General features: G+C 45.4%; 1 protein-coding gene across 1 annotated transcript; it reads left to right on the forward strand.

The window, feature by feature from the left end:
- The first annotated feature begins 35,752 nt into the window (after nucleotides 1–35,752).
- Nucleotides 35,753–119,997, forward strand: WNK2 (WNK lysine deficient protein kinase 2). The gene is made up of 28 exons (XM_063181827.1): nucleotides 35,753–36,466; nucleotides 67,868–68,040; nucleotides 69,022–69,242; nucleotides 72,292–72,449; nucleotides 79,049–79,137; nucleotides 79,681–79,900; nucleotides 82,334–82,622; nucleotides 84,691–84,887; nucleotides 85,572–85,715; nucleotides 87,828–88,019; nucleotides 89,040–89,543; nucleotides 92,450–92,764; nucleotides 95,514–95,563; nucleotides 96,177–96,342; nucleotides 96,423–96,539; nucleotides 96,693–96,860; nucleotides 97,071–97,116; nucleotides 97,293–97,409; nucleotides 97,854–98,809; nucleotides 100,788–100,839; nucleotides 101,287–101,342; nucleotides 101,416–102,107; nucleotides 102,605–102,819; nucleotides 104,314–104,529; nucleotides 105,426–105,524; nucleotides 110,946–110,990; nucleotides 112,471–112,724; nucleotides 119,650–119,997. The coding sequence occupies exons 1-28, from the start codon at nucleotides 35,753–35,755 to the stop codon at nucleotides 119,995–119,997; spliced, it is 6,813 nt and encodes a 2,270-aa protein (XP_063037897.1).
- The last annotated feature ends 1,557 nt before the right edge of the window (nucleotides 119,998–121,554 follow it).

Genomic DNA, 121,554 nt, shown 5'->3' on the forward strand with positions numbered 1-121,554 from the left:
AGCATATATGTATGTATATCTATGCATATGTATTTACACACTAGTACAATTAGAGGATGTGGGTTTTTTGCAAAATTTGTTGAGGAAATTGTGGAGCTGAAATGAAATGGTATATAAAATTGCAAATTTGGCATGGGAAGCCTGGTATAAAAGTTCTGCTGTGCTTGAGCATTGTCTTTTTTAAAACTGTGTGTTGATGATTTCTGTTAGCTGGTAAAGTGTCTTGCTCAGAAAACCACATTTGCATGTGCCTGAAGCTGCGTAACTTAGCGGTTTGTTACAAAATCCACAAACAACACAGTGTTTAGGAGGTGGTGGTGTGTTTTTAGAGGATGTACTTCAGTTCACTTCAGAGGTGCTGAATCTTAATCTAGGTAATGAATGAGACCAGGAATCAGTTGCATTTATGTTCCTGAACTGTGTTGTCATTGTTTCATTCTAGCCAACAGAACTTTCTTATGATCAATGAATTCTTTTAATAGATTTTGTTATGTCAAATAGATGGAGAATGATTTAAATACATCTATGTGCAAATCTTGGATTTAATGTTTACTTTTGAAAGGTGAATTTAAACTTTTTTCATCAAATGCATAGGCAGTGATAGGTCAGAGATGACCCATTTGCAGCAATATACCCCAAAAGAAATAATTCAAAGAAAAATCAAACCTAATGTATTTTTTCAGGATTGTGCAGAAGTGGAGCAGTGGTCTAGAAGAGGGAGTGGAAGGAGGTTATCTGTAAACCAGAGTAAAGAATGCATCTGTTTAAAATGCCAGGTCTCATTACAGGTGTGAATCTGACTTGTATGTCCCCACATAACTTGTCAGCAACCAGGTCAATAAGAGAAGAATCAGACCCTAGAACTACTGTTGGGAAAGAGTAATTCAATGAAAAAACTAATCTAGTTAAATGAAAAGGCCTTTGTGTATGGAATTACTCCCAAATGTAAGTCATAGAACAATGCATGCTATTGAAATGCATTTAAAAAAAGAAGAAAAAAAGAAAAGAGGAAAGGAAAAAAGGAAATAAATTAGCTGTTCCAAGGGTTCTTTTGTATCAGACTCATGTTTTCAGGAGTTGTTCCCAGCTTCCAAGATGCATGGGGAGAGGAGGGAGAGAGGAAGGCAGAAAAAGAAGCCCCCAGGAGCCCAAGCTCCTGCCCTGCAATGGCCCAGAGGGAAGGCATGAAAGAAGCAGCCTTCATTACCCAGGCGCAGCCTGTTCCCATTTGTTGTGTCTTTTATTAATATTACTGACCTTAAAAACCCACCAAAAACCCAAACCAAACCAAACCAAACCACCAAAATCCATACAAATTCCAAAACAAACAAAAAACAAAGCCACCAAAACAAAACAAACAACCCCCTCCAAAAATACAACGACAAAAAACCAGGTGATGTTTGCCAGCTATCCCAGTTCTGCAGCATGAGTCAAGATTTAGAGCTGCTGTGTAGCAGTAGGATTGTGTCTGTGGACAGGGCTGTAGGGCCTGATCCCTTTTGGGGTTTTTGTGCTCTCTCAAGACTGAGTTCAGGTTCCACAGTGTGCAATGGGATGAGTTTATATGCATTGCATGTGCCCATAAATACTGCAGAATGGGCTTGTGAGTGTGACTGGTGTGTGCAGCATGGGAACTCTCGTGTCTGGAGTGAACAAGCAGTGGGGCTGGTTTCGTTCTCTAGAAAGAGTTCCTTATTAAGGTTGTTTTTCCCAGAATTTCTGGAAGTTTTTGCTAGATTCTCTGGATAATCCAGGTTGAAAGAAACATCAGGAGGTCAGCTAGACTAACATTTTGCTCAAGTAGGGTAAGCTGTGAGGCCACACCAGGTGACTTAGGGCTGGCTCATGCTCATTGGCCTTTGAGCATTTTTGGGTAGTTTCTTTGTCATGATAATATTCCAATATATGAATTTGCAAATATCAATTTCCATCCCTGCCATGCTTTCTTTTGCCAGATTCATAGACGGAAGCTTTTTGAAAAGTGAGGAATTTGACAGTATAACTTTTCATTTGTTTGTTTGAATTTTAAAGAAAAGCACATGAAATCTTTAGGTTTGGATGATTTAAAGTGACCAGATAGGTACCAAAGACAGATTGTTGTTTACTACTGACACAGTTTAAAATAGTAAGAGGATATTCAAGCCCAGATGGAATTTTGTGGCCAGAAATCCCTATTGCTTGAATTTCATGCAGCACCACTCACAGTTTGCTCAGTAGCTTGTGGTTGAACCAGAGAAGGATAGTTGGCTTTGTTGGACTCCTTGGCATTGCTTTTAAAGCTAACATTAAAAAAACTTGACAGCTTTGGGATGTGGTAAAATCTCAGCCTATAGACTAGACTGGACTGAAACCATTAAATATGATACATAAGGAAATTTTAAAATCTCTTTCACCTTGAAGTGGCCTCAGCAGAACCTGTAGACATTAATTCTGCCTGTGGTCTGTATTCCCCTCTGCAGTTATGGTGAGGGCTGCCTGTAAAAATACAAATTTTCTGTTGTTTTACTGGCAGACTATCAGAAAGACATTGCAAATATTTCTCTCTTCTGGTTCCTATCTCCAAAACCTCATATAAACATAAGGGCTTTTCCTTGCAAGACATGTTGCAGCGCCATCTGGCTTTCTCTTCCTTTTTTTCACCAAATATTTGTTGCAGTGTATAAAACTAATTTCAACTCAACCAGTTTATTAGCATTGTTGCTATGTTTTCACTTCCTTATACTAGCAATTCTTTCCCATTGTTGTTTTTTCTACTTTTACTTGCTGAGTGACTCTTGTGTTTTTATTAATTCTTGATGATTGCACTACTTGTGAATGATTTTCTTTGACTTAGAGTATAGTGATCGTGGAAGTAATAGTACATAAAATAAATACAAAAGGTATCAAGAATATAATAATGTCAGTTATATAGCCCATGGATATATAAACAGCTTGTATTTACAGGGTATTTGTTCTAATAAATTCCTATCTGTTTTCGTAGAAGCTTTGTAGAAATTTACATGGAATGTAAGTTTAGGAAAACTGCCCCATTAGCATGCACGTTTTACTTTTTAAACTTTGCTGTGACAGTTTCTGCCATTGCCAAACTGTGCTGCCAACATCTCTGTTTAATGCTCCTATGACTCGTGGAGAAGTTGAACATCAGTCCAGTGTTACTGAAATCCTGAGGTGTGGAGGAAATTTCCAACAGATAAATGGTGTTAAGATCTGCAAATGTGGTTTTTAAACCCTCTGTCTTGTCAGAGATTAAAATCAGTAGTTGTGCTTCTACCTAAAGAAATGCTTTCATTGAGCATCGTGCTGCTGAATCTGCCTGAAAGCTGAACCCTGGTTAACTCACCTCCCTGAGGGTCTGAGCATGGAGCTGTTCCCCATCCACCCCAGGCATGTCCAGATTATATTGACAAGGCTCAGGTCCCTCTTGTCTGCAGGGTGAAGATGCAATTTTACTTTAAATCATAGGCCTTAGAGGAGCTAAATTGGTGGTACTAGATATAAGTTTGGGATTATGCCCAGAAGTGGGAGAAGTTTAGGGTCTCAGCCCAGCATGGAGCAGCTCAGCAATGCTTTGGGGAGCAAAGAGAAAGTCAATCCAAAATCACTCTTTTGCTGATCCAGCAAGTATTTTCAGGGGAAGTGACATGGCTGCAGTGTGAGAGGCAGATCACCATGACCCTGACAGTGACAAAGCCACTATCATGGTGTCTGGGGCACAGGCCTGAATCCCTCCTGTTGATAAAGGAGTTAGCTGAGTGCTCTGACAGCTACACTACTGCACTTTACTAGGGCAAACACACTCCTTCATTTCAGAAAAGAATTTCACACATCTGCTGGAGGAGGAAAACCATTCTAGGCTGTGAACCTTCATTGAAGCTGGGTGACTTGAATGTCTGAGGATAGAAGGAGAAAAAGCTGCTGCCTCAAAGCATTGGCAAGTCAGGCATGCTAATGAGAGTAAGCCCCAAAGGGAAATCCAGCACTGCTGGCTGTGTCCAATCCCATTGTGATAAAACAACTGGGTACAGTCACAGTTTTGGTTTGGGATCAGCTGCTTCAGGATGAAGCACTGCTAAATGCAATTCTGTAGTGGACCTGGCTCCTAGGGGAGCTTGCAGTGACTAAGCACAGGCCAGATCCAGTGCTTGGAGCAGACTCCGGGTGCCTGCATCTGCACCCCTGTGCTCTTATTCACTGCCAGCCTCCACAGGCCCAGGGAGGGCTGGGCTCAAGGTGTGCATGCAGGCAGAATTGAATCTTTTCAGCTAGAGCTGTCTCTGCTGTAGGACTGTAGAGAATCACTGCAGTGCAGTGGCTGTCAGGAGGGCGAACTGTGAGGCCCTGAATCAATGTGATGGATTGTACAAGGGTTATAATTCAAGGGGAAGTCATTAGTCCCTTCTGAGGGTTTCCTTCTTGAGCACCACCAAACCATTTTTCTGACTTCCTAAGTAGGCAGGGGGATTGAGTATGAATTTATCTTTCTCTCTGCCATTACTTTCCTGCAGGATTAATATGCAAACCAGAGGTAATCAATGACAGAGACAGGAAATGTCCTAATGCTGAGGCCAGGGCAGTTGTGGTTTGGATGCTGTTGTGTGCTGCATCTCTAGGCACTTGGTTTTTATTTCAGAAGAGAAGCTCCAATGGTAGTGTTTAAGAGTAACAAATTCTTACACAACACTGGGCAGTCTCAGGACCTTTATAAAAGCATTGCAACTATAGACTCAAAATACAGAACAGCAATTTTGAAAATATTAAAAAAAGAAAATGATCAAGACAGAAATTAACACCTTCATATTTTTAAGAAAGGAAAACACAGAATTTCAGCCTAGCTTGGAAATGCTGCATTTTTTTTATATCGGTGGTGATAAAAAGATGAATTAGGAAGCTGAGAAAGAAATCTATATGTGGACTCCTTAGCCTGGCTGCACCATGCTCCAGCCACCATGTTTATATTATAGTGTAAGCCTTGGTTTATGTTACAGTGTAAATATTGACAGGTATTATTGTCAACAATTATGGTTAGTCTCCTTCTGGGTGAGTAACATTGCAGATTTCCCTGGCTGAGGCTTCTGCAATGGTGCTGCTGTATGGGAAGTGAGGCATTAAAACCTTGAGCATAGACATTAAAGAACTCCTGTCAGGAGAAATGCAAAGTGTGAGAGGTAAAACTGCTCTGATGTACTTAATTGCTACTGGCCAGTCACTTACCTCCTAAAACCACATTTTTACCAAACCTAGTACAACTGCCATGAGCATGAAAAGCTTAAAACTGGGGCTGTTTTCCAGACCACCTGTCTGAAAATATTATAGGAAAACTAAGATGTCCAATTGTCCCAACTTCAGGGGTGCCAGTTTCTGGTTACATATATGTTCCAAATACTTTTTGTCCTAATGTATTAAAGAAATCAGAATTAAAACTCCTGAAGACTTCAGCTTTGATGTCTTTATGTCAGATCCATTGGTGATTTCAAATACCATGCAGTTTAGACACCAAGTTGGGCTTTAACATCCTGGTTCCAAATATCATTAATTTTTTGTTTTATTAAGTGTTCTTAACTGTTTTTCAGACTAGACATAGTCAAATGCATCTTTATTAATTTTGGTGGACTCTTAAAAGCATCCATATAATGGGATAAAATAAGAGGTATGTATATGAGCTAGCAGGTAAAGAGATCCATCCTGTTCTGTTCTAGCAGAACAGCAAAGCTGTTAGGAAAAGAAATGAGATATTTATTCTATTTTCACTGCGACATGGGATCAGTGGTGTGGCTTTCCAGGAATTTAAAATTATTTTGGTAACCTTAGGGCAAGGTCTGAAGGCGAGTTCACAATGTAAATCCTCCCAACATCCTGCCTTTAGATGGTGTTCATCCAAGTCATAGACAAAACAATGCAAAGTGAAATTGCACTGTTATATGGGATGAATTGTTGGAAATCAGCATCTAGGAGTCTATTATTGTTATTGAAATGGCTCCAGTTTATTAAAGGAAATTTAATCCACTAAATATATACAAAGCTTGTCTGTCAGTTTCTCTGACTATCTAACAGTAGATTTTCTCTTTTTTTTAAATTTTTTTATTTTTCTTTCTTTTTTACATAAATCTGGCAAAAGCAGTAGGAAAGGGTATCTTTGGTCAGTGCTCTGAGTCAGCTTATTCTGATACTGCTCAAGGCACAAAATACATGTTTATGTTACCATGTTGAAGTAATGATCCCAAGAAATTATTTGCTTTGCTTTTAAGTGGTGTGCCTTGCTGTAGACAGCATTACTGTCCATTCAGGAATTCATTGAAAGTACAATTGAGGACAGGTACACAAGGCTTGAGAAAATCCCAGTCCCATAGAGCCAAACCAGCACAAATTAACCAACTGCATGTTGTAGTTCTTTAACCTGCTTTGATCCTTTGGGACGATTTGAAAATGGCTGCTGTGTTTAACTTTGTGTTTTTCGCAAAGGTGTTAACAAAACTCCTAAATTCCTGAATAATCAAAATAAGGGGCCCTATTAAATAACGAGCCAAAGCCTGGGCAAGCAGCTGCAAACAAAGTAAGTAATGACCCTGTGTCTGTAGGTAATGCTGAGTGGTGGCTGAGGCGCAGGATTTCTGCCCTTTTGGGAGGGCTGTGGGGGAAGCTGCTGCCTTGTGCCTGTGGAGTTTCCCTGGGAGCAGCTCTGCCGTGGAGCCGTGCTCTGGTGTGCAGGGCTGTCCCTGCAGCAGCACCTGGCGTGCCATCACACCCAGTGCGCTCCAGACAGGCAGAACAAAACGCAGCTTTGTGCTGAGGCCGTCAGATGCCCTGAGATTTCTGCTGTGCCGAGGAGCCTGAGTATGCACTGAAACAAGAAAGCTGCTCTCAGTTTCCAGCTCAAGTCAGAAGCCAAAAATCAAAAGTATGGTGAAACATGCCTTCAGAAATTACCCATAATAAGCGAAGGCTTTTAGTAAAGGTAAAGCAGGCCTGTAGACAGTACATTTGAGGTAAGTCTTTCGAGGTATGATTCTAGAATACAATCGTAGACTTTTGCACAGGTTTTTCTGCTATGCCACTGAATTAGCAAAAGGAGAGTAGGATTTTAAAAGTATTTCTTGTGTCTCTCTGTTTATCTGCTCAGGTTCAGATATACAGCTTGCTTTGATTTAAAGAAGCTCAAGGATATCTAGGGCCATTCTCTTCAAACACAATTCACTATAGACTTGCTGTAAAAAGCACCTAAATGTTACTGGAAAGGCCAACAGCCTAATTTAGGAGAAGATCTGCAGACATATGCAAACATAATCAAAAATGCTTTTTCATGGGGCTAGTGATTTGAGAAACAACCTGGCACAGCCAGGCACTATCTCCCTAATAGATATACTGAAAAATGCACTGGAAAGAGAGTTAAACTGCCTACCCCACTTCAATACTTATATCCTAACTGGGTGGTACTGTGGTACAGAGCACAGCTGTGTGTGCTGGCTGCCAGACAACATTCCTGAGTCTGCCAGTGCAGAGCAAGCATCCTGATGCATCTCTACAGACACTTCTGGTTGTTGAGATGAAGTCACTCATGGGCAGGGGGCTGCTACCAACACGATTTCCAAGCTGTGGATTGTGGGTGAGCCTCTTGCTCGTCATGCATGTGTGTACTCTGCATCTTTTGCGGGCTAGTGCTCCCAGTGACCTTCGGGAGGCGACTGACAGGGCGTTTGGGCCCGGTGAGCCCACTGTGGTCTCTTCCAACCTGACCCATTCTATGGTTCTGTGATTCTGTACTGGAAAGAGAGCCTGTATTTTTGAGAGTTGATCCAGATCTTGTCGAAGTTGAAGGAAACCCTGCAGTGAGCTTTTGCTGTGTTGAACATGAACCAAGACTGCGATAAAACATATAAAAATGCTGGTGTTAAAATGAAAAAGAAAAAGACATTTGATACCTGTTGTGTAGCTTGCATGTTTGATCTCCCTTGCCTACAATAGCTTTTATTTTTTCAGACTCAGTGTATGCAGAGTCTGTAGCTGTGGATTTCCCTTCTTAGCTGGTAGTCTTTTTTAGGAATAATATACGCTGGCAGGAGGGAGAACCAGGCTGCTTCCAGGATAAAAATGTACTGCCTGCATCAAATGTCCCATTGACTTTCACATCCTGTCTGTGAAAAAAACCCTTATTTAAAATCTGTATTGCTGTGGGGTGTTGTTGGGGTGGTTTTGGGTGGGAGAAGGTTTTGTGTAGAATGGAAATGAAGTTAAGTGAACATGTACGGAGACAAATGCCTTCATGTGTGCCCTCCTCTGCCAGTGCTTTCCTTCCCCCATTTCTGGGGGAGACTCCACAGCTTCCAACCCCAACTGCAAAGGTGACCTTTGGTTGTAGCAGAAGGTCTTTTTCTGCTGAGGTGTGGGCTGGAAGAGCAAAGATATCCTCTTTACAGAGAGTTTATCAAACCTCATCATTGACAAACGGGTCTGAGACCACTAGTCAAGGGGTTTCTCTGTTCAGACTGGAGCTGCAGGAGGCATTCATGCAGGTACGTGGTGGATGGCTGGCAGCCCTCCCATGGGGAATGGCCACCATCCTCAGGAATGCTCATCCATCACATAAAATGGAAAAGCCTTTGATTCAGACAAAGGTTAGGCGTGTTACTCTTTATTCTAGATCTGGGTCTTGAATTAAGCTTGGTAAAAACCCTGATGCTCCTGTGAGTACTATTCAGCTTTGAGTAAATGCAAGCCAGGTCCAGGGAACAGCTCCCTGCAAGCCCTTGGGAGGAGTGAGGAAATAACTCTTGGGTGGATTCAGGCTGTCAATTAAAATTTAATTATAGCCTTTGGCAATATGAGAGCAAAGGTTGGGTCTAAAGCCTCTGTGCAGTCCTATTAATAAGTCCAAGCCATTAGGTGACAAATTAGGCTTTGGTCATCATTGACAAGATAGGTCTTGCCAGTAAACACAATCAACATCGGGCGTGAGACTGTAATTGTGAGTACAACTGTGCAGTGACAGAATACAGCTCACCAGTAGTCTGTTTATTGTAAGAACTGTGCAGCCTGCCCACCTTACACCATTGCTTCAGACAGAATGAGTGTGGAGAAAACCTGAAATAGGACTGTCTTCCCCTAAAAACCCGGCAGAAGATGTGAAGAGATGGGAGGTCTGGATAATAGGAATGTCTCTCCTGAGAGCATCCAGCCCCAGGCAGCTTGTTGCTAGGCAGAGGCACAAAGGATACATTATACACTCCAAAGAGAAATCTGTACATTTGATTTTAAGAAAAGAGCTGAATTTTTGCCAAGATTTACATATTTAGGTTTTTGGCGCATGGTGTTTGATATTAATTTTAAAAGCAGTCCATAATTTGCCCTGCTGACTGTTGTGTTTTAACTGTGGCACAATTCTAACACCTCCCATTACATTTTTTCACCTCTGCAATTACCTTATGTAAAATCAGGGTTGCTGGGTTTTAAAAATTTTTTTGAAGAAAATTGCCTAGAGTACGATTACTGTGCAATGGCTTTTTCCAGCGCTCTTGTTCATTCTCTTACACGGTTGAGCATGTGTTCTTAAAATGCAATAGTGGTAATATCATGCAGCTGCAATTTCATTATGGAAACATCATCTTCAGGGGATGATGGGACTTCAGGGACACAGCATAGTACAGGTTTCCACAAAAGCATCTTGAGGTTATTTTACCAGCATGATTATGTCTCTCTAGGCATGCCTTGAGACTTCTGCAATGCTCTTGGACTGAATGCAGAATAATAAAAGCTGAAAAGTAGCTCTTCCTTAAGCTTTTAAGCAATTTGACTGCCTTTTTGGAGTTTTTAATAGCTGGGAGGTTTAAACTGCTGCAGGAGTTAATCAATACATGTATCTATTTTGATATATCTGCATTTACACACATCAGACAACATCTTGTGTATGTGGGTGCTCATGTAAATCCTGTTGGAGTACATCTATTCAGTGATCAGATATCAACAGATTTCTTTTTCTTTCACTTTTCTCAGCAAAAGACAGGCATCATAGAACCTTAAAGCTGGCCTTAGCTGTTGGCCTTACTACTCCATTACTGCCCTGAGCAGCCTGTTCCAATGCTTTACTGCTTTTTCAGTAAAGAAATGTCAAGTTTTGCTTTACTTTTCCATTGCTGGGAAGCTGGGCAAAACCATAATCTAAACCATGCTGCTGCTGTGTCCTTGTGCACATCTGGAATGACCTTGCTCCTTGCAATCTTGGCAAGACATTGCCGGTAACTCAGGCTCAAACCACTTCTGTGATGGAACACACAGTGTGCTGTGACATACTGAGCTTCCAGTAATCTCGTACAGGTGCCGGTGAGCATACTGGGGGTGGAAATGGCCTTTTCAAATCTCTTTGAATTGGAAGTAGCTCCCCTGGCTGCTGTCTGAGATTACTGGCGCACCCAACATTGCTGGGGCACGTGGTTGTTCACAGCCGGCCCAGCCTGATGGGGCTCACGCCCCACTCAACCATCAGCCTTGTGTACAACCAACTCCTGCTTGCCACCATCCCAGGGTCTGCACGTGTGGTTTGTCCAAGGCCCAGAGGCTCTGCAGCTGCAGCAGCCATCTGGCACCCGGGGGAGTTGGAACACTCCGTGCACCACCTGAGGATGGGCTCGGATTTGTACTTCTGGATGGAAGAATCTGAGGGATTCAAGGAGTCCCAAAGTGTCTGGAGTTTTTAATTATCACTTTTATTATCAGCCAAACAGTTAGATATGTATGTTTAAGGTGTTTTTTTAGTCTTCTCTAATGAGTCATGCTCTCAGTGAAACATGGTCTGTAATTATGTTCTCCCTTGGTTTTCATAGTGTCTAAGCATTCCTTTTATATTTGTCTAAAGCTTGCACTGTTTCTTCTGTCTCTTTTTAATTTTTATTTTAATTCTTTGACTAAGAGAAACAATTTAAAAACCATTCAAGTGTTACCCTTGATGATGTGCTTGTCAGACAACAGCTCGTAACACTCTTGTAGGACTAGAATTATTGAGCATCTTCAAAGCTCAGCTGGCAGAAACCAAGCAAGAGAATTAGCCTGATCTATGGGATAGAAATCCCTTTCTGTGTTTGCCAGAGCAGAATAAAAAGGACCATTGTTGGTGTGAGGGAAGGATCCTCCACCGGGGCCCTGGCCGCTGGCCTGCATTGTGAGACGTGGATTATCCACCACCGGAGGTCTGCTAAGAACAGGCTGGAACAAGATGTAACTTGGCAGGAGTGGTGCATGCTTTGAGGACCCTGCCTCAGAGCATCGGGCTGGGCTGGGTGAACTCTCTACAGTGCTGTTTTATCCCTGCTACTCCAACAGAGTTGTCTTTTTTCCTCTTGACGGGCAATACAAATGTAAATGCCTGTGTGTAGCTAAGCAACAACTCTGTCTAGTTCTGAAGTTTTGCCCCCAAAGTAATTTTTTATCTCTGTCTGTGAGAAAATAGAGAAGTGGAGGTTCAGACCCCGGGGGAAGGCTGCAGAGATGGAGAGGAGCATGCAGCTCCAGTGGGAGCATGGAGAGGGAAAGCCCATGAGCTGTTCCCATGGCACTGCACTCCAAAGGGCCCCACACACAACACTCAGAGCACGGAGAGCAGATGGACAGCTCTGTCAAGGGGACTTAGAATGCAGGATGCACACAGAGAAGACAAATATACACAGATCTGGAAAATTCATGCCTCTAGGAAAACCTGCTGCAATTCTTGAAATCTACCCCATGCCTTTGTAACCTTTTGAGTTTGCAAAAAAAGGTGTAATGTATTTGTTTTTTAGAAATGATAAGAAGAAATGTAATTAAATTGGCTGTAATTCAATGGAAGGCCTTTTGTATTCTTAGAATGATGTATCCAGGTAAAGCTGGATGGGGCCTTAATTTGCTTGGAAAATGCAACCATCCTGAAGTGGTGGATGTTATGCTGTTAATATCAGTGGCTTGTTTTAAGTTGTTTTAATACGTTCTGACTGACAGGGATGAACACTGTTAAGTTATGATGCATCAGTATTAATAACCCAAGAGCTTCTTCTCTTACTTTTTAAAATTTTTCTTCTGTTTTTCTCCAAGCAAATGTATCTCATCCAGTCGTCGGCTGAGCAAGGTGGGAATGTAGCAAAATTACTCCTCTCTTCGTCCCTTCTGAGGCAATTTAACACCCAAAAGGTGTTTAAGCAATATTCAGCTAGTAACTATCCAATGGGGTTTTTTTCCAGAAGTTATCACATTTCATTATTTTAATCATTCAGAGTACTCTGGAAATGTCACAGCATTCAGTGACAACCACTGACAGCTATTTGGATCCTTCCTAGGGCGTCCTATTATTGTTAAAAATGTATCCAGTAAAAATAATGTGATGAAAACAGGCAGAAATCCTCTCTATCTCTCTTGAACTAGTCTAAATTTAGCAAGAAACCCTTGTTTAGTTTTGAATAAAGACAACTTTGCTTTACTATCTTGTGCATACTAATACAGTCTTCTTTTAATGATAAAGAAGGCAATATTCTTAAAATTTACTTTATCATCAGTTAGCTGGTTAGTGTCATGATACTTGGCTTGGTTTTACTTGGTTTACAGCTGTGACAAATAAAATCACAGAATGGTTCAGGTTGGAAAGGGCCTTGAAGCCCTTCCCCCTTTAAAGCCTTTCCCTACCCATACCTTCATTTTAGCTCAACAGTCACAAAATTTGGCAGCTACTACCATCAAACTTTGATTTTTTTACATATTTGCATTTAGATATTTTTACTGTCATGTTTTTAAATAAGGTTTACCAGGTCTATCTCAGATTCTGTGTATCTCAGCTGCCAGAAAAGGTAAGGGAGCTGAGGTATTAACTACTGCTGCCACTCCACGCATGCAGCACCCCCAACCTGGTGTGCACATCTTGTCCACCTGTTTCATGTCTTGCCTTCAGAACATGTTGAAGGGAATGTGCAGGTAGAGGAAGCACAGCTCACTGAAAGGAGCCTCAAGCCAGGCTTCCCTCACAGCTTGGCTGTGATATGTTACTGACATTGCCTGGTCCATTACCTCTTGCTATTGAGTTGTCTTCCTTTGAAGAAGCTCATTTGTATTGAAGAAGGAAGGTCTGAACAAATAGGAGTTAGGAATAGAGTTGCATGGCAGTGAAGCCCTAATGAAAATGCACAACAAGCTGGAGAACTGCTGAAAGCAGAAGGCTGTTGAAAGTGTGGTGCATTATGCACTTTATTTGTGTTATTGGCATCAGAAAGTGGTTTTGCACGGTGTGAGTCTTCATCCAGCTACAGCAGAAAATAGCACCTCTCTGCAGTTGCACTGGAACTGTCTCTGTTTGGTAAGGTATGTCCTCTCTGACAGCAGAAATAATGACCCAGTAAAAAAAAACTTGACTAAAGTTTTTTTTTTTAACTCCCCATTAGTGTTTCCCTGCTGGTTTTCCTTATTTTCCTGTATCTGAAGCTGTTTCTATCTGTTGTTGTGTTCATTAACTTCAGCTCCAGAACGAGCAGCTGGAATCAGCACGTTTCCCTATAAACTGATGAAACCTGGAAGAAAGATTGCAAGACCCTGATGCATCTTCCCATAGCTGCTGGTCCATGATGGTGAGGAACCAGTTAGTGACCCAGGGTGAGAGCCTGCTTCAAGCAGGCAGCTGCTGCTTGCTGTGCTGAGTATGGACCAGCGAGGCATACACCCATTGCAGCGCTGGCAGGAATGTCTGTAGCATTTCCTTTCTGTTGTTCCCTGGTTAGAAACGGCACATTATTTCACAAGTGCACATGTGTTAGGAACTCCGTTTACCTCAGGAGAGAAGGCTTCAGGCTATGGTGAGGAGGAAGGAGACGGATTCTGTCGGAGGGTTTATTCCATGGTCACAGAGATCTGAATAGTAGTAACAGCTCCATTTTTTTTTTTTTTTTTTTTTTTTTTTTAATATTCTCCAGGTTTTATTTGGAAATCATGGGAGCAAGGCTGTTTTTAGGTTCTGAGAGCCTGGTCTTAGGTTACTCAGAATCAGTTGGGTATTGGAATAGAATCCCAACATTACCAGGTAGATTGTGCCTGGGCCAGTCTGTCCCTTGCTGCTGGGCCAAAGGCGGCAGCTGTGGTGTTTCACCCCAGAGACACCTTGGCTTGCTGGAGGTTTCAGCTGGGCACTGAACAAGTCCAGGCTTGTTAGGAACTCCGTTTAGCTCAGGTGGGAAGGCTTCAGGCTGTGGTGAGGAGGAAGGAGACGATTCTGCTGGAGGGTTAATATGCAGAATTTTATTCCATGGTCACAGAGATCTGATTCGTAGTAACAGCTCCAGCAGAATCTGACCGCATGGCCTGAGTGACCTTTTGAGCTCCAGGGGGAGGGGGAGGGAAGGGACAGGTGAGCCACCAGCCTGGTGGGAGGGGCAGGGTCTCAGGGGAAGATGACACCCAGAAAGGCCAGTGACCTCTGGGCATAGGGGCATCCTTTGAACTTGACCAACCACACGACAACCCTCCTGGAATGTTAAGCCTGATTGACAGGACTCACTCAGCAAAGGGGCGAGGGGGGAAGTGGAAGAGAGGTATTGGCACACCTGGGGAAGGGACCCGGAAGTTTAAGACAGGATATTACAACACACTGCAACACATATGTATGGCAGTGTGGGTTATCCTGCTTATTTTTATTATAGTCGTTAAGGTCTTATGTTTCTCAAAATACTGTTTGCTTTGACAAGGAAATGCCTCTGCTGTTTGGCTGGGAGCTTCCTCTGTGCAGCGTGTTTCCAGCAGATAAGGTGTTTGAACCGCTCAAGTGGAAAATGTGAAGGAAAACCATCTAACAAACGGGGAAGGTGCCTTTATTGAGTTCCAGCTGGTTGTGTGCATGGGGGAGCCTGAGCAAAGGGAATCTCTGGTGGGGAGCTCTTGTCGCCAGGTGAGGTTAAGGTGGAGCTGTGCCTGCTGCCCGGTCTGTGCAACACACGGAGGGACAGAATCGCAGAATCACTAAGGCTGGAAAGGCCGCCTAAGATTGAGTCCAACTGGTAATCCAGCCCTGTTCGTCACTAACCCACATCTCTAATCCATTCTTGCAACATTCTAAGGTACTCTGTTTCTGTCAGGTGTCTCTTGGGCAGATTTACCCACCAGAGTCACTCGTGCTGGGGAGTTCTGCGCCACGAGCCTGTTTCTGTGCTTTGCCAGGTGGATGCATTAGGCAGGGAGTTGGACAATTCCTGTGTCTGAAACTGACTGTGTATTTCAAAGTCACAGTAATTAACTCTGCCATAGGAGCTGATCTGCTGAACTGTTCTCCCAGCTAACATCTGAAATGTGTTTAATGAAAATTCCAGAGCCTAATGGGTCTCGTCTAAAAGCACCTACTTCCAATGACTTATTCCAGTAAATCTATGTTTATGAGAGTGCTCAGGTAATCTCCTGGGAGTTATATTACATCCACTTTAGATTAATTTCAGGCTGTTGTATTTGTTCCAAACAATTTTCATAATGAAAGTGAGGTCTCATTTATTTTTATTTACTTTGTAATTAATGTCAGCTACATATTAGATACTTGGAAAAATGCTTATCAAAGGCCTGGGGGGATAAATTGGGCAGAAGTCTCCCCAAAACAAACAGCCAGCACAATCTGGAGAATGTTCTTGAGATTTCAGTAGTTTAAAGAAGGTGACCTGTGTGATTATTATTAAATATTTCTGTTTCCATTGTGGGGGTCAAAACCAGTTTCCAGAAAAAAATGGGAAATAATTAATTAACTCATCAAAGTACATCTAGGTCTGTTCTGTAAGGAAGTTTAGCTGTTAATTTATTCAGATCAAGTCACCTACCTCCAGCTGTCTTAAAACACATTCAGAAGAAGGGGAATATTCATTCTAGCAAAAATAGTACACTCCAAAACTATGAAATTAAGAGTGGGTACTAATTATTCTCATCTCTGGAACAGAAGAAACTGCAGAAGGCGTTAGAGCAAAGAGGGCAAGGAATTAAATGTGGATGACTCATGTCATAGCTTTCAAGGAGAAATTTAGTTTAACAGATAAAACCTGAAGGCTTCAGATGAACATAACCAACCAAGCCACAAAATGGATAAAATTTAGGGTTAATAAAAAACAACCCACAATAGAAAAGAAACTTGAAGCATCTCTAGACATTGCAGAGATGAAATTAAAGGAAGCTGATCAGAGTGTGGCTGTGGCCATATCATAAAATGTGAGAAGATGGTTAATAATCTAGATAAATGCCACAGCAAATGTAACCACATCCTGTTTGAGGTCCACATCACAGCCTCACCTGCAGCACAACTTTCAATTCTGTTTGAAAAAGGATTTTTAAAATAAAAACTACTGAGAAAAGCAGGTAAGAGATAAGCCAGACAAATGGCAGGCAGGGAGCATACAGGCAAGGGGGGACGTGCTAAGAGATCTGAAGAGAAATCTCACATTCTGTGTACTTTGGTTGCAGAAGCAAGTGTTTTAAATCAAGAGACACCAAATCTGATGTATAGAAAAGGCAATACACAGTTTCACTGAGGAGCCACTTGTCCTCAGATGTTGCCTCTTTGCTGGACAGACATTAAGCACTAGAAAAGATGTAAAAAACCACCCCTAAAATTGCTTGGGCTGCCATAAATGATTGCCATCCTCAGAAATCTACTTCTTAAATCCAGAGCAGGCCCCAGGGAACTGCAAATGTACCAAAGGTTTTCTAGGCACCATATGGTGGTTATGAAAAAACCTAACACAGGCCTATTTTTGAGTCAGCAGAATGGCAAAGAGGAGGGCTAAGCTTAGGAAAGCAGCATGTTCATGGTTATGAAACCCACAGTGGTAGACAGGCTCAAGCCCTCGACACTTCAGCAACACTCAGTCTATATCTATTTATAAGTCATTTTGCTAGGGGGACATTAATCAAGTGAGAAAATACTCTTGCTCCAGCCTGCGAATGAAGCAAGTGTCATGACAAAAGAAAAGCAAATAGAGCTATTTTAAGATATTGGAAGAGGCATTAAATGCAGCCATGTGCTCGCGGAAGGTTTAGCCTTGGCTGCAGTCTCTTGTCCTGGGCTGTGAGAGCCATGGCAGCCCAGCCTTGCCCTGGGCAGCTTTGCAGAGCTTGTGTCATCCTTGATAAAACAAGGCCTGATACTGTACAACTACCTACAGAAATGCTGGCAAAGCATTTCAGAGAACGTTCATAAAAGCAGGCTGAGTGCCTTTAGGACATCTGCCTTGCATGAGGAGATTTCTGTTGCTGTGATCTCTTACCCCGTGTCAGAGAGACACCGTGTGATGATTTTTAAGAAATTCATTAGAAAATGTCCAAAGGAGGGACACAGGATGAGGAGGGGTCTGGAGGGGCCCCACAAAGAGTGTCTGAGGGCCCTTGGTTTGCTCAGCCGGAGAAGGGAAGATTGAGGTCACAGCTCCAGGGGCTGCAGCTCCAATCTCTGCTCTGGGACAGGGACAGCACCCAGGGAACAGCTGGAGCCGGGCCAGGGCAGGGTCAGGGTGGACATCAGGGAAAGGTTCTTCCCCCAGAGGCCGCTGGGGCCCTGAACAGACTCCCTGGGTTTGGCCATGTCCCCAAGGCTGCCAGAGCTCCAGGAGCATTGGGACAACACTCTGAGGGACAGCCGGGGTGGGATTGTTGGGGTGTCTGTGCAGGGCCAGGGGCTGCACTCGATGGCCCTTGCAGCTCAGGAGAATCTATGGGTCTGTGGTGTTACTGGTGCTGTCACTGTCCTTCTCCATGGCACTCCCAGAACCTCTGTTCCCTTCATTGCTTTTCCAGCTCTGGAAGACCCCACAGCTGCCATGTTTGGGGAGGTGGGGTTATGTGCATATTCATGTGTCACATTGGGAAAATTCATTCCAGGCAGTGGGAGTTTCCTTGCTATGATGCAGCTCAAATGTCTACTGCACTAATTCTATTATATCCTTGATATAAACAACCTTAGGGATAAGCAGATGCATTTAAATAGCACACATTTTAAACTGATTCTTTATTGTTCCGATATTTCTATTATTTAGTAATTAGATCAAATGGACCTGAACCCAATAGCAGAATTTGGCACTGAATAGTTAATTCTGTAATATAATCTGCAAGATCACTGGAAAGAGCCAAATTCAGGGTTCCAGTGCAGAGGATAGAAGTTTATTTTTGCTCCCCTGTGGCTTAGATAAAGGATGTTCGATCTACTGAACACAGATAGAGTTTCAATTACTTATTGATGTTGGAGTCTATTGGTAAAACTAGAATAACACTTTAGAAAATGTAAATGCTTAAAAGAGTGATCTTGAAAATTGCCTACTGAGGTATTACCCTAATGCCTTATAGAGTGCAATTCTGCCCCACAAAATGAAATAGGAAAAGATCCAGCTGTACCAGGATATTGCGCAAAGGGGAGAGCTGAGAATTTTTATTTAAAATAATACTAAAAATATTTTATTAGCTGGTTTTATTTAATTTTTGCAAATATTCTCTGCAAACCTCTGACGAACTTTGTAAGTCCATCTGCACAACAGGTTTTGTACAACAGATTTTTTTATTCAGATTTGTCCAAAATTGTAATGAAATGCAGTACAGAATGGTCTGTGTCCTGTTGTCAAAAGTTGCCCAAAAATAATTAGAGTACCTCTCTGATGCATGAACTGAAAGCCCCATGTTTTAGCTGCTTTTCCAGCTTTTAAGATCTTTGGGATTTTTGCACTGCACCCTTGATTACAGAAGTATTTAAGAAGCAATGATATTATGAGGTGACACTATTTGAAAACAATTATGATCCCCTATAAAGTGCAAGTAAATTATTAAAAACCCACTCACAACCAGTACCAGCAGAAACATTGTTTATCCTGTTTCCTGCAAAAGCCAAGCTTTAGATTGTGCTGTGCCCAGGTGAAGTGCTGAGCCACCCGCAGCTCCTGGTCTGTCCAAGGACAGCACATTCAGCCTCTGGAAACTGTCACCCTATTTGCAGTTTATTACATGTCATAGAATCCCAGAATGGTCTGGGTTGGAGGGTCCTTAAAGAGAGTTTTGTTTCACCCCCTGCCATGGCAGGGACACCTCCCACTGTCCCAGGCTGCTCCAGCCCCAGTGTCCAGCCTGGCCTTGGGCACTGCCAGGGATCCAGGGGCAGCCACAGCTGCTCTGGGCACCCTGTGCCAGGGCCTGCCCACCCTCACACCCTTTCATTACCAATGTAATGAAAATTACAGATTTAACTTTCCAGTGTGCCCTGAAGTACACCCAGCCCTCATTCATTCCTAGTGACTTGCTCACAGTTCCCTGAACCTGTTGCTCAGGCATTTAACTGTGAAAGCCACGCACATCTTTTCCCGCTCTGATTCAAACTTCCCTGTGTGATACCAATATGCTTTGCCCAGATAAAAGGTGACATTCAGGTGATGCCTGTTGTTCCAGCTGAGGACTGTGTTCGCTCGGTGCTGTCACCTGGTGCTGCCAGAAACCAGGACTGGAACCTCACTTTGGTCTCCAGCAGCAGCAGGGGATTTGTCCCCATCTCTGGTGTTCTGATAGAGGCCCTGAAAGGTGATGTATAGTCTTCAGATGAAATTCCTAGAGGCAAACCAATTCTTACAGCTATGGAAATAACAGAGATTTTGAAGTCCTTGAAAACTGGCTTCCTTTCCAGGAGGGTACTGGGAGAAAACACTGAGATTGTCTGACGTGCCTGAAGCCACTCTGGCGTTCAGGAGCAGCAGACACGGTGCGCATCATTTGAAACTTTGATCAATGACTCGGCCGCCTGGTCCCATCTCCCAGAGACATGAGCTCATGAACCACTGATCTGCCATCCAATAGGCAATTATACATCTTCCTCTTCCACTCTTTCCTTGGGGTTGCACCCATGATTATTATGGATTGATCCTTTAGCAGTGGGGCGCTGGGTGTCGTTTCATGCTTGTGGGGATGCACAGGATTTACTGAGCTTCACAGGGCATGGGTAGAGCATGTCATGAGAAATGGAAGTGAAGGGTCAAACAGAACAACTGAGGCTCTTCTTCATTCTGCTGCATTCTCATGTAATGGAGCATCATCAAAACCTCTGGTAAAAGGATAATAAAGCTCACAGAATTTATCTGACATTGTGAAAAGGAATTTGCATGTTGAAGAAAACCCTTCACTGTCTTTTAAACAGTTCTTGTTTCCAAATTCACATTCTGTGCTAGTTTTCCATACTAGTATTATCTTAGAATTCAGTGGCTATTATCAGAATTCCATCTTCTAATACAGCCGGTTCAATATTTTGGTGCCGTGCACTTCATATGACCTTTTTAATATTCTGTTGCTTGACTGCTGCCTATTCTTATTCTTTTTGCTATTTACAGTTTTCTAGCCGCATGGGGAAGGAATAACTGCACTGACTAATAATGACAATGTGGTCTGCTGGAATGAGCAAAATAGTTCCTCAAGTGGCTACAGGCCAGCATGGTTATGGAGTTAGGATCTGCAGCAGTCTCATCACAGTGGCAGTCCCCTCTGTTCCCAGAGCAGTTTCTGAGTGCTTTGCCATCATCTCAGTCACTTGCAGAGAGCAGGAACAGCACTAAAGAGCTGTTCCAAAAACATTTACAAGACTGTGTAAAACTGTAAAGAAAGTGGGCATTATGAGTACAGGTGTTACTAGGTTTTTCCTCCTCTAGTTCATCACAGGAGTTTCTTTAGAGCAACAGTTTACAAGCAAAAAGAAATGAAGCCTTAAAAATATGATGCTAAGAAAAGACAAGAATCTGCAAAAAAATCAGGATCAGGGAATTAAGTTTACATAGCAAAACTGAACTTTCAGCACAATTTTTTTATGAGGTAAGAGTAGGATCAGAATGTTCCCTCCTGCTTTCCTTCCAAGCAGAAAGGAAAATTGGCAGATATCTTTCAGTCTCTCGGTCCCTCAGGGCTGGGTCCATGGTTGCTGCTGAAGCAGGACTGGTCCCCTTGAGCAGCTATGACAACTCCATAGCACTGAAAGCTTGGAAGTACCAGGAGATTATAGTATGAGTCCTAGTAAAAGGTATATATTGTATTAGTGGCCTTGCCCCGATCCTAGTTGTTCTAAATGGGCTGCAGCTGTGTTGTCCTTAATTGGGCAGCAGCTGTGGCCAATGAAGATAACTGGGATAAAATGGGGTGGGTTGGGTGGTTAGGGAGAGCCTTGGAGGAGCCCTGATGAAGAAGCAGGAACAATGCTGCTGTGAAGAGCTGCTTGTGAGAAAACCAGGTGGTATGGGACTCTAGAAATATGATAACAACAATATAAATAAAACAATTGGTGACCCCGATGTGATAGAAGATAGGATGGCCAGGAGCTGTAGCAGCCTGAGAGCTGGGTCTCTAGAAATATGATAACAACAGGAGATACCTTGCCCGGCCCTGGAAGGCTGGCTTGGGAGCTGGGAGGTCTGTCCTGCTTTCAAAAGTTTGTTTAAAAGAACTAAATGTTATCAGAACTTCTAAGATAGGTTATTGGTAGTTTTGAGTAGATGGCTGAAATCCAGAGGATGGATTTAAAGAAGGGAATCAACAGTATGTATGATAACAGCTCATTATGGATTTATTATGTTTGTGTTTGTGAAGGAATTCTTTTACTCCTGCACGAATGAAAGGGAGCAGACACATCCTTCAAGTACCTTAAGGGGGCTTGTGAAAAGATGGAGACTGACTTTTTACATGGGCAGACAGTGATAAGACAAGGGGGAACATCTCTATATCTGGATTAGATACTAGGAAGAAATTCTTCCCTGTGAGGGTGGGGAAGCCCTTGCACAAATTGCCCAGAGCAGCTGTGGCTGCCCCTGGATCCCTAGCAGGGTCCAAGTCTGGATGGGGCTTGGGGCAGCCTGGATCAGTGGAAGATGTCTCTGCCAGGGCAGGTGTGGAAGTGGATGGGCTTTAAGGTCCTTTCTAACCCAAGCCATTCTTGGTTCTGTGATCCTTGCACACTTAAAGTAGCAGAGGAGGAATATGAGATTAGGGCACTATAGGACCCTATCTTTTCCAGCTGTTTCTTCGCTGTGACTTTGGTAATGTGTGAAGGGCAGCGCTCCTGGGCTGCAGGGTGTTTTCCCTTTGTTTGTTTAGCTTCTGCTATGGGATAGAAGATGTAACACGTAGTTCTGAAGAATCATGGGATATAGAATCATCAAGGTTGGAAAAGATCTCCAAGGTCAGCCAGTCTTCAGCCAAAACCCAACCTGGTCACTAAACCACATTGCAAAGTTCCCTGTCGGCTCTCATTTTGAACAGCCTGGACTCCACCATATCCCAGGGCTGTTCCAATACTTTGCCGCTCTTTCAGTGATTTTTTTTTTTCCTAATATCCTGCCTGAACCTCCCCTGGTGGAACTTGAAGGTGTTTCCTTGTGTCCTATCACTTTTTATGTGGGAGAAGAGATTGAGAAACCCCCTGATTGCAGCCTCCTGTCAGGGAGCTCTGGAGAGCGAGAAGGGCCAGAGCTGCTGCCTGAGAAAGGCAGATGTCTATAAATAAAGTGCATCAGATGTAGAACCCAATAAGGAGAGAGGAAAGTGTGCTCAGTGACTCTGTGAGCCAAATGAAAACATATGGCTTAAGCTTGGGTTGTGTGTGCTGCAATTAACACTGTAAAGGTTATCTGAATATTTTCCTCCCATAGCAAGAACCTAAATTATCCCTTTTATCCCAGAATTAACAGAAACAAGAAAAATACAGACTCTTCAGGAGGTGGTTTGCAGCCCAGTCCCCTGGGAGAGGAAGGGAGAGGGTGAGACACCCCTGACATTCAGCAGAGGAATCCCAGTTATGCCTCCTCTTTGCCAAGTCCAAATCTGTCTCTTGTGAGAATGCTGCTGGATTGGTAACATTCAGCATCAAGGAATTTGTGCTCAGCAACACACTGGCTCCCAAATGGAGGTGTCTGGCGTTTGATCTCTGAGGTCAAAGGGAAATGAAGAGCCTTTCTCTCCTCCACCAGCCCCTGATGCACAAAGACAACTTTTCCCCTAAAGCCATTTCTGCTTCACATTTGCCCTAATCAAAGAAAAGGGACTCACATCCTTATTGGCCTGTGGAAGGAATCTCTGAGGCAGGTGCATGAATTCTCAAAGCAATTGGGGTCATGGCTCCCTTTGCAAGGAACTATGTGTTAGAATTTTTCTGGGCAAGTTTGGCTCCTCAGCCTAGAGATCCCATAATATGCAAACACTAAGGAGCTGCTAACAAGATCAGGCCCATGTGTAGAGTATATTCCCTACAGCTTCAGAATGACCTGTGTTATAAACAGACCCAAGGAAGGTTTCCTACCTGTCCTAAGGTGACTCCAAAGCCTGTCCAGCCCTTGGCAGAGAGCTTTGTGTGCCAGTGATTGACTCCTGGCTTTGTGCTCCCTGTGGCACCTTTCAGGGTTCAGAGCTGGCACAGCTGGTGTGAGGCACCTTTATTAATGGGATGGGGCCCTGTAGAACTGCTGTGAAATGAAGGAATCAAGATGTATTCTGTGACATTACCAATTAATTTCTTCTTGTAGGAACTGAGAAAATTGAAAGTAATGTTCTTTGAAGCTTTTCTAACTCAGTCTTGCAACCTGCTGTTGAAGGATGCATCAAAGCAAATGCTGTATCACAAAACAGATATACCAGAGACAGTGTGGTATCTCAGCTGCTTCTGCCTACCCTTGTGTTTGCAGAACTTCATTAGTATGTTTTTGCAGTAAATAAGTGAGAAAGAGATCACAAAAGAGCTCACATGTTGCTCGTAGATGCTGCTGTGTAGGCTGTTCACTAGCAGCCTGCCTCCTTGCAGTCAGGGCTGGAACAGCCTGACTTAGCAGGAAACTGATGGAAGGAAATCCCACTGCCCTCCCATTCCTCTGAGAGCAGCAAGTGCTCGAGGCAGAGCTAATGTCCCTTTAGGATCTGGATTATTTGGCCTTTGCACGTTGTATTGTTCCTAATGCCACAAATTCTCAAATGTTCCTGGGAACTGTGAAAGCCAGAAGGAGCTGCGCTTCCACCCAAGCTACAGACAGCTCAGTAGAGAGGCCCTGGCACAGATTCCCAGAGCAGCTGTGGCTGCCCCTGGATCCAAGGCCAGGCTGGACAGGGCTGGGAGCAGCCTGGGACAGTGGGAGGTGTCCCTGCCATGGCAGGGTGGCACTGGTAGAGCTCTAAGGTGCCTTCCCACCCAAACCAGTCTGTGATTCTGTGATATCCACCCTTCAGTTGCTGAGATCCAGCTGCACCTCAGTGTGAGGAAGGCACTGTTCCCCCTGAGACTGTGCAACTTGTGTTTGATCCTGAAACATGCCTTTCTGCTGGCATCCCCTGCTTCCAGGGGAAGAGCAGTACCCACTACTGGTATTTCCAGTATTTTTTCATGTTGCCAGACAGTTGTCTGTTTGCACTTTACAATCCTAGCCCAATTTGGGCCCAATTCCTCCAATAAATAGGGGTGAAATTTTTTTTTCTCCTCTCAACCTTCACAAATTCCCCAGCATCCCATCTCCCTACCTGTGCCCTCCCTCCCCATGGTTTCTCCCATGGTTTCTCTCATGGAGAGCCCTGATCATGAGAGGGGAACCCTGGATAGAGAGGGCAGTGGTCTGGTCAGGATCTGCTCCTGGGAAGAAGAACCTTCTGTCACAGACCTGAGTCTCCACACCCACACCCCAAAGGATTTTCCTCAAGACTTAGTGGCTTGGCATAACCTTTTGGATCATGATTCCCTTTTAAAGGAGTTACAGGATAACCCTCCTTCCTTTCCTCCTTCCTTTCCTCCTTCCTTCTTTTTCCCCAATCATATAAAAAACCCAGTTTGCTAAGCCATTTCCTGTGTTTATTTCTCTTGTGGGATGCAGTTCCTGATGTGGAAGGCGCTCCTGCTCCCCGTTCTTGCTCTGTGTTCATGCACAACGCTGGAGGATGTGGTGCTGCAGGAGGGTAGGTGCTGGTGCAGGTCCAGGACCATCCTTCTGCTGCCCACAGCTCTCCAAACACAGATAAAAGGGCTGCCTGGTTTGGAGCATGTGCAGTCTAAGTAATGTGAGAGCCAGAAATACTCAGGAGGCTGATACTCAGTGAGGGAAAAGGAGATGCTCCCTCAGAACACCAAAGAAAAGCAACAGATAGACATCACTAGACAGGGGTGGGTAGATGTTTTCATGTGTAAGAGCGAAGTGGGAGACGGTGAGAGAGGAACCTGGGGAGGGGAGACTGCTGCTCTGTAGTGCTGTGGAGGCAGGAATGGCAGCAGAGCACAGCGACTGCCTCAGATGGAGACAACGCTGAAAGCATCACTGCCTCTGCAGCATGTTCTGGGCTCAGAACACAAGTTGCTAGGAAACTTTTATATTATAAGTCATTCATCTTTAAACCCTGGGAACACAGTAATAGCTTCTCCTCTATGCTAGGGAAGCTGCTTTAATGTCAGTCCTGACATTACTGAGACAAGCAATATGTGAGAGAGAGAAAAATACTTTGAATTATCCTGAGCAAAGATTAAAATCTAACATTATTTTTAGATAGCTTGCAGGGTTTAACTGAGGTTTAGTCATTCTGGTGTGACTAGCAAGACACTGATGAAACATGGAATCATACAGCTGTAGAGTACCCCAAGCTGGAAGGAACCCACAAGGATCATCCAGTCCTGCCGTTTTTTCACTCTTTCTTTTTTGTTTGGGGCTGTTTTGTTGAGGGTTTTTTCTCTCAGTTTTTCCTTCCTTTCCTCCCTGACTGGTGGTACTGCCATCCCAACAGTCCCAGACAGATGTGATTACCAGCCAGCAGCCTGAGATGCCTGGTGGCTGCAGTGGTGGCTTCATTCTCCCTGTTACCCCATGCATCACGCCAGTCCACTCAGGGAACTGCACTGTGCTTGCTGCTTTTATTTCCCCAGTGCTCTGGGCACGCCAATGTATATCTGGCTTATTTCCCATGTCAAATTCACAATTTAAAACATGTTACATGACATGTAATGGTCCCCTAAAAAATAAATAAAAGGTAAAATATCCCCCAAACCACTGCTGATAACGGTACTGTGAGTAGTTGTAGTGGAGTTTTATTATTACTCTCACTATGGGACCTGTCCCAGGGTGTTGGCACCTTTCCCATACTATGTTGAGCCTCTGTCGTTGCTCTGGGGGAGCACTGCAACTCTGAATGATTCACTGAGAGAGAGAACACCCTGCTAGGGTTGGCATTAAACATGTTAAGGGATTCTAAAAGTAACATCCTTGGAGCTCTGTGCAATGAAGGTTGTTGGGCGTTTTTTTCTGGATGGAAATGGTGGTGGCCTTTATCACATCAGGTGATAGACCTGGAAAAAGCAGACATGTTTTTGAACTCAACCCAATTCTAACTTAAGACTTGTGTAATGACACCGGGGTGGAATTGGCAACCAGCAGTTCTGCATGAAAAACATTTACTACATGTTTGCCAAAATTACCTGTAACATGCAGGTGTTCTTAACATGTGGTTTTGAACTGAGAAGATCACTGAAGTATTTGGCAGTAGAGCAAAGTAGACAAATATGCACTCTATTAACAAGGAAGTTGTTATTTCTGTTCATATTTATTTGTAATATTTATCTAATGGTCTACATTTTAAAGGACATGATGTGTCCACAGCTCAAAATACAGACACACATGGAGTTGGACTTTATGATCCTTATGGCTCCCTTTTAGCTCAGGGTATTCCATGATTCTGTGGATGAGTAGATCTGTACTGCAGGATCACAAGTTGAATAGTGGATAATAATTATATTGCAGGGAATCTCTCCCTCAGTGCTCTACACCTGCCACATAGGTAGCTGCAGACTGAATTATGGCAGCATAAAGAGAGATCAGTTCCTTTGAAACCATCTAATGCTTCAATGTTATGGCAACACCTTCTCTCTTATGCCACTTGGTGGTGCTTAGTGATTTTGGCTCTCACATACATAATTTTGTAAACTTACTCTTCAATTACACAACCAGTTGTCACTGTGGCTTGAAAATGGGCCAAATCCCTGCCCAGAAAGTAAACCATAAATTCTAATGAGCAAGGTGCTGGTGCCTAGCTGCTAATGACTTTGATAATCATCTCTTCTTCTCAAAAGCAATAAAATATATGTAGTGTGCTAATTTCAAGGAAAAAGTTAAAATATGAGCTTAGAATCTTTGAATGTATGATATCTAGGATGAGAGATGGGTAGAATTGTGTCATGTTTGGTTAATTTTTCAGATTAAAAATCATGTTTTAATTTGCCTTGCAGATTTTTGGGATGTATCCGGGTGGGAGACTCCCCCATTCTTTTGAGTGCATGTTTTTACTCAACAAGCACATGCACGGTGAGCAGACCCACAATTAAACTAGGAAATTATTATATCACATGCTGATCCTGCCTTCATTTTAATCAGTGGCCAGTCAGTGCAATTAAACCAGAACTGGGACCTTAGCTTTAGAGCCCACCTGGAAATTCAGCACATTGCACCAATTTCACTCTGTTGTCATCTAAACTATCTGTTGTTAAGTATAAATTAGTTGCTCTGCAAATCTTATGGAGTTCTATTTTTGTAATTTTGTCCAACACTTATTCTAATTCAATTTTCAGACAAATACTACTAACCAATGAATGATATCTGATGTTTTGAAAACACTGAATTTTAACATCTGAACCTGAACTCCAGACCTTGATGTTTGGTACCCAAAGTGAGATATGTTGCTTTTATTTTTGGAGGTATGTTGTAACTGAGAGGTGTCAAAGGCTCCTCCTAAACCCTCCTCGTGCAGGATGCCAACTGTCTTGGCAGAGTCCCGAGATCAAGGGTTCATGGGCAGCCTTTTGCTGCTGTCAGGGAGAAGAAGGAAAAAGAACAAAGGACTCAGTCCTGGAATCTATTGTCTGAGGTCTGAGGTAGGATCTTCAATGGATTTTCTGGCTTCTTCTTGGGAACTGGAAACAGTAATGGCAGCTTCTTTATACTGTGGTATTTCTCACTTTCTTCTTTGTTGTGTTGGACTGACAGATGAGAAGGCAATTTTGACATAGCAATGTGCCATACTTATTCACCAAATACTGAAAACTGGTAGTATATCAATGCTCTTCTGGAGTATCATTCTACAAGGCATAAGGGTAAGAGTGATATTCTATTAGGACCTCTAAAAACAATTCAGAGGTAGCTGTGACTCTGAACATACACACCAGTGGCTCTCCACTAATTCTTATTACAAGGAAAAAAGCCACACATGTAATTCTGCCCAAAAGGGTGATGCAGCTTAACCTGAGGTAGCTTGGAGAAAATGAGGCTGTGGGGAGGCCTTTCACCCTCAGCACCTCCCTGACAGGAGGGTGCAGCCAGATGGGGGGTTCTTTTCTCCCAACTAACAAGTGACAGGACAAGAGGAAACAGCCTCAAGTTGCCCTGGGGGAGGTTTAGGTTGGGGAATAGGGAAAATTTCTTCACTGAAAGAGTTGTCCAGCTCTGGCACAGGCTGCCCAGGGCGAAGGCAGAGTCACCATCCCTGAAGTGATTTAACTGATGTGTAGATGTGACACTTGGGTTACTGGTGATTAAGGTGGTACTGGGTTAATGGTTGGACTTGATGACCCTAGAGGGCTTTCCCAATCTGTGGCTGTTTCAGATGTTTGCAGGGGATCCAGCAGAGAGAAGAGCAACACTATACTAAGCAACTGCACAGGTCTGCAGGAGATGACACAAGGCCACCTCTCCTGTGTAGCCCACACTCCATGTCGGAGCACTGAGTCCATGGATGCACCTATTTATCCCGAATGTACTGCCTGCTTTCCAATGATTCCGGCAGAGCAGTCAGCACTGGCTGAAAGGCCTGGTCGTGTATCTCAGTCACCCTGGGACTCCAAAAGGTTCCTTGTCCTTGTTGTGCCCCCCAAACAGGCTTGGAGCTCCGTGTGTCCGTGTGGTGACTCCCCGCAGGAAGCCAGTGATGTTTGCTGCTTACTTAAAAGCTCTTAAAAATGCAGTGTCAGTGTACCAAACAGGAGGCTTCTCATGAGGAGGGTGGAGCACGAGGGCTGTTTGGAGCACAGGTGTTGACTCCACAGGTCTTTTGTTGCCATCCGTGTGTGACACAGTTTCTGTATTCCTTTAGTGGTTAACCTTTGTAAATATTGTTTTAACTTCAGGTTAATGCCTTGGTAGAGGTACTTGTGACTTTTGGGTGTTCCTCACAGTGGTGTGTTCAGAGGCCCTGGAACCAGTCAGGCACATGGGTGCAATCCTCAGAGCACAGCACCTGTTCAAACTCGTTTGTGACAGGAGCCTGTCACTAAATGCACACTGCATGAAGGGAGGATTTTGTGCTGAGGTTTTGTGCTCTCACCCTTTCTTCAGTTCATGGAAAAGCCAGGATCAAAGAGCTCAGTATAACGAGCAGCGTTGCATGGAGACCAGATCAGCAGATGTTCTTATTGAAGTTAGAAGAACTTATGCCCCATCTTTTATGTTAAGAGGAATAATGGCACTGTCGTTACGTCTTAAATCTGCATATTTTGTAACACAATGTGTTCGATGGGCTCTTTGATAAAATATAGCTTCATGCTAAAAATAAAAATAAAAGGTATTCACTTGCTCAACTTATGTATTTGACATTTTGGAAAGTCCTAAACATGCTATTAAGTGTCACATTTAACTCCTTGATTTGGTCTATTTTGCTCTGTTCCTTGTTTTGATCTAATTCTTACATTGCTCTTTCCATCTATTTTGTTTTCATTATAAAGGTACCTGAGGGATCACAGCGGGAAATGGCACAAGAGGTGAAAGAGGTTTTCAAAAAACCCAATCTACTCTTTGAACTCTTGCAATCCCTGTGGCCACGCAGGAGCATTTGGAAATTAATTGGGTCATTCATTTGGGCTTATGGCAGGCTGAAAGCCATTGTTTTCTGGCAAAGAAAAGCAGATAAATAATTAAGTACAAACTTTGAAATTACACAGTAATTTTAAAACAACTATTCATCATTGGTCAGATTTGGTGTGGGAAAGATGACAGGCTGCCTGTCTGAAAAATAAATCTCACCTTTGTAGAGTGGTGTGGAGAGATAATGCTCAATGTAAATCATGGAATTGTAAAATAACAGTGTTTTTGCTGACTAAGCTGCCCTTTAGGGAGGCCTGAACACAATTCCCTAGGCACAGCTGGTTCCTGGGCTGGGGAGCAGCAATCACACCTCATAAATCCATACAGCAATGAAGATACTGTCCATTAACTTCTGTGCAGCACCATTAAGCTTGTTTATTTAAGGAACCTGAGAGGTAATGTGGTGGCATATTATTATGCCTATTAAAATCTGTAGGAATTAAGAACATGGAGCATTTTTTCCTGTCTAAGCTCGGCATGCATGTTAGAATGATGTGTTGTACCCGATTCCCACTGCAGGGCAAAGAAAGATAAACGGAGCCCAGCCTGTCCTGAGGAGGGTGGCACACACCTTCCCGCCGCCCGCTCCCTGCCCTTGCCTGGCTCCCTGACCTGCAGGGTGAGTCTGCCAACAGCATCCATCATTCTGACATAAAGAGATGCTTGTTTATGCCTTTGTGATTAGTTTGTATTAACTCAGTGACTGAGTGTCATGGAATCAGAGTCATTAAGGTTGGAAAAGACCTTTAACATCAAGACCAACCATCAAATTGAGATCAACCGATACTTAGGAAGAAGTTCTTTACTATAAAGGTGGGCAGGCCCTGGCACAGGTTTCCTGAGAAGCTGTGGCTGCTCCTGGATCCCTGGCAGTGTCCAAGGTCAGACTGGATGGGGCTTGGAGCAGCCTGGGACAGTGGCAGGGGGTGGAATGAGATGACCTGGAATCCTTTTAGGATACCTGGACCACTGTATCTACAGTCTCTATAAACAAATTATTAAAACAGAACACAGATGACCTAACGGAGAAAATATTGGGAAGTTGGGTTTTTAAATGGTCATTACTGTTCTTTCTAAGAAAAAACAATTACTACAAAACACTACATTAGGGCCCATAGCACATGTGCAGGTGTAAGAGCATACCCTGGGTGCAACTGAAAGTAGCTCTCAATAGGTGTTTGACCTGATTTCAATCTGGTCATAAATTATATAAAAAACTGAGTTAATTGAAAACTGGAGGCCAGTACAGAGGTTTCCATGGTGTCCTGCAAGCATTTATTTTAAACAAATAAAAAATTTCTCGGTATCTGAGAACCTGAAAGGCAAGCTGGTTGAACGGGACTGAACTTCCTCACTCAAAACTAACAAACATGGAAGGAAAATTAGGGCTGTTATTAAGTGCAAATGGTTCTTCTTCTCCCTTTTAAAACTAACACTAGCTATTAACTGGGACAAGCTGTCCTGCTCTGTGTCAGAGAGTGACTGACTGTTCCAGAAGTGAGGCGAGTCACAGACACACCTGTGGTAATCTGCTCGTCAGGTGCAAATGCCCATCTGTGCTCTGGGGTGACACGTGTCTCACCCAGCACCGTGCACGGAGGGAGAACTCCACCGGGGGGATGAGCATCCTTTCATTCCTGCAAGGAGCAGTTCTCCAAGTCAAAGGCTTGATTAAGGTCACAGTCTGAGGTAACACCTTTGCTGTCTGTTAGTTGAAACCTGCTATAATTTCCAATGCCATCTGCATAGCAGTCAGTTCTGAAGGGTGAAGCTGCTTCTAGCTTGCTCTGATGATGGTTGATGAAAACTGCAACTGTTCATGTTTTTTCATGCCCTTTGGTAACACAGCACACTGATGTAGTAAGCTGTGTGGGTAAACAACATCCTTGTGTCTGTGTGTCTGCTGGCTTGCATAGGCTGAAACAGGTGAGCAGGAAAATCAATAACAGGCTTCTGTCTTGGGTAAACTGAGGAAAGTAGAGGCAACCCCATAAAATAGCTCATGACAGGATGGAGAAGGTTGGAGGGGAGCACAGTGGGTCACCTGGTGCTCCTGCTCAAACAGAATCATTCTAGAGCACAGGATTTTGTGCACAGACAGCTCTGGAGTATCCCAGTGAGGGAGACTCTGCCCCACTCTGTGCAGCCTGTTCAGTGTGAGGTCCCCTGCCCAGGATGGACATTGTCCCTTGTGGACAGGTAGCTTGTAGGTGGCTGTTCCCAGTGCTGGGGGCTTTGGGCAGATGGCAGAAACAAAGCGTGTGTCACTCTGTATTTTGGGTGCCATTGCAGTCCACCCCATATGCCTGCTGAGCATTCCTCACCCATCAGGCATGAACCTGGCACAGGGGACTGGCTTGGGACTGCCCAGGGCATGGCAGAACTGGGCGCTGGATCCCTCCATGGCTGTGTGCCCATTGTGGTCATTGACCCTCGGGAAGGCTGGAATGACAGCTCCTGATGGCTGAGGAAAATTCTCCGTCTCCTGGGTAGCATGCCTCTGCTGGCATGGGCCATTGTTTGCTGCATGGAGTGCTGGGTCAGACCAGCTCTGGGGCCAGTGCCAGAGCTGCCCATGCTGTGCCATGCTGCTCGGCAGGGTGGCACTGCCCCAGCGGGGTGTGGGGCCCAGCCCGTGGCGCCCGTGCTGTCACACCTGTGCCCAGCTCACCCACCTGGGCATGCCGAGCAGGCAGAGGGCAGCATGGAAAAGGCCAAACAGCTGTCTGGGAAGAAGCATTTTCTTTCCATTTTAGAATGCTGAAGATCATCATGTAACAGAGCACTTGATAATGGATCACGATTAAGTCTGTGACATGCGAATTATTGCTAAGTTTTCAGTAGACATATGGACACAGGAAAAGCCCTGGGCACCATGTGGCACTGGACAGCACAAACATTCAGCTGTGAGAACAGGTCTTGTTTCATCTGTGCAGCCCTGGGAAGGGGTCAGGGGACACTGGTGCAGCATGACAGTGCTCATGTATCTTCCTGAGGCAGAGGTGGGATGTTCCCTACACCTGAGGGTGTACAGATTCCCTCTTTCTTCTTGCAAGACCTGGCAGACAGGGAAATCCACTCTCCTTCCCCCCCTCCCCATATTTTTCTTGATTGTGGGTTTTGGGGTTGGTATTTGGTCAGCTCTAGAATATTCCCATTTTATCCTGTCCACCTGCAGAGCAAAATGTTGCCAGCTACATTTAGCCCTCTAATTACGCTGAAACTTATTCTTTTTCTACATGGTGGTGGGAATTTCTGTTACTCTGAACAGAGTTTTAGGTCAATTTATGTAATAAGTAGGAGAAAGTGTCAGAGCTCTTCCCCTTCCCTTCTTTTCTCCTGGTAGCTGCAGACTGCTCCCTGTGTACCAAATATCCATTTGTGCAGAGAGGTGCAGAGCCCAGCACATAGGACTAATATTCGGGAATTCGGGTTTCTATACAGCACACAAATCCGTGTTTCATGCCACAATTGCAAGTCCTAGAAATATCACTGATATTTGAACACTTCAAAAAGCAAACCACTAAAAGATCAAATGCATCCATGAGGCTGAATTATTAGTGAAGTGTGAAAAATAAAACACCAGTACAATAACTACCCAGTTTCTTATTTTAAAAGGTTTTTAAAAAATTCATTCTTAACTGAAAATTAATTAATTAAAACAAGAACTAATTATGGTTGCCTGACAGTCAACTTCCTTTCCTTCAGAAATCTCAGGGATTTTACTTGGTAAAACTTAGCTTTTTATTTTTCTTTATTTATTTAAATTTTAATAACAAAAACATACGGTGTGTTTGTATGAACCTAATACTTGAGAAAGCAGCTTGGCAGTAGAGGCAATCAGAGTCCTTTTGTGAATTTACAGAGCAGAAATGTCACAGCTGTTACAGGGCACAGCCTTTGGCAAAGCCAGTGTCCCATGTCTCTGACCTCACCTAAAGACGGATTACAGAAGTTTGGGTTGGAAGAAATCTTAAAGCCCATCTCATTCCTAACCCTGCGATGGGCATTGCTAACCCTTCCTCTATCCCAGGATGCTCCAAGCCCCATCCAAACTGACCTTGGACATTTTCAGGGATGGGGCAGCCACAGCTTCTCTTGGAAACCTCTTCCAGGACCTCCCCATCCTCACAGGCAATAATTCCTTCCCCATATCCCATTTAACCCTGTTCTCTGGCAGTGGGAAGCCATTCTCTTTTGTCCTGGCCCTCTAGGCTGCTGCCCAAAGTCCCTCTCCAGCTCTCCTGGAGCCCTTCTTCTCCAGGTGACCATCCCCAGCTCTTCCAGCCTGTCTCCAGAGCAGATGGGCTCCAGCCCTCCAATTATTCTTGTGGCCTCCTCTGTCCCAGCTCCAGCAGGTCGATATTCTCCTTGTGCTGAGGCCCCCAGAACTGGAGGCAGTGCTCCAGGGGGGTTCTTCGAAGCACAGATGGGTGTCGAGATCAAAGTTTCCCTCTATGTAGGCTAATTTGAAGTGTTGGTCACAGTGAATGATGGGGTCAATATCCATAGACTGATTATTGAACTGCCTGGAATAAAGAAAAAACCACAAAAAAGATAACCCAAGGTCATGAGGCCTGTCATGTGTTGTGACCTACCACGCAGCACATGGCTGGGCTGTGTGGTGTTTGCAGTGGCCACGCCTGAGTCGGTCCCTGGTCACATTTTGCATTTGGGGAACGCTGATGCAAAGATGCTGTGTGCAAAGAGTATCCAGTTCCCTTCAAGTCACCTTCCCTTTACTCGCAGGCATGACAGTCGGCTTCTTGGCACAGCCACCTCCTGGATCCAGAAATCAGAGGGAGTTGAGGCCCGCGCCCTGCACCCATCACACACCTGTGCGGGCACTGAGCGCTCGGGGGATGCTCTGGGGGACGTGTCTGGGAGTGATGCACTCGGGGGATGCTCTGGGGGACGTGTCTGGGAGTGATGCACTCGGGGGATGCTCTGGGGGAGATGCCTGGCAGTGATGCACTCGGGGGATGCTCTGGGGGAGATGCTGTGGAGGGCAGGCTCTCGGTGGATGCTCTCGGCGGGCTGCTCTGCAGGGGATACACTCGGGGATGCCTGTCGGAAGATGCCGTGGGAGGATGCTCTCTGGGGATGCTCTGGGCCCGTGGGGGCACCTGCCAAGGGGCGGACGTTGCCGGACGCGGAGCGAGGCGGCGGCGGGGCGCGGGACCCTCCCATTGTCTGCGGCGGGGCCGGGAGGGGCGGGGGAAACGGGGGCCGAGGTCGGGGGGCGGCCGCCCACCCTCCGCAGCCTCATTGGCGGTCGCCGAGCGCCGGTGCCCGAAATGGGCGCTGCCCGGGAGCTCTGCCATTGACAAAAACGCGGCGGCGGGGCTGCCGCAGGGTGCCCGCGGGCAGGGGCGCGGAGCCGCCGGGCGCGGAGCGGGAGGTGCGGCAGGGCCGGCGCTGCGGCGGGGGCGGGCTGCGGCGCAGGGGCGGGCCGAGCCGAGCCGAGCCGAGCCGCGGAGCCCCGCACCGGCAACGGCTCCCCCGGCCCCGCCGCGCACCCGGGCAGGCGCACGCTCGGCGGAGCCGCCCCTCCTCCGCCGCCCGCCTTCCCCCGCGCATGGCGCTGAGCGCGGCAGCCCCCGGCTCCGCACGTAAGTAACGGCCCCGCCGCGCCTTTGTGCGCGGGCCCGCCGCAGGTGAGGGGCTGCACCGGTCGTCTGGCGCTCTCGGCCGCGCCCCTGCCGGGCACCGGGGACGAGGGGGAGCCCGGTCGGAGCGGCCGCGGCCCGGCCCGGGGGCCCGGCTGGTCGGAGCCCCGGGGCCGGGGGAGGTGCCCGGGGGCCGGGCCGGGCCGTGGCGGCGCCTCAGGGCTGCGCTCTGCCCCGCGCAGGTGGCGGCGCGGGCGCGGCTCGCGGTGACTCCCCCGGGCCGGGGCGGCGGCGGGCGCTGAGCCCTCGGCCCGGATGGAAAGCGGGGGTGATGCCAGAGCGGCACCTCGGCGCGGCGGCAGAGGCGGCGGCCGTGGCGGGGTTCCAGCGGCTGCCGAGCCCGGCGCTCCGCCGGCCGCGGAGACCGGCGTGAACATGGATGGGCCCGGCGGCGGGGGGAGCGGGGCGGCCGCGGGCAGGGACGCTGCTGCGGCGCCGGCTGCCCCCGGGGCCCCCACCCCTCCGGCCCGCGGCCCCGGCTCCAGGGACCCCAAGCTGGTCCATCAGCGGTTCCTGCGGAGGAGCGTGGTGGACTCGGACCAGGAGGAGCCCGCCTTCGACCTGCCCGAGGCGGAGCACCAGCGGAGAATCATCCTGCTCCCCAAAACCCGGAGGATAATCGCGGAGCGGGCCAAGGCGGGGCAGGGGGCGGCGGAGGCGGCGGGCCGGGAGGCCGAGTGCTCCGGGGAGCCGCGGGCAAGGCCGCCCGCCAGCAGCACCGCGGGCGCCGAGGAGCAGAAGGAGCCGGGCAAGGATGCGGAGCGGAGAGAGGCGCAGGATGCTGCCAAGGACCAGGGCAAGGCTAAGAAAGAGGAGCCCGAGGAGGAGGCTGATATGAAAGCGGTTGCCACCTCGCCGGATGGCAGGTTCCTAAAGTTTGATATTGAACTCGGGCGGGGATCCTTCAAAACGGTCTACAAGGGTCTGGACACGGAGACGTGGGTCGAAGTCGCGTGGTGTGAACTGCAGGTAAGCCTAGCTGATCCTCCTGTGCTTTTTTTTTTTTTTTTTCTGCCTTATAAGCCGGGAACTAAAGGCGCCGCGCTGGTGTCATTCAGAGCAGCTCAGCCCTGAGCAGCCTTTATGGTCACCATCGCTTAGAATCCAGTGTCTAACTATAGCGCAATATCCCCATTGGCTCTGCATCCACCACCTTATGTACACTCCTCCCACGCTTAACCCCCTCGGCCCGGCGCCGCTGCCGCCGCGGGGGCCGCGCAGGACGCGCCTGGTGCAGCGCCGGTCACGCGTGGCTCCCGCGCCCTGGCGAGGGCGGAGCGGGGATGCTCGGCCCGGCCCCAGCCCCTCTCGGGCAGCCGCTCCCGACAGTTAAAATGACACCGACAGTCGGTGACCGGAGAGCGTCTGCAGGGGGAAAATTTCCTTTTGTGTTATGGCTTCATAAAGCTGAGAAGCTGCTCCCCCCGACCTTCCCTCTCCCCTGCCATGGAATTGTCACTGCCCTAGTGAATGAAACCTCCTAATATGCCCCGGTGCTTGCTCTTTTCTAGGTACTACGTTTGCAGTACTTTGGTTAGGTCAAACACTTATCTGACCAAATACCTTTGAAAAGGCAGATTTTTACATTAAAGTTCCAGATCTTCAGAATGAAGTAGTATCATCCAGTAATATCTAAAGAAAACGAAGGTTTATATGCTATCTTTTGCTGTTACCCTGTTCTTGGTGGATTTTGTAGCATTTAGTAAAAATCACAGTAGTACATGCCTATTTTTTATTCTTATAGTGCCTGTTACCTCACTTTTGTTGGCATCCATTGCAATGAAACCTAATAGAAAAACCTAATACAGAATTGATACTGGTTTTTTTTTTTCAGCCTGAGTTTTTCTGTAACTTAGGTGAAAGGAGGTTTAACTCTTATGATTTGGGGTCTTTAAACTTCCATTGGATGGCTGAGCTTTATGGCCTACAAGACTATTTGAAACTGATATGGAAATATCGTGTTATTGTACGTCTAAGCTCTTGGTTGTTTATATTTAAATGTTGGCCCAATCTGTTTGTAAATTACTCCTGGCTGCCTGGGATAGCTGGGGATGGATGTACAGCCACATCTTTATTCTCTGATGATTTCATTACACAACATAATCATAATTCACTGCAGAAGTGCTCTCTTAATAAGAATTATGGGGAACACTTCTCAGTCTTCATGGTCGTGCATTCCCCAGCTTTTATCAGCCAGGGATGCAGAATGGGAGGCACAGCAGTCGGGCAAGGTATGGAGGGCTGGTGGTGAGGGGCTGAGCCCCTCTCTCCTCCAGCCCGGGGGTCTTGGTGGGCTTGTGGTGAAAGGGGGATCTGGGGGATTGTTAAGGGGATTTAAAAGAGAGCTGCTGGAGGAAAGCCTGTGGGCAGGTCTGGCTTTGCTGGGAGCTGAATCCGGAGTGTGTAAGGCTTCTGCTTCAGCAGCCTGAAATGCACGAGGGGTGGTGGCTGGGAGAGGCTGATGCTGCTCCTGTCAGTCGGCGCAGCCCAGGCCAGCCCCATCACTGCAGAGCCATAGCACAGACCCAGGATTCTGCACGATGCCGGGTTTTCTCAGAGGGCTCTAGCAGGGGGTTGACAGAAAGGGATTTTCCACGCATTTTCTGTAATGGAGCAGCTTTAACGACCAAAGCCTGCCAAATGTATTGGTGAACACTGCTTGGAAGTGCTAGTCTGCATCATGGACACCTAAGGAACAGATTAGGAAGAGAAAACTGTAGTGTGAAAGCTTTCTTACCTGGTGAATGGCCTTCATATTCTTAATTACACTTGTTTAGGAATTCTTGTACTGACTGTATGTGAAGAAATCTGTATAATGCTCAAATTCCTACTAGTTTTCACTATATGTGCTTCAACCCCGATCAGGTCTTACTGCTAGATATTTTCAATTTGATACAGGATTTGCTTTAGGCTTCTAATTGTGGAAAGAAAATTATTGTTTGGCTGCTTTAGAGAAATTGGTGTGAATCCCTCGGAGGCAGGGGCTGCTGGGTCCCTTTTGGGTGATGCCGAAGGTGATGTGAGATGGTATGTGACTTTGGAAGCCAGTACTTGGGTCTGGACTGGGAAAGCCTCATTGAATGACAAAAGCCTTTAACGACTATAGGATTAAAGCCTGTGCCTCCGGACTGGATTTGTATGGAGGAGGCAATGGGAGAAGACGTGAATGGCTGTGTTGTCTCTTTGACTTGTAGAATGCTCTCAGTTCAGCTGGGGAATTTTAGGGAAAACATTCAGAGGAAGCTGTCAAGTAAATCACTTTATTCATGGCTGTTGGGGAGCTCTTTTTTTTAAAATTTTTTATTGTGAGCTGTGTCAGTTAGATCTGCCCCATTTGTGTTTCTCTGCACAAATTTGAAGTTCCCTATAGGCAGCAGGAGACTGAGTGGAAGCCATCATGTCACCATGCTGTTAAGAGACAAAATGCCTTCCTCTGCAGCCTCACACCATCAGAACCCAGGCCAGAGCCTTTTTGTGGAAAAATTGCTGCAACCTGTAGTATTTTTTTTTGTTTTTGTGGAGATGCACTTGTGCTTGTTCCACTTGCAGTGGGGAAATGAAAGTGGACAGCACTGAAGTTCCATGCAGGCATTAATCCTATCCTGGCTCAGTGGTTTTTCAGCCCACTTGTGCTGTTGCCTGTGTGTCTTTGTCCATCTGTACAAAGGCCTCGCAAGCCATTCTTGTTCAGTGGCTTTATGTCATTGAAAAGACGGCTTTGGGGTTCAGAACTGAAGTCATAGCTCTGATTAGGGCGGGACCCAAGTGCTAGCCAAATGATCTGGGCCTTAGACCTGTCTGAAGAGGTGAAGGCTGTGGTTGAATTCTAGCTAGAAAATAAGGCTATTGTTCCTTCATGAAGCTGAAGTACTAGAGCAGGATTAGTGTGCCCTTGCAATTTTGGAAGGGTTTGCATTCCAAGGTTTTCAGAAGCTATAATTAATATTAATTAATGGTGTACGGTCGCTGTGTGCTGAGGCTTTGGCATAACAGTATTACAGTGTTGCACTCCTGAGTAAAGTGTTGGGTCATGAATAAGGAATACAGGCTTTACCACTCCCCTGCTTGCAAGCCAAATATTCTGTTTAGTTAGGTGAATGGTTTCAAAATCCCATCATGTTTCCCTTTGGGAATATATAGGGACCCTGTAAAGAGTCAGACCCAGTATTGTGAAATGCAGAGGCCTCATTGTACTTTATGGTTCTTGCTTGGACCGTGAATACCACCATGGTATTTAATTTTAATTTTTTTTTTGTTGAGGAATGGGGAAAGGTTGGGCTGTCTTATCCTGCTGTCACAGGAAGTTGTGAGATGCCTGGTGATCATCACAGTCTTATGTCCCTGTATCAAAATTCCCGGTTTTTTTTTCCTGAAAAGGGTAGTAACTCCAGGATTTCAAGTAGTGTGGTAGTTTGGCTTTTGTTAGTGTCCTTGCTGGCTGGCAGCTTTCATCTGATGTCGAAATAGTGGCAGGTTACTATCTATACTGGTAATTTATTGGCCAGATAGACTTTGTAGTGTAAATGCACAGAATAATTTAGAAAATCTGAGAGAAGAAAAGAGACTGAGACTATGCCTGAAAGCTTGAGTCTGGTATTGCTGTCTGCTCACACTAAGTGAAGTTCAAGACCAATTTTGTCTGTTTCCAGTTAATTCTTATGAATATGACTTCTGTTTAAATTGAAACAATCGGGATTAGCTGTGTTCTACAGTGTCAGTATGAAAATGTGTGCCTGTATCACTGGTGTTTGCTACCCGAGCTGTTGCCCTGGCATGGAGAAGCAGGGCAGGGATATGGTAGTGAACTATTAATAGACTGCTTCTCAAATTCAGTAAATGAAATAGAGCTGGGTCAGGCTTCACATTCTGCTCGTGAATCACACAAGACTCCTTTCTTTTGCTTTGAGCACATTGTGCCTCAAGGTTGGTTGAGTGCCCTTAATTCTGGTGAAATTCTTCATGCTAAATGTGTGGGTCCAGCTGCCATAAGAAGAAACTACTTCAAATCAGAGCCGGGTGTAAAGGATATTTCTGGTCCCTTTGGTCATCTCATATCCACAGCTGATGGGGGGTGCAAAAAGTTGATGTTGCAAGCTGTCACTGTGGTGATCCTTGCAATTGATCTGCAGTCTGACATGAGTGACACGAATTTTCACTGGTGATGTTTTATGGCTGGGGTGTAACAGAGGTTAAGAGTTCGGAGGCAATGGTGGTGATGTGCTAAAAGATGCTGGCTGCTGGAGTTAATGCATTTTGGTAGTCTCAGTGATTAGAGATGCTGCAGAGGTTTGAAAGAGTGTCTCCTGGAAGGTAGGAGACTCGCTGTAAGGGTTGGGAGTGAAGGCATTGCTGGGGAGGGAGGCTCCTGCCTCAGGAGCCCACTGCAGCGGTGCACGCGAGTTCAGTGAGAATGGAGAAGTTTGGTTTTGGATTTGCCACGATGTGGCTGGTGACGGCCAGCAGCAGGACACCTTCCTGTGTGTGCATTAAGCTCTGGATTGGGTCTGCTGGCCAGAAGACATAAATATGAGCTGAGTGTTGATGCGTGATGCCTGGGCAGGCCGTAGGTGCCAGGCAAGGGCAGCCAAAGGTGTGTCACACAAGATGTGTGACACTTGGCACTCCTGCTGGAAGAGACGTCTTGGTTGCGCTGCAGCAGGAGGGGCTTGCAGAGAGCAGCTGGAGAATGTCCAGAAGGGTCACCTGGAAGCAGAACTGGTTTGCTTCATTTATATGTGTGTATATATATATGAAGTTATGTTTGGGAATGTATCTTTTCCTTCAAGTGACACTTATAGACAGTACGGGTGCTGAAACCGAGGCTGGCTAAGGAGGGCAGAGGATTTTCTTTGTGGTGTTGATAAGTCAAGTGGAAACACCTTTCAGTCCAGTACCTTGCTCTTGCTGTGTGGCTCTGAAAGGAGGGAGCAGGTCCCTGACTGTGCTGCCCTCCTGCCTCCTGGGGAGCAGAGGCCAGCCATCTGCAGGAGGGTCACAGCCACCTTCTCCAGCACTGCTGCAGCTGCTTCTGCCTGCACTCTGCACCACTACAAGGGTGCTTGTACATTCTTCTAAGCCCAGTTTCTATGTAAACCACAAAATAGAGCCGCTTTTATGTGTCACTGGTCCCTTGCTCTGGAATGTACTGATCTTCAAACCATAAGCAACTTCCTTTATCCCTGATTAAAATTTCATCGTCCTCCAAAGGAGTCAGGTCCATATCTCATTCTGGCATTATGCTTATCCCAAACAGTGTGATTGTTAGGAATTTTGTCCATTCAGAGTTAGCTACATAGCTTCTGAGAGATTCTTTTCACATGCAAATGGCCGTGTTCTGTAAAAGACACTGGGGGTTTGGGACATGGGGTGGATCACAAGTCCTGCTTGTTCTCCCCTGTCCCATGCCATCACCTGTGTTGTGAATACAAGTTGAGGCATGTCGCTGAACACCTCTAAGCCTTAGGAAGCATCTTATTTCCCAGCTGATTGTCTGTAACAATTGGTGAACCTTAACTGAGTTTCAGTCAGATGGTAAAAAATGTGCACTGAAAACTTTCTGGAGTGACTCTTCCATGATGTTCAGGTAGTGGAGGGGGTGGTGATGTCTCTCTGCAATCCCTTAAAGAAATATAAGTAAACTCATACCTGTACTCATCTTGAATTGTATTTTATGAGAGATGCTCCATCTTGGTCTTGAATGTTTTTACCTGTGCTTTCAGTTCATCATAATCCCCAAAATGCTTTTTTAAAAACATTACACCTGCTGGAAACTGATTTTACTGTATAGTGTTAGTAGAGTAATATGGCTGTATGATACAGTGCTTAAATGTGCAATGGGAATAATGGGCAGAATGAAAGACCATGTTCTGGGAATGTCCATCTTGTTCAAACTGCAAGGAAGGAGTAACTGAAGACCTAACACCATCCGCTCTTCAGTTTGCTGCAGTGGACTATAAACTGCTTATTCATGAAAACTGAAGGGAGAAGGCATGGTTAACACTGTGGGGAATTCTAAGTTTGTCATGTTATGTGAATTCAATCTGATCTTCATTCTTGACCTTCTTAAAGGAAAATTAAATGTTCTTAGTATGGTATTTGATCCTGTGATGTATCTCAGCACCACCTACTAAAGTTAATTTGAGTTTTAGATATTGTTTCAATTAATATTTTTTGTAAAAAAAATGAAAACCTAAAAGGAAATGAGCATTTTGTTTTGTTACACACCAGTCCTGTTTTGTAATGCTTTTGTGTGAGAGGAGGCTGTACAGTAGCTAGCTGCCAAAGCTATTAATGAATATCTTTTTCAGATTCTGGAAGTCCTGATATAGTTAATCTCTCTCTATTTTAAAGGCCTTTTGTTTTCTCAAAATTCAGAGAATTTGAATGTAAACCTATATGGATGATGGCTGCCTTATTGTTTGTTTGAGAATGTTTTTGTTTATTTAGGTGTTTGTGTTGTTTTGGGGAACTGTCAAGTATTTTCCATTAACTTTTTTGCAAAGCACAAGCCTCTAAACTGGTTCAGAACTGAGCATGGTAATGTTATATTTTGTATTCCTGAATTAACAGGGCCTGTCCAAAGGCAGTGTCAGTGCATTTCACGTGCTTAAACTGCCTAAAACCCAGTCAGGCTAAACAGATGGAGAAAGGGTTTTTTCTTTAGCTGAATGATAAAATTTGTTCTATATTCTGTAAAATAAGGCTTTATTAAAAAGAACAGATGACAGTTGGTCACCTCATGTATTGAGAACCGAGTATTGATTTTGCAGAGGCAGGATTTGATTTTAGCCACACAAATACTGTCTGGACCAGGCCCTGCCTCTGTCTGCTTCTGAAATGGATGTTCCCTTCTCTCACTAGTGCGTGCTCAAAGGATTAAAGTTGTGGTGTTTATTCCAGATTTTCATAAAATAAGCAGCTTTTTCATGTTGCCTTTCCTGGTGCTGGGCTGCTTCAGTTAGAGGAGCGTTTCAGGTGCCCCATTGTGTGGCCAGAGCTGGTGCAGCCGTGGTGCTTGGCTGAGCAGAATCAATCCTGCTGTTCAAACAGGGTGCTTTGGAACGTGGGGGGGAATCACAACATTTCCAGTGGATGTAGCTCTTTGCTGCTGGCCTGTGCACTGCTCTGCTAAAACCCTGGAATCAGTTTTACAAGACCCAGATATTATCAAAATAGGCTTGTTTGGTTCCAGGCTTTGCTGATTAATTAAGGAAAACAGGCATGGTTGTTTGCATCTGAACTTGTTTTGTTTCTCTTTCATATCAGTGTGTGTTTGGAGAGTTGTAGATAATAAAGTGAGTGTTACACTAATGAAATGGGCTTGCTTTTATCTCAGTTATGACACATATATTGCTAAGAATGGCAGAATCCTCTGTTTTCAGAGCATGGAATTACAGGAGCTGTGCCCCTCGCTCTGTCCTTAGCTGCCAGGGTAGTAGTTTAAGGTGGTTTGGTAAAGGCTTCAATGAGCCTTGCACATGTGAGGGGAGCTGGGAATGAATCTCCCCATGTGGTGTAAGTTGTTCAGTCTAAGTTTGGCCACTGTGGGAGGGGAGATGGGCAGTACCTCTTCCAGGTGTCACGCCAGGGGAGAGTGGGTGCCATCGCTCAGCTCTGTCCCCGTGTGATGGGTGTGCAGTTTGGGTTAATTTCTGGGTCCCAGCTGTGCTCACACATGGGGGGCACACACATTTCGAGGCTGGAGCCATTTGGGGCTCGTGCTGGAGGCTGGAGCTGTTGCAGGCACCTTGCCCTGAGGCACGGCACAGAGCCCTCGGTGTGCTGGCAGCTGAGGACTGGCTGTCAGAGCCCCAGGTGCCTGACAGCAGCAGAGTTCATTTGGACCCAGGGCAGTTTTATGCCTTATTTTTACAGTCTCATGTTAAATTAAGCTGACTGGATAGTTTCCCATGTGATACCAGATACTGCTGTGGAGGCAGGCTGTGGCTTCCTCTAGGCTATAGACAGCTCTGAATCCCTCTCTGAGCAAGAGGATTAAGCCTTCTTTTCAAAGTACAGAAAGTAGAAACTTGAAGCAAGTTGCTGGTTAGGAGAGGGAAGTGAAATGTCTTTTTAACTTGCTGGAATAAATGATAATTTTTATGTTTAGGACTTGACAGCTTGAATTTCTGTCCTCACTCATGAGTACTCTGCCAGAAGCCGTTCTCCTGCCATGCAGTAGGTACACAACATCCCCACAGAGGCTGCTATCATGGAAGGCTTTGATGAGAGGCTGACGTCCCTGACCACAAGAAACAGTTAGTGATTAAAAAGTGTGTGATTAAAATGTGTATCTGTTCACTTGGATGAATCTATAATGACAAGTTTGTAACCAGTAAAGCTACAAAACTATTAGAGCAATTCTTTCTCTAAGTAACACTAAAACTTTAAGTACAGCTTCATTTACTGAAGTGCGGATGTACTTTTTTTAGTATATATAAACCATGTTTTCTGTTTGAGGGAAGGAGATAACAAGCTCAGGCTTATGCACTTGTGGGCTTCAAAGAATGTTTGCTGCATGGCTGTGTTTTGGGGCTTTTCAGTGTGAAATGAGACGCTTGGTATAATGAAGCCTGGATATTCAAAAGTAACTGCCACAAGGAGGGATTTGATTTTAGCCATACAAATACTATCCAGACTTTTTCTTCCTTTTATTTGTGATGTTGCTGAATAACAACCCCATTTCTAGCTAGCACTGCTGGGCTTGTAGCCATACTGGGGGGGAATCTCCTGGAACGGGAAGGTCTGTGCCTGGGGCAGGTGGCTTTGTCCAAGCAGGACACCACAAAAAATACACACTTTACAGACTTGGCTCCTGAAAATGAAATCCAGTGTTGCTGTTTTGGGTGTGATAGGTGTGACTTTGGGTGTGATAGGTGTGACTGATGCTGTCTGGCTTTGTTACGGGTTAGGGAATGGTCACAGGGTGTTTGTCAGCCCCTTCCTGCCTGCCTTTGACATCTTTTAGAATCACAGAAGGGTTTGGGTTATAAAGGAACTTAAAGACATCTCATTTCAGTCCCCTGCCATGGGCTTGGATAATTTGCACTACACCAAATTGTCCCAAGCTCCATCCAACCTGGCCTTGAGAGTGTCCACGGATGGGGCATCCACCGCTTCTCCGAGCAATCTGTGTCAGTGCCTCGTCACCCTCAACTGCCTTGTTAGGAAGGCTTTATTGGTAAAATGAATGCTACCTCACAAAAGCTTTCCAGTAGGCTTTTAATAAGCAGTTTAAATGACTTTTTTTCCTTCTCATTCCTTCTCTTTCCTGTCTTCTGCCCTCTAAAAGTTCAAAGGACACAGTTCTGCACCTTGTACACTGCCACAGGGTATATACCCTTATCCTTTTTTCACATTCCTTGTTTTTCTTTAGAGGGTCATCTTTACAATTGCATAAATTATCTCACATTATTAATCCGATGAGATGCCATTTCACCTGAGAGCCTCCCAGTTGTGCAGAGTGTTTCCTTGGGCACTGCTTTGTGCAGCCTCAGGAGTATCAGTCAGTGACAGCTGGGTCAGCATCTGGTGTCTCTGAACATCCTCATGAACCTGGGAGAGAAATCAGAATTTGCTGAGAAACAAAGGAAAATAGGGTGACACCTAGTGAGACAAGATACAAAGGCAATTTATGATGTCTTGTGCAATAATTGTTTCTGATTCTTAGCAGAGACTGATAGTTATCTTTCTGCCTGCCTTGTTGTTACTTTGGTACTGCAGTTCTGCTCCTGCAAGTACAGTCCGTGTGCTGGAAGTGCTTTTTTTAAAAACAAGCTTCCATAAAGCTTATATGTTGTGCATTTTTGTAGGCTTTATCCTGTTTGCAGTATCTCTGAGTTTTAGAATGGAAGTTTTAATTTATGATTTCTGTTAGAGAAAGAAAAAAGTCATTAAAACGTTTCCACAAAGCTAATTTTTGAGTGCAAAAAGAGATAACAATGTAGTGTTTTCTGAATTGTCACCTTTGTGCCTGGAAAGATGTATAGGGTGTGCTTCCTAATGGATTTCTGACAGCAGGGTAGCTAATGAAATTCTCTGGCAGTGGAGTGGAGACCTTGGTGCCTAATAGGATGTGAACTCCCCGTGTGGCTGCTTCAACACTTTGGTTATTTCTGATAGTGCTCTATCAAGTTTACAAAGAATTGAGAAGTGCTTTGTTTCCATGTGTTGCTGCCATGATTGACTCACTAAATGTATTGTGGAACGTATTTTTCTTAAGAAGCAAAGGCTGAAAATCAGCCTTTTAAACCTTGTATTTTTGACAACCACTAGAAATAACAAGAATGGGTGACTTTTTTTACTCTTACAATCACACAGTGGTGTTTTAGAAGCAGCTTAAATCCCACCCAGTGCCACCCGTGCCATGGCAGGGACACCTTCCCCTGTCCCAGGCTGCTCCAGCCCCAGTGTCCAGCCTGGCCTTGGGCACTGCCAGGGATCCAGGGCAGCCACAGCTGCTCTGGGCACCCTGTGCCAGGGCCTGCCCACCCTCACAGAGAACAATTTGTCCCATAAAATAATTCTTGCTCTTCATGAGTTTAAGTTGATGCAGGATAACAAACTCCCAGTAGTTTTGTATGTATTTCTCTTGGAGGATCCTTCACTAATCTATCATCTGTGACACAGCAAAGTGCTTAATTGTATGACTGAAAAAAATGGATGGACTGGTTTAACTGGAAGATCTTACGTACGTTGGAATGTTAATTAGTCTTAGAGGTGTAAGACAGATGAATAATTAGTCATGCAAGCCTGTTCACCTGTTTTTAGATGTTCACTTAAAAAAAAATTGTTAAAAAAGAAACACTGTTTCTAAGGTGCTCCTGTACCCAAGTTTTAACCCCCCTGAGGCAGGGTTTAATACATGTTTCAATAAGCATTCTGTCTAGTCTGTTCTTTAAGGATGTGACATATTTTGAAATGTGGTAACAGTCTCAGAGCAGAAGCTTTTATTCTTAGGTTGCCCAAAATTCCCATGTAAATTTACCTGCTTTAAAAAACTGCATGCACTAGTCGTGCTAGAGTGGTGGCAGGTCTGGAGAATCTGGCATGATCAAAGTGAGCACACAATTGTTTTTAGCTGGTGGGAGGCATGAAAAGCCCCACTGTAGCAGAGTAGAGTTTGCAGCAGTGTGTAAGCCTGGACCGGGGCTGTGATCCCTGCAGGGGAAATCTCAGTGCAAAATCAGCGTGTTTGCAAATACCTGTATTTTTATAATATAGATATAGTTGGTGGTTCTGGGGCTTAACTTCTCCTTAGGCTTAGATAGGGAGGTGAAAATACAGACTCAAATGCTTCCTTTGATTTCAGACAATAGTCTGGTAATTCTGCCTTTCTGTATGAAGCTGATTTAAGGAACATTGCAGCTGCTCTCTGGCTTCATTTTTTAGTGTTACACCTTGTTTAATAGCTGATGTGGGATAAATCTGGGAACAGCCCTGCAAGTGGAAGTGCAACCCCTAAAAAGATGGCTGTGGAGTGATTTGACTTGATTTAGGTTGCTTTGGTGTCACTGTTGAATTGCTGTTTTCTTCCATGCTCATGGCAAGCATTTGCCCTTTGTGTTCTTGGGCTTTGCTTAAGGCTTGTCCCTAACAAGTATGTGGACATTACTTCAAAAGACCACACAGACGTGTGGAATAATTTCCATAATGAAGCATTTGAACAGGTGACATAAATACAAGAATCTAAATTTGTCAGTGTCCTCCTAAATTTAAGAACTTGTAAATGAGATTATGGCAATGAGGATTATTCTTTGTTAAAAGGTATTTTGAAGCATATGGGCTTTGAAAGTTAACTGCAGTGCATGGCATTCATAATGGAATAGTAATGTGCTTCTGGTAGGTTGAATGATTTAAAAAAACCCAAATCTTCTTTAGCTTGTGAGTTCTCAGGTGCTTTCTTTTAGGAGTGCCTGGAGTCATTTAGGTGGACTGTGAACTGGTTAGGCAGTTCTGTCTAAGGCTTTTACAAACATCTGGAAGTGTCTTTATTCTGCAACTGATAAATCAGCTCTCCTTTGAGTGCTGTGTGTGAGACAATGCTAACATTCACTGTCATACTCTTAAGGTGCTAGAAAGTTAAGAAATTTGGTGTTTTAAATGGAATTGCAGCTCCAGTGAAGGCTGTGCTAAAATTTGTTTCATTGCAGTCAATAAATTTTTCATGACCGTTCTAATTTTGAAAGCTTCTGAAAACAAAACTTTAAAATATTTTAAGTGAATCACTTCATGACTCACAAGTTTTTTTTTCCCATCTTGAAAATGTCTGGACTTTTGTATGGGATGGCAATCCATGTCTAGATCTTGATGTTTTATTGTTATCACTTTTGTGATATTGAAACCAGTGACTTTCATGAAAATCAGCTGGATCTGATGGCAAGACTAATCCAGCCTCCTGCTGAAAAAAGCCCTTTGCTGAATCCCTCTGAGCACCCTCTTCTAAGAGATCTAGAATTTAACTGCAGCTACTTAGAACCTCTTAGAGCTCCAATTTGTACATTTTTAATCTTGTGGACAAACATAATCTACAAGAACTGGAGTATTTAGTGTATTTCTAATCTTGTAGACTAAAATAGGGATACCAAATGAGTATCCCTATTATAAAGGGGTCCCAGCTTACTGATGTCACAGAAATTATTTTAAAGTACTCTACTTGAATTTTACCCTTGCAGACTAAAAAAACATGTTCTGGTAAAAGATGCTCTTTGCAGTAGATCATATTCTGTTTGTTTTGAGTGTGCCAACACAAACTGTGTGGTCTCTGAGAACTTTCTCATCTAAAGCTCTCACCAAGCTTTTTCCCAGATGAAAGGCTCTGCATAGTGTGATGCTGCTGCTGAGTACCCAGGGAGGCTGAACACTGCTCTAGTTCTTCACACACAGCAGAGAAATCTCACGGATTATTTCTGTAATCAGGGTAATTGAAACAGTGGAAAGGGCAAGGAGAATTTTTCTGGATTTATAGTTAAGGGGGAGTGGGCAGGAGTGCTGTGGCCTGTGCTGTGTGTTGGGAGCGCGTGCTGGGGGGCAGTGCCTGCAAGGTTCTTTTAATAACATGTTTTTCACGTGTATGTTATTACAGGGGGAATTAATGTGGTTTTGTCCTATAGAATTGTCTAGTAAGAAAGGGATGTGATAAGAAAAATCTCTTCAACCAGCCTTGTCTCAATTTTCAGGGGAGAAACCTCCCTGACTCTCACTTGAGTTCCTCCCACTCTAGGAGAGGTAATGGGAATTAAACACAAATAGAAACTACCCTGGCATAGTTCAGTTTTTTCCTTTTCATGTTAAGTAGGACGTTTATCCTTTTAATGTTAGGAGTGTTTATTTTTCACCTTGTATTTCCTGGTTCCTTTCAGAAGCTGTGGATTGGGGCTGGTCTTTTACCTTTATCACCTGCATAGTGGAAAATGGGAAATACTGAATCCTATTCCAGGCCAAGCCCACACGATTTGTAGAAGAAATTCGTTGTATATGTTTATTAAGTTGCAAAATCTTATTTTCATGTGAAATGTCTTAATATTGTGGTGCATGTTCTTGGTACTTGGTGCTCGTAGGGCTCTAGGTGTGTCATAGCAAGACCAAGGATTCCCCTTTCTTACCCACAGGGTGCACATCTGGGAGGTTTGTCAATTGAATCATAGCCCAAACCTCTGTTGACATATTTGTTTCCTATCCTATTTTCTCCTGTGTCATTTGAAACTATTTTTATTCAGGGTAATGTTCTGGAGAACCTACTGTGTTAGTTAATAGGTTTTTTTAAAAAAGAAAAACTGACTAAAAATGTCCCATTGGGAATAAAGGGTCATCACAGAGCTTTTAATTTGCTATCCAACCAAGCAGCTGTGGTATTTAATCTGTCCTTGGAACAGCAGCCAACATATAAAAGCCACAATATGAAAATTATTAGTTATATCTTCCTCTCAGTTTAATGGGACGTCCTCTAAACTAACCTGTATGGGCCTGTGGTGGCTTCCTTTAAATGTAGTTTTGTTCTCTAAGTTTTTAATAAATAACGAGAAGCTGTCTGGGCTTTATGGGATAACTCATTGTGCTTCATCTCTTTATTTCCAGGTAATTGTTCTTTGCAATGGATATCCCTATTGTAAGGATTCCAATTACTAATGGCACAAAAAACATTTATTTATTCTGAACAGACCTATCCCTTTAATTTCTTCAAAGTCCTATTTTAAGTTAGTTAAGCTCTGCTAAGTTACTTAAGAGGTGGTTTTTTGTTCTGGATTCAAGTGCACACCTATTTTTTTGGAAGAGATTGTTTATATTCTCTCCATCTGTTTTGCATAGTTTTTTAGGTTGAAGTATTCCTGAATTTCTTTCTCAAGAGCCTGCAAATTAAATTGAGTAAGGAAATTTTTTCTTCACTTTACATAACAATTTAAATAAACGATTGCATGTCAAATCAAGCTTTTAGTATAATGAATGCTAGGTGCACTGTAAGACTTAGTTGTGCCATATAATACTCTGCAGTTAATGAAAGATCTTCTGTCTGAAGTTGAAAATATGAAAAAAAACATCAAGCAGATTCTTCTGTGACAGATAGTAGTTCTCAGCTGCTGCTGAGAAATTGAAGCTGTCTTCTGAGGAATGTATTCAGATATCTTTTTTCGTCATCAGAAATGAAACTTACACAGAGATGGCTGCAGATGTGTCTCCCTGTGTGGTGTCTGCATCTCCCCGTTCTGCCTGGTGGGCTGGGGCATCCCCATGGCACCGAGCTGTGTCTGTGGGGCAGCAGCTCTGGCCAGGCAGGGGTCATGGGCCGGAGCAGGAAGGCGAGGATTAGTGAGGCTCCCTGCTGTGAGATCTCTTTAGCAAGACCAGTGTGGGTATTTTGGGGATGGGAGATAAACTGTGATGGGATCAGTGGGTGGTGGTGATGGCCGTGGGGCTCCTGGGGGCCCTGTGGGCACTGCCCTCCTGTTAACTGCTGTGGGCCAACAGAATCATACTGAAAAACCAGAAACATTCTGTTAACTGGCATGGGCAAACAGAATCATGGACACATTAGAGTTGGAAAAGATCTCTTAAAGCCATCAAATTCAACCATCCCCAGCACCACCTTGTGCACCAGTAGACCATGTCCCAAAGTGCCAAATCCATGCATTTTTTGTATACTTCTAGGGATGGTGGCTCCACCACTGTGCTGGGCCTGAGCAGCAATTTCTGTGAAGAGCTTTTCCTAATATTCAACCTGACCCTCTCTTAGTGCAACCTTAGGCCATCTCCTCTTGTCCTATCTCATTTGTTGCCAGGCTTGTTACCTGCATAACTTGTTGCATGAATAACTTGAGCTGTTTGGAAACAGGGAATTGTAACAGAGCCTGTTGTCAAGCAGGGCTGCAGGTCAGTCTGCCATCAGGGCCTTTTCTTCCCATGCACAAGTTGTTCTTGCACAGGCTGTCCCTTGATTGCCTGTGCTATTGAGGAAGAGAATGATTCATAGGAGAGAGTTCCTAGTGTTCCTTCCTCTCAGAAGTGCTGTGAGTGCACTTGGGGCAGTGCAGTGCAGGCTGGTCGTGGAGAGCTCTGTCCACGTGCAGAGGCACAGTTACACAACGTGGGCACGAGGAACAACAGGAGCTGTTGTCTGCAGTGGAACCGTGAGCGGTGGCGAGCAGTGAGCTTGGCATTCCACACCAACACACAGGGCAAAGGGAATGGGACTGTGACAGACACTGATTGCTCTGCTTGGTCTGCAATGTTTGCGTAGTGTTCACTGCTGTTTGGACACAGCAGAGGGAAAATGCAGCTCAGGAAAGAGTTAATCAAGGTCTTCAGATGAGTGCACCGTGTGTGCCTTGTTGGGCACGCCAGGGCTTTCTGCCCGGCTGGCTTCTCATGGGCAGGTTGTCCTTTGGGCTCTGCAGAAGCCGGTCAACAAAAATCATCCCTGCTCTGCTGCAGAGGAATCAAACACCCGCGAGCAGCAGAGACTTGTCTGGGGGCAGGGAGTGCCCTGACAGTTGTCTTTAAAATGGAAGAACATATCACAAAGGGCCACCAGAGTGAGTGAGAAAGGAGAACCTTGCTCCTAAAGCAAGGCTGGACCTCAGCTCAGTTAGCCTGGCAAGCCAAGAGTCTGTAATAACTCTGCAGAAGGCCAAAGGCACTGTAAGAAAGAGAGCTGTGAAGGCTAGAGGATGAACTTGGCTTGGGAAGGACTGGCTTTGAGCAAACTAAACGAGGAGGAGTAAAGGTTTAGCACAGCTTTGCTTTAGCAGTGACATGACAAGAATTGTAATTGTATAAATATGAAGGTTGCTAAATTTATAAGCAAGATTGATTATCTGGCATGTCCTGCACTTGACTTTGGTTGCTCTCATGAGAGAGGCTTCCACAAGAAGAAGCTCCTTCTTCTAAGATCTTGAGATACTGGTTTCAGGAACATATTGTCAACATTTTTAGGTTTCATCCAACACCTTGTAAGTAGTGAAGGTGGAAACTTCAGAAAGAGAAATATTAACACACCCCCCACACATTTTATTTGTAAATATATTTTTAAGTGCTCACATTGCTTCTGAATTGTGAGGTTTTGCCTTTTTGTTTTTAAAGAGCTGTATTATCCTCAAGTTATGTCAGGTTTTCTCCTGCAGGAATCCTTGAGTTTTGAATATATTGGTAAACACACAGATTTCTGTTTTCCAGAGAGTGCTTCCTATTAAAAAAGAAACAGGGCAAAAGGCTCTTTTTCTGCTGATGAGCCTTGGTGCCTCTAAGGTTGTACATTTACACTTTTGTTTATAGGTTTGATTTTTGTTTGAGTTCTTGGTGATGGCTGGAGGCTCAGAATCAGAAAAATCACCCAAGTGTCCCATGCCTTGAACTTAAGAGCAGAGATAAACTGATGTGGCCTGGTTGATAGTGGTTTTTCCAGCACTGGAGGATTGGAGTGGTTTTAAGCACAATGTTGCTCTACACAGTAAGAGTGTGTGACTGGCTCAGCGTGCAGGGATGGTCACGGAGCCTCAGAGCCAGGAGAGCAGCATCGGAGCCTGGCCCTGGCTCTTGGGGTCCTGCCATTCCTCTGGGATTCCAGCCCACAGTGATGGGCTCACATGTGAACTAATATTGTCATCCTTCATTTATCAGCCTTCATTGTTACAACTGGGGAAGTGATGGCAGGGTGTTCCCAGTAGATGTTGGTGTTTCCTGCTGTCTTTCTGATCTTGTTTTAAATAGCCTACTAGTGGTGATTCTTTTTCCTTTTTCCTTAATGACAGGGTTGAAAAAAGGTTTTCAACCAGTGTTTCTATGATTTAATTTGCAAGGGTTCCTGGACATCATACAGAATCCTGCAGAATGAAGGAGCCTTATCTTGATATCTTCTAGAAATGCTGTGTCTGGGAGCATTTGCTAAGGTCGCTGTTTGTAAGAATTCAGTCTTCCCAAGGATGCTGTATCAAGTGTCTTGCTGCCTTCTACTCAGCATAATCTGAAAGTGTCAAGCGAGTGCCAGTACTGTCACAGCTTATATGGTGGGGCTTGGTTGTCACAGAGGAAAAATGCAGCACTTAAATCTCAAAAGCAGTGAAATGTTAATGTGTCATTTTTGGCTGGCGCTAAAACACTGAGGTTAGTGCCTGCTTTTTCACAAAACTTCGTATCTTGAGACTAGGTCTGTTCCTGGCTCAGTGTGTATTTAGTGAAGCAGCCAAGTAAAAAGACTTGAAGAAATTGTTGGTTATTAACTTAAGGTTGCTAAAGAGAGACAGTAATAACAAAAGAGGAACTAATCTGATTTGTTGTAGTGGTAAATCAGCTCTAAATTCGTTACTGTATTATCGTTATGTTGAAGGGGTTTTTTTGTGAAATCATAACACTTTATTGGAAAGACTATTACATTATTACTGTTTTTGCTAGGCATTATTTTAACATACAGTATGGTTTCTATAAGGACACAGTATGAGTGTGTATTTGCCCTCCTCCCTTTCTGTTATGGTAATATAATTGCTTTTCTTTCTTCTTGCTATAGCCCGAAATGAAATGGAAATGGTGTTGCTGTTGTGGCCAAGTTTACAGTTGTGAACCATCTCATCAATCACACCTGCTTTCCTTCCAAATGTTTCCTTTGGCAAGAACATCTGTTGAGGAGAATAGCTTTATTCCCTAGGGCACCATTTTCCATATGCTCCCATTTTAGGATAAAATTAAACCAGTGGACCTTGTCAGTGTTTTCATAACCAAAAATGGGTCCTTGTGCTTCTGTTAGTAGAACATGAGCAGTATTATTTAATAATGACATGTATCACTTCCACTGGTGCTCTTCTGGAGAGTGGTGCTGGCTGGCTGTGAGTGGAATTGTTCTTTGGCACACGAAGCAGATGGTGTTTAGTCAGAGAAGTGTCATATGTCCAATCTGGTGCTGCCTGGCTTGCTGACAGGGTAGTGGTTTGTGGAATCAAGAGCTTGGAGGTATGGTAAGCACCAGGAGGAGAAAACGGGGCTCCTGTATATTTCTTGTGCGGCTAGTAGAGCTGTCAAATGGCCAGATTTCCATGGGCATCTCCTCTTGATGAGCCTGTACATTTTGTGCAGGAAATGAAGGGCTCCCTGCGTGGCTGGCAGGGATCTGAGCCGAGTGGGCAGGCTGTGCTGAGCCCAGCTCTGAGGTGTGGCACGTTCATTTATTGTACGTGCACGGGCAGTGCAGCCTGCTCTGGGTGATGGCGCTCACAGGGGGCTCAGGCTGGCATCTCTGCCTCTCTGGGGGTGCATTTCTCACTGCATCTCTCTCCTCCTGCAGAGCTGTGACCTGGCAGAATCAGCATCTGTGGAACCCTTTGTGATCCTGGTGTGGCTGTGACAGGAACACTAGAGCAGTGCACAGCTTTGTCTGTAATAAAGCATTTGTTTGCAAAGGAGTATGAGGGCCCAGAAATCCCTGGCAGCTTTCAGGGAATGAAGCCCATTGATAGTGTGTGCACATGAGGATAGAGAGTTGCCAAATTGCACAGTGATGTAAAAAACAAACAAACCCCTTTTGTTTAAACTGTGCTTTCTGAACTTTTTCAGTACCTCTCCCCAGCTACACATCAGCATGAGCTGTTGAGAAAAGCAGAAACTGCTGTTCCAGACTTCAGCTGGACTTTCAGGTGGACTCATAAACTGCTGTGTGCCTCCTACTTGGGTACAGTCTATGGCAAGCAGGTGTGTGGCCTTGGGTTTTAATGTGCCACTGAGTTTTAATGACAGCCCTGCCCTCTTATGTAAGCTTTTAAGGCATTTTCATGCCTTGTGCTATTTATCATGGTGTCGTGACTGCATTTCCTCTGCAATATTCAAAAAGGATATGTTTCCTGCAAGGTCCTATCCTACAACCTTTCCTTTTCCCAGGGTGGGGCAGGTACTGGTGATACATGGTTAATGCACTGCTTGCATTTTTTCAGACAACGCTGCAGACATCGATGCTTTCGTTTTTCTGTACACGTTCCATTTTCCCCAAGACTGCACAATGACTTGTTGACTGATGAGGCCCTTTCATGTACTCACCTGTCACTTATCGTGGGGACTGTGGGAAACACAGTCCTGGGATTTAAGTTCCATACAGTGGGTGTCCATTACTACTGGTAATTAAAAAAGTCTTACTCCAATTGCTTTTTCTTTCAGTATTAATAAGGCTGTTGTTTCGCAGGTGGAAAAAGCTTTTATCCTATGCAATCACAGGGACCTCAGAGATACCAGTCTTTGCAAACATAAATGGCCATATTGATTGGTCTTTATTAATAGAAAAGCCTTTATCCTCTAAGGAGAGATGAAGCACCTGAATTTTGTAAAGTTAAAAAAATAATCACAGAGTCTTTTAAAGTCACATGGAAGCTTTGCATAGTTCCTAGGTAGTTTCTCCAAACTTCTAGTCATGTTTTTCATGATGCTGTATTTTTTTTTTTAAAGTTTTACTGAGCAAGGAGATCGATCTTCAGAGAAAAAAAGTTATTTTTAAAAACTTCTTGGCGAAAGTGTATACCAGTAATGCTATTTATGGATTAATGGATTGAACCATTTTAAGGTGCATTGAACCCAATGGTTCTTCAATCCTACATTTTGCTGGCAATACAATTTTCTTTAAAAAAACAAATCTAAGCAATCAAATGAAGTACTGTTCATTCCAGTTAATATGATATGTGTATGCACTACTGTTCTTTTCTTCAGATGTCTTGTTGGAAGAGATTTTAGTCCTTTTATTTACCTAAATTGATAAAGGGCAAATCCTTCTGTTGGTCTGTCTCTCTGGGGGTGGGTTCTTCAGTTCCATAGTACCTTGTTGGTGTGCCTGAAGTCAAACAGCCAAATGAAAAGGATTTTTTGTTTGCTTTGTGTAGGTGCACGTCAAGGTAGCCAAGAGCAGTGTCATCTCTATAGATCCCCACTTAAGGGAGTTGATAAAGTCAGCTTTTGCTTTTTTCTGTCAGCTGAAAAGAGAGAGAGAGAACAGAGCAGAAGGGTTCTGTCTGCTTTTCTAACTTGTATTGGGTTTTATGAATGTAGGAAACAATATGTGATTAAACATACAGCAAGCCTTTTTGGCAAATAGTCTCTGCAAACACTATCTTCTTGCACTACTCCATGAAATTGGAGCGTGAAGCTCAAGCTACCAGGCAGTTCTTTCCCATAACTTAGCTTTCCCATTTGAAAGCCTTTTGAGTATTCTTCAACCATCTGGATCCTGGGCTGTCACCAGCTGTTGAAGGGCATGATTCTCCCCCTCAGGTGGGACCTGGAGCACTGTACCCAGCCCTGGGGCCTCTGCAGGAGAATGGTGTGGAGCTGCTGGAGAGTCCCAGAGGAGGCCTGGAGCTGCTCCCAGGGCTGGATCCCTCTGCTCTGAGCCAGGCTGGCAGAGCTGGGGGTGCTCACCTGGACAGGAGCAGCTCCAGGGAGAGCTCAGAGCCCCTGGCAGGGCCTGAAGGGGCTCCAGGAGAGCTGGAGAGGGACTGGGGACAAGGATGGAGGGACAGACACAGGGAATGGCTCCCACTGCCAGAGGGCAGGGCTGGGTGGGAGATTGGGAATTAGGAATTGTTCCCTGTGAGGGTGGGCAGGCCCTGGCACAGGGTGCCCAGAGCAGCCCCTGGATCCCTGGCAGTGCCCAAGGCCAGGCTGGACACTAGGGCTTGGTGGGAGGTGTCCCTGCCTGGGGCTGGGGGAACAAGATGATCTTTAAGGTCCCTTCCAACCTAAGTCATTCAGTGATTCTGTTCTTGAAATCTTTCAGAAAATAAAATGTAGTGTTTCCTAATTATTGTTGTTTCCATAGAGTCTCTGTCAAATGTTGTTTGTTAACTACAGTCCATATAATAATTCTTCCATCACATTGTAAAATCCATACTGCTGTAGGCCACAGATTTTAAATTACAAAACAGCTGTGATCAAAGCTGAACACACCAACTCATAAGGAATGTGTCTGTGCCCACCAGTTTGGAATCTGCAAGTACGAGACATGGGTTGTTTTTGTTGGGTTTTCTTTTCTTATCCAGTTTTCAAATTCTTGTCACGATAGGCTGCAGGGACTCCTATGACTGAGCATCACTCACATTTGTTTGGATTTGGGACTGCTGACTTTGTTTTCAGGGGTAGTGTCTAGCCAAGATTTGAACTTTCTTGTTTGCGTTGGTAACAACCATTTGAGTCAGTATCTTGGGCCTTAGCCAAGGTCCTGTGTCCTGTAGCATGAGGGGGGCTGTAACAGAAGAGTTTCCTAGACTTCAAGTTACAAAGTACTTCTGTGGTTGTCTGATGAAGCCTCCTGTGTGTGCCTTGGTTTGTAAGAGTTTCTTCAGTGAATTTGGCCATGCCTGACACTCTCAGAGAAGCTGTTCAGCCTGAGCTCCCCAGCACGGAGAGCAGAGCCCAGCGCTTTACTGGTTCTCACAGCCCGTCCTTGAATGCCAGGGTCTGTGCTGAGGGGCACGGGGCTCTCTGCACTGGGAGCTGCTCAAGAAGCTCAGTCCCTCTTGGTGGCCTGTCACTTTCATGCTGCAGAATTCTCCTAATTCTTTCTAAATTTCGCGTTTGTTACTAGTGATGAGCTTTTTTTCCACGGTTCTTTGTAAAAATTCAAATCACTTTGTTAGAATAAAACCCCAGCCCTGCAAAACCTCATGAAAAATCCTCAAGGATGTGTATTTTTATTGCTTACCCAATTTTTAATTATTTAATGTAAACAGATATTTTCTGTTTCATTAAAATTCTTAATGTGAAGCAAATGCATTGCAGAAATCTGAGTTTGTTATGTCAATGTTATTATATTTATCAACCCAAACATATAATCTCCTTGGAAAATGGCCCAGATCTGTTTCTCACATACTCATGTTGATGTTACCCTTTCATGCCTTGCTGTCCAAGGGATGGGGAGTAGTTCAATTTTGAACTATTAGTGTGTTTTAGTTGACAAGCTCCTGTTATTCTTTTGAGCGGGGCTATAGAATGTCAAGCTTTGCAGGAGGGAAAATCAAGAAAAAGGAACTATTTTGTTACAAAAGGGATGCTTTCAGCTTAATTCCTAACCATTATGGGAGACTGTGATGAATGTATCCTGTCTGGGAGTGCAGCATTTGCCTTGGAGTGTTTTCTAACAGGTTGTCAAGTGGTGTTAGAAATGCACCACAAGTGACAGCTCCTTACAGCACTTAAAAAGGTTCACAAGGAAGACATTTCCAAACTCCAGACACATAGCTCTGTTAAATATTTAGGAGCTGGGATACCCCAATCTGAAGAGTGGCTTTGTGACAGTGAAAGGTCCCTCTCCTCAATTTCCCAGAGCTTTGCAAGCATTGAATGCTTGTCCAGTCTCTTGAGTTGTTATGGCAGTTGGGCTATTTGCTTTTTCCTTCATCTCCACACTATATTCTTCCCACTCATGTTTTCTTTTGAATTTTACCTCCAGCAGCAGCAGCAGTAAGCAGTTGGTCCTTTCTTGGGTGCTGCATGCTGTGGAGCAGGGCTGGAACAAGAGCAGTGTTCCTGGAGCAGCTTCAGGGCGTTTGAGGCTCATGACTTTTGAGATGCAGGAGTTTATGGAATCACAGGATGGTTTGGGTTAGAAGGGACCTTAGAGCTCATCCTGTTCCACCCCTGCCATAAGCAGGGACACCTTCCATTAGACCCAGTCACTCCAAGACCTGTCCAACCTAGTGCTGGACATTACCTGGGGAGTTAGGTGTTTGCAATTATATGACCCTCTGCAAGGACGTTTTCTTCAAAACAGAGCAAATTATTCTAAAGGAATATTTTCCGGTATTTCCCCTCAAAGGTCCCTAGCTAAAACTAACAGCAGGTTGGGATGAGAGAAGAGCTTTCAATACGGCTGGTTAGGTGTTGGAACCCAGGACATCCCTCTGGCTGCCCTGGATGGCCAATGCCCTGCCAGGGGGCTCAGGGACCTTGGCACAGAGCCCAAGACCCCTGTGCCTTTGATCTTGACCCATGGAAAAAATTACCAACCTTAAATGAGGAATTACAAGCCATGAAAGTTTTAAGTAGAATGATAGTTTGTCACAGGGTGAAAAGTAGAATTTGGGGGGGTTTTAGAATGGGGACTCGGGGTCCCAAGAGGAAGAATTTGGGCATGCCTTGTTCTTCTTTCTCCTTCTTCCTAGCCTCCACCTTCTGGGTAATGGTGGCACTTTTGGATTGGTTTAGAGTAGGAACACACTGTCTGACATGGGTGATAGGTATTGGAAAATAATTGTAAATAAAGTACAGGTAGTTTTTAGTATAAAAAAGACAACACCGGCCTGAAGGTGGGGAGTGTGCCACTGACTGACCTGCTGAACGGACCTCAGCAGGTCAGGGAAAGAATGTTATTATAGATAACAGAAAATAACCTTGAAAAGCAGAAGAATCCTGACTCCTCCTTCAGTCGCTGGGCTGGGAAAAGAGACTCTGTGACACATCTTGGGGTCATCCTGACCACAGAGACCCCTGAGATTTAGGGTGCTGCTCTTCCATAGATCTCCTGGGTGCACTGAGGAACTCCTTATCCTTTTTCTGTGTGTGTTAGAAATGCAAAATGTGGGCACAGAAGCATTAAATGACTTGGTGTAGGAGGCTTAGTAGGCCGCAGTGTGAGGGAAGAGCTGAGAAAGTTTCTCTCCAGGATTCATTGAGCTACTGTTGGAGTTTAAATTAAGATCTGTGCAAAGACTCATCACTTTTCTGCTTTCCAGCTATTTTGCATTCCTATCCCTCAGTATAATTAATTTCAGCATGTCAGTGTAAAGGCACATATGAACTTGGTCAGTCTTGCATGTTTTGTGGAAACAGGGACATGAAAATTTCTGAGATGCTGAAAGCTGTGTGGGCAAGTTTTCCATGCGTGCCTGGCACCAGGACAGCTCTTCACTGGGAACAAGATAAAATGTGTCCAGCTCAAAAAGGCTAAGTCATTGGCGTGATAAAGAATGTGGATGGTACAAGATGTTCTGCATGGAGAGCTCGAGACAGCTGCTGCAGCTCTGGCCACTGAGACTGATGCTGGTGACAATGATGGTGATGATGACAGACCTCATTGTGCTCTGCAACTTCCTCCTGAGGGACAGGAGAGGGGGCAGGCGCTGATCTCTTCCTTTTGGTGACCGATGAAAGGACCTGAGTGATCACCATGAAGCTGTGCCAGGGCAGGGTTAGGTTGAATTTTAGGGCAAGGCTCTTCCCCCAGAGGGTGCTGGCCCTGCCCAGGCTGCCCAGGGAATGGGCACGGCCCCGAGGCTGCCAGAGCTGCAGGAGCCTTTGGCCAGCACTGCCAGGGATGCCCAGGGTGGGATTGTTGGGGGGTCTGGGCAGGGCTGGCATTGGATTCAATGATCCTCATGGATTCTTCCTCACTCAAGGGGTTCTGTGGTTCAGTGGCCAAGGGGATCTCCTCATGCTCAGTGCTCTCCTGGAGCTCAGCATAGCATCAAGTGAGAAATGGCTTTTTGTGCTGCTTTTATGTGACACAAGGTGATTTTGTTAGAAGAGTAGTCATATTAGAGGTATATTCATAGCTGTGTAGGTAAGATGATTTGAGGAACTCTGAAAAATCTCACCTACAGTTTACTCCATCTGTCTGTTTGGTGGGGAATCTTAGGGTGTTTTGTGGGTTTGTGGTAATTTTTTTACTAATTTGAACTTGAGGTAATTTCCTAAAATAAATGTACTTAGTGTGTAATTGAAGACTGCCAACCCTTCAGGGACGTCATCACAGTGCTTGAAGGGCTGTTCCATGGGCATCTTCTAGGATTGGTAAGGCTGCCTGACCTGGGGTTCACTGACAAATGCAACACAGTCCAAGGGCTTTATTTGGGAGTCAGAAAATATATATTCTACTCTCCATCCTGCCACAGAGGGTAGGGGGCAACAGGAGTGTGAGAAAGCAGCGTTTGTCTTGGACAGTCTCACTGGGGAGCTGAACTAAGCCATCATCACAGACCAACTGAGCATCCTATTGCCTGTTTAGGGTTCCTGGTGGACCGTGATTAATTCACTGGTACGAATATTTCACTTTAAGAGTGTTCTACAGATTGAAGTGTGCAATTGCTAGGTTATAACTAGACGGGAAACGGTAGCAATAATGGGATGAAAATGCTGTTTTCTTGTTAGAAAGGCAGGATTGAATGCTGCCCCAAGATTAACTTGCCAGAGCAAAGCTAAATCAAACTTTGCTTATTCTGCTAATTCTTCACACTGTGTTTATTTTGGTTGGTGAGGCTCATTGGCCGAGGGAGCGTTGCATGCTGTTTGGGTAAATGGCAACATTTGGTAAATAACAACAGTTTTGGTGCCTCCTCTCAGGCTGCAGAGGGTGGTGGGGCTTCTCTGGCAGGCTCTCAGGTGGGCAAGAGGTGGCATTTCTCTTCTTTAGGAAAGATACTGTGTCTGCGTCGCAAACACACAGGAAAGAGAATAATAGAATCCTTGAATGGTTTGAGTTGGAAGTGACCTCAGAGATCATCTTCCAACCCCCATGACCTTCCACTAGACCAGAAAATATAAGGGGATTTCATATCTATACAATAAGTTAATTTGCAAGCTGCCTTAGAGTAAGGAGGTGAGATGAATGAAGCACGAAGGGGATGGCTTATGCCAGCACATGAGCACTCTGCACTGGGCTGGTGCTGAGAGGTTTTAATGGTCACAGCACACCAGGGGCACAGCCCTTCAAGGGCAGTGAGTTCTCTCTGCTCCTGTCCCCCGTTTCCACCTCTTTGAAGGTGATATTTTAGGCACAGCACTGAAATGTCTCTCCACTCCTGCTGGGGGCCAGCCCAGGACTGAGCCTCCAGGGGACAGCTGGAGCATCCCTCCTGTGCTGACAATCCAGCTCTGGCGCCAGGGTAATTCACCTGCCCCGTTACTGTGTTTATGGGTTACAAGAAGCAGGCTGAAGCAGAACGCTTTTTAAAAAAACAACCAATTGTTGCTTAAACTTCAGTAAATGCTGGGGTCAGATGGGATTCCAGAAAATATGAAACACCAGGTTCTCATGACATGCCTGAAGTGCTTTTTTCGTGGTTAAGGCTTTTTCTTTCAAGGGGAATCTGGTATGGTGGAGCTTTCTTCACACATTGATTTCAGAGTTTCCTTTGAGAAAGGTGTTTTGTGAGGCAAGTCAGAACTGTTTTGGTATGTCATCTGCATTCACAGGCTTATGTGGAACCTGTGAAGCACTGGTAATTAAGGAAGTTGAGGAGGTGCTACCTGAAATTAATTTAATTGCTTGTGACAAGAACTTCTTTTGTTTAGGCATAGGTTGTCATGGTGTGGTTATGTTGGGAGGTTTTCACCTGTAAAACGCACTCTGCCTGTGGTTTACAGAGGTTTTCACCTCTAAAACGCATGGCCTGTCCATGGTGTTGTGTTTCTTGGGTGTATTTGTAGCTCTTTGGGGATTGGAGATTTGGGGTATTGATCCCCCTTCCTCCTGCCCTCGCAGGATGGACTGCTGAAGTTCTGAGGTTCAACAGAAGATGTGAATCCCACTGTTCCTCTGCTCTAAGGCTTTGAGGTATGCCTTAATCAATTTAGAAAGCAGCAAGCTATATCCAGCAATAAACCACACTCAGCCTCTTCTACTGTGCCAAATTTAGCCATAAAGGTCTGAATACAATTCCTATTTTTCCATAGGTTTCTAGCAATGACTCAGGCAAATAAGTAAATCTTCCTCAGCCTGTTCCATAGCTCCTGTTCACTGAATTGTGAGTATCCATGGGGACAAGGACTGCTTTTATGCCTTTGGAAAATGAGTTCCCCCTGGGAAAACCTCCCTGTGCTTCAGTAGTGCCGCTGACAAATAGCAGGCTGTAACTTGGCCGGGGTTACCGGCTGAAAAGAATGTTGGCTGGATTCTGATAGGGACTGAAGCTGTACAATCTTTTTTCTTGATTTGCAAGTTGTCTCATGGCATCTACCATTTGTTCACGGAGAGGGGATTTTATCCTTTAGGATTGCTGTCAGTGCTAAGTGCTTATAACTGAGTATGTGGGGTGTGGGAATGAAAGGTCCTGGATGCTATTAAACATTTATTGCATAGGCAGGGTAATACTAAAGATATAAGGCTGGTACGTGAAAGCAGGACTGCTACTGTCCATAAATCCACAGGAAACTGACAGTTCCACAGGAGACAGCTGGCAGTGGGTCCCAGGCTGACTTGTCACTTGAGGCCTGGTTAGAGGAGTAGTTGCGGTACATGTGCAAAAGTGTGGACTTGGAATGCAGATGTGAAAACGGAATGATCTGAACAGATGTTCATTCTGCTGATGTAGGTATTTGATTTCTGTCCCTGGCTCAGAAGTGCCTCTGGTTTTTTTTTCTTCATCAGCAGCGTGGGTCAGGCTTCTGCATGATGGAGGTGAGCCCTGCCCTCGTTTCTCACCTAGTGCTCCTACTTGCCTTACAGTCAGGCCTTCATCTGTTCAAAATGAGAGAAAATTAAATAAACATCAGTAAATGCAGCTATGTCAGTTTAAGAATTTAAAAACAAAACACAAAACTTTTACAAAACTAGTATTTATAGGCTAGCTGGACACAGACGTCCGTAGGCCAGGAAATAGGGAAGATACCCAAGTGTTTAAAGTAGTTTAAAATTTTTTAACATTAGTGAAAATTCAAGACTTTAAAAGTAGAAAATTAAAAAATTTCTGTGAAACTGCAAAGCAGCACAACTTTCTAGTTTGCAACAGCTGTGCTCCAGACCCTACTCCTACACAGGTTCTACGTATTGAATGTGAAAAATTTGTGTAGTCTTCTTTGCAAGGGCCCCTTTCTTCATGGTGAGGGGGGTGGAGTTCATTCCCAAATCGATTTCCTCCTTGCAAGGAATTAGGCAAGAAACTTGACCTTGTTTGTTAATCTTGGAAATCTTCTGAAGGCTCAGGTGAAAGCCAGTCTCCTGCTTGTATAATTTTCAGATCCTTAGTCAGAGCCCATATGTTACAACCTGGAGGAAATGATGCTTGGGGATGACTAACTAAACATGTTCCTGCTGTTAATTTGGGTGTCATTCCAGAAATTTAATTAGTAAGTTTTCCCTTTCCTTTTGTTAACACATTTACTTACTGATTCCTGTCTTTGCTGTTGTTCCCCATAAGGAACTTAATGAAGGGATAAAATTTATATTAACAGAGAGAAGCATTTTCTTCCCAGCTGTGATGAGTAGGGAGACGCAGAGAACATACATGTGTTGTATTAGCAGAAATTTGGTTATAGATAGATTATTCACTTCTTTGTATCTTCCTGCTGCAAATATCATGTTAATCCAGTTTAAATGAGTGTGGGATTTTAGGGCCCCTTCCAACCCAAACTATTCCATGAGTCTATGACCACCTTTCTTTGTCATAACCTTTGTCATGACCTTTCCAAACAATCCTGTTTCAATGTAATTACATTAAAATGTAATGCCTGGAGGTTGTTTGAGGTTTACATCCTTAGTTTCAGGATGAGGACATTTTGCCTTATGTGGATTATATGATGGGGAATGAGTGTCTCTGACCCCAGTGAAGGTTTCTCGGGTTTGGATTAAACCCTGAGTGAGTCATGCAGTTAAACAGGTGTTTCTGCTGCTTCAGAGTAGAAAACACTTCGACCTTTAAGCCCTTTCAGAATCAGCTTATGTTTTTGCCAGTGACTCATGTCAGGTTGAGCCTGAGGAATTTCGAGGAGGCTGTTTGAGCCCTGATGGCACCAGAGACCCCTCCTGTGGTGGAGGCTGCAGCCGCAGGAGTGGCTGCTCTGCCCTGGCCCTCACCTTGCCTCTCCATCTGGAAAACAATGCTCAATTCTTCAGCAGTGCTCAATGCTTTTTCTTCAATCTGGTTTAAAAAATCCAGATTTTTTTTCTACTGTAATTACAAATAAAACACACATTTGCCTTCCAGAATCACTTCGTTGCAGTTGCCAAAAATGATCCTACTTGTCATAAGTAGAATATACAGAATATGGTGGTGTGCTGAAGGATAGTTTTAAAAGTTACCAATGAAGTAGCAGTGGAAAAGTTCTCACAGTGCTCAGAAACCTGGAAATGAGAGTCAAGGACTATGGTATTTTTTTTTTTTTTTTTAATTGGAAAGTATTTACAAATCTGCTGGATCTGTGAGGCCACCTTTCCTTTTCTCTGCCAGCTCCCACTCTGCTCTTCCTGCCTTGAATGGGGACTTGCTCCTTCTCCTTCCTAACAGCAGTGTGTCTGATTTATTCTACAGGTTTTAAGTTAGAAGGAAACTCATCAGTAGGGGAGAAGTGGTGGATTTGAGAGCAGTTCTGTGGCTCTTCTTGCCTGACTTGTTAGACAGCTTGGTTGTTTTGTTGGGTTTTTTTTAGCTTTATTTTTTTGCTGTAGAAGAAAGGTGGCTGGTGCAGAGCAGCGGAGTGCTCCTGGCTCGGCTGTGGGTGTTCTGTGTGCTGCTGTCCCCAAGGGCCATGGGGGGCTCTGCCCGCCCTGGGCACCCTGCACTGCCCAGCCCCTGGGCTGCTGCTGCTGCTGGGGCAGGGTTTGCTCTGGTGCTGCTCCACAGATGTCAGAGTGAACAGAGAGCACCCTGAACAGCCCCAGTGCCAATGGAAACGCTCCCCCTGTGCACACACAGCGCTGGGGCAGGGCTTTGTCATCCACCAAGAGCCAAATCATGGTTCCAGCCCTGTGTTTCCTGTGGTGAAGTCTCTGTGTGAAGTGTTTGTAGCCATGGGAATGCTCATTCCCATCTCGAACTGACTGGGATTGTGGGTGAGGACAGGCTGTGGAAATGGCAGTGGCTGGTTCTTTTGCATCTTGGCTACAAGTCAGCTGTGTTCTCATTTAATTCATTCTGTGTGCATAGGAGTGCAGCTAGTATAGATGTGCCTAACTGACTTGAGCAAAGAAAGAAGTCTGAGGTCAAAATACAAACTAATTAATCTTGGTAATTGATGAGCCTTTGCTAAAGATCCCAAAAGCTCAATTTCTAGTGCAGGGGTGGGCAGTGCTTTGGCCAGGGGGGCATGATGGTGGGCTCTGGGGTGGAACTCCCATGCTGCTCTGTTTCATCATCCCAAGAGGTTGGAGTGAGTGTCCAGGCTGCCTCTTTGAGGTGTCCGTGTGCTGGGGAGGTCCAGGCAGCCCTGGAGCCATGGGAGAGACAGAGAGTCTCTGCATGTGCTGGACAGGGTCACGTCATAGCCTGGAGGGGAAATGCCCTGAAATTCCCCAGGAAAACCAGAGCAGTAGAACATGACATTTTCACATTTCCAATCTAAAGAATTTCCGTGCTATGCAGCCTATGCGAGAAGCTGAAGGACAGTTGCAAACACTTCCTTTACCAAAAAGAAGGGGGAAGTCTCCAAAATGAAGCAGAGCAGCAAACGCATAGAAAAATTTATGTGTTTGGATTTTTTTGGAAAGTAACATGGTTTTAATGTAGCCTGAGGTGAACAGGATGGGCTGTAGAACGCAGTGTGGTGAGCAGCAAGGACCTCAGCTGGGGCTTTGTACCAGTGCATCCAGGAGCAGATGAGGGCAGCGGGAGCCGTCCTGGCTGTGAGAACACCCAGTCCTGGAAATGGCATCCTGTGGCTATTAATCCCTTGGATGGGGAGCCTCTCGACACCCAGACATGAAGAAATAGCTGAGGGTTGATCCATCGTGCCACGGCTGTGTTCGTGGTGCCTGAAATATTAGTGCTGTCACAGGAATGGCGTAGCACAGGCATCTCTTTGTCTTCTTGATACTGGAATTAGGCCGAGTGCCCTAGTTCATAATGCTGCTGCTCTCTTACATAAAAGATTTTATGATTGCTCTTGACACGAGCATAAAACAAATCCAAAATTCTGAACACCCTGGCAATGCAGGGCCTTTATTTTTGTCCATCACTAATAATAATGTCTCGTTTTGGCTTATAGGACAGAAAACTCACAAAAGTAGAGAGGCAGAGATTTAAAGAGGAAGCAGAAATGTTGAAAGGTCTACAGCACCCAAACATCGTGAGGTTTTATGACTTCTGGGAATCCTGTGCAAAAGGCAAAAGATGCATCGTGCTGGTTACCGAGCTGATGACCTCTGGAACGCTGAAGACGTAAGTACTGCGCTCCTGCAAGGGGCTAAGAATAGCAGCAGACATTTATAGCAAAATCCTACTTTTGTATGCTGAAAAAAACCATCTCCAGATAAAAGCAAAAAATGGAGCTGTTCTCTGGTGTCTGTCATTCGTCCCTGCATTTGAACCGCAGTGGTTTGACGGGCAGAATTTTGGCCTCCATCTCTTTCTGCCTGCTTCCCTGTTTCGGTTATGCAACTCAAAGCTGTTCTCTGGCGTGTTTCATTTTCCGCCTGTGACGTTTGGATTTGTCAGGGTGTGTTTTGTGCTTGCTCTTGGGCTTGTATTTGCATGTTTTGTTAGGGAATTCAAATGGAATAGCACTTGAATGGTAGAATCTCTCAGAAGCTGAAGGTGCTCTAGGTTATCTCCTAAACAGGATGAATTAATAGCTTCTGGTACTGACAGTCTTGTTAAGGCTGATATAAAGCAGTTGGCATGAATTCTGGAACAGATTTTCAGCCCCAATGGGAGCAGTACTCACCCAGTGTGCTGCTCTGCCAGTGCATTAGCAGTCCCTGCATCTTCCCTAAATGTCCCCTCCCAACCAGCGCTTCAGGTAAATAGATAGAAGTGCAGGTGTGTGGTACAAAGGTCCATGTTTGTGGTTAAAATTAAACTTCAGTATTCTTCTGATTCAAAATATATGAACATATTCCAAAGCTCTTCTCTTCATGAAATGAATCACTGAACAATTAGACTTCAAAATATTTGGTTGTATTTGCACCAAAAATGCTCATTATCATCCTCCCTAAAACTGAATGCTCTAATTCCTCCTTTGAAAAGATCTATTTCATTCAATTTTGGGATATTTCTGTGCTGCTCTGGTGGCATCTAATAAGGGGCTTTTATCCATAGTGGAGTTTCAGAAAACTTAAGCTGTGCTGTTAAAGCCCCTCAAATCTCTAACAAAATATTTTTGCTTCCTTTTTACCCACTTGTGTGTGTGTTGTGCTCCAGGTATCTGAAGAGGTTTAAAGTGATGAAACCTAAAGTCCTGCGGAGTTGGTGTCGGCAAATCCTGAAGGGTCTTCTTTTCTTACACACAAGAACTCCACCAATAATTCACAGAGACTTGAAATGTGATAATATTTTTATTACTGGACCAACTGGATCTGTGAAAATAGGAGACTTGGGTCTGGCAACACTCAAAAGAGCTTCATTTGCCAAAAGTGTCATAGGTAATGCTCCTGTTGTCCTTGGCTTCCCTCGGTCAGTATCGTGGCTGTCTGTTTAACATCTTCCTTTCCCATTTTGCATTAATGATTTTAAAGTAGCAAATTGGTAGTGGAAGTTCAAGTGGGTTTGGGACTGTTGCCTCTATACCCCTATAAAAATAGGAATCAGTAAGTAATGGTATCATAACTTCCTCTTCTCCTTCCTCCTGTGTCATCCTTAATGCGTAGGGAGCCCAGAACCAGTGAAGTCAAAACAGTAGAAATTTCAGATATGTACTTGGCTGCTGTGGATCTGCCTAATTTCATTGATTTTAATGAACTTGTGTTTGTTTATATTTGTTAAGTTTCTCTCATTTTTAACTTCTAGTAACTGGTGGGGTTTTTTTCTCTGTTGAGGATCAGTATTTCTTCAAATAATTTTTTTGCAGGGTAACAGTTGTTCATGGGACATATTGGAATAATATCAACAATAACAATACTGGGAATAATATAAGTAATACCAATATTGGGAATAATTCCAGAAGTACTAATATCAGTAATATCAATACTGGGAATAGTATCAGTAGTAGCAATACAAGGAGTAGCATCAGTAATACTAATATTGGTAAGAACACTAGTAGTACTTACACAGGTTTTTATAAAATCTGTTATGAACAGAACACCATCAAAATACAGTCATGTCTGAAAGGAATTTGATACTGTAAGGGCTGCAGGATGCTGGCAAAGTGTCTGCATTCATTTTGGCAATCAAACTAGGCTTATAATTTTCATGAGCGCTGCTGCTCCAAGGAGAGGATAAAGGAGGCTTGGGAACACTGGTGATGAGTAATGCTGCCCCCTCTGCAGAGGGAGTAGCTCTAAAGGCATATCAGTAGCTGCATTTCACGTTGGCTGGAAGGGATGAAATCAGCACACTGCAGTGTCTCTGCGGGAGCCCAGCCAGGGCAAACCTGCTCCTGCCAAGAGCAGCTGAGTGGGTGCTGAGCAGCCTCACGTTTAGCTGGGCTGTTAGGCTGAAGGATGCTTGTAGGTATTCCTTTCCACTCCAAGGAATGGGGGAAATGTCATTTTTGTTCTGTTTTGGAGTGGTGCCAGGTATTCCATTTGTTTCTTAGACTATTGCAATCACTTTTTCAGATTTGTTTTAAATGCTCTGGAATTCACGAGATTCACTGCTGAGTTGTGTTCCTTCTAAAGCACAGCAGCAGCTCCAAAATAATTTCCTGTGGCAGCTGTTAACCTTTTCTGAGCAGCAGCCTCTGCCTTGGTGAGAGCTTTGACAAACACCCAGAGAGAGTGACTGCACTGAGCCTCCATGACATGGGTCTGGCTGATTTGCTGAGGCTGTAGGCATCAGTGTCTTTGAGGTGGAAGGACGAGGCGGAAGAACATAAACAAGGGAAGAGATCAGTCTTGAATTTTGCGAAATTAATTTTACAGAAATGCTTGTTCATAAGTTGAGTCTGCTCCAGAAATGTGTGCAAAAGCAGACCCTAATTTTGAGGGTTGTCCTTTATGTTGCCATTTTAAAAGAGTTTTAGACGAGTCAGAAAATCCTAGAATGGTTGGGATTAGAAGGGGTCCTAAAGATCATCTTGTCTGCCATGGCTGGGATACCTTCCACTACCCCAGGTTGCTCCAAGCTCCATCCAGCCTGGCCTGGGACACCTCCAGGTATGACATTTCCTCAATTTCTTAGGGACTTGGGTGATGGCTTGTAACTGGAGGAGAGGAGATTTACACTGGATATTAGGAAGAAACATTACTGTGAGGGTGGGCAGGCCCTGGCAGAGGGTGCCGAGAGCAGCTGTGGCTGCCCCTGGATCCCTGGCAGTGCCCAAGGCCAGGCTGGACACTGGGGCTTGGAGCCACACGGGACAGTGGGAGGGGTCCCTGCCTCTCAGCGGGTGAGGTGGCTGGGGTGGATGGGATGATCTTTAAGGCACCTTCCAATCCAAACCATCCTGGAATATGCCAGAACTACTTTTTCTGATTCTGTGTTGTTTTAATTAGAGCTGTGCTTTTGCTGCTGATTAGTGATGACATTACAAAGCCTTGATGGGATCTGCCAGGGCTGGGGGCAGTTTGGGTGCTGAGGCTGGACAGAAAGAGTTCATCTGGGTCTTTCTCATGGTCCAAAACCTGCCACTCTTTTTTTGGCATCCCAACAGCTGGCTGCTACTGTCCCTTGACACACCATTGCACTCATCTCTCTTCCTTCATCTTTTCTATGTAAAAAGGAAAGAAGTGAATTACAGTATGAGATACAGTTCCTGGAATGAATTACCCAAATGTTAGTAGTTTTCTGTTTTGCTTTGTAAGCCTTCCCTTTTCAGAGTAGTTTGCTGAGCAAATGTTGCCGGTGTTGGGGTTGCTGCTTGTCCCCAAGCTGCATCTCCCAGTGCCTCACCTCATATTTACCAAGGTGCATCAGATTCCTGATACCCTAATTCCTGTTGAGTAGGACCTTGTTCTGTGAGTAGCCTCATTGATTTGTCCCACTAAACCAGTGACAGAATTAGGTTTGATGTTTTGTGCATGACTCTGTAGGTGATTTGTGATACTTCTGGCTTCCAAAGTGCTGTCTGCCTGCTGGTGGTTACCCTGTATCTCTGGAGGAAACAAAAAAAAATTGCAAATTTGCACTGATAAAAGCAAGAGTGAAGGTTCTCGTTTCTTCTTCCCTTTTCACCTCCCCGGCCCTTTACTCATCCATCTCTCCAGCCAGACAGAAACCATTCTATCACTTCAGTATGGGCAGGAAATTAACCATAGCTCATTTTCTCGCTCATTTTTGAAATTTTTTGTTCTTTTCCTTCCCCCTCCCCTCCGTCCTGCTTCCCCTCTGCCCTGCTTCCCCACTTTGGATTATTGTCAGCAAGCCATGGGCATGGAAGTGCATACATTGACATTGGATTTGCTCCCTGGGAGCTCTTTTGAAATTATCTCGTATGCAGCTATACACAGTTGTACTGGGCACGCTTCTCACAGGTGAAAAAGCTTTTGGTAAAGCCATTTGGACTGCTGTAAAAAACCAACATTATCTTTGTAGGTACACCAGAATTCATGGCCCCGGAAATGTACGAGGAACACTACGATGAATCTGTGGATGTCTACGCCTTTGGAATGTGCATGCTGGAAATGGCTACCTCAGAATACCCTTACTCAGAATGCCAGAATGCTGCTCAAATCTACCGAAAAGTAACCTGTGTGAGTACGGGTCCTTAACTGGTATTGGATCCTCTCATTGGAAGGTTCAAAAGCATATTTTGGTGAGGTGTCGGTACCACTGAATGTATACTGCATTCTAGAAGTTGAGGTATCTGAGCTCTGGCTTACACAAACCTGTTTCAGGCTTATGTGTAAGCTTACAATTCTACACTTGGAGTGTGTTTTGATGCAGCTACATTAAATATTTTCAGTTGTCTTTGTCACTGACTTTATCTCCATTGGCCGCAAGTACAGCCCAATGCGCTGATGTGTGGTAGTTAATAATTCTTCTTAAAGTGTTGCTTTCAACCCAGAGCCCCTCAGAAATAATTTTAAAGCTCACAAAAGGCCTCAGAAGCTGCTCAGCAGTGCAGTTATCTTCATCCTCTGGCTGTAGCAGCTGCCTTGGCGTTGCAGGGAGGTGAGTGTGTGCAGCCATGGATCTGCTGGATGGTTACCATGCTCTGCACCATGGGGTGGCTGCAAACCATGCTGCAGCTTCTCAGAGACATGGAATGGGTTTGGTGGCTCAGGTGAGTTCCTTGCCTTTATCTCTGTTATTCAAGGCTGGGTTGGGCAGGACATGAAGCTCCCTGGTCTAGTGGAAGGTGTCCCTGCCCATTACAGGGAGGTTGGAATGAGATGGTCTTTAAGGTGCCTTCCAACCCAAACCATTGTGTGATTCTGTGATCCTAGGGCTGCATGGTGACTCGATGTTGTTATTCCATGGTTCTTTATCACAGTGTTTATTAGCTTTGGCACAAGGGATGTTGGCTCTGTTTTGGTATGGTCCTTCAGATATGGCCTAAATGCTACCAGTGTGGGCAGCTTAGGGGGCACTTCCTTGGACTCTAGGGGTTCTTGGGGTGGCTACAAGAGGCTCTTCTAATTACAGGCTCTGTAGCCTCACGTCCTGTCTGTGAGACTGGTCAGGTACTCAGTGTACCTGAGCAGTGGGAGCTGCTATTGCTGGGAAGGTATGTGTGCACCTGGAGCCACGGAGAACGTCGAGCTCTTCATTGCTCCACGTACCCAGAGAAGCTGTGTGCACACCTCGTAGCCATCTGCAGTACTGGTAATTAAGACTTTGCCAGGCTCCTAAGCCTCATTTATCAAAACAATATCCAAGATGGCAAAGAATAATGATTAATCAGAGGATTCCTAATTAGATGTTATATTTCAATTTTTAGACTTTAAGTAGCCGTTGTTTTAAACACTGATGGAAGAAGCCTGAGCCAACTCATTTTCTACAACAGTAACATTTACACAGCTCAGAATTAGATGGTAAATTATTATAGTTTTGTAAAACTGGCTTTATACTGGCAGCTCCAGAGAGGTGGGAGATTACATTTGTCATATAGAAAAAGCAACGGTGGAGAAGCTGTCGAAAGGTCCTTGTTGGGGGTATTTTTGAAGCAGAACTGTCTGGCAGGAAAAGCTGAAGACAAAAGCATCAGGTACCAGCACGGAGGGTGTGCAGTTTTTGTCTGAATTTGGGGTAGTAGCAGTGGGAGCAAAGGCACCGGGATTCCTTAGATGGCAAAATTGGCATTACTGTTTTTCCAAGGAAAGGGTTAACCAGCTCCCTGTGGAGAGGAGAAAGCCCTGTCAAATACCATGAGCAGCACACTGTCAGGCTGGAAGGAGGAGCAGGGGGTGGGCCTCGGGGTGAGGGTGCAGGAGGAGCCTGGTCCCGTCCCGGGGGAGATGCCCCGTGCCAGGAGGAGCCCTGTGGTGGGCTCACAGCTCCTCCAGCAGAGCTGCACCTGCAGCGGAGCCCAACGGAGGGAGGGAGCCTGCTCCGAGCAGCGTGAGTGGCCTGAGGGGCTGAGGAGGAGGCTGCACGAGTTTGGGGTGTGGGGTCGTGAGCAGCACCAGGCACTGGGGTCTGCCCTCAGCTGGGGCAGGGACTGCAGGAACACAAAGTGACTCTAAGATCACTTGGAATAAGGGTTAGGTTTGGGGATGCAGCAGCTTGTGAGAGCCTTGGGGCTTATAAACTGAAATATAGTCAAAAACGGAGAGTAGGCTGAAACCAAGAAGTTGCATTAGACTGTTTTCTTCCAGTATTAGATTAGTTTTGGGGGTCTCATTAAGAGCAGAAGGTGGCTCTGACCTTCTTGGATAGAGAGGGTGCAGAGCCCCTGAATGCTGCAGCTTCTCAGTGGGACATTTGCTTCTTTATGAAGCTGGAGCTTTTTTGCACTAGAAATATAAATACTATTTCTAGTGTTTTAAATTGAGGGTCAGTGCGTTGTGAAATGTGTTTGCTGTGTCTAGCTGCCTGCTGCCTTTATTTAAAAAGCATAAAATAAAATAAAATAACTTTCTTTTCCTGCCTTGGGCTCAGCATTGTAGTAGCAACCAGAGGTATTGATAGCATTCATAGGGGTTGGAATTGCTGGCTGGAGTTTGCATCAAGGAGTGACAACCAACAAAAAGTTTAGACTGCCTGCCTTCTGTTGGGTCCCACTGAGCTGATATTCCTTCTGCTGCCCAGCACAGGCAGGGCATGATTTGGGTTTTGCCACTATAATATGTCTTCAGTAGTTTCTGCTCTGTGTTCTAACCCTCTACCATGCCCTTACCTTGTACTAGGACATGAGATACACCTCAAGTCCCAGCTGTCCAAATCACACGTGTTGGTCATCCTTACTGGTGTAGAAAACGTAAACATCACCTTTCTGAGACATTATTTCAGCATATGTCACATTCTGCATGTCTATAGTGTAAGATTATTATACTTAATTTACTTCAGCGACCTTTTATTCTGCCTGACTGTATTCTTATGGCTAAATTGCTGCATTAATTTTTGCATTTCTGTTTTTCTGCGTGTGCCTGTATGTTTGCAGTTGTCCAGGATAAGGAGGTGGTCATGTTTGGGAATGTGCAGAGGGGCTCATTTCTGTGCCAGACAAGACATGCTTGCTCCAGCCTGTCACCTCTCTCTGCCCTTTCAGCCTGAATGACGGAGTGTAAACCTTTCAAAAATGGAGATGTACCGTAAATAGAAAACACATCTTTCCCAAGCAGTGGGGCCAAGCCACATTTACCACAGTTCACTTTGAAGTGATTTCCTGGTCAGCATATTTGCAGTGCCCTTCGTTCTGATGCCATAATCTCATTTTTCATGCATAACTTGATGGTTTTTCTTACTCAGATTTTTTTTTGTGTTTAATCATTCTGCCAAGTGATTTTGATGTAGACAATAGTGATGAAACATTGGAATCCGTGACCTTCCCAGGCTGCTCCAGCCTAGTGTTTTCTTAGGCATGTGCTGCAGAGTGCGCAGCAGAGCAGCTGCATCTCCAGAGAGTTCCTGGCCATCTCCTTGGGTTCAGTGCTACAAACCCGTGCTTCAGAACAACCCACCCTGTGGCAGTGTTCTGGTTTGCATGTAAAGCTTTCATACTGTTAGTTCTCATCAACCATTGAAGGTTTTCTCAGCATATGCAGGCTCTATGCCATAGTGTGCACATACAGAATTAATGCTGTGGCACAATGACAGCAGGCAAATCATGCTGTCAATGTCATTGCATGGACTTCTTGTGGCTTTTGGAGATCTTCTTAGATCTGCAGGTAACCCTCTTAGCTTGGCATTAAGATGGAGCACCATTCTGGAGGAAAACAGAGATGAGTTTATAATTATATTATAATATTATAATATATTATTATATATAATATAATATAATTATATTATAATATAATGTGATGTCATAGAACAAAATCCTGGTAAAATTGAGAGCTTTACCTTCATTTCACTGACTTCAGAGAGTGTGTACCAAGGTGCAGTTTCAGTTGGAAACATGGCTTCACCTTTTTTGGTAGAAGGTTTTTTCCTTTTTTAAGAATGACTCGAGCCTGGAAGGTGGAGTGGCGGCCCAGAGCAGGCTGGCCCTGGGGTGGAAGGGCACCTCGAGGGGCCAGGAAAGCCTCCAGAGTCTGACTGACGTGGGCCAGACGTGCCAGTGACTTGTGTGGCATTCGCTGTGTCCCTTCCGAGCGTCACGTGCTGCTCTTCCAAAGTGTGCTCTGCTGATGGAAAATGGCCAGTGGCTGTTTTTAGACCCTGCAGAATAAGCAGCACGTTTCTTCCCTCAGCATGAAGGATGCAACTTTTTCTCTATGTGTCTGCCTGTAGACTCAGCTGCCTTGTACTGGAGGGCAATGGATCACAAATCTAATTTCTTCAGAAAGAAGGGTATGGAAATAAGTGGTGGTGAGGGAGTCAGAATAAATTATCCTGTTTGGTACAGAGAAGCTCTCAATTTGATCTCTCGTTTTGCTGTTGGTTTATATAGGTGTATATATATTTCAACATTTAAGGAATCTGTATTATCATTATGCCCCTTATGCCACCCAGTGAGCTCTGCCTTTCGCATGTGGTGGCATTGAATTTATTTTAATTTAGAAGAGGCTGTACAGCTTTCAAACTGTCATGGATAATTTCTTGGCTAATACACTTTGAATTTTGGTGCTGTGCCTCCCCACCATCACAGGGAGGAATTTCTTTCTTGTGTCTAATCTAAACCTGTCTCTCTTCAGGTTAAAGTCTTTATTAGATCTTATTACGCTTTCTTCCTGGACATTGTCACACTAATATGGAAATCAGTTTTCTCATAGCAAGCAACAGTGAATTGAAATGTATAGATTTATCCTTCTTCCTGATGGAGAACACACTAGACTCCTGTAGCTTAAACATGAATTATGGTGCCGAGGAGTCCTGCTGAAAATACATTTTGATGGTGCTTTGTTTTCTTTCATTTCTGATTCAGGTATCAGAGCTCTCCTAAGAGCTCACCGTGGCACATTGAGCCAGCCTGGGCTTTGCAGCCCGGGCCCTCCAGTGCCTTTTGACACATTTTTCTGATACACAAAATTTGAACCCTTGTCTCATCAGTGAGATTTAGGTTTGCTTAAGCAAATAATTCTTTTTAGTGGGTCACAGCCAGCCAGCCATGTGTATGGATTATTTTGTTTTGTTCTCACAAAAATGGGTTTCTTAGGATCGCTGCAGCTTTCTGCTGAAACAAAACCAAGGAGCTGAGTCTTTGAGTGACTGTTCTGTATATTTATTATTATTTTTTCAAAATCTACAATGTACATATTTCATGCTAGAATTTCAAGACAAATAGGGGGTTGTTGATCTAAAATTATTAATTAATCAAGTTTGAAATAGAATCTGAGGCTTGAACAGAATGTTCATGAAAGAATAAAAATATAATCTGATGCTGAAATATTCAGAAATTCTGAGAGAGGCTCCAGCCCTCACTGAAATTCATCCATAAAAATTATTCAAGACTTAATTCAGTGTATTATTTGCAGACCCTCTTTGAAAATACTTGTTTTCTTCTTTTAATCCATTGAGTGAGCCAAAAGTCTACTCTGTGGGGCTCCTTATCTGTGACTGCATGAGCCATTATTTACTGTTATTTCAGAGTGAAACTTTAAAAGGATTTGTATGGAGCTAAATGTTCAATTGCCATTCAGTTATGTGCTTAACCACATTCTGTTTTATAGATAAAGGAAATTGTGTTTCCTTTTTGTTCTGCTCATTGACTTCATTGGAAGTACTTGGGTCCTTAAGTGATAAGGTCCAACTGCATCATCTCTTCTCAAATAAATTTTGTCATATTTTCATCCATATACATCTTGGTTTAGTAAGTAGAGGTAATAACATGTTTTTAAAAGGGAATCAATTAATTCTGTGATTTATGCTGGACATCAAAAATAAAAAGAAGAACTTCTTGCGTTGCCACTTGTCACCTGTAGCTGAATATAACCATGGATGTGGGGACACGGATTCTGCTTCCCAGGGTTTTCTTCTGCAGTGGGTAGTTGGTTTTTCTCCTTGAAAGGCCACGCTCATAGGTTGCTGTTCCAAATCTGTTCCCAGCAAAAATGCTAACATTTGACAGAGATTTAACCAGATTTATAGGTTGCACCTGTTCTATCACATATTCCCAAGGGGTTTCTAACAACATCCTGGGAAATTCAGGAGCAGTGCAGAGGTGTTGTATTCTCCTGCTTCCCTGCTTCGTTTTGGGGTTGATCTTTAATTTTTTTATGCAGAGGGGAATACGTTGGAGAGTGTTTGGGTCATGGAAATGCAAAAGGTTTGTGGGAAACAGGAATATGGACTATTCCAAGGTATTTTTCATTCATTTTCAGTACTAGCTATCTGAAGAAAAACGTGATTATCCGTCCTTAGTCATTTAGTGCTTCGAGAGTTGAGGCAAAAATATAAAAGGAATAATTTCAGAAATTGGTTATTTTTGAAATTTAAACTTAGCTGTTTCTTGAATATTCACTTTAGAGTCCAGAGGATATAAAGGTAAAATTTGCAAAGGTTGGTAAAGAAAAAGGGATACTTTCCCTGTGTAGGGCTGAGCTCATGCACATTAGTGTATTAGTTTTGATGGTATTTAGAAGTATAGTACCCCTAGATCCTTAACTCAGTTTTGCATTAAGGCTAGCAACTTAAAGGTTTTAATAAGTTCCTGGGTTAAGTTACCTTTAAAATGCAGAGAAAATATACTTAATTAAGAGGTGTAATGTAATTCTTTTTCACATTAAATTGTTTTTCTTTATGCTTTTAGGGTATAAAGCCAGCAAGCTTTGAGAAAGTTACCGATCCTGAAATTAAGGAAATAATTGGGGAGTGCATCTGCAAAAACAAAGAAGAAAGGTTTGTTTCAAGGGACCGAGTTTTGTATTAAATAATGTGTATGCAGGGATTTCAGAACTGTCTGTGGATTTCTGGATATGGAGACATGTTATGCCTAGTTTCCAGCTTTGGTTTTAAAAATTAATGTTTTACTGGTCTCTGCCAGTTTGTCTCGTGCTGAGTATCTCCTGACTTTCACAAATACAGTTTTTAGAGACTGCAGCTCACAGCCTAGAGAGAATCTCTTCTCTGGTACTCTTTAAGCTCAGATACTTAAGAAAAGTTGAACAAAGCTATAATCTGCATTTCTCTAAATGCTTATGGTGTATGAATATTGCTGAAGGTTTGAGAAATAGATAATGTCAATTTGAGAAATAGGAAATGTCAATTTTTTCAATTTCACTTTCTTTTCAAAATCCCACATCTTTTCAGAAAGAACACAAATTCATTATGTGTGAGCCCCAAACAGTGTAAATATTTCCACTTTTAACAGCAGTTTCTTTTTACAAACCTTTCTAAAGTTGTTGACATGCAGTGTTTGATTCTTCTCTATATCCTTTGCAGATATGAAATTAAAGATTTATTAAGCCATGCCTTTTTTGCTGAAGATACTGGGGTAAGAGTGGAACTTGCAGAAGAAGACCATGGTAGGAAATCCTCTATTGCCTTAAGACTCTGGGTAGAAGATCCTAAGAAACTGAAAGGAAAACCCAAAGATAATGGAGCCATTGAGTTTACTTTTGATCTGGAGAAGGAAACTCCTGATGATGTTGCACAAGAAATGGTAAAATACGCTTCTGATAAAAATGTGTTTATATAGAAAGTAGTGCATGAATCCCAAGGGAGAACAGGAACAAGCTGGGTAAACTAATTTCACTTGAAGCACTCCAGGTGTCCAGTTTAGGCTCTTTGCATTGATTTTGGAGTGACTACTGCAAGAAAGGGGTGAACAGGGAGCAGCTAACTGAAACATATTGTTTGAAAACAGATGCCTGAAATCACAGTTTACATAGCTGAGGAACTATAGAGGTCTGGTCTACTTTTATATTTTGCACGCTCTTCTGCCAGTTTCTATAGGCTGTTGGATGTCTTTGAATTTATTTGGAATCTATTTAGTTCCGGACAGCAGCTAGAAATACATTAGAAGAGTTCAGAAGTTCAATCACAAAGTATTCTGCATTGAATTCTCCAAAACACTTTCCCCCATCTTTTCTGTTGGTATTCCTTTGAAGGAATGTAGATGAGAAAGGTCAGTGGTCAGCTGCTCCACCCCCAAACTTTGATAATAACTGGATTCACTGAGTTAGGAGTAAGCTTTGGATTTTTTAACTAAAAAGTTTCACTTGCTGAATTTCTGTATTTTTATACTTGTGGAGTTTTGTTAGGGAATCTGTGTTCCATTTTCACTACATTGTCCTTAAACTCCTATTTTGATGGTGTCTTTGCTGCAATTGTTTTGGTGTTCTAATGTCACAGAGGCTCAGGGTCAGTAAGCACTGAGCCAAGGGTCTGAACGTTCCTAGGCTTGCAGAAACATTCCTGTGCTTGCAGAAATGTTCCTGTTAGACTCTAAATCCCTAGGGATCCCATTTAATGATGTCATCACCACTCGTGTTCTGCTCAGGAGGCACTCATTTTGGTAATGCTGCCTTGCTCAGCTGGAACTCATCACCATCTACTCCGAGTTTAGTGGGAGGAATTCAGGCTCCTTTGTCTTCTGTCGCTAGTTTGCAGAAGGTCCAATGTTTTTCCAGCAATGTATTATTACAGAACTCATTTAGTTTAAAAATTGCTCTGGTGCCATTACTTACTGTTATATTTTACATTTAAATATTGATAGAAATATTTGGAGTTTCAGAGTTCTCTTAAGTTGCTTGGTCCATAGTTGTGATGCTTTATTTTGAGGAGGAAATAATTCTCGTGAAAAGTATATTTAAAAGGATCATGCCCAAAACTACAGTGACACTGTACCTATTCCCAAATAATTTAAAACTCTGTTTTCGACATTAATGCATACCTAAGAGACTGCCCATTAAATGCTTTCAAACCTGAGGCTGTTGCAGAGGCAGGAAAAGGGGATGTTTATTGCTAAATGTATTTTTCTAGTCCTTATGAATTGTTGAACACCAAAGCCATGTGCTTTCATCTGTTTGTTGCTTTGTGTGCTGTGGAAGAGAGGAATGCAGGAGACCTTCTGAGTACAGGGCATTATTTATCATTGCTGACGGGATTCTGGTAGTCAGGCAGTCCCACCTGCCCAAATGATATGGGCTAAGGGAAGTGGAAACATTCTAGTGGGTTTGGAAAGTTAAGTTAGCTCTTGAAGCTGTGTTTTAAGGTGCTTTCCACCCATTAATTTTAGCAGTGAAAATCTAAGCTGTGAAAGTGTCTTATGTTTGGGCAAGAGCAAAGCAGGAAAGCCTCAAGATTTCCCCCATGGATTTAAGTGCTTTCAAATCTGTCAAATGTGCATGTTAAGAATGTAGGGAGAGCAGAGACAGCTGTGGTACGGCATTATCAAATGAAAATTTGTACCCTCCACTGCAGGACATTATGCAAACAAATAACACAAAGATGAATTTCCATTTTATCTGTTGAGCAGTTGAGTTCTGAGAAGCCTCGTCCCCTTTTCCATCAAATGGGAAGAGTCTGCTTTTTCTTTGTAAAAGTCAATGAATCCTGACTGACTTCACTATTTAAGAGAAGTTATTTTGAAACATAATTCTGTTAACATCTTGTCCTTGATGATTTGCTGTGCTATTAAGCGGAGCAATTTGGATAACTCTGTGTGTTGGACGAGTTAAGATTCAGATTTAGGGGCAGTTTGATTCACTCCAGGTGCATTTTTTAGAGATTCTTTTTCCTGTTTTGTCTATTCTTTTAGTGTTAAAAAGGAAAAAAAAGAGGGAAATCCATCTGCCATTAAACTTGCCTCAGTGGAAGTTCAGTGGTGGATAGTTAGAGCCAGTATGTAGTCAGGTCTTAGACATTACATCCTGGGTTTTTTTAATGCGTTGGGAATAGAAATTTTACTGAGAAAGAACCCCACTCCATCAAGCTCTTGAGTTCCTGTTCTTGTGAGAAATGAATTAATATAAATTCGTGTTGTTTCAAATGGATGTTTTCTTTGTTGGGAAGAGGCTCCAGTGTCACGTGTGTGCTTGTGTGCGTGCCAGCCACGTGCTCAGGACCTTGCTAAGTGTGTGTTCCCGCGCAGATTGACTCGGGCTTTTTCCACGAGAACGATCTCAAGATCGTGGCCAAGTCCATCCGTGACCGGGTGGCGCTGATCCTGTGGCGCAGGGAGCGCATCTGGCCCAGGATGCAGTCGGAGGAGCGCCGGGACTCGGAGTGCCTGGACAAGCTGAAGGCGCCGCCGGCGCAGCAGGTGCAGGTCACCTACCTGTCCCACACGGGCCACCACATCCTGTCGGAGCCCGAGGAGCCGGAGGCGGACCAGCACTCCTTCCAGCAGAACCTGCCCGCCAGCGTCACCTCTGTCGCCTGTAAGTGCCGCGTGGCTTCACACGGGGACGGGTGTCTGAGGGGGGAGCCCACTGGGGCCTGAGCTCAGGTGAACTGATGTGCGTGGTTCTGCACAGTAGCTCAAAAGCCACAAACATCTGGGACAGATGCGTGACAATTTGGAAAGCAATGAAGTTGCAAGAAAACAGTACTATATAGATATCTTTATATAACTCTCTATATATTTTGCTGCTAAACAATCATCACAGAGTTGCTGTTTTACTGTTCTGGACTTGTATGTAAGCACATTTAAGTAAAAGATGCATTACATTTAGCAAGACATCTGCTGCTTCAATTCAGGTATTTTATAAAGGGCTACATTGAGGTCTGCTTTGAATACTGAAATATCCATGTGTACCTGTACAGGAAAAATCCCTTTACACGATATGAGAAATAGCTACATTTGATTTACACTCACAATATTGCCACATTCACAAAGGTTTTTATCTGAAGCTAAAATGAGCTCATTTCATTTTTTGGATCATATACTTATGTCATGCTAGCTCCTATGAGGAACACTGCAATTATGGCTCTTTGTTTCTAGTGCTGCAATGAAGTGACTTGTGCTTCCCATGGCTGTGCTGGACATGAGTTCACAACATGTTATACTAAATACAGCTTCCACCATATTTTTCCTACCCCTCCTCAACTTTTAACCAGAACTTGGTCTTATTTGGCAATTTTCTATCAGATTATTTGAACATTTTTCTTAGCATAGGACCTCTATAAATTAGGGTAGCACCCATTCTTATAATTTGAGATTAAATGTAAAAGTGGAAATTAATAACTTAATGTGTGCAATTTACATTCTATAAAAACCTGAGAGTGACTCACAGCTTTTCCTTTATTACTCCACCATTAGATTCCTCTGTTTTGTTTTTTTTTCCTTTGAGGTCCTGAATAATTGTTTGTAATAAAACAGAATGTTAATGCAGCAGAAATCCCATCATGAGAGTAGGGCTATGTTGGCTCTTCAGAAATGAATTGAATAAATAGAGAGGGGAGTTTAATTTTGGAAAAGAAAAACAGTTGGGGGAATAGCTTGGGAGTACAGAAGAGAAATGTCATCTCTGGTGCTATTAAAAAATAATTTGTTATTTAAAAGCCAAATAAGTAAAACTTTATTTAGAATATGGAAAAAAAGAGACAGAGGAAGGTGTTGGGAAAACAAATACTATTTAAGCTTAGCTGTAACCTAAGATGGTTATTGAAACTCTGTTGCAGTTTTCTTTCAGTTTTGAATTTTAAATCCCTATTAAAGCTATTTGTCCTTGGGATACATCTAGCTGCACTCTGGTTGTCTCACTTCCTTTCTCAAGTGAAGAAAGCGGTAATTTAGGCTCGAACAGAGTTGGGCACTTGTATTTTACACATTTTAAAAGTTGTGAAAAGACTTTTTAAAGTCAGTAATACCAATATTTCCAGTTCCCAAAGGACCCAGTGCTTGCCCAGTGCCCATAGCCGTGCAGTTCCATAGGTTAACTGGGCAAATGCTCCACCAGAAACTCCCACAGATCTGAGCGTGCCAAACCCATTGGAACCTGCACAGGGGTTTGTGTCTGACCTTAATTGCACTACGCTGAGGCAGAGCATGACTTGCTGAAGTAAAATCATACAGCATAAAGAATTTTGTAATTCTCAGGGCTGCTGATAAAAACAGTGTTAAAGTTGGTGCATCCCTGGAAGATGGAACTCTGAAAGACCCCACGATCTGCTCTGAACATGACAATCGGGGTTTCCTCTCCTTTTATCCTGCAAAATCTATAAGCATCTGCAATTCTGAATGTCAACCTTATGCCCTTTAAAGGATATAGTAAAGTGCTTGAAATATCAGTGTGTGCAGAAGTCCATGGGGATGGGTTTTGGCTTAAGAGAAGCAGCGTGTGCCTTTTGTAGAGAATAACATTGGTGTTGTATAATTTATTTATGTAAAGAAAGGGCTAGAGTAGTAAAAATGCTAATTACATAAACCATGGTGACCTTGCTCTAAGATCATCACTTGAACACGGGGAGCTGTTGAACTTGTAATAAAAATGCCTGTTGTTGCAGCTGACAGCACGTTTGACAGTGGCCAGGGCTCCACGGTTTATTCGGACTCGCAGAGCAGCCAGCAGAGCGTCATCTACTCGTCCCTGCCAGACACTGTCCCTCCTGCCATCCAGAGGGTGTACAGCCCGCCCCTGAGCGAGGGCCAGCCCGTGCCCCACAGCCTCCCCCAGCTCGGCCACTACCAGCAGCCCTCGGCAGTAAGTCCAAAGCTTTCTCAAATAGTTCTGTATCTTGGGTCACGTCTCATATTATCAGTTATGCTCTTGTTCCCAGTGGGTATGGGTTCCAGGGCTGTCTGTGTGCACTCCTCACTCACCTCTGCACATAGTGACCTGCTCAGTCCCTTATCAGTCTGTTGGCATTAGTTAGTGCCTTTGCAGCAAAGCACAGGAGGGACATGGACCTGTTGGAGTGTGTCCAGAGGAGGCGACAAAGATGCTCTGATGGCTGGATCCCTCTGCTCTGGAGCCAGGCTGGGAGAGCTGGGGGTGCTCACCTGGAGAGGAGCAGCTCCAGGGAGAGCTCAGAACCCCTGGCAGGGCCTGAAGGGGCTCCAGGAGAGCTGGAGAGGGACTGGGGGACAAGGCATGGAAGGACAGGACACAGGGAATGGCTCCCACTGCCAGAGGGCCGGGATGGATGGGAGATTGGGAGGGACTTGTTCACTGTCAGGGTGGGGAGGCCTGGAAGAGGTTTCCCAGAGAAGCTGTGGTTGCTCCATCCATGGAGGAGGTTTCCCAGAGAAGCTGTGGTTGCTCCGTCCATGGTGGAGGTTTCCCAGAGGAGCTGTGGTTGCTCCATCCATGGAAGAGGTTTCCCAGAGGAGCTGTGGCTGCTCCGTCCGTGGAAGTGTCTGTGCCTCACGCTGTGTCTCTCTGCAGCCCGTCCTGCCCGCAGTGCCAGCCACGCCCGCCGTGGTGCCCCAGCACTACCAGGAGCCGGCGATGCCGTTCCCCGTGGTCCCCAGCACCGTGGCCTCGCTCCCGCTGGGGCAGCCGCCGCCACCCGTGCTGGCCGGCCAGCAGGTGAGAGCTGGGCTCTGCCATGGAGCCGTGTCCATCTCAGCCCTTCCCTGTGGCTGCTCTGCCTCACACAGGGCGCCCAGAGAAGCCGTGGCTGCCCCTGGATCCCTGGAAGTGTCCAAGGCCAGGTTGGACAGGGCTTGGAGCACCCAGGGACAAAACTTCCCAGAGCACCTATGTTCCTCAGAGACAACAGTGTCCAGTGAATGCTAAGGAGGGTAGGGCAGCAGAAGAATGGAAATTAGGGTGAGAAATTCACTTACCTACAGAATGAATTGTTTTGATCTTGTATCAGTATGCACTGGTGGATCAGACATGTGGAATCAATGTTGTATCTCCTAACTTTTGTTTATTTTTCCAATTTGGGTGTCCGTGCATTTACACTGCTAAAGTTATAACGAGGCAAAGTTACCTAATCTGCCTGGATATTTTCCCTTCCCTGTGCCTTACCCAATTCACAAGCATTTCTTAAGACACAAGCTGGATTTGAGAGGGAGGTTTTAGGAAGCAGCTCCATTCCCTGAGCACAGTTTTCCTGCTGTAATGTGATGTCTCCAGGAGTGGGAGGTGGCTGAGCCACAAGTGCCAGTACCCTCTGTCCCCTTGGTGACCCGTGGGCAGCTGTGTGAGCTGCAGATGAACCCAGCTGGGCGCGAGAGCAGAGCTAGCTCTGGGAGCTGGCAGCTTTAGGAGCTCCAGCCCAGCGCCGTGGGCATGCGCCTCTCCCACCCCAGAGCTGGGGCTTGGTCCTGCAGGAGCTCCTCCATGGAGTGAGTTCCTCCATCCTTCACACAGTGTTCAGGTGCCTCCACCTTGGCCCTCAGTTTGCTCTGTGCCATCACCAGAGCCAGGCCAGATCCTGCACTGCTGTTCCCGTGTGTTTGGGATTGTAACTGGGGAGATCTTTGCCAACATGCGATGGCAGAGGTGCTGTGTGCTGCAGGGCCTGATGAGGCCACCAGCCCTGTGGTCCCAAGTAAGTCACCTGAGCCAGCCTATGCCTCAGGGTCATCCTTTCGAACCAGAATGTTTTTTTAAGTATTTCCAGGACTAATTAGAGGAGCTGAAAAAGAAGATACCAATAGTACATAAAATGTGGGGGGTTGTTACTGGTAATTTCCAGCTTTAACACAACTTTTTCTCTGTTCTGCTGTCTAAAGCCTGGCAGGCCAGGGGAGCACTGCTTTCTCTGGAAAAGTAAAGCTGCTTTTTTGGCTACTGCATTGTCACTACAGTACATCAGAAATATCTAGAACCTAGATTTTACTGCAGTTATTGTGGCTGATTGTGTCTCAGGTAATAAGTGTTATATTTACCATGCCTGCTCCATTATGTAGCAACTTCTGCTTGCCAGGATGAGCTGAATATCAACTGTATCTTGTAAGTTAGTGGGTGGAGATTTCAGGGGACCAACGGGAGCAATCTCTGGGATTTCAAGAGTCTGAGTCATTACAAACAGCCTCTCCAAGACAGTTACCACTTATCATTTTTGGTAATATATCTTGCATTTAAATGTGTTTTAAGCGTGGGCTCCTGTGCAGTGTTTGAATTAAGAATGCTCGTCTCTCCTGGGAGCTGTCCCTGCTGGAGCATGACCAGGGCAGGGAATGGAGCTGGGAAAGGGGCTCCATGCCTGGAGAAAAGGGGGCTCAGGGAGGACCTTCTGGCTCTGCGCAACTCCCTGACAGGAGGGGGCAGCCAGGGAAGGGTCGGGCTCTGCTCCTGGAGAACAGTGACAGGATGAGAGAAAATGACCTCAAGCTATGGTGGAGAAGGTTTAGGTCGGATATCAGCGAAATTTTCTTCACTGAAATAGTGGTTAAGCATTGGAATAGGCTGCCCAGGGGAGTGGGGGAGTCACCATCCCGTGATATTGATGCAGCCTATGGGGACATGTTTCAATGGTGGACCTTTCAGTGCTGGGTTAGGGGTTGGACTCAGTGATCTTGGAGGTGTTTTCCAATCTTAATGAGCCTGTGACTCTGTACTCCAAGCAGAAGGTCTGTCCTGACAGTGAGCTGGGGAGCGATGGGGAGCGTGGCCAGCCGTGTGGCTGTGTTGCAGTAACCTGTCCCGTTGTGCCCGCAGCAGCAGCAGCAGCAGCAGCAGCAGCAGCAGCAGCCCATCTCGCAGGCAGCCTCGCTGCAGCAGGTGCTCGGCAGCCAGCCCGTGTGCCCGCTGCCGCCCGCCCCGCACCTGCTGCCGCCTTTCCCGCCGCAGGGCTCGCAGGTGCCCGCCAGCAGCACGCCCCTGAAGCCCCTGCAGATCTCCACCGTGCCGCAGCTCCCCACCGTGGCCCCTTCCCAGGTAAGGAGGGGCCGTGAGCGTGGCCATTTGAGGAGAAATTCCCAGCTAATCATTAACATGATTTGCAGGTTTTGTGTGGCTATTTTGACTGCATGCCAGTTTAATTAGGCGATAAGAATATTATTGCTCTTTCTTAATTCCTCTATATTTCTTTGTTATTTGTTTGGTGAATCAGAAATCTCCTTTGTGCCCAACTCTACGCCATCCAGTTAAACGCAGCTCCAAAATGGCAATAATTTTTTTGGGGTTGTTTTGTTTTGGTCTTTTGCACTGTTCCCTCCGGCACAATCTCTTCCCCATCCCAGGCTTGAGGGCATGAGCAGTTGCCTGTTTTTATTGCTATTTTCTGACCTCCTGACTTCACCACCTCCCCCAACACTTGCCAGCCGTGTCGGTGTTGTTCTGCTCTGGGTCTGTTCTCTGGAGCAGGGACAAACGCTTCCCTCGGCCTGGGAAGGTGGATGGTGCTGTGTGTGGTAATGGCAGCACCATAATGGGAAGCAGCTTGTGTCAAAGGGCAGGAGCAAGCTGCTGCCGTGATGCCAGTCTGCTCCATCACTGGGAGGTTTTGATTGTAAAAACCCTTTCTCTGGGCTCTTCCGTGCTGCCTGAGTTGCAGCTTGTTTGAAAACAAGGGTTTAAATTGCCCCACTTAATTTTGCATGAAAGAGTTTTACATTTGGTCTGGCCCAATTCCTTTTAATTTCTGTTCAAATGAAAGCAGCTTTTAATTAGGATGTTGCTTGAAGGCTTCAAGCTGGTGTTAGAAGTAGTTCTAAGCTTCTAAGGTATAAAAGCATCCCCCTCATATGTATTTTTTTGCTTTTACTAATGATTTAAGCGTAAATCAGTTTTTATTACTCCTTGTGAAGCTCAGGGAATGAATGGAAGTGATTAACAAACAGACATAATTATCCTCCTGGCACAGGTGGATTTTGGGGACTTGTGTGGCAAATGAAACTTCTCTATACCATCAGTGAAAGCACTGATGCAGTTTATGCAATATTGTATTTTTTTCAGATTCCTCAGTTTCCTGTCATTCCTGCAATTACTCCTCTGGCAGGGCTTGACAGCCTTCCTCCAAACCTGTCTGACATCCCTGCTGCGAACGTGCCCCCCATTCCCGCTCCCTCGCAGTACTTTGCTCCCGCCGTGATCCTGCCCAGCCTGCCCATGAACCCCACGCTGCCCATGGCGCCCAACTCGCCCGCCCTGCCCATGCAGGCCGTCAACCTGCCCCACACCACCGTGGCTCCGCTGGTCCTGCCCTGCCAGCCCATGGTGCCAAACCTGCCGGCGGCCACCATCCCGCTGCTGGCCGTGGCGCCGCCGGGGGTGCCGCCGCTGGCGCCGCACGCCGCGCTGCCGCCGCAGCCCGTGTTCCAGCCCGCCTTCCAGCCGCTGCTGCCCGGCGACGCGCCCTCGCCCCACCACGCACAGAGCTCCCAGCCCGTGGGCCAGGCACCGCCGCCGCCTCCAGCCCTGCAGCCCGGCGCCGTCCACCCTCCCGAGCCCGCTCACCAGGTAAATCCGCCGCAGGGTGCTCCGGGGCGCTGCCCGCCCCGGCGTCCTGTTCCTGGCCAACCTTCATCCTTGTTCTCAAAAGGTTTTGTTCTTCTTGCTCTCAGTTCTGGAGGTGGTGGCTGAAGCTGTGAGCTGTGGGGTAGCAGGTGATATCCTCAGCCAGGGACAGGGGTGATCAAGGGTATAGGGCGCAATACAACTGGCTTTGGACAGCAAATGAGCAGAGCGCTTTCTGAATTTCCTCTTCCTTCTTGCTCTCAGATCTTGGGAAGCGTGAGCCGTGGTTCTCCCAGGTCAGGAGGGCGTACCAAGCCTTGCCAGTGCCTGTAGCTGGTCCATGTAGGATGCAGGGGCTGCTGGGTACACACAGCAAATACAGGGGAGCTGGCAGGAGCAGCGGAGTTGTTTTGGTGTAGAATATATTTAAAACAGCAAAGGGAAGTGGCCCTCAGGTAAGGACTCTGGAAAGCTCTGTGGAAAAGCACTGTCAGACCTGCAGGGCAGGGATGGATTCTAGCTGCAGACCCTTTCCCCCTTGAAAAAAACAAAGCATAAACGAGCTCAAGCAGCATTTACACAGAAACTGCCTCAGGACTGACAGAGTCTGTAAATACTTCTCTCGCCACATCTGTGGTATGTCGGCATGAAACAGTCTGACCAGAGCAGGGGAGGACACTCAACCTGCTAATAAGGCATTTGGAAAATCTGTATTCTGCCACATCCCTTCACCATAACACCCTAATTAAAATTTGTAACATCCCATCCCAATCTGTCATGGCATCTTCAGAGCAGTACATAGTTTTTAAATTTCTCTCTTCAGCCTTATATTTCGTACAGGATTGCTGTCGTTGAGAATGTCAGCAGCATGGAGTTTGGGAGTGTTACTCAGTGTTCCCTGTGGCTTTAGAGGGAATGGAATCAAGCACACTGGACGCAGTGAGCATGGCAAATACCAGAACTGGAGAGCTGATGTTCCCAAACTATCCTGATAAAGTCATTAGCTATCAAATATGTGTAGAAGAATTGCATATGGAAGAATTTAGGTTAAAAAATTGCTATTACAATGTGCAGAGGAATATTTTAAAAAACATTGTTTTGATTTGAAGACTTCTATTGGAGAGGTATTTCTGTATATAATGCCATGCTGTTTTCACAATTGATGTTTAGCACCTCTGAGTTTTGTTTTGGCTGGCTACATCTATATGGGCATTCACTTAAGAACTGCTCTTGATGATCCTTGTGGGTGCCTTGCAAGTCAGAATATTCTGTGATTCTGTGATTTGACATTGAAATATTTTGTGAATTATTCTAGTTATATAAGATTTAAAATTGAACCACCCTTCTGTGGCATTACACCACACTTGTCAGTCTAACAACCCCCTCCTTGGGCAGCCATGTAACTCTGAGGTGTTATGAAGCACATCCTGTCTTTACTTTTATCTACATTAAAACCTGGAATAATAGTTTCAGCCATGCCCAGAACCTGCTGAGAGCACGCAGCAATGAAATCATGTGGCCTAGTTCTCATCCGAGTCTTATTTTTTTTAATGTATTTTCCAATAGCCTTAAGTCTCTATGTGATGATACTTCAAAAACAGTAAAAATTGGGTACACTTCTACCTAGTACTAAAAGTCTTTTTTTCTTCCATATGCTTCTTTCTTTCCTTCTTCCTCTTTCCACAAGCTCAGTCCCCCTGGAAAAATACATGATGTACCTAAAAGGAGAACGTTCTGATTTTAAATGTACAACCCAAAAGGACTGTTATGCAGAATAACAACCCGGTCTCTAAGGTAGCTGGCATCCTGTCGCCTGGATCTGGTTCCCACCAAGTGCTTACGCACTTGAGTTATTTTAATGCACTGGAGAAATCCACTGAGAAAATTAAAACTCCTTCTGTCCACACGAATGTGTTGGTAGGATTGGGGTCTTGGGGCTTGGCACATCAAGGGTTAGGTTGAGACTTCAGTGTGTAAACTGCTCTAAACTGAAGTAGGACACAGGTGTATATTCAGTGAAAGAGTTAATTGTGTCATTTGTGCCAGGTCCTGGTTCTGTATATCTGGCAGATTTCTTAAAATATCTTAAGTTAGGTTATGGGTAGAATGTATTTTTCTCTGCATGGACAGTGTGGAACTGTTGAAAGCAGAGCAAGGTATTCAGGAGAATGAATTCATCACCTAAGATCTTAAAGGCAAGTCCAGAGGAGGCCATGGAGATGCTCCCAGGGCTGGAGCCCTCTGCTCTGGAGCCAGGCTGGGAGGGCTGGGAATGTTCCCCTGGACAGGAGCAGCTCCAGGGAGAGCTCAGAGCCCCTGGCAGGGCCTGAAGGGGCTCCAGGAGAGCTGGAGAGGGACTGGGGACAAGGGATGGAGGGGCAGGACACAGGGAATGGCTCCCACTGCCAGAGGGCAGGGACAGGTGGGATATGGGGAAGAAATTCTCGGCTGTGAGAGTGGGGAGGCCCTGGAAGAGGAGCTGTGGCTGCCCCTGGATCCCTGGCAGTGTCCAATGCCAGGTTGGAGCTTGGAGCAGCCTGGGATAGTGGAAGGTGTGCCTGCCCGTGGTAGGGGGTGGAATGAGATGAGCTTTGAGGTTCTGTCTATCACAAACCATTCTGGAATTCTGTAATTTTTCCTTTCTTAGCAAAATCTGGTTTTGTCCCTACTAATAAACTAGTACCTGATCAATTCACCTCGTCATAATTGTACAGAAGGAATCCTTAGCGCTTTTTTTGGTTATTTCATTGGAAGTTTATCTCTGTAGCTGTTACTGAGAGCATCCAAACCCAGTTGCACTGCGAAGTTTGAGTCCTTTCTTCACGAACACCAGTGGCTTTGCTCCCCCGTCACGTTGGTGTTGAGCCCTCGGCGCAGAGATGGTGCTAACAGCTCTCGTTGTGTTGCAGCCCATGCCTGGACACAGTCAGTTTGCTCTGGAAGCTGGAGCCCAGGTGCCCGTGCTGCCAGTGCAGCCCTCCATGGTCATGTCACCGCCGTTGCAGCTGCAGCCGGAGCTGGTGCCGCCCTGCGTCGCTCCCGAAGGCGCTGCCCAGGCCCACGGCGGCCTTGCCGCAGCTGCCCCGCCTGCCCCCATAGAGCCTGGCCTGCCTCTCCAGCCCTCTGCTCTGCTGCAGCTCCAGCCTGATCTTTCGCAGCCACTGGGCCAGCAGCTCCCAGCTCCCTGCTCGGCTGTCACGGCGGGCACTGAGACATCTCAAGAGGTAGAGCCCTTCCTCTGAAGTAACTCACCGGCCTCAGCCTTAATCTTCTTAGTTACTCCTGTGTGAAACAGTGGGCTTGTTGCACAAGGGAGGTTATCCCCTCGGTGTGTTGAGCTGCTGCTCCTTGATGCCAGCAGTTCTGAGTCAGCAAATAATTGGCTATTTCAAATGAAACCTCATGTTGCAGCTCAGGAAATGTCTCACTGAATTAATGAGGCAGCAGGACTAAGCACCTCCTTGTCCGTAGCTGAGCACAAGCACAGAGATAGAAATCAAGAAATTCTCACTGTGGGTGAGTTGGAAGTTGTTCTGTAGAATTTCACCCATGTTCTGTCCAGTCTTGTTTTAAATGTCTCAAGCGCTTGTTCAACCAACCATCATTTGCCTTAAGAAACTACTCCACAATCTGAGTCTTTGTATTGTGGAAGCCCCCTTCATCCTCTTCAGTTTGAGCCCTATTCTCATTTCATTTAGCATTGTATCCTCCTGTTTTGCCTAATGTCTGGGATTTTTGTTTCTCAAGATACTCATAGGCATTCCCAATTCTCTGTGGTCATAGAAGCAGGATGCTTTTTATTGTTTTCCTTACAGAATTGTCAGCTCCTCGTCTGCTATTTTGACTTTTCTTTCCACTCCCATAATTGTTTAATCTTCAGTCTTGACAGAACATCACAGAACATTTACCTCTCTTCAGCTGCCTGTTAACAAAACAAAACAAAAGCTTTGGCATTTCTACCTGATTTCAGGAAATAAGTCTAATTTTTTCTCCACTCCTGGATGGAAATGTCCCGCTGTGATTCTGCATTCAGAGTGGTTCCTCTTGAGTCTCTGCTCTGAGTTATCTTTCTTCCCAAAGTATATATTTCACCTTTTCAGAATTAATCTCTCGGTTTTGCCCATGTTTCCATGACTTGTCACATGCCTTGACCCCAGTGCAGCCTGAAATTCCATTGGACATACAACTCAATGCTGCCTCCAGAAGATGCTCCAGAAGGGCTGTGCTAACACTAAAAATGAATTCTAGTTCCCCATTTTTCCTGTCTGTCAATGGCAGTGTAATTCTGACTGTATCAGCGTTCCTGCTGTGATGTAGGATGTTTCCTGGTGAATGTGTGTATCCTGTTGGTTAAGTGTAGCAGGAATGGTTAGAGCCTGTCTGCAGTGCTTCACCTGCAGACTCCCCAGAAAAGCTGGGCTGGCTCAGGCATATCCATCACTCAAGGTATTCCTTCTCCAGCTGTCTTTTTTCTGAATGCACAACTCATGGCAAGGTCAGTGCTGGTGCCTTCAGTGCAGAGTCCGTTCCATGAGAGATTCTGGAAATATGAACAAACCTCCTTGTTAGGCACTGTGACAGGGGGGATACAAGTTCTCCTGAGAAACTCATGGCCACTGAGGCACATGTCTGTCCTTCACATCCCACATCCCTCAGAACATTTAACCACTGGTTTGCTAATTTCTTTCTCACATCCATCTCTAAGTTAACCCCTTTCTCTCATTCACTTTAAGAAATGAAGCAAGTACCGATGCACGTCCTCTCCATGCTGGTTTTCTGGCATACATTGCTAAAGTTTCCTTGGATGTAAGAGAAGTTTCATACCTGTCTAGATAATCAAGACACTACATTTTGTTTCTACTCTGCCATGACATTTTTATCTCTTCTGTTGTAGATCAGGCACGTTGCAGCACTTGCATCCAAACCAACCTGAACCAGTCAGGCAAAAGAGGCTTTGTAAGGCACTTGGTGGAGTGCTTTACCAGAATGTCGATACATTATGTCTGTGTTCTCACCGTTCATTGATGTTGCAGCTTTATTGAAACTGCACGTAAGCCTGGCATGGCTTAGGTATGGTGTTTGCAGCCAAGGAGTGGGGCTGGCTGGTTAGCTGCAGAGAACCAGTGATGGCCAGTTCCCCTCTGAGCTTGTAACGCCAGCTCATCGCTGCTGGAGTCCTCCGTGCAGCGATGGCAGTGGAGGGGCTTGTTTCTAGCTCTGCGTCTATAGAAGGATTTTACAGACATGTTTTTATAAATATATATAAAATTATATATATTTATGGGTGTATCTGGTGTGAGAGTGTATATACACAGCTATATACACGTACGGGTGTGTGTGTCTTTGTGCATACATGGTAAGTTTGTTACAGCAGGGCCTGCAGCATTGTCACAAATTCTGTGAGAATGGGTCTGCCCAATGTGAAAATCATGCTATGATGTCTGTCCCAGAGCTGCAGCCAGTGAAGAGGGAAGCTTTTAGGGGAAATTCATGTAGAGGACAAGAGGACATGATGCAAGGGTGGCTTTCTTAAATGATGAATTTTCATCTTTTGTTTGTAAGTTCCTCAAAATTTCCCACTAACCCAAACACAATGAAAATACTGAGCATATTTTCAGGAAACTATATAAAGCAATGAGCCAAATTAGCAGATACATTCAAAAATAAAAGACAGTGGAATTGTCCCTCAGTCAGATTTTGCCATGGTGGAGAGAACTGTTTTCTTCCTTTCACCATCTCATCTGCTGTGGACAGAGGAAGGGAAGTGGCAGGTTAGTGTCTCTGACTAAGTGGTTGGTGCCTTGGACAGAAGTGATGTTGAAAGGATAAAATAGGGCATTTATTTTATTTCTAGGTTCCAAGAACTGGTTAAACAGAATGGTTTTAGAGTTACTGATGCCAACCCTTTCCTAAAGGTGTTTTTCATCTGCTAATACAATGTGTTTGCTTAAATTACTTTTTCTTGCATTTTAGGAGCAGGCAATACAGGACAAACTCCAAGCTCTGTCCCAGAGTTGCGAAAGGTATTATCACCTCTTTGGCGTAAGAAATGCTTGCATTTTGGAGGCTGTTTTATCTGACATGATCAGAAGAAGGACTGGGAGCATGTCTAGGGAGAAGCTGACAGTGGTCTGTGTGCAGTGTGCCCATTCTGGCACCTGCAGCTCTTTTAATTCCTTAGTTTGGATGCAGCATCCTAGCCTTGGTGTATGTACAGCTGTATGGATCTTCTCTTTTCCTCCCTCTACAGCAAACCTTACCTGTTTGACCTTCTGCTGGGAGGGCAGAAAGACAGGAGCTGAGAAAACTTCACCTTAGAAAAGTAGGAACTAGTGCAGTTCAGAGAGGGGGCTGTCAGGGCCCCTTAAGGGATATATTCAGAGTAATGGGACTTCTGCTGTGTTACTGCCAGAAACATCAATAGATCATTTCTTGGTAGGTGTTGTAGCCAGAGTATGTGCCTGGTGTAGAGTAGTGCCCTTTGCTCACTGAGTATCTTCCAGTTGACTCAGTTTAGGCCAAAAAAAAAAGTGCAAATGTGCCCTTTTTTGCAGCCTCTCTTATAGCTTACATGTGATGCATGACTCCGTTGTGTGTCAGCCTGCCTTTATTTTGTTCTTCCTTTCTCTCGTGAAGCTACATGAGTCCAGATGTTGCTTCTGGCAAAGAGATGAGTGACAGCTTGGAAGGAGCAACAGGAAGTGGGAAGCAAGAAGGAAAGTCTTCAAAGAAGCATAAGAAATCCACACGTGCTCGTTCTCGCCAGGAGAAGTCCAACAGACCCAAACTGACCATACTAAATGCAAGTACAACCTGTGGGAGGGTAACTCTAGGTTTCCTTTGGCTTTGCCAGGAATAAGGGTTGTTGATCTCTGCATGCAGGTGTGTAACACAGGGGATAAGATGGTGGAATGCCAGCTTGAAACCCATAACCACAAAATGGTGACGTTCAAGTTTGACTTGGATGGTGACGCGCCGGAGGAAATTGCCACTTACATGGTGAGATGTGGCTGCCCACGGGCTCTCAGTGCTCCCAGTTGCTTCAGGCAGCTCCTCGTGTGTGCTTGTTGCCTGAGCTGCCTGGCAGCTGTGGAATGGGGCATTAATTAAAAAAAAGTCTGTTCTCCCCTTTATTTTGATGTGGCCTTCTAGGTGGAGAATGAATTCATCTTGCAAAGTGAAAAAGAGACTTTTATTGAACAAATGAAGGATATCATTGATAAAGCAGAGGATATGCTCAGTGAGGATACAGAAGGAGAGCGAAGTTCTGACCAGGGAATAAGTCCCCAACAAGATGCAGATAGGCTGGAAATAAGCGAGGTAAGAAACACTGAATACAGATCCCTAGTTTGATTCCTTTTTTTTTAACAGCCAGGTACTTAAATTGCTTTTGCATCTTGCGTTAAAAAAACTAAAAAGGTTTCTTAACTAAAAAAAATAATGTTTTTGCTCTGTTAAGCCTTACAATACAAGTGGGATGCTGGTCCTCTTGCACTGATCCAGCTATTTCTTGTGTTGTCTCTTTAACAGGAGAAGCGTCAGTCTCAAATGAAGACGCCTGTGTATCAGCAAAATGGTAAGAGTGCCTTTGAGTTTCTAGTGGAAGGTGTCCCTGCTCATAACAGGGAGTTGGAACTAGATGGCCTTTAAGGTCTCTTCCAACCCAAACCATCCTGTGTAATTAAGACAAAGTCATGATCTGGAGACAATGGAAATTCATGTGTTTACTTGTAATTTTCTTTTCATCCCTAGTTTTGCATACCGGAAAAAGGTGGTTTATTATATGTCCAGTGGTTGAAAACCCTACTACAGATGCCCCTGAGTTTTCTCCCCCGGTGCCTCCCAGTGCCCAGCAGACAGAAGGGCCAGGTATCTCCAAACTTTATAGAAAATGTCTTCTCAGAGCTGCTGTGTTGTCTCTCTTCTGTCCTCACCTCACTCAGCTGTGATGGTTTCACTTAATTTAGTCAGAGGAAGAAAATGATGAGTTTTGTTAAGCTGTGCATTTAGATGTGCACGTGCATTTACATATGTTCCTGGCATTGAACCAAATTGGGAATCTTTATCTGAGTTTCAGTAAAGTGTCAGTATTTTAGCTATACCTTATGCTGCGGGGTAGCTTAAATTCTCCATCACTATGTGTTTTTTCAGTGAAATATTTTTTGCTGAAATAATGTGAAAATTCTCATTTGATGTACATAACAGCTATTTGCTGGTGGGAATTGCTAGTGGGTTGTCCCTGCAGCTGACCAGGGGGCTTGGCAGTGATTTCCTCTCCTTTCAAGGTTCACCTTTTGCTTGTGTTCTCTCTAGACGCGGAGCAGTCAGATGACCAGCCGGTGAGCTCTGCGGTGACAGAGGCGCCTGGGCTCGGGGCTGGCCCGCAGCTTCCCCTGCACACAGGGGTCAGTGACAGCCCCCTTGGAGCCGCCCTGTCCCAGGCACCGGCTCCCGCTGCGGCAGCTCCTGCCAGCGTAGCAAGCCAGCCGGAGTTCCCAGCGCCAGCCCCGGGGGCACCTGCCCCGAGCATGGCGGAGCCCGCGGTGGCCGGCGGGGCTCAGCCGGAGTTCCCGCAGCCCGGGGCCCCGGCCCCCCGCGCCGTGGGGCTGGAGGAGCCCCCCGAGGCCCCGGCCCCGCAGCTGCAGCCGCCGGCGGACGAGGCGGCCTGCGTGCCCGACGTGGAGATCGCCTGCTGCAGCGTGGGGCCGCCCGCGGCCGCGCCGGCGGCTCTGGGGCCGCTGCCTGCGGACGCCGCGGTGCTGGAGCGGCAGCCGGCGCCGCAGGGGCCGCACCTGCCGGAGGGCGGCCAGCCCGGCGCGGGGCCCTTCGGCAGCCAGCCCTTCCCCGCGGCCGCCGGCCCCGACGGCCTGGCCCTGGCGGGCTCCCAGCTCCAGAGCCCCACGCAGGTGCCGCTGGCCGCGTCCCAGCAGCCGCCGGTGGCGCAGGGCGGCGCGGGCATGGCCGGGGCGGGGGTCGGCCTGCTCCAGCAGCAGAACCCCCCCGGCACCGCCGAGTCCGACGGCGAGGGCCCCCCCAGGGTGGACTTCGTGGACAACACGATTAAAAGCCTTGATGAGAAGCTGCGCAATTTGCTGTACCAGGAATATGTTCCAACTTCTTCGGCATCGGCAGGGACGCCGGACACCTCTGTGCCACCCGAACAGGGCGACAGTGAATTTACCTTACCACCTTTTCCTGAAGAGCAAGCTCCTGCCCCAGCGTTGGATGGGAGAGACCCGAGCTATAGCACCCCGGACACGGGCCAGGAGGTGACAGCTGCTGCCCAGCCGCTCGTGCCCCTCGTGCCCTCAGGGGCCTTGCCTTGCCCACCCTCGTGCCCCTCGTGCCCTCAGGGGCCTTGCCTCGCCCACCCTCGTGCCCCTCGTGCCCTCAGGGGCCTTGCCTTGCCCACCCTCGTGCCCCTCGTGCCCTCAGGGGCCTTGCCTTGCCCACCCTCGTGCCCTCAGGGGCCTTGCCTCGCCCACCCTCGTGCCCTCAGGGGCCTTGCCTCGCCCACCTTTGTGCCCCTCGTGCCCTCAGGGGCCTTGCCTTGCCCACCCTCGTGCCCTCAGGGGCCTTGCCTCGCCCACCCTCGTGCCCTCAGGGGCCTTGCCTTGCCCACCCTCGTGCCCCTCGTGCCCTCAGGGGCCTTGCCTTGCCCACCCTCGTGCCCTCAGGGGCCTTGCCTCGCCCACCGCTGCTCAGTCCCCCGGCGGCTCTGCCCTTCATCCCCCCAGAGCCCGCCTGTAGGGCTGGCCCCAAAGCAGAGCTCAAGACTCACTCTCCTGCCGTAGGCCACATGTAGATATTTTGCTTCCCTAAACATTTCATATCTCTGTTCCAGGGTTTGTAACCTCTGCCTGCTGACTGCTTTCCAGTGTGAAAGCTCACTTAAATTTTTCTTGTCAGATGCATCCCAATTCATTTTTCAGAAATGCTTATTAGTGAAAGCCAGACTTTCCCTTTGGGTTTAGAAGTGGTATAATACTTTAATTCATCTCCTCTTGTGTCCTATCCAAAGCGGGCAGAAATATGTCCATTTCTTTGTAGTTTAAGAATGTAAAACACACGCGTGGTGTAGTTATTGTAGTTCTAATGAAGGCGATTTTGCTTCAATTTTAAGTATAAATGAATGGCAGTGGTACAATTACTGCCTTAGAAGTCAACTTGGATAAAGCAAACATTTCAAGTACCTTTGCCTTGTCCACATGCTACAGCCAAAGGCAGATATTCCATGGGCATGAGTTTCTTCTGTTTCCTGTAATAGTTTCTTTTGTCTTCTCCTGGGCTTGGTAGAGCACAACTGACACGGAAGCCTCTAAGGAAGGAGGTAGCAGGCAGTCAGGGACAGTGGTTCTTCTGTCTCAGTTGAGCCCCCATGTTAGGTTTTTTTGGATAAAATTCCAAGTTTATGAAATAATCAGATTTGCAGCACATTGTGCTAGATCAGTGTCTCTTCTAGGCCCTGGCACAGGTTACCCAGAGGAGCTGTGGCTGTCCCATTCCTAGCAGTGTCCAGGGCCAGGCTGGGTGGGGCTCGGAGCAACCTGGGACAATGGAAAGTGTCCCTGTACATGGCAGGGGAGGGAATAGGATGAACTTTGAAGTCCTTTTCAACCCAAACCATTCTATGATTTTATATCTTACTCAAAAGTAGCATTTCTGGAGATAATTCCATGCCTAGCAAGGCTGAGCCTGTTCTGTGTAGCATCAGCTGGAGGGACTCCTGTCGACTGCCCAAAAGATGCTGTGTGCTACAGGAAAGCAGCTGTACTGGAGTGACTGTTGTTTTCTAATGATAAATGACTTTCTACAGCAAACCCAATTCTCTCTCTGTGAAAGGTGCTATGTCTCTCGAGTAATTGGAATTCATCCTATTAAAATCTGTGTCAGTAAGAAAAGAGACATAGAATTTCTGAGGATAGACGTACAGATGAGGAACATACAGTCTGGCTGGAAAAGCAAACGAGAACAAAGCCCCAAGCATGTGTGTATATATAATATACTGGCTTTCAGTAGCTTGGGCTGCAGTTCCAACTACAATGCTGCCACTGCTTTATTTCTTTCAAGGAAGAAGGAAAAAAAAATGGGGGAGTTGGAGGCAAGACTTGAAGGTTCCTCCACAGGCACTGTGAAATAGTTCCGTATTCTCTGGTAGTGCCAGGGCAGCACGGGGAAGTGAGGGAAGGAGAACGCGTTCTGCTTTGTGAGACTGAAATTGCGTTTCTTTTTTCCTTTTACTGAAAGTTGAACAAGCCGGAAGTCACTGGTGTGAGTGCTCATCCCTCAGAGGCAAGAGGTGGGTCAGCAGGCGGAACAGGTAATGCTCCTCCGGCCATCCCTGCGTGGTGTCAGTGGGTGTCAGTGGCAGCAGTGGGGCAGCAGCCCGGCCACGGCCAGCAGCCCTGTGTGTCTCTGAGACACCAAGAACACCAGAAGAGTTCAGGCCTAATGTACCATGCAGATTTCATTCTTCTTCTGTTTTTCTCCCTAAAAGTTTTTAACTGAGTAATGAGATTCTACACACCTGTTATTATTTGAATTCCCCAAATCACTAGATCTGCCAACCTAGAGATATTTTATATTGCCATTGCTATTGCCTCCTGCATTTTCAATCCTGTATTACAAAGACCGGGGTTTTAAATTATTCCTCGGTGGTACACTTTAGTTTGTCACAATGAAACACTGTTTTTTATTACATTAAAGCATTCCAGACATAAATATTTTTTTCCCAACTTTAAATCAGGTCCAGCCACAAGCATCGCTTCAGCTCCTGCTGCTCCAGCAAAAGGCCTCCTTCAGGTAATCAGAACTAGGAGCGGTTTTCTGCTTGATTGTTACAGTTCCTTTTGTTAAACTCTCTTATTTTTGCCAGGTTGCACCTTCATCATCAGGCACAGCTCCACAGATGGAGACTTTCCAGAGGAGCGAGGAGGCAGAGAGGACGGCTTCGCCCGCACACGCAGAGAGCGTAACGCGGCGAGTGACGGCAGATGGGGCGATGAGTAACTTCCACAGGGATGGTTCTCCGGGCTCTGCTTCCTATGGAAAACAGGCCGAGGCTCAGGAGAGCGGCACGCCGGCCAAAACCATTGGCAGGTTTTCAGTCATCAGCACGCAGGACGAATTGACTTTAGCGGCGCCGCACTGCTTGAGGTTCTCGGCGCCCCCGGACGTGTACCTGGACGAGCTGCCCTCCAGCCCGGACATGAAGGCTGCCGTGCGCAGGGTGCAGACGGCCTCGTCCGTGGACGTGCTGTGCGACCCCGCCTCGAGCGACTCGGCCGACGAGCCCTGCCCGCGGCAGCCGGCCCCCGCCGCAGCCGCACAGCTCTCCCCGCCCAGCAGCAGCACGGCCACCGACCTCATCAAAAAAGCAGCTGCTTTTCTGCAGAGGTCTGCCAAAGGTGGCTCCCCTGGCCCAGAGTCTCCCAACGGGCAAGGTGCGAAGATTCCTACGATCAACATCACGTCCTTCCACTCGCAGTCGTCCTACATGAGCAGTGACAATGACTCAGAGTTTGAAGATGCTGATATGAAGAAAGAGTTGCAGAACCTGAGAGAAAAGTATGTTGAGTTGCAAGTGATATAAGGGAAGCTTGTGTTACTGTACCTGAGCAGCAGCTCAGCTTCAGATGAGCAGAACTGTAAGGAGTAAACTGGTTCTGGGCAAATCAGGCAATGCCAGGACCTTCCCCCACCTTCCTGCTGTGCATCGCCTTATCTGCCAGTTCCAGTTAGAAGAATAACTCATAGAATCCCAGACTGTTTTGGGTTGGAAAGGACCTTAAAAATCATTCCAACTGCTACCATAGGCAGGGACACCTTCTATTATGTAAGGTTGCTCCAAGCCCTGTCCAACCTGGCCTCAGAGTCAGAGACTCCCCCTTCCAGGGCTGGGGAGTCACCACAAATAGATTGTTGTAGCTTTGCATGCTTAGGGATGAGCGGCTGATTGTTTTATAACCAACAATTGTTTTGTTTCTTCTTTTGCAATTAATTACACTGTCAGGTTATGGTGCTTTATCAAATACATTGCTAGCACAGTAATTTTATTTTTTTAGGCATATGAAAGAGATTGCTGAGCTGCAGACACAGCAGAAGAACGAGATAGAGGCACTGTATATTCGCCTGGGGAAACCCCTTCCTCCCAACCTGGGCTTCCTTCACTCTGCCCCGCCAAGCAGCCGGCGCCGAAGAACCAGCAAAAACAAATTGAAAGCTGGAAAGCTCTTAAACCCTCTGGTCCAGCAGCTCAGGAGTGGAACATCAAGCACAAGTAGGTACACTGGGTGCTTCCCTTTGCCTGTTGCTTGTGTCAGTCGTGGCTGTGATGTGTGGGACTGCTGGAAAGGATGGAATGTTCGTTGGTTTTAAGCTGGCATGCTTTTGGACAGGCTTGTCCCTGGTCCCAGTGGCAAGCCATACTTGCCTGCTCTGCATTGCCTACAGTCCTTGGTAGAGGAATAATATTCCCCTTTAATTTGGAAAACAGCCTGGTTACATCTCCTCCATTCTTTAAATGCAATTTACTGATGTTTGTATTCACTTCTTAGATGCTGTTATGCTGTATTGACTAGGTGCTGTATCTTGTTTCCTTTTTGCTCCAAGATGCCATATATATAAGATGGGATTCCATTTGCTCCCCCAAAGGATGGGAGGTAAAAGCATTTACAAAACTGTGGTGGATGCTTTGACCATGAAGTAATGTGAGATTTTCACACAGCACTACAGTCCTGAGTTTTTATCTCTTGGAAAAATACAAAAATAAAATTTACCTGGGAAATATCAATAAAATCCAGTACCCATTTCTTCAGCAAAATGTACAATAGAATATGCATAATTTTTCTCCATCTTAGATTGTGCTGTTACTTGGGGGAGCAGTAGCATTTCCAGCATTCATCCTTTATTTCAAACCTGGTGGCTCTTGTTTTCAATATCACTGCATCATAGGGCCCCTTTGTATTTTGTTGCATCAATCTTTATAGACAAGGTGTTGAGGAGGATTTTGCTTTTAGCTAAGGATTTCAGCTGAGTTGGGAAACACAAATATATTCAGAGGCAATAAGTTCTGTGGCCCGTCTTGAGGCTGAGTGTTCTTGCCCACAGGGACTGAAGCAGTGCTGGATACTGTCTGTACTACTACATCTATCTAGATAGTTATATATTGATACTTATCTGTAGATATCTAGATAAATGTCTTTATCTGTACTTTTGTCTACACAAATATCTCAGGTAAAGCGGCTTAAAAACCAAAATTCTTTTGCAGTCATGTGCTACATGAATTTATCTGTAGAAAAATCTGAAAGTGGCCATGACAATTATACTCAAATAGCTATAAATAAAAAGTTCCTTGTATCTTTGCTGCAACTTTTATTCTTCTCCATTTGCCTAATTTCACCTTTGGTGTGGGAGAGCAGATCTCTGTGTCCTGCTTTGTCATTCTGTGTGTTCATCCTCCTCCTCAGCACCCCAGCATCTCTCTCTTCATTCCAGCAGTGCTCCTTCTGAGGCTCCTGAAAACACAGAGGAGAAACTGTAAAAATCAAACCTGCTCCAGGAGCTTCTTGGAGAAACAGGCTCAGTGATAGGAGATGTGGGTTATTTTCTGGTGCAGGCTCTCCCCAAAGCATGTGCTCCATCCAGTGCATCAGAATAGCGAACGGCTGTTCCTCTCGGGGTCAAGATACGGGTTATTTTCAGGCAGGGATTTTTTATTCAGAGTTTTCCTAGCTTTTGCCACGGCATGTGTTGTGTTTGTTTGCTCTTTCAGGTAACCTCTCAGACTCTAAAGACTCGCCCCACAGAGAAAGCAGTAACTCACAGCCCGGTTTGCCCGCAGCCGCGGCGGTGCCGGCCGGCGCAGCGCCCGCCCCGGGCAGGGCTGTGCAGACCCAGCAGCCCTGCTCTGTCAAAGCCTCTCTGTCCTCCGACATCTGCTCCGGCCTGGGCCCCGACGCCGCCGACGCCAACGCAGGCGCTGGCCAAGGTGATTCTTCCTGCTGCCTCTTTTGTGTCTCTTCCAGCACGTGCTGAAATTAGTTCCCTTCCCTTAGGCTGGAACTTTTTAGGAGTGATAGAGGAATGTGAACCTTTGGCAATCCAAATTACTGGCTTACCTTTAAAAAGAGCATTGCAGTATTGTCAGAAGAGCAAAATTTAAGTATCTTGCCGAGTGTTACCAGCACTCGAGAAGGCATGCCCCAAGACATCCCTAATTCTTAGGAAAGAAATACCTTTCAGCTTTGCCAGCAGTGGCTCTATCTTAATACCTTCTCTGGAGTCTGCCTACAGATTCCTGAGAAAAAATGAATGGAAAACAAAGATACAAAAGGCTAGGAGAGTGTTTGCTTTGTTTCATTTTTTTAGCCCCTTGATTACAGTAGACCCCAAGTTCCTCATTATAAACTACCAAACGGTCTTGGGCATGAGAGAAAATAAAAATGAAATTAAAAGAAAACCAAACCCAGGGGACCAAGTTATATTTCCTTTCTATGAGGGGTTCACTTTGTGCATAATTTTGGAGGCCCAGCCACAGGACTGTGCTCCCATGACCCCAGTTCTGAGACCTCTGTGTATTGCCCCCGTCATAGGCTTTGACTGATCTTGTTGCCATGCATATGGGAAGTTCCAATGATGATTAAAATACCTTCCTCTCATTGCACATCCTGCCAAACTAATCTACAAAATATCTATCTGTCCTCTTCTGCTGTTATTGCATCCTTTGTGTATGGTCAGTGAACTTGCTCCTCTTTGGCAAAGTTAAGGGGGAGATGTGGAGGTTTAACTAACAAAGCTGATTTGACTGATGGTTTAGGACATCTGATCACAGCTACTTGTACTTTATAAGTGTCTTTGTTTTCTTCCCTTTATATTCATTTACAGGCTGGACGGTTTTCCACCAAACGTCTGAGAGAGTGACCTATAAATCTAGTAGCAAACCTCGTACCAGATTCCTCAGTGGACCTGTGTCTTTGTCCATCTGTTTGTATTTGTTCTTTTGTATTTTATCACAGTCCATCTTTCTTTTACCCCCTTTTTCCAATTCCATGATTTAAATCTCTAATATGTTTGGCAGGATGCCCCTTTTTCTCAACCATCTTTTCTTTCTTTTTCTCTTTCTTTTAAGTAATCATCATGAACACACCTTATTTATATTAATTTTTCATGTGAAAGCTTTTTTTGCACTGCTTTTGGCTCATGCCTGGGCACCAAAAGCATGTGTGGAAGATCTCATCATTTATTATATATAGCCTGATGGTAAATTTTACCCTGGAGTTATCAAAGCTTTTGTACTTTATGTGATTTCTGTTGAAGTAATTTTATTTGCAATGTGGCAAATATACATGTCTGCTGTCCCGGTTCCAGCGACAACAAAACGAAATCCATCCTTCTGTAGACGAATGGTCTCTTTCACACATGTTTGGACTCTGAAGACATGCATGTAGCAAGCTGATACAATTCTAGAAGGTCACTGGAGGGTATAACTTCCATACAAGGGCTGTATTAACTCAATATACAGTACTGTTTATATCCACTCTATTTTCTTTAATTTTTTCCCCGCTCTTTGCATGTGGAAATGCTGAGACAACAGTGCTCCAGCTAGTTCTTTCCAAATCTCTGTCCCAGGTGGGCTTTTCCCCATGCAGTCACTTTAATTACTTTAAGTGAGCGATTTTTTAATGGAATCATAAGGCGCAGGAAGATCTGGTTACTCTAAGGGAGAATCCCATCAACTTTTTCTGTAAGCTGATCTGGCTGAAGCACTTGACTCAGTTTATTTTCTTATGACCTTATGTGACCTCAGAGATGAAGTCAATTAGCAGTTCATCAAAGCATAAATAAGTAAAAAGCAATATCAGATATTCAGATGATACTTGGAAATGGATTGTTAGGAGTTTTGTCTCAAATAACTGTGCACCTTCTTTTTGTACCCTATTTGTCTGACTTATAAAGTAATTGGCAATTCCACCAAACAATATCAAGCTATTTAATGAAAAAAATCAGACTTTTTTACCCAATTGTAGATGCTGCTTTTTAGGCAAACGGATTTTGCTTGTACAATAAAGATATGTTGTGCTGAACAGGTACTATAGGCCACTTACATATAACCTTAGAAGGGCTGATAATGTTTTTGAGAAAGTGTTTGGTTAAATAACTATGGGTTTACAGGAGTATCAGATCTCCCCTTGGAGTTCTGCACTGCTCATTGCTATCCAAATGGGTCACGTCAAAGGCACAAGACCACTCCAATACACTCCTCCTGATTTTATGAATAAACAGTATTTTAAGAAATAATCTCAAAACTTTTTTGTTTGAGCTCCCTGAAAGCACAAACACTCAGATGACTGACGTTTACAGAATTTATTATCATGTAAGCTTTTCATGACTGGTGATGTCGTGAGACAATTTTGCATTTAGGGATTTTTTCTTGAGAACCTGAGGAGAATTCTCAGCTCCCAAATATTCCTGTTTGGTTTTATAGTGGCCACAGTAATTTCTTCTTCTGCACGTGTAATTCCCAGAAGATGCTTCATTAATCTTCCATGGAATTACTATTCAGTAGGATGCAAAAGGTCTGGCAATAAAAATCTGTGTATTAAAAATGTTTGGGTGCATGGATGTTGTGAGTGAAACCAAGGGAATATGTAAATCCTTTGAATCGTGAAGTTTCCTCATGCTTAAATAACTCAGCATGACTAATTGCTTTCTGTTCTCAGCCCGTGTGCTCTCTCAGGGTTTGGCCTCCCCCATCCCTGAGTCACTCCAGGGGATGGGTGCAGTTCAGGCACTTAACGTGACACTGCAACCCTAGGCCACCCCTGAGGGTCCCAGTCCTGGAGCACAGCTTGGCTGCCAGAGGAGCCTCTCACCTGAGGTGCCTCTCACCTGGGGAGCTTGGCAGGTGCCCATGGCTGAGCTGTGGGCAGGTTTGGTGGGGCAGGAGGCTATTCCAGCTTGTTTTCCTGTGAGCCCAGCAGGTGGGATGTGTGTGTGAGTGCAGGACCGGGGCTGTGTGCATTCCTGTCCTTCCCCAGGGTGCCTGGGGCTGGGACAGCGGTGGGCAGGACGGACAGAAGGATGTTCTGTGGAGCTGGGATCCAGAGCAGCTGTGTCTGGAGCCTCAGGAAAAACAGTGCTCAAGGAAGGCCAGGTTGGATGGAGCTTGGAGCAGCCTGGTCTAGTGGAAGGTGTCCCTGCCCGTGGCAGGGGTTTGGGAAAGGATGTGCTTTCAAGATCTTCCAACGTAAACCATCCTTTGATTCTGTTATTTGAAGGTGATGATGTTGGCAATACCAGCTGGCTCATCTTCCTTTCCCTCTGCAAGAGACATCAGTGCACCCAGCAGGCAGGCAAAGGCAAGCGTTTGCATTCAGTGCTAAACATGTCAGCATCCATAGCCCATCCCTGGAAGTGTCCCAGGACAGGCTGGATGGGGCTTGGAGCACTTGGGATAGTGGAAGGTGTCCGTGCCCATGGCCGTGGCAGGGGATGGAGCTGGATGGGCTTTAAAGTCCCTTCCAACCCAAACCATTGCAGGTAGGATTCCATCCTCTGTGCAGTTGTACAGGGCTGGGACATGGCTGCCCAGTGCCAGCAGCTCTGGGCACCTCCAGACAGGACGGAGTTCTGAGTCTATTCCATTAGTCAAGGTTTCCCTGGTATTTTTTTTGTTTGAGAGCTGTTGGGAAACACTGTGATGCATTTTCAGAAATGCTCCAAATCCGTGTGTTTGGTTAAGGAAAACCAGCCCTTCGGCAAGATGGGGTATGCCAGCAGGAGACCTGCTGCACTGGCAGAAAAGTTGGCAACTTTAAAAATAAATATTCAGACGGATTAAAGACAGTATCACAAGGACCTTGCTCTGGTTACAAGATCCGTCAGACTCGAACACTTTCACAGTGTTCTGCAGGACATTTTGATCCATGTCCAATATTGACTTCACCTTTGTATTTTTCATGAAATAAAATATTTTTGATGGGCTTTGGCATAATTTTATCCTGAAAAAAATTATTTTGCATAATTTTGCCTGGGCTAAATTGCAAGGGTGCCTTAGGGAAGACTTTTCACTGATTGTGAGTGGAATTTTCAAAGCTCCATTTGGCTTAGGCTTGGAATCTTGTGTAATGCAATTTTTTGCCAGGTTTGTAGCAATTCATATACTGTATGTGCATATGCAATTATGGAAATGGTCTAGCAGTTTATTGCCATTTCCATTTTTTTGTAGCTTTCCAGCTTTTTGGCAGCTGTTAGTGCAAATATGGGACAGTGGATTTTTTCTGTTCTGTATAATAGCTATGTAATTCCTCAGATAAGAGATCTGGAATTGGAAGTAAAATGCTCTGCTGAACTTTCACAATCTTACATTAAATCTTAATTATGATTCATCTCCTTAACTTTACTGTTCTTAAACATGTTAATTTTAGCAGTAATACAATTAATTGGGTGAATTAGATCTACAAAGTGAATTTTTAATTGAATTTGAGTTCATAACCAACCATGGCTGATAACTGTCAGTCCCTGCTTGAGGCAGTCTCACCGCTTGGGAAAGTTTCCCATCTCCCAAGCCCCACACTGGAGTGATGCTGCTGGAAGGAGCAGCTCTCTTCCCAGTGCCTGAGTCTCCTGTGATATTTTCCTCAGAGCTGGAGCCCCTCATGCAGGTGTTTTGTGAGTGTGTTGAGTATTGCCACTTCTGTCCCTTCCCCAGGTCGGGTTTGGCACCTGAGGTGCTTGGAAACCTGTGCCTGGCTGTGCAGGAAGCAGAGGGGTTGGCAATGAAGGTGATTTCGAGCACGTCCTGCAGTCAGCTGCCTGCTTTTATTTCTCGCGGGCAGGTGCTTTCCATTTGCATTCCTGTTGTGCTAAGAAGTGCCTGTTGCTGCAGGAAATAGCCTCTAGGATTGCTGCTGTGGGCACTTGTTTCTATTGTGGGAATTGGTAGCTTACTTTGGGATAGGCAAGGTAAGGTATATCTGGGGGAAAAGAGAGCAAAAGATAAAAGAATACAAGACAGATGGTTGAGTTGTGAATGTGACTGTGCTTGCTATCTGGGCTTTGAAATGAGAACTGAACTTGGTCATGCTTGTGTTGTAGTAGTCACATCCTGATTTTCTCAGGATAGAAATCCATATGAACTATATGAAATAATAAGAAATTCTTTCAGAGCAGTCCTCTGTTCCTCATGCCACCCATATCTAAGCACAAACATCTCTTCTCCCTTACTTCCTCCCTCCCTTGTTTCTTTACTTTCTCTTCCTCAGTCTCTGACTGAAATCGCTTCCTTCTCCTCTGAAGACTCATTCAGGGCCTGTGTCAGCCTGGACCTGCAATCTCTGAGTTTAAAGCTGCATTTCTGGCACAGTAACAAAATGTTACACCACTGTTTACTCTAGAGAAAAAGCACATCATCCTCTATCTTACTTTTTTTGCCCCAGTCTGATTTTGCTCATGGTTTCAAGTGCTTCTTCCCAATGAACCCACCATAGCCCATGTCAGACACTCATCTCCCCCCATCCCATAACAATATTCTTCTTATCAAGTCCAAAATACCTTTCAGGAAATTTTGGCACCCAAATAGCAACGGTGCCAATGTCTGGCAAGATCTGACAGTCGAGTCGGGGTCTCGGCACACTTCTGGCACTCTGCTATCTATCTACAGGCTGTAAAATCACGATGAATGATGGAACGAGACAATAATGAAAAAAACAAGTAGTTTAGTTAAATTAAAACTCGGCTACCCTGACGGATTATTTTTCTGCACTCGGACAAGGCATAAGGGAAACTCGTTCACAGTTCCATTCAATTGAAGTTCAGAGTCTCACATTTAGACACAAATCCTACAAATAAACTATTTGGAAACAATTGGCCTCAGACCTGCAGAACAATGTATCTTTTTGGACTTGTAAAACAAGATTTTTAGGGTTGTTTTATGGTTTGTCTTTGCAGCCAGACTAGCTTGACTTGTTCCTGAAAGAATTTTTGGCCTCCAATCACAAATTAAATTGACATTATTTCCTGTATTAATAGGAAACAAATCAAAACCTTCTATTAGAAAGCCAAGGCAATTTGGGAAAAAAAAAAAAAGGAAAATAAAATCAATTTAAAAAAAAATTAAAACCAACCAACCAAAAAAAAACCAAACAAATGCATCTTTAAGTCATGAGCCCTTGCTTTTGGCATGTTGTGGTACTTCCCAAAGCTTTTGAATGGCTGCACATTAAGAAAGGTTTGAGCTGTCCAGTTATTTAGGCTTCCTTTACTCACCTGAACTGCTGACTTTGTCTGTCCTTTCTTGCATAATAACTACTTTCTGATTGCTTAAAAGTACAGAAGCTTGTCCGTCTGATTTGTTGTGTTTAGTCTTACCTAATTCTGTGTGTCTTGTATTGTTTTACCTTGTAGGGTCCACCTTGAAACGACTATGTCTAGGCAAAGATCACAGTAGTAGTAACTATCCCGTTTTTGTTTCTCAGTATTTCCTTCATGGCATGGGATGTTCTTTGCTTTTTTATTATTATTTTTTACTAAAAGCTAATTGATTAATAACTAGAGCTGATGCACTTACCAGAAGCTAGGCTATAAATGGTGGTACTTTGAGAGTAATGCATGTGCTGTGATGTCTTGGGAACCTTGCATGCTGCAAGAGAGTCGTGGTGTACTGTGTGTGAGACCGTGCACGCATGCGGCCAGGGAACTGGGTCCAGTGTCTGTCTCTGAATACACACCTCTGTATGACTGCAGCTCTCTGCTGGAGGAACTGATAGCTTCAAACCACTCCAGCCCCCTTGAGCTGCATGAAATACTAAACACCAATTGAAGAGCTTTCTTCTAAAAATCCTTACTTTTCTCACTTTTACCCCAAGTGAAGGAAAAGGAATTGAGCAGTATTCACTTAGAAGTGACATTGCAGGTTGAATGCATGATCATTTAAAGGTTATTAATGTACTTTATATAACTGTAGGACTAATTAGTGTACTTGGTTTCATTGGCTGGTAACTGATTAACAGAGAAAATATGCCATGTTCATGTTTGCTTATACAATCATTTTAGCACAGTTCTATGAACTTTTTGCTTGGAGAGATGGTCTTTATTTCCAAACTTTAGCTGTCTCAAGTATGTTAGCTGAGAAGTTACTTTATATTTTCTGCTTAGGTCAAACTCAGACTCCTTCAGTTGCAGTCCCCTGTTGAGCTTGCTGTGTCAGACTTGTAGTCACTAAGCAGAAAAAGGGCAGAATTTTTTTTTTACTAGTTCTTCTAGGAAGAAGTGAACATACAGAATTAAATCTCTATCAGTACTCTTCCTGACTGCTTTTATCTATACCAAAAGTTCTCTATCTTTGTCTCAAACAGTCACCCTGCCCACTACAGCCTCTCTCCTCTCTCTTCTATACTTTCATGGTCCTGATGGGGTTTTTTCCCCCAAAATACACAAATAGCCATGTGAATGGTCCTTGCATCATCGAGAGAGGTGGTGGGCTCCCAGAGGAGCAGGAACCAGCCCTGCCTGTTACCTCTGTGGCAATAACATTTTTCCAGGAGGACAGTAAACTTAGGCAAGTGAAATAAATGGTAAATTAATTTTATAAATGCTTGCAATGTTAGCAATACATCCCACCTCCCTCTTCCTTATGGTAGTGTCTGAGGAGATGTTGTATGGGATGTCAGCTTTATGGGGCTGCATTCCTGGCTTCAGTCCCTGTCCCTAATTTAACCCAAGACAAATTAACAGCCAAGGTAACATGATGTGATAGAAAATGCAAACCCATTGGACTTGGACCATTTCTTTAAGCAAAGGTGTTCTGCAGCCAGGAGGGGGAGGGTTAGAAATGCGAAAAGCCACCACTGGAGTGGCAGTAGGTGAGAAGGGGTTTGAGCTGCAGGGATAAGGCAGAGACACCATCTCAGCTCTCTGTGTGATTTTCCAGGATCCTCGACCAACAGCCTGGTGACGTGTCCTGAGCCCCTCCCGCAGTCGACGCTGCAGGTTCAGGCCAACAACAGTAACAACAAGAAAGGGACGTTCACAGATGACCTGCACAAGCTGGTGGACCAGTGGACGAGCAAAACTGTTGGAGCTGCACAGACAAAACCTTCTTTAAACCAACTGAAGCAGAACCAAAAAAGGCAAGACATGGAGCCAAAGGCTAACCCCATGCAAATGCAGAATGAGACATGTGGAGTAAGTGGCCCTCCTTGAAGGACATACCTTTTGCTATGTGTCTGACAGCCTTTGCAGAACTCAGATGTGGAGGAGGACATAGACTAAAATTACTCCAGATAAATGCTTTCCATAAATGTCCAGCTCTTTTCATTCAGTACTAAATCAATTTTTTTTAATTGTCCTTTGGAATAATCTTAAGGGATATATGGGCAGCAATATATATATAAATATATATTTTAAAATTCCAAACTGCTTATTAACAGCGATGCAGAGCAATACTCCGATCGTTATCATCTGTTGCTCAACTTCAGTTTCAACTATTAGTAAAGTTTTCTTTTTGGTCTTTAATATTAACTTTCCTCGAAACAGGGACTGGTGGCTCTGTGGGTGGGAGCCATTGTTTGAGTGGAGTTGGAGTGAGTTCTGTGCTGGGAGAGAGGACAGCTGGGAGGGTGCTGACCCTTGCTTGTTGGACAATACCATCCTCAGAAATGCTGTCAAAGTATCCTACAACAAATAAGGAACTGGAAAGCCCCCATTGGTCCCTTTCTGTTCTCAGCAGCAGGACAAAGCCATTGCAGGTGCATCATGTCTGCATTCAGTGCTGCTGAGGGCTGACACAGAGGCAGCACAGCAAGAAATGAGCACACGTCCAGAATCCTAGTTCACCATTCTGGCCCACCCTGGTCTGGGTTTCCAAATCTCCTCACTGGTTGGAGAGTAATTTGACTAGTAATGTGACTAGTGATTTTTCCTGGGTTCATTTTCTTGGAAGGCTGCAAATTGAGCTAAAATAGAGGAAAATAATAGTGAGGAGCTGTTTTGTAATCCCCTAAAAGCAAGAGAACTAGATCTGGATAGCAAACCACTGCCAATTTTTGGGATGTAGAAGGAAAAAGTCCTGTAGCAGTAGTAGCTCTGTAGTTGTTGGTGAGGTGAAATGTACCAAAGCAAGAACCTCAGCAGTGCCTCTGCTTTGGTACCTGCTGCTTCCTGAGTCAGTAAATAATCCTTTTGCTCAGTAATGCTTTAACCAGCTCAGGAGTAAACAATGTCTACTTAACACCCTAACAGTTTTCATAAAATAAGTCAAAGTTGGTGCTAGTAAACCCAAACTAAAGATTTCCATAACGAGGTGGGGAGGGCACAGGTTTTGTTAAGTCACTTCTTACTTTCTTTTGATGCACTTTTTGCAGCATTTTGGTGTCTTTCCCCTGAGACCGCTGCAGAAGTTTGAAGTATTAGATGTGGATGTTTTGCCCACCTGTATCTCTGGAGAAATGAGTGGTTATTTTACATATTTAAATCATCTGTCACTATCAATTTAGGGTTAATTTTACCTCCTGCAGTTTTGGTGTCTCTGTCTCGAAGCCTGTGGAGAAGGCAGTGTGTCACTGTGAGAGCAACAGGAATGTCCCCATCTCAGTAGACTGTGTCTTGGAGGGTTTGTGTCTTTCTCAACCATGGCAGTTGTTCCAGGGAGTCAGCAGAGCTGACTGAAGTTTTTTGGAGGTGATTTACTAGGAGCATGGAGAGGTTGGGATTCCCTGCTCTTCATTTTGCATTGTTCCTTGTTGTGTGGAGGAGTGGCATCAGCTGGAGCCCTGGGGTGGGTGAGACCTGGGGTGGTTTGGGGCACCAAGTCCTTGTGAGGACCGTGCTGGCTGCAGCAGAGATGCAAGGGCAGATGGCAAACACTGCTGCTGTATTTTTGTTGAGTGTTTTGGCCACAAAGATGGCACAGGATGCTGCAGGTGGCAGGTATGATATACAAGAGTTTGACAGGGGTTGGTTTGGGAGTTCAGCATTGTTTTGCTGTTTGTACCCTCTGAAATTGGCCCTAACTGGGAAATTGAAGTTGAGGGAGAAGAAGGCTGCATGGTGTTGGAGAGAAATAGCCAAAGGAGGAGGAAGGGAGCAGCATGAGAGAACTCCTAGTGTGGACAGCTGGACAAGTGACCTGTGTATCGGAGGGATGAGCTCCATGGGGAGATGGCCATGTGGTGAATCACAGCTGAGTCAACTGGAGAGACAAAAAGAACTTGGGAAATCACATAAAGGATGGAAAAAATAGCTTTCCAAGAGAGAGAGAATCTGAAGCTCAGGATGTACTTCTTCAGTTCATCTGGTAACACCATCTTTTGTCGCCTCTTTTGATCAAAAATGCCTTTGCAAGAAAAGAATAAGGAGCATTAAGCAGATTTCCAGCCCATCAGAGAAGGTTATAAGGTTTTATGTTGGAAATAAAGGCTGGATAAGTAGGAAACAAGGTGATTCTTATGCTTTTTGTGGTTTTTTTTTTTTTTTTTTTTAACTGGAACAAACTAGTACAGAGTTTTTAGGGTGGGCTGTCTCACATGGGCTTAGTTTTGGGAAAAGCTGTTGTTGTTTTGGGAAAAGTGGTCCCTTGTGATAGTCACAAATGAGGGGCTGGGGGTGGCAGGATTTGTACTTTCACTTCTGCCTTGTCTCTGGGGATTATTGTAAAGAGAAATGCCTCCCTAAAGGATTTCATACAGGAGTAGGAGTAAACGGAGTTGTCCCACAATGAAAAATACGTTAAACAAACAAACAAAAAAACCACAAAATGTTATCTATACATTTAAATAGAAAAATACATTTTTTACTTTAAAATTTTCTCTTGCTGTTCACCTACTGTTATAAATACACAGGGCAGTTGTGTGGCTGACTCAAAATCTTCTCTTTCCCCCTGGAACAGAGAACTCACTTCCCTGAGTTATCTCTTTTTTACTCAAGACTCCTTCTGCCACTAGCAGCAAATTGTTTGCTGTGAATAAAATATATTCTTTTTTAACTAAGTGAAAGCTACTCTTTAAGGCTGGAAATAGAAGAGAAACTGGTAGTGTGTTAAATAAGAATGAGTGGTTTTCTTTTCATCCTCTGCCATCAGAAGTGTAGACAGCAATAATGTAATTGGCATGTAAAGGAAAACTTCACATTCTGCTTTGTTTCTATGGAAGTTACCACCAGTCCATTTGCCTGCAAATCCTGGCTGATCATATTAGAAATCTGGGGGAGACCTTTCATAGGAGGAGGAGCCTTCATCCATTTGTGTCACAGGAGCATTGAAATGTACCTTTTCAAATGGTTTTATGAAGCATGTAAATGCAGGTAGATTCTCAGCAGCAGCAGTTTGAAATGCAGCAGGAAATATTAGAACCAAGGTCAAACTCCCTGAGTGATTACTCTATGTGATCTTTGGGAAGATATGGTGAAATAATAATTTTTACAGGTATTTTGGTTAGCATTAGTCAAGAAATATGTTTAGGAATATGAGCTGCCTTCTGTGCAAAGAATACTGAATATTGTGTACCTAAAGACACTATTTGGAGATGCCTGAGAATGAAGGGCTTGCAAAAATGTTTTCTATTCTCCATGCTGTGTGTAGTTCCACAGGTTTTACAGGAAAAACATCACCTCCAAAAAGGCTGAAACATGTTCCCAATGAGGTTGTTTCTGAAAACACACAGGTCTGTGTCACTGGGTGATGGGAGCTGGGGGCTTGCACACCTTCAGCAGCACCTGAACCTCTGCAGGCATTTCCTGACTCGTGGGCTTGGCTGTGCTGCCGGGAGCAGCCGGGCTGGACACGGCCACGGTGCCAAAACCAAGGCACAGCCCCTTCCCTGTGCCTTCCTCTCTGCTGGATTGGGAAAATAATAAAAAATGAATCTGTGTTTGAAACTATTCAACACTGCCTTGGTCTGAATAGGTTTTCCAGGGAACTGGAAAAGCACACACACATCTCTTCAGGAGTGCCTAAAAGCTTTGGGATTTCAACAGACTGGGCAGAAGTGATAAAAGAGATATCCATCTCTTTTATCATCCTTACCAGCTCATGTTGGCAGCCAGCTCTGAGTCTGCCCTGTGACTCAGTTTTGTTTCAGCAATAGCTGATCCATACAGAAGGAAAACACTGATGTTAATGGGGTAGCCAGCAAAAGGAAAATTGTCTAAATCCTGCCTTTTCAAATGGGTTGTGATAGTTATGGTCAGCTTTCACAACAGAATTACCTGGTTTCCTCTGTTCTGATATAAACCCAGAAGTATTTATGGTGTTGGTATGTCACACCCAGTGCTTGGCTGTGTAGTTTGACACTACTGGAGCTGTGAGTATCACAGGGGGTAGTAGCACTTTGAGGTTTGCCTGGTAGAGCACAGGAAAAATTATAACAAGTCCAAACAACAGATTTGGGATATTTGAACTACCCTAGTCTTTGTCTTGTGAAGTTTTTCCATTTTTACCATTGTTTTCTGGTACGTTGTTCTCTGTGTATGTATTATTCTTGTTTTCTAAATGAGTTTGTGTGATTATTTGGGGGAAGGGGAATAAACAGCCACAAAGGAAAAGCTGCCAGGAGAAGGCAGGTGTGGGGGAAGCAGGAGCTGGTGGCTGGTGCCTGCAGGGACATGTGCAGGTGCTCAGAGCAGAGCTTTGTCAGGGCAGGGAGAGTTGGGCGCAGGTGAGGAGGTGGCACGAGCAGAGGTGAAGGTGCTACTGTCTCTCTTGGCTCAGGGAGTTCATAGCTTCAGCAGAGGAGCCTAGTGGAGATGTGGAGGGGAAGGGCCTCCCTTCCTGCCCTCACAGCACATCCTGCTCTCCTGAGAGCCCACGCTCAGCACTGCCTGCAGCTCTGGGCTCCTGAGCACAGGGGGCCCTGGGGATGCTGTGAGGGCCAGGCAGGAGGGACAGGAGCCCACGGGGCTCTCAGCTGGGCTGGGCACCCCCAGCAGCTCAGGCTCCTCCTCAGGTGAAGCCCTGGCCATGGACACAGCACTGTGCGGCACAGGCACGTCCCTGGCTGTCACCCCACATCAGCCTGGCTGTTTGAGCTGCTGAGCCAGTCCTGCTCAGGGCTGAGCTGTGACCCAGCAGAGCGAGGCACAAACCCTTTCATCGCTGCCTGAATGTCCATCTGCTGCCCTTTGAACAGCACCTGCAAGGGACTCGCAGTCTGATGGCTTTCCTGGAGCCGGGAAATCCACAGCTTTGGGGCTGCTTTTCTGGCATATGTTAATTCTGATGCTTCAGTCAGCATCTCCATGCAGGAATTGATGGGATGTGTGGGCCTCCATCAGTGTTGAGTCATCAGAACTGGTTAAAAAGGTGATGGTTAAAAAAGGCCATACCCAAGAGGCTCCTGCCAAGGGAAAGATGCAAGAACCAGGTGCCATGGCTCCTAAAGTGTGTATTTAGCTCACTTGAAGCATAGGAGGAAGGTAGAAGAAGCAAAGTTAAACCATCAACGTGTGTTTGTCGTGACATTGTCAGGTTTAACGTGTATGGGTAATGTTGGGTTTGGGGCATGACAGTTTTTTTCCGGTCACACATCCGTAGCATTAAATGCAGCCACTGCTTTGCTGAGGAATTCAGCTGAGAAGGAAAAAGTTCAGAACTGGAATGAGTCAGATTTCTCAGGACTTAAAAAGAGCTGAAAATAAGGTTTTTCAAATTAATTTTAAAAAGGGCAAAACTGTAACCTCACATTTTTAGTGCCACTGAGTTACCTCAGTAATCTCTTGCTAGTACAGTCCAACTCCTGGCCCTGCACAGGGCGCCCCACACATGCCTGAGAGCATTGTCCAAAATGCAGCATTTTCATAAACCTCTGTAGGCATTCCTCACAGGTGCTTAGTTCAGTGGAAACCACCATTTTGAGGATGCTAAAACAGTAATCTAATAACAGCATACAGAAGTCTGCAGCTCTTAAAAATATATCCTTGATTCCTCTGTTTCTTGTTCTTTGGTTTCTGTTAATTTTGGTGAGGTTTCTAACATTATTGGTGTTAAATTAATGGTCCTGAAGCATCTCGTTCAGTTCAACGTTCACTATCAGATTTGGGTTTCAGGTGAGAATGAGAGACAGGGAAGCGAGGGAGAGCATCAAGTAGTCCTGTATTTTTCTAAAATTGCCCTTAGAACAGAGGTTAATGCCCCAAAGTAGGATGTCCTGGTGGACATTGCAATTTTTATTGTTAATTGAGAAGGGAAATTAAAATCACAAGCATGGAGTAAGCATCCCACACAACCTTAAACATATATTCATTTTTTCTCCTGAAATATCACCTTCACACCAGTTTTATCAATTGAATGTGAAATATCACATTGATGGGAGGCTCCCAGAATTAAATAACACCCTTTTCTCCTTATGCCATAAATAGATGGCCTGGTGGGAGCCCTGGCAGGGAGCTGTAAATTCTGTGACATGAAAAATGTAATGAAATGCTGCAGTCATTTGGGGTAGCAGCAGTTCTCATGGTGTCATGCAGGATGGAGTGTGTAATTTGGGAAGCTCATCCCATATTGAGGGAGGAGAGATCTTTCTCAGCCCCTCGCATGCCAAAGCTGAATAATTGAAGTGCATGTTAATAGAATTTTAGAAAACCGCCTGGAATTGGTCCTGGCAGCCCGCGAGGCACCGTGAGGGATGTGCCACCCTCAGCTCCCTGCAGCTGGCTGAAACAATTTTGTACAGAAGTAAGGGCTGGAATTTTTTAAGTTCTTTTGAGGCTGGCTGATAGAGCATGGGATTTGGGTTAATTCTGCATTTAGTGAAGTTTATTTACTTTCATCACAAGTTAACATTGAGTTCCTTTGGACATGCGAGGGTGTTAATTTTCACTTGTTTAATGATGCTTCCTGTCTTTTTAAACAATGAGGTTATATTGAGGTAACTTTCCTCTCTGCCTCATATCAGCCTTTTCTATTAAATTCCAAATAGTCTGTCTTTAAAAAACAAAAGCAAAACCCAACCCCCCAACAAAAGTATAAAAGGAAAAAAGAAATGAGCCCAAAGGAAAGGCCCAAGGACACGGCGGCACCCCTGAGCCTGTGCCCACAGCTGCCCCAGGGCCCGGCGTTGGGCTGGCACGGGGAGAGCGGTGCCCTGTAGCGACACTTGTTGTGTTTCTCTTTTTGTAGGTAAGTTCGGTAAGGACAGGACTGGGGAGCAAGTGCCCCGTTCCAGTGGCTTGCCCCATGCCCACAGGATTAGCTCCTGGAGCTGCGCCATCCCTGCCCGTGCCCGTGCCCGGGCCCGCCCTGGCCGGCGCGGTGCCGCCGTACGTGATGCCTCTCTGTCAGTACGGAGCCGTGTTCCCCTCGCCCGTGTACGGAGTGCCGTGGCCGGGCCCGGTGGCGCAGCCGGGGCTGGTCGGGGGGCCCGGCATCGTGCGCTTCTCGCCGCTGGGCCGGAGCTGCCTGCGCATGTACCCGGGGCCGCTGCAGCGCCCGGCCCGGCCCGCCGGCCCGCGGCTGCGCATGACCTAGCGCGGGGCCCTGCCGCGGGACCCTGCCATGGGACCATGCCGTGGGGACCCTGCCACGGGACTGTGCCACGGGACTGTGCCACGGGACTGTGCCATGGGGACCCTGCCGCGGGGCCCTGCCACGGGACTGTGCCACGGGACTGTGCCACGGGACTGTGCCACGGGACTGTGCCATGGGGACCCTGCCGCGGGACCCTGCCGCGGGACCCTGCCACGGGACCCTGCCATGGGGACCCTGCCACGGGACTGTGCCGCGGGACCCTGCCATGGGAGTGTGCCGCGGGACCCTGCCATGGGAGTGTGCCATGGGGACCCTGCCGCGGGACCCTGCCACGGGACCCTGCCATGGGGACCCTGCCGCGGGACCCTGCCGCGGGACCCTGCCATGGGACTGTGCCACGGGACCCTGCCACGGGACCCTGCCACGGGACCCTGCCATGGGGACCCTGCCATGGGGACCCTGCCACGGGACTGTGCCACGGGACTGTGCCATGGGGACCCTGCCACGGGACTGTGCCATGGGGACCCTGCCGCGGGACCCTGCCATGGGGACCCTGCCACGGGACTGTGCCGCGGGGCCCTGCCATGGGAGTGTGCTGCGGGGCCCTGCCATGGGGACCCTGCCATGGGGACCCTGCCATGGGGACCCTGCCATGGGGACCCTACCATGGGACCCTGCCGTGGGGACCCTGCCATGGGACTGTGCCACGGGACTGTGCCACGGGACCCTGCCATGGGGACCCTGCCATGGGACTGTGCCACGGGACTGTGCCACGGGACCCTGCCATGGGGACCCTGCCATGGGACCCTGGCACGGTGACCCCGCCACGGGACCTTGCAACGGGACCCTGCTATGGGACCCTGCCACAGCGACCCTCCCACTGAGACTCTGCCGTGGGGTCCTTCACACGGGTGACCCTGTCAGTGGGTGGCCTTGCCGTGGGTGACCCAGTCAGTGGGTGGCCTTGCCGTGGGTGACCCTGTCACGGGGTGGCCTTGCCGTGGGTGACCCAGTCAGTGGGTGGCCTTGCCGTGGGTGACCCTGCGCTGGGTCCCGGTGGGTTTGATGCCGTCACGTTGCAGTGTTTGCTCTGTCCGTGCCATGGTCTGTGTGGGATGAGGCGGGCCCGGGGCACAGCCGTGCACTGCATCAGCAATCACTGTGAGGCGGCGGCACCACAGATCATTTCTTGTCAAGGCAATACCTGCTTCTGTCCCATTGCTGAAGACACTTTATTCCTTGTGTTCCGTTTCACACTTGTGATCCTTAACATCATTGTACTTGAATTGATAATTAGCAAATTGTACTAACCATGCAGGAGTTCAGTGCCTTGAATCTCAGCTTTCCAGTCCCAGCTGGAAAGAGATGTACAATTATTTGAAAGGTGTATTTTATTTACAATCTGCTTGTGAGTTGGAGGTCTTTTTATTTGCAAAGATATTGCAGGTTTACAGTTGATGTTCCGCATCAGTTTCATTCTGCTGTAAATGCTTTGTTTTTATTCATGGGTTGAATTTTCACTTCTGAAGCTTTTAGAAATAAGAATTGTGAGGTGAG

This window comes from Melospiza melodia, assembly GCF_035770615.1.
Source record: "Melospiza melodia melodia isolate bMelMel2 chromosome 10 unlocalized genomic scaffold, bMelMel2.pri SUPER_10_unloc_1, whole genome shotgun sequence".
Classification (NCBI taxonomy): Eukaryota; Metazoa; Chordata; class Aves; order Passeriformes; family Passerellidae; genus Melospiza; species Melospiza melodia.

Coding starts and splice junctions, on each gene's coding strand:
- WNK2 (XM_063181827.1), top strand. CDS start 35,753: ATGGAAAGCGGGGGTGATGCCAGAGCGGCACCTCGGCGCGGCGGCAGA. Junction 98,810..100,787: donor CCCCGGACACGGGCCAGGAG/GTGACAGCTGCT, acceptor TTTTACTGAAAG/TTGAACAAGCCGGAAGTCAC. Junction 101,343..101,415: donor CAGCAAAAGGCCTCCTTCAG/GTAATCAGAACT, acceptor TATTTTTGCCAG/GTTGCACCTTCATCATCAGG.